The sequence below is a fragment of the Chanos chanos genome, chromosome 4 (genome assembly GCF_902362185.1).
Source record: "Chanos chanos chromosome 4, fChaCha1.1, whole genome shotgun sequence".
Classification (NCBI taxonomy): Eukaryota; Metazoa; Chordata; class Actinopteri; order Gonorynchiformes; family Chanidae; genus Chanos; species Chanos chanos.
Window position 1 is genome coordinate 42624387 of NC_044498.1, and position 111757 is coordinate 42736143.

Sequence of the window (111757 nt, forward strand, 5' to 3'; positions counted from 1 at the left end):
TATATCACTGAGAATGATGGCATCTCACCGAAATTGTCCCGGTCTGAAAGTGAGCTCCAAAAAAAGGGAACATTCATGTTTTATCACATGGCAACAATACTCTTATGCATCAATGTCTGCAGACATCAGCTGTGATTTCATAAGTGACAGCAGGTGACATGTCAGTTTGTAGTTTACATGGGCTAGCAAATATCAAAGAATGTGAAAAGGTATTTTGTGAGGAATATTGCTGGAGAAATGTGTTCATTTTTCCCCTGTACAGACACTGGAAATCTCTAGACATTCAGACTCTGAACAATGCAGTAAAAAAGAAAGAAAGAAATACATTTTGCAGTCAGATAGGTCATCTACCTGTATCCATGAAAATTACCGAAATATTGTAGATAACTGAGCATCTGTGTTGTCCTTAAAAGACACTGACATGTATAAACAGCATTGCTTAGATTCATTCAACAATGATGCAGTGAAATTCACTGTAATAATCTCTTATATGAGCTGAAGAACCTCAGCCAAGACGGACAAACGTCACATACTTGCGTTTTTCCCGACTTGACAACAACAGTACTCCTGTCTACAAACTATTAAAGATGTCAGTTTCTTTGATGAATAATGCTCACCTACTAATCCTTATTTCTTTATCCCATACCTTAATTTGCCATATATTTCATAGGCTACACCTGTATGGTGCGCCAACGAACATTAAGTGCTCAAAAAACGGCACAGTTCATCCAGATCAGTTTCCACAGATGAGTATGACCTGGGTCAGGGGTTTAACTTTTTTCGTTGAGAGAGTTTTTCTACCGCTCTGGCCCCGACTAAGTTCATGTATACGTAAACAACAACCCATGTTGATGTAGACACAATTGGTTGCCCATACATATTTTAATCTTATACATGTTTTCATGCTACAACCTTTAGCCTCCGCCATTTTGGTCATACTTTTTTGTTACTCCCCCTCTCTAGTGAACGTAACGTACCAAACACATCACACGCTGAACTGATTGGTTCTCGCGTGGTTCTATTTGCAGTTAAGAATTCGCCATCTCAATTTCGCTTGCCTGGCGAATCCGCCCCCCACTGAACATGAATGAGACCAAAGCGAAATTCGCTTCAGTGGAAGCGTTCTCCTCTCCGTCGACGCCCATCATAAGGAAGAAGCTTAACATGGCTTAATGCCCCGCAACACCGGTCAAAAATCACCAAATTTGTCTGACACAGGAAATCCTTATGGTCTACAATTAGCGCTATTTGGTGACCTTTGATTGTAGTTTTGGTGTATTAAGCCACGATAAGCTTTTTCCTTATAACCCTGCGCTCACACCATCGCTGTATCGCTGTGTCACTATGGCTTGCAATCACCTAGCTGTTTCTTGCAGCCAGCTTGTGGGCGTTGCTAATGTAATTTTGAGGAAGTGGGCTACAAATGTATTGAGATGCATAAATTTTCTTAAATAAAGTATATACTTATAAATATTATAAATATATTATAAGTTATATTTATTTATATGCTATATTTACGTCGTCTTTGCTATATTCATCGTTGAATTGTATGTTTGTATTTTGTGAAAGGCCTATTAATATATCGCCCAATATACGCGTGAACAAATCAGGTGCATTCCCGCACAAAAATGTTTTGGAGGTAATTTATTTTACAATAAATAGTGTGATCTTGCTTCAAACAGGCCGTTTCACCGTGGACCGCAAAGTAGCATTCGCAATCGCTGCTATCCAAGTGCGGAGACAACACTGGGAAACAAAATGCTAAATATAAAGTTTAACAAAACGTTTCACGGCGAAAGATATAAGGGAAACACGTCTGCCCTCTGATTGGCCGTCGCTCGACTCTGTCGAGACGTGTGAGAGAAATTTGGTCCTCTTGACCGTACTTCTGGTGTATTAAGCTAGCTTTTTCCTTTGCCTATATGGGCGTCAGTGGCGAGGGAAACGTTTAATGTAAGATAACGTCCATATTCGGGTTCTTAGCCTGCTTGCTTTTCGTGGTTGTAAATAGAATTTTCGACTCTAACACCCCCCCCCCCCCCCCCAGGCAAAAGGGAAACTACAGGGAAGTGAAGGGACAGTCTCCCCCTGCTGATTCTGAGTGATAATTGTGAATGCTTTGATTATTAAGTGTTAAGATCATGTTAGGCGAGCCGGTCATTATTGCGAAATAAACCCGGGATGATGCAGGACCCCGACGCGAAGCTTATTACACGGCTACTTACTCAGGAAGTCAATAATTTGACACAAAATATTGATTCAAAAATGAATTTGTTGATGTAAAAATGATTCCGTTAGCGTCCATAGCAACGGTCTGCTATTCAGAAATAACAAACCGTAGAATGCCGTAATTGACCAATCAGAATCAAATATTCCACGACGGCGTGTAATGGATGTAAATAAATAATGCTTTGTTTGTGATGACAGTTTTGTTTAGTTTTGTTTAGTTTTAACAGATAGCACCTAGGTGTTGTAAAATGTGCTTCAGGCGCTGCTGATTTTTTGATGTGTTCCATGACTCTTTGGCTGTGTCCGAAATGGCATACTACATACTACTCGCATACTAATTATGACGTAAAAGTAGTATGTAGTATGCAGTACGTGAAAAATAAAAATTTTGCAGTACACGACAGTTACCCGGATGATGTACTACATTGGCGAAAATTTCTAGTATACATCCCGACCTCACTTCGCCGACTACTGCATCCCATGAAGCAACGCGGTGATTTCCAACTGTCAAAAAATTTTAAAAACATGGCGGACAGCGACCGAACCAGCTTCAACTACAACTGCAGTTCCGATTATAAATGTATCAGCTGCATATTTTGGTGTAATAAATCTTCATACGCTTTCTTATAGGGCTACTTTTGATGCATATTTGTGGTTGTCGTGTGTTGTTCGATTTTAACAGAACAGATAGCCCAACCGATAGCAAACGTGTAGTACACTACACGAAAGTTGTCATAATTGTGTACCATACTGTATACTAGTGTGTGGAGTAGTGCGCAGTATGCAGTGTATACTAGGCTAGTATGTAGTATGTAGTACGGTAGTATGCCATTTCGGACACAGCCTTTCTCTCCCTAATCCGCCGGAACAGCACCCTCTCTGTGTTCCGGGACCTCCTGATTTTCAAATTAAGCACTGCCCGTAAGCAGGCAAAGGTTAAAGTGAGGAATGAGTGCTCTAATGCGGTCGGGTGCCTACAACGGGAATGCTTTCGTTTGTGTATTTGGTGTTCATCGTCTTTACACGTTCCGCTGGTAAGCAAAAATAGACATATACACCATGATGTTTGAAGTTATTACTTTGATGCATGAAATCAGTTGTGTTTTTACAAGACCATATTAATGTGCTTGTACAACGTAGTTCATTCGAAAAACGATGAATAATTTCATTGACTGAAATTGATTATTTGAGATACATTTGAAATTACAGTTAAATTACTCCATTGCTTTTGTTTTACCTTCAAATTGTGGAAAAGTTGCCTTAACAGATTTCGCTGTACTTTGCATAGCCTACATATAGCTTCCAGATTCCATGTAGATCCCAGTTAAGAACTGACTCACAGTATTTTATTTTATTTTATTTTATTTTATTTATTTAGTTTTGTAGCTGTATCGGCTATGACAGTATAGTGCAATAGAATATAGCCCAGTGGATTTCTTTAACTTGGCTTGAATAATTTGGCGTTATTGAAGGTGTAAAGCAAACTGAAGACAAAATAACACAGCGAGGGTCAGTGAGTCTTGCCTCTCGGTTATCCCGACCCTTCCAGTGTGCAAATAACTCGAGTTTAAAGCGTAAAAAGAAATTTGCATCAACACATTGGGGGATTATAATGTCTCATTGGGTTTGGTTGGTGTATTAACTGTGGCTCAGAATAGGCAATGCCTAGGGTAGCCTAGTGTACACGAAGGGAGCTGGAAAACACAAGTGCCTCTAATTCAGCTCAGATATGAGCAGGTAAATAAGATCTTACAAATATTTTAGCTATAGATATGTGTCCTATTTCAGTGGCAGAGCGAATGGCTGTGAGAGTCCTCCCCTTTATCGTAATCATTTGAGGTGCGTGTATGAACGCGCAAGTCAAAAGTTCTTCGTGTATGCCTTAGTCTTTGTCTTCAGTGCTGTACCAGCAGGACTTACAAAAAACTCATGAAATACTTAACTGATTTGGTTTGGTACTTGAATTATTTAAGCGACGCATGAAGAACACTTTCCTTGTCCGATCAGTTCTGGTCATAACGAGATGTAATAACTTACACTACTTTCGGCAAGATCTGACTGTCCCGCAGACTCCTGTTCTCAAGGAAGAAAGCAAGCAATATCAGGCAAGACTTTCAGGGGAAGAAACGTGATGTACCATTACAGCTTGATTCAGACTTAAATCTTAACCTTGGAGCTTGGGTGAACCTATTAGTCTTTACATGACCCAGAACATTTTTTAGATAAGTTAAGAAAACACAGAGTGTGACTGACCTCGGTAACAAATCAAGCCATTTTTGATTGCATCAAGAAAGAATGTTCCACAAGTATTTACCTGCCAAATGCAAGCAATAACTTTACAGTTTTTTAATTTCAGTTTTTAGAATGAAAAAGAGATACAGTCTGTCATGTCAGAGGGGTGTACCTGTCTTGTTTTGAAAGTCTTTAGGAATGGGACTGTAATCACTTCCCCATTCAAACTTGGACCTATACATGGGCTTATCATAAGATACACATGATATTTTGGAGAATCTGGAAGATTCAGACTAAACTTTAAACACAAAATGGCAAAGTACAACAGCCTTAACCAGTTTGATGGAATCTGTGTTTTAGGGTCGGGTGTCTGTTGACTTTTTTTTTAGACCACAGAAATCCAAAGGTCTGATATTAAATGCTCCACTCCCTGTAACCCCGTCAAGCCAAAAGCTTACTATAGGCTATACCTCTGAAGTTTCTGGTCTATGGGTCAAAGACAAAAAGGGGTTGACAAGCATCAAAAAAATAAAAATGTAATACAACTTTTTTGTCTTTTTTGGTGTACATTAGAATGTATCCTGTGCAAAAAGTAATGACTATCATACGTTTTTATCATGATTAACAGAAGACCCCCCCCCCAAATGTCATTCAGTGTAACAACAGTTTATATACAAAAAAAAAGATTGTGAGGCATATTAGGAACAAAAACATTAAGATGACATATCAAAAGACTTTACTTAAGGATCACAATGCAGCCCCCAAATACGAATTAATTTTGTCATTTTAAATCTTTATACTTTGCCAATATCCTTCCAACCACTACATTTTACCCATTTGTCAGCAAGTAGTTTTTGTAAGGGAGTGAGATTCATTCAAAATACAATAAAATTTAGTCTGATCACACATTTATATATGTAATAAGTACAGGTCAGTATAACTATATTGTGTCATTTTCGCATAAATATATCTGTTACACCGAATGACCATGGTTTTTTACTCTGAATGACGTTTTGTTAAAAAGGGATAGAGTGTATTGGTATTGTCATTGTTCCCACTATTGCAATGTTTTTAGTATTAGTCTGGATCATTAAATTAGTTTTAATAACATCCCTGGATAAATGACAGCAGAAGCAGATGTTGAAAAAGAATAAGGATTTTACTCTACGAGATTGTTACATAAAATAATTTTCTATACACACCCACTTGTGCACGGTCTCACGCACACGCACTTTTTTCTTTTGTCAAAATAAATGGCATGCTATCAGGATGGGTATTTTGAGTGGAGAATCTCCTCAATGGTCTCTCTTGAAACTGTGACATAGGGAGGTGGGACTCGAAATAGTGATAATTATTCAGACTACTGCAATCCTCAAAACCTTTCTTAGCCCCTTGCTAGGAGATCGACCCTAGTGACTGGGTCTGCATTTAGTTTTTGTCTGTACCTTGCAACTCTCTTTTTGTTTGAGGGCATCTGGAAACATCAATAACACAGATAAAAAAAATGAAGTTTCAAACATTGTTGTCAGCCAGGCTTGTGACTGGAGGGTTGCTGGTTCAATTCCCAGGCCCACCATCCATGGCTGTGTGCCCTTGAGCAAGGCACTTAACCCTAATGCTCCCGGGCGCAGAGGAATGCTGCCCACTGCTCCTGCATCTGTTGTGTGTTCACTGCTGGTGTGTTGGATGGGTTAAATGCAGAGGACAGTGTGTGTGTGTGTGCAATCACTGAAACTTAAATGTCCCTCATTTATCTGAAATATAAATAAGATGCTAAAATTGTTATTTATACAGTGATACTGTCATTCAGTGTAATGAATGACACTGTGGTGTAACAGAGAAGTTGCATTACACCGAATGACAAAACTTATACTTCAGCATATATTGCAGACTATCAACTGGCCACCTATATCAAACAATGACCTTGACCAATAAAGTTAATTACAGTTATTCACAGCATATACAGTACTTTTTTTAAAAAATAAAATCTAAAATAGAGGTGTTTTTTGGCATCTTACTGAATGACATGTGGGTTTATAGCTTAGTTTATCACACTATGAAAGGATGAAATGATCAAATATTTCAGAGAGATAAACTCACCTTGCTGCAGCACTACAGGGGCCTCAGGGGTCCTTCTCATGATGTCACAGACTGTCACATGAGTATCAGTTTTTGATATTTAGAAATGGCTTCTTGATCTTGTTACACTGAATTACCTCTGATGAACTGCGTATTTGTGACAAAAATCCCCTGGTTATTTCAGTGCTTAAGAAAAACGAAATTATTCTTTTAATATAACACTGCCTACACTCATCTGATGATGCCAAGAGAACAAATATATACTTTTACTCGGTATTATATATGTTTATTTAAAGATGTAATTGTAAAATCGAAGTGCAGACCATTACACTGAATATGGATTTTGCAGTCTGGAACAGTATGTCATCCATATTTGGACATTTTATTTTCTGCTGTAAATTTGGTAAATTTAATTTGAGGCAGTCACAAAAATGGGCGCGTCTCATCTTTTACCCCATACATATAGTTTGTTATATAGAGGGTGTGCACCCTTCAGTGCTTGGCTTTAACCACAGTGTGGTTAGTTTGATGGGAGTTTTGTGCTGTGTCCTTCAATACAGTGATCTGCCTTGGCCTCAGCCTGTCTTGCATTACTTAGTTTGGGTTTATTTAGACTGCCCACAACCAACTGGTTCAGAGTTTCAGAAAGTCTCTATCTTTTCTCTGTTTTCTTAGCACTCTTCAAGGTGACTGTTCCTACAGAGCATGTTGTGGCAGTGCATGGTATACCCACTGTCTTGGGCTGCGTGTTCACACGCAGCACCGAACCTGATATCGAGAGCCTCGTGGTCACATGGCAGCGGACCGAAGATTCACGCGTTGTACACAGTTTTTATTATGGCAGGGACCAGCTGGAGCGGCAAAGCTCTGACTACCACAACCGAACAGGACTCTTTGCTTCAGAGTTGGCAAATGGCAATGCCTCCCTAATGATAAGGATGGTCAGCCCCGAAGATGTAGGAAAGTACTTATGCACAGTAAGCAGTGCCAAGGGAACAGATAAAGCACAGCTGCAATTGGACTATGGAGGTATGTGGGTGTGTAGTGACCACCCAATTCCCAGCATATGCTTTCCAAAGAAGACTGGAGTACCACAATTTCATTTTGGAATAAAACCATGTTCACCTTACTAAGTCAGCTGGCCCAGATCCTTGGCTTAAAGGGTAATGTATTGCTTTATTTTTTTTATAAAGCAAAGTGTGGTGGTTCAGTCTTCTTTGGAAAAAATATGCCAGGAAGTTGGTGGTCCTTGAATAATCCAGACATTTTCTGCTTTTGGCCCCAGGGAAAACAGTATTAAACTTTTTCTCCAAGCAGTGGGTGTCTTTAACTTTGCTTTTCATTCCAAGATTTATGTGCTCACTGTACATGTCAGCTTTTTTTCTTTTCTTTTTTCTTAGCGTTCTATTCAGAGCCCAGATTAAGCATTGCAGTGAACAATACAAGTGTGACCCTTCAGTACGAAACAGAAGGTTTTCCTGAGCCTGAGGTTCGATGGCTGGGTGAAATGGGTCAAAACCTAAGTCATCGCACAGAGCTCACTCCTTTGATGAACAGATCAGGGCTCTTCTCCTTGAGGAGTCGGTTTGAAGGTCCAGCTCCACAGCTAAACGTGACGTTTATCCTTACCAACCATCTCCTTAAGCAAGTGCTGAAGAGGCCAGTCTACTATGACAACGGTAAGGGACTGATTGTGTCGATTTCATAAAGATTACTAATGCCATGGTTCGGTATAGCATGTAAGAGAAGATGTGCATTCACAGGTGTTTGATCATTGAGAACAGAGTGACAGAATGTAGCTCGTGTACGAAAAGAGGCTAGAGATGCCTATCCTGTCCAAAAGTTTGCTTCTTTTGGAGCAAGTAAGGTCAGGATGTTCCAGCTCTCACCTTTCATGAACTTCTGTGCGTGAGGGAGAGAACAAGGCAAAGCAGAAACACAGGTGGATGAGATGGGTGTGACTGGTTGTTTGGGTCACTCCACAACAAAGGCAGACACATGAGAACCTCTTTCTCTCATCTGTGATGTGACTTTGGTGACATCCAGTCTTTCTGGGTGTGCCTGACTATTCTGGGCTTTCACTTGCATGTCTGAACAGGTTTACTACAATCATACAATACCTCTACTGAGGTCTTTTTTTTTTGTAGTTCATAATACATAACATTACCTCATGAAACCAAAACAGTGACATGTTTTGGAAACTGTAGGCGGTTACGTTAGTTTAGCTTAGGTCTTCCACAGTTTACAACAGCAAATAACACAGTATCACTCATTATCTAAACCGCTTATCCTGATTAGGGTCGCGGGGAGTGCTGGAGCCTATCCCAGCGCTCATAGGGCGAAAGGCGGGGAAACAACCTGGACAGGTCGCCAGTCCATCGCAGGGCAGACACACAGACAAACACACTCACACACACATTCATACCTAAGGGCAATTTGCAATTTAGTGTCTCCAGTTCACCTAACCTGCATGTCTTTGGACTGTGGGAGGAAACCGGAGCTCCCAGAGGAAACCCACGCAGACACGGGGAGAACATGCAAACTCCACACAGAAAGGACCCTGGCCACACAGTATGCTATGTAAAAACATATGGTTACAATGTGACTCACACATTGTGTGTTCTGACAGCAGGACATTAAACACCCCGCAAAAACACGTTCCTGTTTGGTAACTGTGGACTATTTGTGCATTTATGTCAATCTGGGAAGGGTGATAATCTGATGCTGTATCTAAGTGATGGGTGTTTCTCTCTCTCGTTTTAGGTGGAGATATTGCACATAATGGGAGCAACGGAATCATAATCACTCTGTCTTTAGTCTGCGTTGCTCTATCACTTATAATACTTTTTGTGTGTTACCATCGCAAGAAGCATTGAAGGAACTGGACTTAACACCGAACAGACACCGCCTAGAAATCTTTCATGAAGTGCTTGCATTTATTCCCTGTAAAAAAGCTTCCCCGATGTAATCACACAGAGACGTGCTGGAGCAAGCTTTAATGTTCACCCTCGGGGGCGATTTCTTGAGGTGTCCCTGTTTAAAATGGGCCTGTGAACATGACAGCCTCAGCACTGCATGAATGCCTAGTGTGATTTTGCAATGGGATTAATAACCATCTCCTGGCCCTAACTTGTGCATGACAAGTACCATGATTTCCCAATGACACATTAACCTGAAAATTCAAATTCATCTCAAACCTACGACAGGCAAAAAAAAGAAAATGGTGCAGAAACACCTGCTTTCAGAGATGAATTAGATGATATCTAGAAGAAGTCACATCTTCTGACTTTCCTTTTTTCGCCTTTAATACCCAGTGTTTTCCAATCAAAGATATTTTGTAGTGAAACAATAACACATTTCAATTTTTTTTAATAATAACAACAAGGTTTTTTTTTTTTTTTAAACTTGTTTACACACAGTTAAACGTATAATAATATATAGTTTCATAATCAGCTGTGGATTAATTTTTAAACAAAACTTTATTTAATATAACATAATAAAAGGTGTGCAGTGTTCACATCCATCTGTGCTATGTCAGCTCTGTCCCTTTGTTATGATTTAACACAGCTTTGTGTTATACGTCAGCTTTGGGAAGGAGTCTCTGTAAACAAAGGATTTATTCTGAAAATATTCATATAAATCATAAAAGGAGAGATTTCTCTGTGGTTTCCATGAGTTAGATATCGATGATGACAAAGATCTCGGGTTTCTTCTTATCATGTATTTGCATGGCTGAGTAAGTGATTGCTTTCACCTCCGTCCCCTTAAACAGAGAAGAGACCCATCATTTCTTCCATGTTACTTACAAATTGTATCAAATTTATACTTTGACAATCACAAAGTTTTTATTAGATATTTAAGAGTGTTGAATTTATGACATGGCCATTGCAATGTAAACAAATGCTGAACAGTGCAGAACTAGAACTTGTGCTCTTTGAAGTTATCTTCTTGGTCTACATGAAGTGTTCCAAAAGCATTCATTTCCTAAACTCTCAGTAATGCTCTCATGGGCCATGTGACTTCCTTTCAGTTTTTCTTGAGACATGTGTGAAGCACTTGTGGGGCAGGTGGTTCACAAGGCCTTCGTTGTTCTGTTTTCAGTGTGTTACTGGAAGTCATTTGAAACCACTGCAGAGTACATTTACCATCCCAAAAAAATCCAAAAAAACTGCACTATCCACCTACACTACAGTGCACCTATTATATAAGATTTACAACACACCCACCTTGCCACAAAATATGTGTTCAGAGTAAACTTTAATTGAAGTTTGACTCATGACATTTACTGAAATGTTTGTAATATTCGGAACAACGCATAAGACGGTCTGGAATGACCTCACAGAAATTCCTAGATGCGTTGGTTCCAACAGTGGTAAAAGGAAGGAATTCCATAACCATGGGTACAACACTCCACTTACCTGTGGATGTTTAGAAAGGTTGAATTCCTCTCCCCACCTGTACAAACACACACACAACATAGCTGACTGTCCAATATGTCTCCTTCACTTTATCCATCAGATGTAATAGGAATGATGAGCACATTTTGGCAGTAATCTCACAAACACACCCACACTGCAGTTTACAGTTATCAGCTAATACTCGAAGGCCTCCTCACTTTTCTTGCAGTGGCGGGAAAAGCAGGGTTTTTTTTTAATAGCCTTAGATGGTCCCAAAGGCTCTGTGATTTGAACCTGCTGTCTGCTCTCTAAAACTGCCAAAGCCAAGTTACAAGGAACTGTATGAAGCATCATATTTCTTATCAAAAGATGACTGCTATCTACTTGGAAATGCCTGTCCATGCTGTTTACTGATTCCCATCCATGAGCAATATATAAATTTTAGTGCAGTTTACGCACTTTTGGTTTTTGGTTTACTCAAGCGTAATATCCACTGACAAAACACCTTAGAACTGATTCAGTGTATGAAACCTCCTGCTTCTTGATTTCTCAAAGACCCTATGTCGTTGTTCTTGTTCCCTACAGGAGGATTAGTAACTGTTAAAACTAGAGGACAGGTGTGTTATTTCCAGCTAAATCTAATCTGAACTGCATCATACTCAGGGGGATTTGTCACAGTTCTTTCCAGCTAAATAAAATCTCGTCTGTGCTGATGGCATATTACTCACAAACAGAACTGAATTCTATTGAAAGAATGTATTGTCACGGAGGGGTCAGACAAAGTTTTCCAAAACGTTTTATGGGTGGAATCACATTGTGGTTTATTCATTTCACCAAGCGCCATGCTGTCGGCAAGTTGTGCCAAAGCGATGGGTTTTTGTCCTGACGTGCTGTTTTCATATTTCTGTCAGAGTGTGTTGTCTTCCAAGTATTGGGTCTGCTTCTCAAGAATGCTTTTTATTCCTGTCAAAATGTTGTTGAAAAGCCCCTTTGAATCAGAGTCCAAATAATATCAAAAGTTTTGGCAGATTCTTCTATATTAAAACACCAACTATGTAGACAAGAACAGAAATGAATAACTGCTTAAACTATTGGCAGAAAACCCTCATTTATGTGATATGATTTGTCATACAACTGACTTGCGCTTTAAATCAACCCTCTATTTATTTCTAGTGAAGGTACTTCTGACTACTAGGAGAAAAAAAGAATCAATTCTGAAATTGGATTGTCTGCATTCCTCTGAACAACAAAATTCATTTTGTGAAGCTTAAGTTGTTTTTGGATCTAACCTCCTTTTAGGTTTCACTATTTAACACCTTTGTAGATTGGGATCTCTAGTGACTTTCCCTATGAAACCATTCACTGTCACCTCCCACTTGCCATGTAAGAATACCCACCCTGTCAATAGTGAGGTTGTGAAACATTGTGTTATTTTACCTGAAATGTGATACTATCTTTTCTGTTTTAAAAAAAAACAGCCATTCTCACGTCAATGAGCCAAAATAAAACACAGTTGATAGAGCACTGAGCAGAAATCCAGGGGGAGTTAAAACTCAAAGCGCCTTTGGATTTTCTTTCAAGTAAAGCCGAACTACAAGTAAACCTGATTGGAACGTGAACAAAGTGGCTTTTGTTTAAGGTAGTGTTCCAGCTACAATGTCACACTTCATTTCACGAATCGGAAAGGGCTTGTTGAGTGAAAAGGAGATACTGCTTGACATAAGCAGAAATCTTAGATGATGGTCACTAAGTCACAAACACAGTAATTCCACCTACTTTACGCACCTCCTGAGCAAATAATGTCGGAAGCACGCATAGATATATGTTAGATCTTTAGTCGGGTGCAAGAGATCAAAACAATATTCCAAATTCATTTTAGTGAGAGCTGTACTAAGACGAACATAAAGCTTTTTATATAACAATTCTTTTGCGATCCATCCAGCTGAGAATAAAACTGCAACTGGAACATTAAACAAAAGCCACTTTCTTGCTGTCACTGCTCAGGCTGAAAGTTTCTTCAACTGTATCTCATCAAAGAGTACATTTAAGTCAGAGCAATTAACTTCATTTGTCATGTGAATAAATCATATTCCTTTGTGATTTCCGATACACACATTAGATTTTAAGGCAACTGCTCAGATCTGATTTTTTTTTTTTTTTTTTTTTTTTGCTTTATACATATTAAATGCCAGTAAACTTTCAGTAAATTAGCCCCTTTATCACCTATTACTCACACTCCTCCAAGTAATGATTGCAGCTGGCCTGATGTGATATATGTATTGTTTTAAGGTGGTCTTTGATGAACCTACCCGATAGAGCGAATTCTGAAGTGCATTCGGTCTAGATGGACAACTTTAACTTCCTAGAAGACAGAGAAGAGCAACAACATTCATGTCCAACAGACGGGTCCACTTCAACAGTCACATTTTAACGTCTGCACAAATAAATATATTCACATAGCGATAACACATACACACAATCATACAGCAGGAGAATTCCTGCCAACACTTATTTATGTGGATATTTCTAGACTGTGCCCCAAATGTAAATAGGTCAAATATAAAAAGTATTTTGAAAGGTCACATTTGGCCATTTCACCGCTAATCTCTCATTAATGAGGAAGCATGTGAGTTTTGTAAGTACAAGCCCAATGGAAGCCTCCATAGAGAATAGAATATGAAATGGAATATCTATTTTTTTCCTTTTAAGCATAAATCAACAGCCACATCAACCTGTCAGGGAGATACGACACACATACCTCCTTTGATACATGTGATGCCAATCAAAGCACATTAAATACACTTTCAAAAAAAACCAAAAACAAAGCAAACAAAGGTAGGTATGGAAAGTACCCTGGGAATGAAAAAAACATCTGCACTGAACTTGAAGAGCCAATCATCTAAGAAGTGGAACAAAAGGGACTCCATATCTTCACCTGAGGAGAGGAACAGAAGGGTCTTTGTCTGTGGCTGACAAGAGAACACATTAATATCTGTTACATCCCTAAATAAATCAAGCCACGTCACTGTTAAACCAGGAGACACCCTGACGACAACACTGCTTCTTTGTCCTGAAACAATGTTGGACTTTTGCCACTGACTCAACTCAAAAACATGATTTAAGAGAATATGCATTCCTAAAGTCAATCAGTGCTGTGTGATAAGTTGTAAGACCAGACAGTTACTCTTTAGATAATACAAACTTACAACCATTTAACACAAAACATTGCTTATCTCACCGTTCAGCAATGGGTATCTGTTACCATGACTGCTGTATAAACATCCCAAGCTTCATAAAGTTTTATGAATGCCAAACTAGGGTTAAAGAAAAATTTTGCAGCCACCTGACTCACCCTCAGACTCAACTTCGATGGTATCGATGGGCTCTACAGTTTCCGTGTCTGTCATATAACCAAACATAGCCATTGCACACTGTTCAAATGCTTCCTCCAGTGAGTCTCCCCATGAATGCAACCTAAATACACACACAGTCATTAACCAAAGCACATGTACAATGATGAGGTATTTTTAGACAGGGGTGTATAAAGTAAAAGTAGAAGTACTCTTGCTAAAAAAAAAAAAAAAGTACTCTAAGTAGAGTTAAAGTATCTGAAAAATAAGTGAGAGTATAATAGTTACTCATTTACAATTTACAAAAACAGTTGTCAGTTTAACTCTCCTTAGAGTACTTTTTTTTTTAACAAAAGTACTTCTACTTTAACTTTATCCATCCCTGTTTTTAGAAATCAGAGTCAACTTTGTCTTAACACAACTCTGTGAGGGCTCAAGACTGGAAATATGGCTTTTAGACACTGACATGACCACACAAAAATTAGTCGCAAGAAGAATTTTGGCATTTGACAGAATGTATGTAAGACTTTCTGATTAGAGATGAGCACCTGGTAACTTCACTGTTAAGCAGTTTTTGTGCTTGAAAAACAAAGCTCAATCGAAAAATAAAGCACAGTCACCACACGAGTCAAAGCATGATTTCATAACAAGATGACATTTGATACATGTGAAACTAGAGGTTTACCTCTCATATTATGGGGGCCTTACGTGTGAAACTGGACCCAAAGGACACATGATATCTAAGATATTCAACAGTGAAACTTCCTCATGAGAATGATTTTGATGTTATCATTATCTTTCACTCATGATTAAGAAAACATTGCATTTTTATCGCTTTCTAAGGGTGCCGAGGCTTCTTATAAAATAAAATTTTATTTCTGATTGGAACACAGAACCCATAGAATCTAAGTGTTGTTTTCATTATTTCTGTGTACTTTACAAACAGAGCGGCTATGTTACGAAACGAAATAAATAAATCTATACATATTGCTATTTTAAAAGCACCGTTTAAACTGATTTAGAATCGCGCTGTGCTGTTTTATATGCTGTACCGTACGAGCACTGGAAAAGTAATTTTAAATAATTTTATAAACGGCTTGTGCTCATCTCGCTGTAGCACCACTGTTCTGGGTTTAGTCCACTGGATTGAGGAGGGAACGATGACATGTTTTTAAGAGGCCTTGGTCTTGCCATGAACAGCAAACACTTCGTCCATACAAACTGGTTAATGAAGAAACATTGTGCTGGTCAGAGTAGCGGGACTATAAAATGAAGGAACTTACTGGACATCAGCTGTGTGATCCAAATCTGAAATAACAGATGATATGTTACATTTTTCGTCTCCTTGTCAAGTGTTTCACCTCGTTAAATCAACACTTTGTCGTTCCATATTAAAACACACGAGGCAGCAATCGGTCAGTACTCATTTTCGAACACAACAATAACCCAAGATCACTTCACTCACATTCATATTTCTTGGTGATGGCTGGGTATTTAGCCTTTATTGCTTTTTGGGCTTCCGTAAGATCGAGTTCACGATCATTCATTTTGAAATAATTGTTGCTGTCCTATGAAACTTCCCATCGAGCGAGATACAACATGAGGAAGTATAAACAAGCTCACGCTGTCACCGGTTTTTCACAATAAAAGTCCAACTTTAGAAAAGTAGGTTTCGACTGATAGCAAATAATGAACAATTTTCATTTTTTCTCTTTATAGTAAGTCATGATGCGCATTATATAGTATCAATGTATTAACAGCTGTTGTTAAAATTAATTTTATTAATAAAAGTACTATTTGGGGGGAAATAACTGTGTACGTAATGTCCGCCGTCAGTATTCTCCACTCCGATAGGTGCTCTGGACAGCGCTATCGCCATTGAATGTTGGCGCGTCTTGCGGTTTTGTGATTCTCAAGGAAGCGTGCCTGCTTGTTGTGTATATTGTATATATTTCGGCATGGCTGACAAAGAAGGTAATTTACTTACGAGAATAATTATTTATGGATTTGTGCAAATGGTAATAAAGGGAATGAAGTGATTTATGTTTTACTGTTAGACTTTCATGCAATATATCCTCTCCCGTTATGTTGACTTGGCTCGTTAACTCGGCAAAGACGGATTTATATCGCTTCCTATAGCGTTAATTGCATATGCTTTCATTTGAAAAAAAAGAATACAAAGTTAGTCTACGTCTGGCTAGGCTAGTGACATGATGTCTGTTATATTAAAACTTTTAAACTAGCCTTTTTTCGATCTTGGGATAAACTTACTGGTTACGTTTGAGTGTAAGTGCTCATGTAAGTCATCGCTTGTGTTGCTCAGCTAACTTCACAAAATGAGTCTTTGTCATGCTTTATCACCAAAAAAATGAATGGTGTGTTGCAGCAACGTTCGATGATGCAGTGGAGGAGAGAGTGATTAATGAAGAATATAAGATCTGGAAGAAAAACACTCCCTTCCTGTATGACCTGGTGATGACCCACGCGCTGGAGTGGCCTAGCCTTACTGCCCAGTGGCTACCTGACGTGACTAGGTCCAGTCATTTGCTCTCTCCAACCGCAATAGTGTCGTATGCCGCTTAGCTACCGTTTCTCAGTCAGATTTGTGCAGCGACTCAAGATGGTTTGGACCAAGATAGACAAATGATTCTAGCGCCTCACTTCACCGAGGATCCCATCTACGAAGTCTTACAGTTCATGTCACTAATTCGACGTGGTCAGAACTGAATTGTCTGGAAAGATGAGTCGATCTGTTGTCAACGAATGTTTGTATATGTCGGGAGCTGAACTTGGTGTGATTTCCTCCCTCTTTTTTTACTATTTAATTTTCATTTTAGAAGTTGAGGACACTAAATCACCCAGTTCAAATACAGAGCTTGACCAAAGTTTAAAAAAAAAAAAATCATCCCCAGAGCCCTAAAGGATTCCCCGATGTATCTGCTGAAACACATCATTACAACATAATATTGCTGACAGTGGGACCTCTGGCTGTGTGACAGTCAGCTGACTCAGTAAAACAAATAGCTGTTTTGTTTTTTTTTTAATTACCGTGGTTATCACAGATATGGTTACTAGCAACGATGCCAACCATTATGACACAGTGTATCTGGCCCGAATAGATGGACAAATGGAGATGGAGTGTTCATTTTGCTTTTTCTTTTTCCTGGCTTTTCTTCCCTTTTTTATCCCCCCAACATTAGACCAGAGGGAAAGGATTTCAGCGTGCACAGACTGGTGCTAGGCACACACACCTCAGATGAGCAGAACCATCTAGTCATCGCTAGCGTGCAGCTCCCAAATGATGACGCCCAGTTTGATGCCTCACACTATGACAGCGAGAAAGGAGGTGAGATTTTCACCTGTCAGATTTATATCAGATCATATTTTTAAGAGTGCCCTGTCCCTTCTCTCTCTCTCTCTCTCTCTCTCTCTCTCTCTCCCCCTTTACTTCCATTTCTACCTACCTCTCCATCTTTTCTGGAAAATTGAGTTTGTCTCATGTGTTTTCCCTTGGCCACAGAGTTTGGTGGCTTCGGCTCTGTCAGTGGGAAGATTGAGATTGAGATTAAGATTAATCATGAGGGAGAGGTGAACAGAGCACGCTACATGCCCCAGAACCCTTGCCTAATTGCCACAAAAACCCCCACAAGTGATGTGCTTGTCTTCGACTACACCAAACACCCATCCAAACCAGGTATGCCTCAGTTTACCCACGTAAGCATAGCTCCCTCCAAAGAGCTAAGATTCAGTTTATGCACAGAGCTCACCTCTGTGAACAGGAGTTTTTTGGGGTTTTTTTGAGCTGCTCAGGCCGTGCAACTCAGCTTAATTTTTGATCAAACATTTAACAAGTTTAACCAAAGAAAACACACACATGTGAACAGACTTTTTGTGCTATGCACATTTTTAAAGAAACCGTGCAGCTGCATGTTTTGGCAAATCTGCACTCCAATGCCTGACATACCAGCAAGTTAAGTAGTATTAGTATGAGTGACTCCTGATGATTTGACTATTCAAACGAAACGCCGTGACTCGTTCATTCATTAACAGTCATGCGGTCGTGCTGGACCCTTTTACTTTATGGCCCATCTGTAGAGCCGTGTTCGTAAATGGTTTCCTCGTGTACCATATTTGTTTTACTTTTTCTTTCTTTCTTTTTTTTTTTTTTTTTTTTTAAACAGTAAGCTTCTGTTTGTGTGATAGATCCTTCTGGAGAGTGTACTCCAGACCTGCGACTGAAAGGCCATCAGAAGGAGGGCTATGGTCTGAGCTGGAACGCTAATCTCAGCGGCTGTCTGCTCAGCGCTTCTGATGACCATGTGAGGACCGCCTGCTATAGGACGTTCATCTACAGTATAGTCCCAACAGTCGATAATTTACTGCAAATTTATAGATTAGAATTTCTGATTTTAATACCTTGAATAATTTTATGCACATTTCTTTTTGTGGTAGTTTGACCGGTTGCTCCATGTATTATTTCAGTGTATATGGGAATCATTGGTTGAGTGTAAAATGATATTTGGTTGCTGAGTTTTTAGGCCTCACAATTTTAGCCCATACATACTCATACTGTAGTTTTTTTTATATCCCTTTGGTGACAGTCGTTCTTAGGGCCAACTAAACACAAATCTGCAGGGAAAAAAACTTGAAATTGGCTGAAATGTGAATTTTCTAACTGTGCTGAAGAATTATGCATTGATTTTGCCATCTTTTGACATTATTGAAAATCCAAACTTTAATTGACAGTAGACATGTAAAATGGAAGTGATATCACAAAATGCAAAAGTGGGCTTAATCGCCACGGACACAGAATAACCTCACAGAAAATTTCATCAGTTCTCTATCAAACAGAACAAAACTTTTGTCAATTTGTTGCAATTTGAATCTCTGGACATGAGTGGGTTAGGATTTAACTTAATTGTAATATGATTAAACTAATTGTCTTCTTCTATAGTTTTCCTGTATTTGACTATGTCACGGTGACTGCAGTTTGATGACAGTTACAATCTAGAAAAACAAACCAGACCAGTCAGTCCCGATATTTTACCCAACAGTCAGTTTGATATATTTTTCTTCGCCCCCCCCCCCCCCCCCCCCCCCCACCACATGTTCAGACTATATGTCTGTGGGATATAAGTGCAGTTCCAAAGGAAGGGAAGATGGTGGACGCCAAGACCATCTTTACCGGACACACAGCGGTGGTGGAAGACGTGTCCTGGCACCTGCTGCATGAGTCGCTCTTTGGCTCCGTCGCTGATGACCAGAAACTCATGATGTGAGACTTCAGTTCCCACACACCTCTCCAAAAGTGCTCTTACATTCCATTTAGCCTAATCCTGTTATACAAGTCGGTACCATGTGTCAGTTTTGTTTGATTGTGGGTGTGATGTTTTTAGAATCTGACAAAACTAGCTTGCATAGGGACACAGCAAAAACGGTTTTAGCGCGATTTTATTCGACCGTGACGCTCTTTTTTTTTTTTTTTTTTCCTCCTCAACGGAGTTTCATTGCATTGCTTCTGTTCTGAACTCCTTTGTCAGAAGCAAAGAAATGTCAAGAAGTTACAAGTAGTGTTCATCCAAGCACACTGTACATGTGTTTATGAGGTATAAAACAGATTTCGTGCCTCCTTGAATTTTAAGTGTGCTGTGGAGTATCTGTACCATCTGATGATAGTAATAATAATGTTTTATTTTCCAGATTATATTGTCCCAGTTTATTTTCTCTTTTGTTTTAACACTCTTAAGTAGACAGCTGTTTGCTGGTCTGCAGTAACTTTGCTGGATGAGTGGATCTCTTCTCTACAGCAGAGTACATATTTACAGACAGGTTTAATAAAAGAGCTTACAGGAGGAATTATCATTTTAGAATAACCCAAGGTGTCGTAAAATTGTTTGGATAACCAAGTCACCATCACAGTTCAATAGCAGAGTGTGCCCATCAGTGATGGCCGGCCAACCTGTCCCGTAATCACAATGGCATATGTGAAAACAACTTCAAATAGCTGCTCACTCATGTGAGTCTGCCCAGGTTTTTCAGTAACTATTCAGATTTGTGCAGGGGATATCTGTCAGTGTTTTGTTCCTGATAACATTATTCCATGCATTCCATGTCATGTTTGTGTCAACGGTATAGATTTTGTAATTCAATTTAATTCTAATGTTAATTGTAATTTAGTTGTAAGTTGACCGTTTCTTGTTTGTTTGTTTTTTTGTTCTTGTTGTTGTTTGTTTTGGGGGTTTTTTGTAGCTGGGACACACGGTCCAATAATACATCGAAGCCCAGTCACGTGGTCGACGCCCATACTGCGGAGGTCAACTGTCTGTCCTTTAACCCTTACAGCGAGTTCATCCTGGCCACTGGCTCAGCTGACAAGGTAACTGAGACGATGCCCAGTGCACCCTTCCTCTGGTTTATGTCCTGAAGATACAGGACGGTACTGCAGTCAGAGTTTAGTTGGCTGAACAATGTGTTCCTTGATCAGCTACAAGATTTTAAATTATGCACTGTGAGTGATTTTTATAAGTGATTTTTTTTCTTCCCAAAAGACAATTTGACACAGTCAATATTCAAATTATTTTGCGGTTATTCGTAAGTACTAACTTGTATTTTCTTGTGAAAAGAGTATATCTTTGCGTTGAGAGTGGCCTATTGTAGTTGGAAACGATGATGATGATGATGATGATGATGATGATATTAAACGTGCTGTGGGCTTTGTCTTTTTCAGACAGTTGCTCTGTGGGATCTAAGGAATCTGAGACTGAAGCTTCACTCCTTTGAGTCTCACAAAGATGAAATCTTCCAGGTCTGTATGTTTTCTTCCTTTTTGTTATGTTGAAGCTAGTGATAAACTTGAAACACTTAACATTTAACTGGTACGTTTACGTATAAGTAATAAGTCTAGTTTCGAGCTGTTTGAGTTTACATTACCTCACAGAAGTGTTTTAAGTATTAAATTTGAAATATTCCACTTTCTTCCATAAATCTGCTGCAATGAAGTTGCTGTTATCCTGCTTTGAGATCTGATTGCTTGACACTAATTCTTATTCTATCATTAGATTACATATTTATTTATAGTCTAGAAACAGCACTGTTGTCTTAAAATGTTTTATTCACTAGGGACCACTGTGCAGGCTGTCTTTCCCTGTCTTATTTCTATGCAAACTTTCAAAAAAATCAGTTGGCTGGTTGTTTCTGTGTATGTCTTTGGTCGTTTTTTGAATCAGTGTTTGGGAAGATACATTAAACCTTAACGTTCCACGTTGACAAGTTGTCACTGCTTTGATAAACCAGTTTCATATGAATGATTTTATCTGTGCTCTAAAAACAATGGAGTGATGTTGTGGCTCATTCAGGATATTAAACCATGTTTTTTTTTTTTATTCTAAACCTATTTTCATAACCTCACACATGTTTGAAAGGTTCACGTTGAGTTATGACATGAAACACGGGTAGCCACTATGCAGTAGCATCTAATTTAGCCTACATCATACATTTTCATGTATATTATACATGTTTTTGCCAAAACCAATATTTTTTATTATTCTTATTTTCATTTATTTTTAATTTGGTTCCCCTGATGTGAGAAATGAACTGTAATTAATGGATAAATTAAATAGTTTTGGTGAAGCCATAACTAGTAGTTGTTCTGATTTTTGTTGACCAGCAGATGTCAGTAGAGACATCTCTCTTCCACCATGACTAAATTAAATGCTTTATTATGCCTGACAATATACTGTTGTTATTAGAGGACGGGAATGCTGATTTTGGGTTTCTTTTTTTTTCGATATGTGTTACAGGACTCTAATTTTTTGTAGATTCATTGTATCATTATGAGAAACATCAGCACAAATAAATGAATCCAGTTCCTGAAAAAAGTTCTAAAACACTAAACTTGGACTTGCTTAAGACCTAGTTTTTCCTTAAACCTAACGGTAGTGGGCAAGCCTTAAGATGCTGATATAAAATTCTTGTCTTCCTCTCTCCCTCTCATAGGTCCAGTGGTCTCCTCATAATGAAACCATTCTGGCCTCTAGTGGTACTGACAGACGTCTCAACGTCTGGGATCTCAGGTTTGTTCCATCTGTGTGTGTGTGTGTGCGTGCGTGTGTGTGTGTGTTTTCTCCATGTTAACACATCTTGTCTTTGCAGTAAAATTGGTGAGGAGCAGTCTCCTGAGGATGCTGAGGATGGACCTCCAGAACTTCTGGTGAGTGTCAAGGAGAGGGAAAAATGTTCATGTTATTTGTTGAAGTTGAGTTTAGAAAAGTGAGAGTTTAGGCCTGACACATCTTCTGTTATAGTACGGGCATTTTAAGGCTAAAATTGCCCCCATACCTCTGTTTATCAATCAGACAAGTTATTCATACTGGATATTTAGGGTTTTTTTGTGTTTCTCACCAAAATTTGCGTCATTGAATATCAAAGTATGAAGAACAGTATACCTTTGTAAATATTAGTCTGACAGAATAATAATCATACAAATCACACACCATTTATTTGACCCTTAGGAAGACATATACATGTAGAAATATACACTTATGTCAACATGGGTGACACTCGATTTTCAATTTTCCTCCATCTCTTTTTCTTTCTCAGTTCATTCACGGCGGGCACACAGCCAAGATCTCGGATTTCTCCTGGAACCCCAACGAGCCGTGGGTCATATGCTCAGTGTCTGAAGACAACATTATGCAAGTGTGGCAAATGGTATGAAGCCTGTCTTAAACATAAACGCACACAGAGATACACATGAAATACGCTGATTTTGTTGTGTGTCTTTATGAATTGTGTTGGCATGGTAACGTATTTGGTAACATGTTGCTTGGTGTACGTGGCTCTTGCAGGCTGAAAACATATATAATGATGAAGAGCCTGAGGGAGCCGGGGATGCTGAGGTCCAAGGATAAATGAAAAGAGTCAATAAACAGAACACCCCCCCAGTTTCATCCCTGGCTACCTGGATGGTGTGTCTTCGTCTCAGCTTCTTTCAAACTCACGGATTGCTTTCCTTTCATGTGTGACAGATCTGAGTGGAACAATCCTAACATGCTGTACCATATGCATCAGGGCAATCAGCTACTTACAACATCTCATTCAGTAAAATGGATGTGATGGGGTTTTTTTTATTGGTCGATCAAGATCAGTCACACCCCAGTCATCTCAGGTGTCCTTTGAGCATTATCTTATAAATGGTCTGAATCCCCATTTGAAATTTCAGTCATTGGTTATTGTACATAGACAACTAGGGATTTAAGTGTCAACTTTTTTTTTTGTTTGATGGCATCACAGTTGTGTATTTTGTTTGTTGTTCTATTTAAATACCTCTGAAGTGGCATTTCCATGTCTTTTTTTTTTTTTATTGAACTACTTTATCAAAATAAAAGGACATTACGTCATCATCATGCAAATTGTAACTTGTAAAGATTTGAATATTAAATTTACGTTTTCTGTCTTCATTAATAGCAACTTAAAAGTTATAAAAACTTTTAAAGTTTGCAATTTTGATATAGGACCATGTACTACAGATCACAAAACACCACCGTAAGAGTACACTGCACATAGAAGGGTGATTACTGATACGTTCAGAGTCTGAGAATACTGCTGTGCAAAACCGAAATCTCTTCTCACTCCTCAGTCCGGGTCCGCGACCCGTCTTGATCAACTACAGTCCTCCTGCAAACACAAATAGTTAATGGCACATTGAATAACACAGTACAAAGACTCTTTGTTTCGTTTCACTATTAGTATTTTAGTAGTGTCATTGGGTAAAATGGCAGTTTTGTGTCGTCATGAAAGCTTGAACAGACCTGTAGAAATCCAGTTGTGTGAGAAGCATGCTTCTGAGTTCTTCCAACTGTCTGTTTACGTTTATCTGAACCTGAAGCTCTGTTTTTAGCTCCCTCATACTCTCCTCCAGAGAAAACACAGCCTCCTACAGATGAAGAGTAAGGATAATTGCAAATCCCACAACATTCGTGCAATAGGGTTCACCATGAAATTGTTGATGTAGGACAGAGACTGGAGCTCCGTAGAGTTTCTTTGTACCTCTTTTCTCCCCCTTTGTCCATACCTTGTACTGGGCCATGGTCTCTCTCCTTTGCTCTTCCATCAGGGCTAGTCTTTGTTCCAGGCAGGTCTTCTGTAGTTCCAGCTTCTGGCTCTCATCTTTCAGGGGCTTCAGTCGTGTTCTCAGGTCTTGCCCCAGCTCCCTGGTCCTGCGTAAGGCCTCTTCCCCCACCTGTCTCCTCCTCAGCAGAGCCATCACCCGTGGCTCATACCTGCAAAAGAAGATGCTGCTTCAGCATCTCACAGATGCTAATAGTAATGCTGGTCCACAAATGGCATTAAATATATGTGTTGTATGCAACAAGAGGTGCTGTTTGGGGAGCAGGATTTCAACCCGTCCTCCAAGAACACCTACCATTCCACGTATTTTGTGTAATCTATCACTTGAAGTTTTACCACGTGGTCTTATAGTTGATTCGAGAAAATATGTAAAACATTGAGGTTTTTCCTGAATTTAGCCGAGAACATCAGTGGCAAGATCAGGATAAGGCTCATCATACATTAGAAGCATTGCTTGGGTAAGTAATCATGCAGTTTGACTGAATTGATCGTCAGTCCATTTGGCATTAGATTCACCATTCCAAAGACTAATAATACCAAATGCAGCATAGAGGAACCAATACCATTGCTCTACACTCCTCATGCTGCTGCGGGCATAGCGACCAAACTCCATGGAGGCTCTTCGACAGTGGGACAGGTCACTCATTGCCCGGGGTCGGCGCCGGCTCCTCAGTCCCTCCTCCAGGGCTACCAGATGGTTCCTATGGGCTTCGCGGATATGGGAGGTCTCCTGAATGAGATCCAGAACCTGAGACTGGAGCTCCTCCTGCAGGGTACAAAAGCATTTTACAGACATCTCTCTTACACAATACTTTCAAAGGTTCAATACCACAGCTGTTTTTCTCCACTGACTGCTTTCATTTGCAGTTCAGTTGAAACTACTCACATGTTGAACGTCCTGTAAAAGGAATGCTCTGTATCGGAACTTTTGAGAGGACCAACCCAAAAGTGCACTCTTCTAACAATTTATTTTGTCGCTTTTATCAGTTTCTGTAAAATTAGGTTGTATTCCTCTGTGAGACTTTAAGCCAATGTACCAAACTGATAAATAATAGATAATAGTGCCTAGAATTTAGGGGATTTCCCCATCCCAATCACTCTGTGATATCCATATAAAAATATACGGATGAATGTATCATACCTAGAGGCTACTCTCAACATAACACAGGTGTATTATACTTTAAATAATAATGAATGGATGTACTGTTTCACATGACTGTCATTGTATCTTACCTGCGTGAGAACAAGTTGAGCAACCTCATACTGTTGAGCTGCCATGGTAACCTGAGTCTGTATACAATCCCTGACCATGGCAAACAACTTCCTCTTCACCTGGCTCATTTCCTCCTGCAGTCTCTGTTTCTCCAGCTGTGTGCAGGACAGTTCACTACGTGTCTTAGTCAGCTGCAGCCGCATTTCCTGCACAGCCTGCAACATGGGTTGTTCCAGCTGCAGCAGTTCCTGCACCAGCGCATCCCTCTTCCGTTCCAAATCACCCACTTCCCCAATGCACTTCTCAAAGAGGAAGGCCAGGTCCTCGGTATTCTGAACTTCCCTCTGCACTGGAGGCAATGCCAGGTCTGAGAAGTGAGCTTGAGCTATATAGCCATCCTTGACATCAACAAAGTCACCAGTGTCAGGATTTGAATCACCTGTAAAGTTAATCTCACAATGTACCTCCCCAATGTTCATACTGTTTCTCTCGGGGTCTTCTTCCATCAAAACCCTCCTCCTTTCGGAATATTCCTCTCTAAAAGACATCTCCTGTGGGTGTCCCTCATCCTCTTCACTCCTCTCAGGGCATTCACTTACAGCCTCCATATTCTCTGTCTGTGATCCTTCTTGACCAGTCAAAGGTTTTTCCATCACCTGAGCGGCAAGAAAAGGTTTTTTTTGTTACTAGAACAGAATCCCAGGACACAACTTAACAGCTTATATGCAGATGTTGATTATTTGTAAGATTCTCATCAAAATAGCGAAATAAACAAGTAAACAACTAATAAATACAGTTAGAAAACAAAAGTTCATTCGATTATGGTGAAAATGTAATGTACAGTGAAAAGCTAATCACCTCCTTGACCCAACAGAGCGCTGCTAACTTAGCCAGCGATGATCAGTTAGCTACGAGGACATTGCACTATATTAAGTCTGACATAACAAACCATCTCCAGGTCATCCATCTGATGTATCTTTGACCACAATGAATGTAGCTTTGCAAGAATCTCAAAAAGAGCGAGAGAAAGGAAGGGGAATGCTGAGTACAGTAAAGAAAAGAAAAAGAGAGAGGACAGGGCTGGTTGAGAGTTCGGGAAAAAGAGAAAATATCACATGTATAGTATTGTATATGCTTGCAAAGAGACAAAATGCCTAGATAAACAAACAGACATCTGTGGAAAGATATCTGGGGGGTTTCAAAAATGGTCAAGAGCAAATTTCAGTAAAATCTGATAAATCTTTTTGACACCCTGAGGAAACATATTCCCATGTAAGTGTATGTGTGATGCAATGCCATATTCATTTAAACCCATTTTGCCAAGTAAATTAATATCCATAGGAAAATACTTTATGTCCATGTGATGGAGCTGAGAGGTTCATATTTCAGAAATAAGACAAACTACCAAATAACCTCATCAAAGACTAAATGGTAAACAAACATTTCACCAAAATACAGTGCTGCTAGAAACTATTACAATTACAAACATACAATTCATTGGATCTGGTATTTTTTTTTTTCTAAAAAAGGGCCTTGCTTGACTTCAAGACTCTCTCATGTGATATTAGGACAAAAACAAACAAAAAATGAAAGGACCCATACTCACCCGTCACACCTCCAAACATTCAAAGTCCTCTAGCCACTTCTCATTCCATACTGTCAAACAGTGTTGCCAGATTTTTTGTATGATTTAGATCCACATAATCCAGTCAGCTGAGCAGACCTGACCCTCAGACGGACTGATGTGTCTGCCTTGTATTTCCCTTTCTGTCTGCAGGAGAACCGTGAGTCTGTTTGTGTTTATTAATAAACACTGTGGGAGGAGTGAAATACTATCTGTTACCACACGGGTGTTCGTGATTGTAACCCTGCCACATGTACATACACAAAATGCTCTCTTTTTCTCTCTTCTGTAGCCATACAGATCCATCCTGTCGGTCCAGCTGTCTGCCCGTGCGTCTCTCTCTCTCTGTGTTTCAATTAACCTCAGCATTTTGATAAGTTGTTTCTACACTGACTGAGAAAGATCAGTGGTCAGGGTAAATATTTTGGAGTGTGCCCTCAGTGTGCCAGTTCTAAGTTATATTTAGGTTCCTTTATGATGTTCATCTCGAGCAGACTAAATGGATGATCTGGGTCAAAGTAGATGTTCGTGAATTTATTCAGTATTAAAAAAAAAGGGCTCACACTTAAAACCTGCATGTAACAGTTATGACAGGATCAGTCACACATAAGTAATTACTTTGTATCGCTATAACAAAAATATGAACAAAGTTCAATGAGAAATGACAAGGGGTTCAGTAGTCATTGCATGCATAATGCAGGGAGTCACCAGTGATGTTAGACGTGAGCAATAGTGACATACATATCAATGACTAATACAGGCGATTTTCAACATCAAAAATTATACGGCTGTTAAACTATGCTGTTCTGGAGAGGAGACTTATTTGTTTCTTTGCCTTCATAAGGAATAGATAAGGTTTCGTATTATTACATGACACTCTTAATTAAAATGAAGTGCTTCATATTAGTTGGCATTAATTCCTGTGCACTCAAGTTGTGAGACGCAAGCGTCAAATTGTTCAGTACACATATTTCGCCTTGAGGTGGCATTAAATCACAATGTTGGAGAAATGTTTGCGTGATTGAAACTACCTCCCATATGTTCACCTGGTGAGGCATCAGTAGGTAATTAACGTAACTTAAAATAATGGTTTAAGTGGACATGATAGTGCCAATAGATGACAGTGGTAAGTTACTGAAGGCGAGAATTGCGAGAGGAAATGTACACGTAGTTTAGCTTAAAATATTGCTCAAGAGTCTCTCAGTACGTATTGCGGAAATACCTCACCTGGAGTGTTCTTCTGGACAGTATCGAAAGAATTCACAGCAGTAACCGTGGAGGGAGTTGGTTGGCCTGCGCAGTTCAAATGGACCGCACGTGAAAAGAATTTTTGCACCTCTAAACAGGATATATTGTGGTCCGAAAATAAAATCCCGAGAAAGGTTAGTGACGTCCAGCTTGTTGTCTTGTCCACAGTTTGTTGTCTTACTGTCTGCGCGTTTTTTATTCTTTTCTTTTTTCTTTTGGTAGTCATTAAATCATGTTTTGAAAATGCTAACTTGAAATCTATGATTTGGTTACTAAAGGAGTTGCTAAAGACTCTACCCGTCGACTTGTGATTATGTGAACTTGATTATGTGAACTGCGAAAGTATTGTATGATTCACCGTCACATTAAACATCATAATAATGCAGTATGTCCTTGCATTATTGTCCTTCACGACCCATAAAGATGAACACAATGGAAACAAATGTATTTAAACCATAAATGAAAGTAACACCAAAGCACTTTTCAAGGAAGCGTTTAAAGGGTTGATCGTAGCACTGCATGAGTAGGGAGACTAAGTGCCCATGGGAGCGAAGTTGCCAAAAGGAATTTGGCGAGGGGTTGGTGATGGTACAGTATTGCAATGCGGTGTTTTCGCTGTCGAATAGTTTCACTGTCATTTCTTCTTTCACTTGTAAGTAAAGTAGTACACAACGAAGCATGCTTATTAACGTTTGCTAAGCTTTGTGGGCCACAGGACCAGTTCCCCCCCCCCAACTTTTTCTCTTGTTTGCTGAGTGCGCCGCGTTGGTTCGTTTTCATTCAGAGTAAGTTGTACATTAACTTAATGAGATATTTAGACGTGTTGCTGCATCTGAGAGTTTCCCCTCTACTCAAACATCTGTCTATGGGATTTCACTAATGGACTTTGGTTCTCATTTTTCCCTGAGTCAAAAAAGATAAGTCCGTCTGTGATGTTCTAAAAAACATTCACTTTAAAATGCGTTTTGCAATGTTAATTGAGTCGTCGGGGGGGGGGGCTTTTCCTTACTAGGAATCGTGTATGTAGCATTTGTTTGATCCTGTTTGAAGATACCACAGACGGAAGGACGCAGTCAGGCATTTGGAAAATACGTCAAAACATTGAGGCACATGATCACCAAGTTCAGCAGCAGCAAGGCGAGACAGTGCGCTCCGTTTGATTATCTCCTCAGTCCAGGGAATGGGCCACATTAGTACTATGGTTTAAAAATTAGCGAGTGAGAATGTTAGTTGCATTGTTTTGTAGGTGTCCAAGATATATCAAAAATTAGAGAAGGACAAAGAAGTGGTGAGTTGTTAAGGTTTGGGAAACGTGTGTGTGTGTGAAAGAGAGCGAGAGAGAAACATGGTGGCACTGATTATACAAGCAGGTGACTGGGAGTGAGGTTGATTTGAGAGTGTGTGAAAGTATTGTTGAGGGAGAGAAGAGAGGTATTGTGATTATTGTTTATAAAGGGTGTGTCGCTCCGTACCTGTCTGGTTGCCATGCTTAGGCTTGTTTCCGTGGAGACTCCAGGTGTGTTGTGCAATTTGGTGTGTGGACAGAATTGGTAGGTGCCTAGGGAAGAGCAAGGAGCTGAGGCTGGATGTTCATGTGTGTCTAATATTTAATTGCCTTGAAATCTTAGTTTTTAATGCACGTGTTATGGAAGAATTCAAGTCTTGACGGATAACTGTGGCATGGTTTGGCATGAAGATGACAGGAGATGCTACAAATGGGTGCTGTGAGCCAAGGTGAAGGAAAAACGCTGTTCCCACCATCATAATCTTAAATGTTTGATGGAGAAGTGGTGGGCTGAGCTGTTGTTTGTTTTTTGTTTTTTTTTCTTCAGGCAAACATTGGTGTAGAAGTGATAACTACTGTGACTGGAGATGCTAACACAATGATACAATGCGCATTGATCAGTGAGATTGATTTCGTCAGGGTCTTTTCTTAGCCACTGAGAGGAATTCCACTAAATCTTATCAAGATTCAGTAATCATTTTGTTTATGGGGAGGTTTACCAGTGGTTTCATTGTAATCAGCAGTAGTATGTCAATAAGTTGCATAATTCTGTTTTCCCTTGTGTGTCTTGTTTTGCCTAGACAAGAAGAATAGAGATTTTGTGGCAGAGAAAAATCTTTTCTTTAGCTGATTCATTGCTTACCTCTACTGTCACAAGGAGCAGAGAGATAGGAGAAGAAACCGGGAGCAGGAGGGGGATTAAGAGAGAGGAATTATAGAATTATCAGTTTCAGGAATTTAGCTTCTGCTCTCAGCAGACAAGCCACTGCATGGTTGTGGCACACAAACACATAAACACATAAACATGTTTACAGCAAGTGGAAACGTTCTCAAGTGTAAAGTAACATCTATAACCAGACCGCCTTTAACCCTTCTCTGAGAACCATGAATGAGGTCACCATTGTTTATTAGAGGGTCAGGACTAACTGCAGTAGAACAGATTGATTTGATTGATTTTTTTTTTTTTTTGTTAGTTTTTTTGTCTGGTTTGATACACCCTCAGGTCAGGTAATATGCCCTAACATTTGTCACATTTCCTTTCTGTCTTCCATTACCTCTTTGGTTTGACTGTGTGTGTGTATTAGTCATAGACTTGGCATAACTTTTCTTTCTTTATATGGAACAAAATTAACCTTATTACAATGGGGGCAAGAGTGAGAGAGTGTGTGTGTGTGTGTGTGTGTGTGTGTGTGTGTGAGAGAGAGAAATTACAGGCAATTAAAAAGTGAAAATTCCCAAAGAGAGCATATTCAGTCTAAAAACCTTGACAAAGTGTGGAACTTGCTCATGTTAAAGATCATGAATTGTAATGTCTGGTAGTGACTGAATGAAATGCAGCAGTAATGCTCTGTGAAAATCTTACCTGTAACCTATATCCATAAGGTGTTCCACTGGGTTCAATATGTCTTATAATCTTCCCCTCAGGCACAAACTTATAACATGTCGAAGCTTACATCTGCATGTCTCTGTCTCCTCTGTTCATTTTGAGAGCACAGTGCATGCTTTAAGGAAACAGTTGATAAAGGCTGGGAAAACCAGAGGTGGTTTCAAAATATTGTATTGCTCTGAATTCTCTGCAAAATCTAGACTCTAAAGAATGTGGTTCATGTTCTCTATGTGAATGTGAGTATGAAGGAAATAGAAAAAAGGAAGGATAGGAAACACGTCTTATTTGCCCTTTCATGCTCTCTTTAAAAAATTCGCAGAGTAATGGGCTAAATTTTGTAATTTCTGATGGGCAATGTGAAAGTTGTCATCTGTTGGAAGCAAGGAGTAAATGCAAGCGTGTTGGAACACATTCCTGTTCTTTTCTGAAGGGCTTGACTGAACTGGAAATCACATCAGGACTTGTGTGTGTGTGTGTGTGTGTAGGTAAGTGCATGTCAGTCTGTGCCAGGCACCTGGAGTCTGTCATGCTCAGGGAAGTTGGTGGAGTCTACAGATATACTCTACAGCCTCATACAGGTTAAATACACCCTCAGCAGGGCACGGTAGCGTGAGTGTGTGCGTACACGTGTGCGTGTGTATGCGGGTACACATGTACAGTGTTTTTATGATGTTGTGTGGACCAAATCTTGCCATGATCATATGGACATCTGACAAATGGTGGTTTTATGGGGACATTTGCTGGTCCCCACAAGTTTGAATGGCTTTTTTCCCCCCTAAAAGACATTGTTGTTTTGGGGAAGACAAAAAATGTCAGATATTTGGTTATGGCTAAGGTTAGGGGTCGGGTCAGGTTACTATTTGTGTGTGTGTGTAATGAGTCAGGTTCCTTTTCTGACCCCTAAAGACATGTGTTTCTTACATCCATTACATAGTTTACACCACTGTTTCCCTTAACTAACTGTCATGTCTTATAGGATTACAGCCTCTTTATTTGTTAAGCTGTAAGCAGTGTGTGTTTATTTTATTTGAACTCATCCGTGAGGGCTTTGCACGCTGTTAATTATTGGGTTAGGTGTTATGACGACCACAAAATATAACTCTGTTGTTATACTTTGAGTTAAAGATATGTAGCCTAACTCAAACTACACATGAAACCAAGATAAGTTTCCGCTCAGATCTTTGTGCAACATTTAAATAAACAAACATTAAATCGTTCATAGCGGTGCAATTAGACACATGACATCTGTAGTTTAGAAGTCAATAATCTACCCTCAGATTACCACAGTGTTTACCACAGTACAGAATCATAGTCATGCGACTCGCGCGGGCATTGCCATGTATCTATAACGCCATTAAGAAGTGGCAACAACGTTTTCACCATATTTCATTCAATGCCATGGGGCAAATACAGAGTCGTAAGGGGTCTGTAGCCTGGGGTGTGATGCAGCACAGTCATGCTTTATTGTGATGATGTGATATTGTTATGTGATTACATTAGTGTTGAATAAGCCTTTATATTCACGCACTTGCCAAAATATCTCCTTGTAGGAGAGTCTAGAGTTGACCTTTTCTTTCAGCGAGTAAGTTCCATGTTCTCTTTGTCTGGGACTAGGCCTTCCTCTGTACACATAAGCCCCTGCTCTTGCTCTTCCTTCCCCTTTACATGTTATATGTGAAAAACGGGAAACAATGTTTCCATGGCTGTATGACTTACGTGAATGATTCATATATATATATAAAATATAAATACACTAGTGTTGATGCCTACATTAACTGTGGCAGGTTTGCAGAATAACTATTTGCCCAAGCTTCCATGTAGCCAAAGCAATTATTTGCCATTATCTGCATATCCTGACTCAGAGCATTAATTTGCCATTAATCTCTTCTCACCTGCTCATTTGATTAGAGTGCATGTGCATGTGCATGTGAGTGTGTGGGGGTACACGTGTGTGTGTGTATATTATTCATTTATGTTTTTGTTGCATTGTGTGGATGTGGATTCTCATGAGGATACAAATATATGGAAAAAGTAAGGACATTTGCTAGTGGCTAAAATAATTCTTTGGCAAGGGTTAGATTATTAATCTTCAGTGACAGGAAAATGGAAGTCAGTGAGAGGTCCTGGTTAGGGTATAACACAGCCATGTGTGTTTATTTGAATTATGCGTTGGAGCCTGTTAACATTTGCGTGACTTTTGGTTGGGTGTGTGCATTAGCACTGTTTAAATATCAACAACAGTTATTTTAAAAGGCTACTTTGTACAGTGTAATTATGAGTGGAGCAAGACTGTAATTTCAAATTTGTGTGTTTTTTGTATAGCATGTGTTTCATTATGGTAATTGTTTGACTTAGCAGTATAATTAAAGCACATGTAGTTTTCTTATTACAATTTTTATTGATCAGTGAAGGATGCTGTTTTTTTAAGCATCTGAGACATCTGAGACACACCTATCAAAACCCTGCCAGCGTTTCACCATGAAGTTACATCTTTTCTGCAATTATTACAGCTCTGTAGTGTAGGCACTGCATTATGTCAAACACAGTGTTTTTTCCCCTATAGAATTAAGAATAAGACCGGAATTTACTATACTTCAAGCTTTGCTTTTTGTATAACATTAAGTCATTTCATATTGCTTGAATATAATATGCACATATGAAATACTCATAATACAAATACCAGTGGAGATCCATATGAAGCAAGTCAGGGACAGAATTTCTGAAATAACAATCATTTATTTGCACATGTGTAAATTTGTTGTGCTAACTTATTCAATCAGCAGCCATCTCCATTCATGAGCAGTAACACAGAATTAGAATTGAATGGACTGATTAAGTAGAATCCATTAATCTTGGTGTTTGGAGAAGAAGCAGAACCATCAGATACATTCTTCAACAAATGTTTTCCCTTTTTCGTACTTGCAAATACCACATGAAATGATCCAATCGGAGCAAGAACAGAACCAGTTATAGACAGAGTGAAGGTGATCTAGTACAGACACAGACACAGTGAATGCATGTGATGCTGCTGTTGAGGCATGATGTGTCTTGACAAGTTGTTTAGTCATGATGATTTGGACATGACATAATGGGATTGTGAAAAATGTTCCCCAATGAGATGTATCTGTAGGTAGAGCTAACTGTTGGGTTGACAGAAGATTTCAAGAAATATTTGTAAAAAAAACTAAATAAAAATTATTACCACTGGTACTACCGCTACCATTACTCTTACTACTGCTGCTGCTATTTTTGTTGTTGTTGTTGTTGTTGTTGTTGTTGTTAGTTTTATCGTTGTTGTTCTCCAGCCAATCTGAGAGATTATATAATTCATACATAATGGTATGATAGCATGCATAACTAAATGAAAACAATAGCAAAAACAACAGCAGCAACAACCATAATAATCCCTTAAAAACCTGCAGAGCTGTACTGTGATGTGATCTCTGGTTCTATCTGTAGATCTAGGGTCACATTTGTCTTCATAAAACCTGGGACGAACAAATGAAACTTGATCTTAAAATCACAACTACACAGAACCTTTGCCGTATTCTGCTTGTCTTTTGTTAGTTGTTTTGATGTCATATTTCCATGGTGATGCTATGACTCACATTCTGGTGATGAGGTTGGAAACTGACTTTGGGAAGTGTGTGGCCAATGTTTGGACTTGCAGTTTTTTTTCACAAAAATCTCTACGGTTCCCTTCCATTGCACGTAGAAAGTCCTGCATGCATCAGGCTTGCCTGAATCACAGCGAGATTTTTTTTTTTTTTTTTTATCCCCACCTCATACTGCACTACTGCTGATCTAATGAGAAAAATCTTCTAAGTATGAAAACATATAAATCCATAATACAAAACTAAAGCACAGCAATAATAGGATAGTGTTGTGCATGGCTAGCTCGGCCACAAAGGCACATACTTACATTGTTTTGTATTGTACGTAGGCACCTTTACTTTCATGTGCTAAAAATAACAGCAACACAGTCACACACACAGCAGCATGTAGCCGTCAAACTCATCATGCATGCATGCAAGTCATGTGATCACATTTTGGCTTGTTCAAGCATTGTGAATGTGAGTGTCTACCTTTCGGAGCTGATGCTTGGCTGCATTACCTTCTGGCATGTCTGTACCTCTTAACCGATCTGGATGGGTCTTTTTTGATCTCCTCCGTACAAAAATGGCTGAGGCTCTCGCAAGTTCCTCGGGGGAACATTCATGGATCATGGTTTCCTGGTTATGTCAGTTGCTTTTTTTGTTTGTCACAGTGACTTTGGCTGTGAACTACAGTTTGCACCTATGCTGATAAATTTACCTACAGAACCCAGATAAATTTCATCTAGGATTTCTGAAAAATGTTTTGTTCTGCTCTTTTTCCCCCTCTGTAAATGTTAATACCCCAGTCTGTGTAGCTAGGTAATAGCCCCATAATGTGATGTTACCATCCGAATCTCTTCAGTACGTGTGTGTGTGTGTGGGGGGGTTGTTATGTTCTGAGTGTATGAGGATGTATTTGTACCACTATGTGCCATACATTGTGGTACGAATACATATATATATAAATATATGCACCACTGGAATCTCTCTCTGCATTATAAACAGACTGACTGTTATGATTGAGTGAATGCTTGTTGGAAGAATAGAGTTGGGTGTTCAATTTAAAAGCACTTGAGGCTACACCTTTTACTATTAAATTGTTTTTACCATTGAGGAAAAAGATCTTCATTTTGCCTAAAAGTATTTTCTGTGACTGCCCTAGCGGCATGGACATGAGGTGCTGCTGGAATGCTGTCCTTGTAGACCACACACACACACACACACACACACACACACACACACACACACACACACACACACACAAAAACACACATAATCACATGGGTGCAACTCATCTCCTACTATAATTCATAAAGGAAGAAATACACAGATACTTTCTGAACCTTTCACAGAACAGTATTCATATCTCTTTACATGAAGTTCCCTGATCATAGTTTCATTTTACTGTCTTTTAATAGCTTTTTCCCGTAGATGGAAATGGATGCAAATGGAAGGTCCTCACAAGAATCTTTTTGAAAGATGTTTTGCACGTTACAGTGAAAAAAGTGCACTTTTTTTCAATCCTGTCATATTTTCAGACGTGTAAGCAGCTCTGTGGTTGACTGGGATACACTGATGTAGAAGAGACTGAAGAATGAATGAAGTCAATCTTCTATTTAACAATTTTGTGGCTTTAGAGGACTCTTAAATGGGTGTGAAGGCAGCAAGCCAGTTTGCATTCCAGCATTATAGTTTCGGGGCTTCGAAGCCAGTTGGAAAAACAGCATTCATCACTTGCAACAAAAGAATAGCTGAACTTGTACAGCTCACCTCATGTTGTCCATGTTCTCAGGGCATTTTTCAGTCACTGCACGTATTTATTGAGCTACATTGTGGACGTTCTCCACAGTAGAAGGTTTTTTTCTTTTATGATCTTAGTCTTTCACTGGCTCAGTGCTTTTTCCCACCCTCTTCCCAAACAACTTGTCCTCCACAGAGCCTCAAGGCTGGGAGGTCTCTCCCTCTCTCTCTCTCTCTCTCTCTGCCTGCCTATGTCTATCTATCTATCTGTCTGTTTACCTATCTGTCTGTCTATGTATCTGTCTATCTCTTTCTCTCACTTTCTCTCTCTACCTAGCGATCCATATTCTTAACCCACTATGGAGTGCTGAGTGCTTATTCAGCGAGGAGAGGGAGGGCAATGTGGTAATTTGTCATGATTGATTGTGAAATGAATGTACTGGAATTTTACAGGTCTTCACCTAAAACTCAGTGCATATACATAAGGGCTCTAATGTGTATATGTGTCTTTATGTCTGTGTTGCATTTGTGTGCATAACCCATAACAAGTAGTATATGAAAACGTGTACATATGAAGTTGACTGACTGCAGTATAATGTGTGCATATGTGATTGACTGCCTGCAGCATCTTTCTGCATGATGGACACAGACATATCTACATTTTTCTCCATTGTTAAATCTGCAAAAGATGATGGATCAAGTTACTAACTATTTATTTCCTGACGAGAGCGCATGCTGAGAAAACACAATTAACACAACAGAGAAAAATCAAACTAAGAAAACGGTTATGAGTTTTGCATAATGTTATACTTTCATTTATGCGGCAGTATCCCATGGTATAATATTTAAAAGCATAGGCGTGTGTGCACACATGTGCCCACATGTGTACATAGTCGTCTGTTGGTTGGTTTGTGTCATCTCCATTGTGTGTCTGGTTTTGGAGTGTGTGGGTACGTTGAGGTGTGTGGGTGGGGCACACAGATTCATGACTACATGTTCAGGAATGAAGGGAGTGGTGTTCTGTATCTCCACTGCACTGGGCTGGAATTTGGTCCAGATGCAGGCTGTGTTTCTCTTAACGCATCCAGTTTCCTGTCCCTTAGGAACTTAGCATATACTCTTTCACTTTAGATGGGCCTTTTAGTATTTCCAGTTAACTAAACTGAATACTTAACTAAAAGTACGTGACCTGTCAGTGGAGACGGAGGATGGATGAAAGAAGGGACAGCTTGTCTAGCTGTAGTTGTCTTGATGACCAAATGAGGAAGGATCCTGTTGGTGATGTGATGTCCCGTTGATAATCTTTTTTTTTCTGAAACATTACCTATATTTTAGATGATTTATTATTTATTTAAATTATTCTTTAGGCTTGCTTGTAATCTTGTTTTGACTGTTATTGACTGTACTCTCTAAATGCATTTATTGACTGTCATTGCCAATCATATCGAAATTTTTCACAATGCTTAAATCTATTGTTAAATGCCCAGTTTCCTCAAATAAACCAACATGCATTCTTGTCTTGTCATAGATGCCCTATTTAATGTTTTTCTTTTTCTCGCCTTACCTCTGGCAGACTGTCGTGCGTAAGGTAGGGTGATGTCGGGACGCGAGTCATCAGGGGATCTGGTGCCCCCGGACATGATGGAGGTTTTTGGCAAGGGGCGGCATACGGGGAAGGGGAAGAAGATGAAGAGGAGAGGGGGCTCCCTGAGACGAGCCTTTAGCTGGTTTAAAAGCCGTCGTAGGAAGAGCACCAGACCCAGGGCCCTCAGCCATGATGTGCTCGCCATTGGCAGCCCCGTCATCATTCAGCCCAGTCCCAACCCAGGTAAGATCCCTCCCATCTGCAGGTCGATAAAGTTTCAAGATGCTGTCTTTTATTATCTTTTATTACTGTAAAGAACCACTGGTTCTTGTTTTATTATTTGAAACTGGTGTCTGCTGTACAGAACTACTGTCTCACACTCAACATGTGAATTTAAACACGTTTTGAATGAGTTTGAATGTATGATTTATGTACTTGCGTGCATGTGCATTGAGGTTGTTGACAAGTGTGTTGTGTGATGCAGTGGCTTGGAGCCCAAGACAAGTTTCCCTGCGGGACAATAAATTATACCTTACCTTACCTTACCTTACCTTACCTTACCTGTCATAATGCTTCTTCACATTGTTTTTAATAGTCTCATCTTACCTCCTGTGATATCTCCTTGTGATTTTGTCACTTTCTGCTATTTATGGAGTAACTTCTTAAAAAATCTTTTAGATAAATAGTTAAATAATGAGCTTATAATTGACTAGAACTATACATTATCCATAATAGTTAAATTCTTACAAATTAGATCTTCGGAGGAGATTATATTCACACAGCACTAGTATCACAAACTCTCTCGCGGTTTTATAAATGGTTGGAATATGTACACACCAGAGGATGATAGAGCAGCTTCTGTGCACTGCATATATGCCATTTACTTGAGCAGTAAGCAACAATCAATGAGTCAGTAGTTGACTGAGGATGGTGTATTGCTAAGTAAACTTTGTCCATTATGAATATATGAGTAAGGTGTTTTTTCTCTGAGAGGGTTTCATATCCTGTTCGGTTGCTCTGGGGCATGTTTGTTCCCTTTGTGCTGTGTTTGAGTAGCTTGACTCATCAAAGTCACCTTTTGCCTCTCTGAACGAAATTTATCATTGAGAAATCCCTCCCTTTAACCTTCTTCAGTGGAGAGCCTTGTGAGAGTTAAAGCAGTTATACTGAGCGAGGCCTTTGAGCCTAATTAATTCAAATGCAAAATTAAGTGACTGTTGTGACAGTTAAATATTGAGCATTTTGCTCCTGCAAGAAAAGTAGTAATTGATCCTTCACATATCATTCCATAGTAAGTAAATAAATGTTTACTTTTTTGTAATCCCCTTTTTTCATTCTATGGTCAAGTTCTTAACCATGGAAAGTTAGCATCTAGTGGTATGTAACCCTGGCACACAAAAGAAGTTTGTCAGTTAGGTGTAGGTTTTTTTTTCCAGTTTATTCAACCTGTAGGCAAGAATTACCTTCCAGATAAGTTTTATGCCCACAACTCAAAACAATTACCTTATATATTTGAGTTGGAATCACTTCTTAAATTTGCTGCCATCACCTGTCTTAAAATTTAGATAAGTTTTATATTCTATTATACTGTATTTCGTTTTTATTTTATGCCACATGGAACATGCTACTGAGATTTTAATAAATGATGTTTAGGACCCTTTTTCTGTGGATTTACTCTGTGTTCAAAAATTCTTTTGCACATTCCGGTTGTTCCCATACAAGATCCAAAAATGATTTCCCTCAGTTTCCCACAAATTTCTTGATGTGTGTTTATCTGCTAAGGCTGACTTGCCAAGTAGTGAGATGGATACAACTGCAGAGACATCAATGTCAGCTCAAGAAAGAAACAGTGGGAATTTCCACTGATCTAATCTAATTGTTTCACTTAGTCAAAAATACCTATGTCAGAGGTTGGACACGGTTTAGAGTCTATTTTCAGCTGTTGTTTTGTGCTTGATTACCCTTTAAATATCAGCCAGTCTCTCTTTTTGTAAAATCTAAGTGGAAGTGGCTTGCTCTTAAACTAAAAGTGCAACTGGATTTGTGCTGGTTCTGCACTAATTTGCTTGTTGGATTCTTTTGAGACATGACCTTTTTCTGAGGGAATGTAAACCTTGGACGATGATAAGAATGGTCTCCTTTACCAAGGTTGGTTGAAAGGGTGGTGTGTTTATACATGTGTGAAGGAGACAAAGCTTTCTTAGAATCATGTGAGGTAATGCTGGACCTTAACTAGAAGATTGGCGTTGGTCACACGAAGATAGTCTTTTTTTTTTTTTTTTTTTTTTTAATGAAACGCCGTATCAACAGCTGTTTTTGAATCATATTTATCAAATTCTGAACAATGATTTCTCATCCTTCCCATTAAACATACACCCAAAAAATTTCCAAAGTATATTTAACTGCCACCAAGTTACTTGCAAATGGTTAAGGCACTGAGAGAGATGCATGCAACACCTGGGATTTGTAGTTCAAATCTTGCTGTGGCCAGGCATCCAGAAGGCCTCAAGTGGCCATGTGCCCTTGGGCATATGTGTTGCCCCACCCCACCCTCCGTCAAACAGGCAGATGTCTACATTTAGTATTGGGCATAATACCCAATTGTTCCCTTGACTTACAGGAGAACAAGGACAATTGGACAATCTAATCTGGGGAGAAATGAGGCAGGGAAAAAGAACATTTTTCTTGCAGTGCTCTGATTATTTGGACATTATTGACATCTCTTGTCTTTTTGCTGCCAGCTAATTAAATCAGGCCTGTTAAACTGATCTCTCCTTAGATTCAAAGGGATTTAGGTGATATAACTCTGAAAAGCTGCAAGGCATAGAATTCACATCTCCTTCTTTCTTTTTAGTTATTCATACAGTAAACAAAATACATAGTTGCAACCCAAAACAAAGTGTTACAACTACAAAAAAAAATAAACAGCATCAGACCAGATTCTTACTTTATCGTTGATGATGTAACAGCAATTATCCCAAAAGTGGCATGACACGATCCATGACTGCAGAGACAATGTGGAGTGGTTTATGATTATGGCATGCACTCCTCTGATTCACCCATCACACGGGTTTTTCTCAATCTGTGGTCTGCTCCATACTATGACCAGCAACCTTCTGGTAACTAACTTGTGACTCCTCTCAAAACTAATAATTCTTTTCTGATAACTCATAACTCTTTCTGCACTTCTCATTACTGCTGTGACCTCTTAATAAGAAAACCATTATCGTGGTCAAGAGAAGCATGAATTATGATAACTCTTGAGACCTCAAAAAATGAGTTTGTGTTCAGACCTCTGAACAACAATGGTTGTCCCTCCCTAAAAGTCACTCTTCCTCTAGCCGTGGCATGACAGTCGGGGCAGAGAGAAACTGAGACTACTCAACATGTCTGTGCATGACTCTAAGCAAAGCATGATGTAATGTTAATTGCTTAATGGACTCAAGGGTGACACCTTTGTGGAAGCACCTGCTTTTGATACAGTTTGTATCCCTCATATACTCAGGTGTTTCCTTTATTATGGAAGTTACCTATACGTCTGTATAAATATTTATAATGAATTCCATTACTGATTAACAGGACTCCCCAAGTCGGTCTCACTCATGTTTACTGATGAAGGCAAACGTTTTTTGTACTTTCATGTTAATTTATTGATGTATTGATGTGGGGCAGAGGAGGTTGACTCAGTTGGAAATGTTTAACAACTTAGTTGCCTCTGTCACCTGGACATGAGAGTCGACTCACCGTTAACTGTGTTGTGAAGTCCAAAAATCTTGACTGTCCATCTTTCTCTCTCTCTCTCTCTCTCTTTTTCTTTTTCTCTCTCTCTCTCTCTCTCTCACACACACACACACACACACACACACACACACACACACACACACATACAAAACTGAATCCTGAGCAAGGACAAGGAGAACCACAAATGAAAAAGAGAACATTTGTATCTTAAGGAAGAAACCACAATACTGAGGAAAGCAGAAAAAATAGTGGTGTGAGCATTATGTGAGTAAATAATCGTTCTGTTTCTCTTTTCTCTCACTCAGAAAGGATAAAATACGCTGATACTTTTACAGTTACAAAACGTGGTTAGCTCTCTCTTTAAGATGTTTCATGGTTTTTAAGCAGTAATAGTAAGTCATTAACTTTCTAGAATTTTTGTATTGCTTTGATGCTTAGAACAGGCTGTTTTAAAAATTCTTAGTGAATCACTCAACACTTTTTCATTGTATTCAATACACTCAATACACCCAAAAACACTGTCCTTTGTCATCCACTGTTTCTCAAATGACATCACTGCCCCAGGTGTCAGATTTGCTTGAACAAGTGATGGAATCTTAAAATGAAGGCCTCTGTGTGTGTGTGTATGTGTCTGTGTGTGTGTGTGTGTGTGTGTGTGTGTATGTTTGTATATGTGTATATGTATGCACCTGCTCTAGATCACCTAAATCCTTTCCTCATTCTCTCTGACCTCTCCCTGAGAGATTCCATACATTCTCGTGTCCATTTAAGCCTGTGGCCTGTAACAGACCCATGGATAGGCCCTTTGGTGGCTGTGTATATATGTGTTTGGGTGTGTGTGTAGGTGAATGAGTGTGTTTGTATATATCTACAGCTGAATACAATTAACAGTGTGAACCTGCGTGTGTGTGTGTGTGTGTGTGTGTGTGTGTGTGTGTGCATATATGCATTTGTGCTTGTGATTCATGTTAGACCAAAACGTGACAGCATGCTAGCACAAATTTATGCACATCCATTCATGTCTCCATGTGTATGCATTCCCAGGTTGGCACTGCAGCTTAAAAACCCTATAGCCCAGATTACTACCACGCCATCACGGTGGCTCATGATGGCACAGCAACAGATACGTTTTGGCTGTTGATACTCAGTAAATGAATATTAGAAATGTCCTGACTTATGACAGTATATTCCATATTGAAACTGAAGGTCTAGACCACGTGAAGAAGAGTCTTAGCATTCCATACTTGTCATTTGTAAGCAACTGGAGTTTCCCACTTTATGCGAGGTGGAGAATGTGTCTTCCTCACTTCCTCATTCTGCCCATCCCCACCTCCACCTTCTCTCTGTGTGTGTAAGAAGGCAGGAGGAATGGGAGGGGGGGAAGAGAGAGAGAGATTTCTGAATGTATTTGTCCTCTAGTATCAGTGTGTCTTTTCATGCATAGTCATGAATATTAGTGTGTGTGGGTGTGTTCACACAGGATTGTTAACTCAACTGAGTGTCCACATGAATTTGAGAGAGAGGTGAGCAAACAGGTTACGTAGTCTGTGTGTTCTTTACGTTTCTTCCTGTTGTTGCAGGAATCCAGCACAACTTCATCTCACTCAGTTGAAGTTACAAAGTACTACAGTCAAAGTGACTGAAAGTAACTTCTTGTTCTTCTAGGTGACATAGGGACCTAAATCCTTATGAGAAAGAGATGGCCCATGTCTGGTCAACAGCTGTGAAATGTCTCAAAACAGTGGGAACCAGGGTTTAACACACAAAAAACGTCATGGCCAACAGAAACCCTTTTTTCCAAAGTATTTTGGGTTTTTTTTTTTGTTTGTTTTTTTTTTAGGATGTGTTCTTCTGAACAGATGCATTTCTCTGTTCCTCCTCAAAGTTTATCTGTCCATCAGTTTCCAACAGAGTGTTTGTTCAGAAGCTTCTAGAACGGAGCATTCTGTCTGTCTCATGAATCACTCCTTGTTTCCTGTTGAGAGCATCATGAGCCATGGAGGAATGTAATATGAAAGGACAGTGACAGTGTTCCTTCTTCATAACCAGTGTTTGATACCTGTTTGTAACAGTCACTTAACGCCATTTTAACGGCCTCACGTTTGTGATTAATTTGAAATAGGACACCGGTGCAAGGACGCAAGTTGAGCCAAATGTATTCACATGCATAAAGTAACATTGGTGCCAAACTAAGTGTGAGTCATACCTTATGTAAGAACCTTTTAAGACAACATTACAGCTCCCTCCTCTGTTCCTGTTATAAGTCACGGAACTCAAAATATTTTATTTTTGAATTATTTTGAATTAAAAGGAATTACTGGTAAAATAGTCTGTAATATGACAACCAATATCACCTGTCTGCATAGTTCATGTCTGGATATACCACTGGATATACTGGATATACTATTTGTTATCGACATATGTATCAAAGCCAGTAAGCCCATTACTGCTGACTTGGCACTGATATTTTGTGACATCTGCATTGTGGCCATACAAACTGTGCCAAACTTTACATAATAGGCCGAGTCACAAAGGGCAAATTATGAAAATTGAAGTGGCCCACACTTAGGCCAAGCCGTAGTTCAAAAGGGCATGTATTTGGTTAACTGATATGCAAAGACAAGATTATGCTAGTGAGCACTAATGGCAATGATGGTGTAAAGATGAATGGAGCACAATAAAACCAGCTCTCTGTGATACCATTAAGGGCTTACTGAGGACATTATTTATTTGAATTAGTAAATACTTGTTCCATCTCTTTTATAACATAGTAGGTTAAAGATATCGAATTTGTCTCTCTCCACTGATGAACATCCTTGCTCTCTTCATGAAGACCATGCTGTCCAAAAATATATCTGTCTGTGGTTTTGCCAGAGATAAAACACGTTGGTGCAACAAAACCACTGTGCATTATTTTTCTTCATCTACTGTCTGTAAACCTCTAGTGCTTTCCTGATAATAGATATGAACAGTCTTCAAGTAGAGAATGTTAATGTTCAGTTTTGTCAGATCCTGTCTTTTCACTTTTACTTTTTTTGACTTTGTCGTGACTACTTGCAGTTTTGCCTTACTGTGCTCAAGGGCATTTATTCAGAATCATTATCTGTGAGAGTAAATACCATCTTTCTGTTGTATAACATAGACAGGGCACGCTGGCCTGTTCTTTCCCTCGTCTAATATGACTGATCAGAGATTATTTCCTTTCTGCGCTAAAGGTTAGGATAAATGACAAAACTGCTGTGAGGAAACCTGTTCAAGAAAAACACACATGCTTAGGTTTTTTTTATTTTACACTATTTGATGAAGATTAGGAGTGAACTATCTTAATGGTTTATAGAGTGTTGGTAATAGGTAACTAGGGTAAAGAAAACAAGAATGTTACTTCGCCGTTACTGCACCTACGTGTGTTTGTAGCCTCAAGTGCAGAGGGAGTTGTTAGTAGTTGGGGGACTCTAGAATCCTCACTGGTGTACCTGTGACTACTCAAGCCACAAAATGTCTGCTCCTGATTTGCTTCCTGTAAACATTTTCCAAATGCAGCTTGATTGTTTCATGGTTCTGGTTAAGAGCAGGACTAGATCTACCTAACCTGAATGCTTTGTTAACATTGAGTGTTAGTATAGCTTCTAACTACGTACAACTCAGATATAAAAGTTCCTAATTATGGACCTCAGAGGCTAGATGACTTTTCAGTTTCTGTATATCTACGGCCTCCCAAAGGGACACATTCTTCTTACATTTAAAGCAACTGAAGTGGCACTTGACTAAGCCACAGAAAACCAAGGTGCGGTCTTTGTGCCAAGCTCTATCATTCCTGTTTTCAATTCCAAGAACTGAAAGTGTGCTAACAGTTGCACTGAAAGAAGATGTTCTGGAATTAACAGCTATGGCCACACTCTCTGATCATCAGCTCAACTGTCTTAAGTATCGTTGAAGAAAGTGGCTCATTCGAGCCTAGTGTTTTGTCCCAGCTTGCCTTTGTATGTCTGTGGTGACTTACAGGAGAGCACTACATACTTCGTACAGTGTGTCTTTTAACTCTCACCTAAAAAAAGAATTGAGAACTATGCTGAAGATCTGGGTAAAACCGAAACAGTCCTCCTCTGGGAGAAAAGCATTGTTGATTGTTGACTGATTACCAAAGCATTGTAGTCTCATGGCTATAAATATGATGTTAACAGAGGTTTGTGGAAACTTTGTGGTGGAATACAGTATAACATCTCTTACAACCCACCTGTTGTGTTTACAAATAATTAAGTAGATTTGTTCCATTTTAGAGACATGTCTGCTCTTTTGTTCTGTTCCTTCTGTTCTTCTTGTTCTTGCAGTCGGTTTGATACCTGTTGCCAGCGTGTCGATGCAGGTCTGAATAGCTTACATTCTCCAAACGTTTTTTTTTTTTAATTGGATTTTCTCTGAATGTTACCATCGTGTTAGTTCCTGTAAATGGTCGTTTCATTCTGAATGGCCGTTGAAAAGAGTTACAACTGAAAACCGCGTGTTTTCTCTCTCCATGGCTTTATTGGGAGATATGCACAGGTCACATGGCTCAGTATGTGATAAAGTCATTTTGCGAAACTGTCATGCAGTGATCTGGCTCACGATTAGTCTCCTTGCTCTCATTGTACAAGTATTTGGTATGTTTGTGTGTATTCCTTCCAGATACATTCACTCAATTTCCTGCTCTCTCACTTCCTCCCTCTTCATTTCTGTTATTTCAGTCAAATTTCACCTTCAGGCATGAGGCGTGTGCAGCTCTTCTCCAGTGATACCATGGTACAGTCATGAAAAAGAGACAATCCTATCCCCCATATCCCCCAATGTGTACAGAAGTTCTACATGCCAATACAATATAGTGTTCCTCTCACCCTAATGTACTACTGGCCTTCTCCCCCATAGTCAGCCTTTCTTACACTAGTGATCTTCAGAGAAAGATCATGCTGAAAGATGAGAACTGACATGTGTATTATCCGACATGGCTGAGCTACTGCGAGACAGGCATCTGGACTGCGCCTTAGATGATCCCCATCAGATATCCAGACAAAACAGTTTAGTTGGACAGTAAAATATAAGAGGTCCTTAAGACGTGAAGTATGACACATAAGTGTAGTGTAATATATATTAATATAGTGTAATATATATTGTTTTGGTCACACGATGCATATGAAATGGATTTACACTAATGGAGAATTCCAACTTTTCACATGAGTAAATTTTTTAAAAAACACACGGGTATGAAAAAAATTTATAAAATTAGATTTTGTTGTTCTAAAAATTTTGCCAAATACAAAATGGCAAATAATGTCTGCAGAGCCATTCTGGCACAGGGAAGTTTATTAATTGAGAACAATAATGCCTACTGTTTGATATTTCCTCTGCATATTTTGCATTTGGTGTATCTCTGAGACTGTTTGAGAGATTTTTGTTTTGTCTTTGGTAAAGCTGAGATAGACATACATCCTGCTTATGACTGGTAGTACACAGGGGCAGAGACATGTCAGGACACAGTCAGACTTGTGTTTGTGTGTCTGTGTGTGTGAGAAAGAGACACAGTGATAAAAACCGCTGGCTTTTTGTTGATTACCTCATCGGAGTTCATGTGTGAGATCCACTGTTGACAACTGTAAGACTGAACCTCAGAACCTGGTAGTAAAAAAAAAACAACATCACAGGTCGTTGTGTGCACCTTAAATGTTCGGTGTGAGACTGTGGAGTCTCACAGATATCACCAGAGCCCTTTATCATCACACAGTGCTTATTCTGAGGGTAATTAATGTTGTTTGATTGGGTGTGGCACTCCCTGACTTCAAGGCACAGAGCAACCTGCTGTGGAATGATACACCAAGGACAAAGTGTTGCATACCACTGCACACCATGCAGATCATGCATTCAGATGCATTTTACCAAAGACTCGTTCAAAATATGTTAATGTATACACTTATATACTCACTTACACCAGTTCATCAACCACTGACCCATGTAAAAGAAAAACTTTAGTTTGTCATATTTTACAAGATTGGAGAAAAGTGACCATTGTACTACATGGACGCTCCAACAAATTGGTCTTCTCAAAAACCAATCATGACCATGAGTTGTAGGCATTATCCCTCTATGTCTTCTCTTTTCTTTGTGTAATATTTTACCTAATCAATGTAATGAAGGTACTGTTCCATGTTTGGACACCGTTAGCAAGATGTCTAGGATCTCTTGCATCTAAGCCATAAATCTTCTTGTTGAGTCTAAGCCATTTGAAACTGGTGATTTAATATAAACATTGTTTGACGTCCTTGTTGTGTGACTGAGTGGGATTCTCTGTGTACTTTGCCAGCCTGAAGTCATCAACATGAGCTTTTAAAAAAGCAGAGAGACTGACATTTAAAGAGTTTAAGACAGTAATAGGAGTTCATTCTTGTGGCTGCATAAAACTTTGGATGACGTTCCAAAGAAACCAAAGAAACAACTTCATCTAAAGAGTAAACATGAGTTAGTTGTCACCTCCCTACGCACTCTTGTTCTTTTTGTATGTTGATTATGGACCAAACTAAGCAGACATTTGCTGACAACCTCTTTGTATTAAATGGGATCATTACCGGAACAAGCACGAGCGCACGCAGCTCTTAAACACAATCTTAGGCTGTTGCACTCCCTCTTGTGGAAGCAAAGTGTTAGTTCAGACTTGTGAGTTTTAACATGACCTCTGCTGCTCTGGGTGTGTTGCTCACTGACAGTAAAATGTGGAAATGAGTAAATCAACCAACCAACTAAATATTAGTATTCAAGTTCTGAAGTGTACTTCTTCAATGTTACCATAAATATAATACATGGTAACTTGTAAGTAGATGTTTAGAAGTTCTTTCTTGTCTTGACTTTATTATTAACACGACACCAGTAGTTACGTCTTGATATCCGGGTGGATTTACTTTCCGCACACACGTGTGATTTACTTTAGCCTTACCAAAAGTAATGGGGGCACAAACACCAAATATAACCCCAGGCCAATCCAAAAACTGCCAGAGAATTTTGTCAGATCTTTTGCTGATCCTCAGCAGTGTGATCAGCGGATTAGGGATGATTAGTGGGCGGTATGGCCACTCTCACATCATTAATGGGACCAGAGGCTGTGTGTACATATGTGCATGATAACGTGGGTAAAGAGAGGGCTTATGTGTTTGTGAGACGGGGTCAGTAGTAGTGAGCATGAGGAGGGTGTGTGTTATTTAGAGTCAGTGCTGTGGAATTAAGCTGTTGTGGATTAGTGTCTGAGACCTCTTTGTTCAGTGATTGGTCATGTAGTCTCAGTCTGTTTCGTGACAGCAGATGAAGCCTCAAAAACAACAAGCGTGAAGAATAGCAACATTATCAACCACATTGACTCAATTCATCGAGTGGATACCTGAAGATTAAAAACGAACAAGGATTTGATCAATCATTTCTGAATTTCTGACAGACTTTTTACCAGAGCCTGCGAATTTGTCACTATTAGAACATTCTTGGTTCTGCTCTTGCTTCAGTTCTTTCCCTTTCGTTCTCAGGACTACACTTCCACAGTAGCCTAAACATGGTGGTTCTCCTGACCCAAAATATTTGCTCTCTCTTGTCAGTCCTTAAAAGAAAAGGTGAGTGGAGCAAAGATTGAGGTCTGTCACTGACAGTAAAAGGAGTGCATTTTGTGCTGATAGTTGTAATATTTTGTTAGTTGGTTATATTTATGTTTGATCCGACCATGGTAATATTCTGTTGTACACTTTTTATTGTACCTTTCATTGAATTGGTAAATGTTTTGTTTTAATGAGCCTACTTCTGGATTTAACAAGCCAGAATATTGGTAATGTGCAGCAGGAATGCGCTCATGTCTTTTCAGGTAGTATTATAACACAACTGAAAAGACTTTAGATTTATTTTGTGTGGAAAACATATTGATACAGCATTTCCTTACATACTGACATAAAATTGGCATTAACAGCTGCAAGAAATAATTGTGCTTGTAATTTTCTCTGAGCAATAGCTGGCATTATTAGAAATATCCAGTTGCTTAAGAGTAATGACAGAAATATCCAGTTACTGAAGTAATGGCAGTGTATAAGTATTTAAGTGTGTGTGTGTGTGTGTGTGTGTGTGTGTGTGTGTGTGTGTGTGTGTGTGTATACACACACACACACACACATACACACTGCTATATATATAGCAGTGGTGATAAAGACCACATGGCTGGGTCACAGACTGACTAATGTGGTGTTAACACACTTTTTAGTGCAGCATTTAGCCCTTACTACTGTAATGACAAGACACTAGTTTGACCAAGTGACATAATGAGATATCACACTGATCCTTCTGGAGTGTCACACTGCTTACTCTACCAGAGCACTAATAGCCTTGTTACCACACTGGCTTAACTTTCTTAATCTCGTTTATATCCCAGGCTCCAACCACATGGTTCTTTCGTTACAGTGCATGAATCAAGAACTGATTGAATGGGTTAAAGCAGTTTGCTTGAGATTTTGTGCATTCTGGAGATACTTTTCTAAACCATATTGTAATCACTGTTTCTTAGTGGTTGATTTGTAGAGTTACTGCTTAAGTCATTTTTAATGGGACTAAAACCAGGTGACACTTAATCCAAGCCACGCATGCCAAGCGATGCTGTTTTTATCTGAGAGGAAAGAGGCTCAGCGCAATGAACTTTAAGGGAATGACTGCATTACTTTTACTGAGTCATGTGAACCAGTGCTTGTTTCAGTTTTAGTACTTTCAAGTGTCAGCAATATCTGAACCTGATTAAACTAACCTTTAGAGCTCACAATGCATTTCCCATCTGTGTAACCTCTATGCCTTAATCCATCCCTTTATTCATCCCACCGCCTATATTATTTGTAGTGTATTTAACCACACAAGCTCTCTCTCTCCCCCCCCCCCCATCTCTCGCTCTCTCTCTGTCTCTCTCTCTCTCTCTCTCTGGTACCTTATAGCCCCTAAGGAAGAAGATGTGGGTTCCTCTCCCTCTCAACACTTCCAGGAGAATGTGTTTGCTGAGAGCAGTCGCCCAAAATATGTGGAGGACATTCTCACCCAGGCCCAGGAGGGGCTTAAGCTTATGCAGCAAGAGGGTATGAATTCATCCTATTAAAACCAAAGAGTTCAGCCTGTTCCATTTTCCATTACATTCTGGGCGTTTCTGTCAATCTTTGATGAGTAGCTTTACAGAAGCAGATACAGAATGGTGTAAATTCAATCCAAATTTCAGGTGTCGTGTCTTCATGTATTAAAATGAGTCTTTTCAAACACTATTGGTTATGATCCTTTACCTTCAGTTTTTAAGAGTGCGTACTGTTCCTTTTAAAGGACATTTTTTTTCTCATCCACGTAGGTTATAAGATGAGTATTTGTGCATCTATATACAGGCACCGTTTTAATAGATCTTTTTAATGGATGTTTTTGTGTTTTCCAGAAAGCAAGAACTGGGTAGACTACATGGATGACCAAAGTATCATAGTAAGTGCCCTTCACTCAATACATTTTTTTTTGTTGCTGTTGTTGTTTCAGCTGCCTCATACAATATTTCAATCCAGAGATTATTCAAGATAGTGGCCAAAGAATTCAGAACATTGTTAAAGTTTATTCAGATTATTGAAATCCTCTCAAGGTGCCAAGGAGCTTATGCTCTCACATATCTGGTTCACTGAGGTGAGTAGTCATGTGATAAGGTGAACAGGGAGAGGAAGAATGTTGGGACAGCACTGATAATTTTGTATTTACACTGTACTTTGGTCAAGTGTAACATGTTGTGAAGATGGCGTTAACCACTCTCCCTGCAGTCAACAGGGACATCTCGGACAGAGACTGATGGCAGGCTCAGTGAACGCCTTGAGTCACCGGAGTCTGAGAGTGCTGCCATTGACACTGTTTCCACAGTCTCAACCAGGTCTACGGTGTCCTCATTGTCCACGCGCTCTGGGCTCACTCGTCAAGGTTGGCATTCCAGAACAAGATGCATTCATTAACAGTAAATAATCAATGACGTGCTCCATGATGTCCAAGCAAAATCTGATCTTTAGTAGACTTTTTTTTTTAAGATTCTCAAACTATTCTCTCCAGGCTCTACATTCACACCTCTGAATCAGGGAAAGAAGCAGGAGGTGGGAAGGAGCAGGAGGAGACACAGGAGGAGCACAGTCATGGGGATACCACGCCATGTCCAGCAAGAACTAGGTACGGTATGCTATTCATAAATTAGATAGGAATTATTCTTGAGTTACACATTAGATTGAATATTCAGAAACAAAGGTTGTCAAAACAAAAATGTTGTTAATTAAGGCATCGTACTCGTACGTTAAAGATACTCCAGGAAACCACCACAAATGTTGGCTTCTCACTTTATACGTTTTGGTTAATCCTTTCCTTGTAGGCTTAGATAGAGCAGCTTGGACATCGTGCAAAGCTGGTGATGAACAGATGCCTAATGGAGGGACTACGAACATGCCACCCATCACATCTACTCCTCTTGACCAGGGCAGCATGCAACCATTGCGCAAAGAGGTCATTCAACCTGTTCAGGAGACAGAGTTGCCGCTCCCCCCACTAGTTGGACACAAGGATGACATGGCACTCCTCCAGCATGTCATCCCTGAAACTTCACAGATGCTGAGGCCTCAATCCCTAGCTGTACCCTGGATGACCACAGCCAACAGCCTTCAGGAACATCCTCCCAGCCCAGTTATGTACATCTCACCTCAGGCCCCATACCTCTCAAAGATTATCCCCAACGCTGTGCTGCCTGCCTCTGTGGATGTTGTTGAGCTCAGCCGTAACCGTAGCCGCAGCAGTGTTCGCACTGTCAGTAAAAGCAGCCTGGTGTCCGCCAGTCCAGCATCTACCCGTGCCTCATCCAGAGCCTCCAGCCGCATTTCTTCACGTGCCTCCTCCCGATACACTGGGGGTCTCACGGACAGCTCAGGCAGGAGCCGTTCTGACTCTTCAGAGACACTAGTCTCAGATTCTTCCACCATATCCAGCAGCAGCACGCCACATGTTGCAAGCAGTCAAGAGGAGGAAATGGCAGACAGATCCCAGTCTGGTTGTCTGAGACATACTGGTACCCATAAATCCAATACTGTTTCAAATGCGGCTACTTTAAATGGTCAGGCCAATGGTAGTACTACAGTTGAGGATAATAGTCGGAAATCAGGCTCTGCGGGCCCTTTCATGCGCAGTTTGTCAGTGATGAAGAAGAAAAAGCGCCCCCCAGCTCCTCCTGGTCGCTCTTACTCTCTGCACAAGGACAAATTAAAGAGGCGGTCACAGGATCTTACAGACTCGCCTGACAGCAGCAGGACCAATATCAAAAAAGATGAAAGTATCAGAGATCAGTCCAGAACTCTTGCCTATATGGCTGGTGTCAGCTCACTGGACAAATCATCAAGCTCTGGTACTGTTAGCTTGCCAAATGCTACCACCCAAAATGGAGCACAAGATGGGGAACAGCATATCCCAACATACTCCCCCTCACAGAAAAGGCCCTCTCAGGGGAGCAATCTGAACAGAGTCATCACACCTTCTACTGGTTACCCTAGCCCAAATGGCACCCCAACACTCCATTCTAAACAGATCCATCCTGGTAGTACAGACCATCAAAGAGCAATGTTAGCAGAATTTCAGAAGAGAAATCTTCACATGCCTTCTACAGTCCTGGCAGGTCAGTCAAAGGGCAGTCAGAACAGTTATCCAGTTGTGCTTCAGGCCTCCCCTCCATCAGCCTCCAACACTTGTGAGTCCTCCAAAGGTGTTACTCCCCCTTCTGCTGTTACAGGTCTCCGAGCATTGTTTGACATTCCGCCACGTCCAAAAGTACTCGCTCCACCAGCTCCCCCTCCAGAGACTTGGGCACATAACCCACGGACTTTTGAGCTACTCTGTGGGCCTGGGCCTGTCAACTATCAGTCTTGGGCTAAGAAGAGAGGTCTTTTAACAGAGCAAGAGCATACACAGCCCGTGATCCCTGCTGAGTCCGCTGAACAAAAGCACAAGGCTGTTTCCTCGGCCACAGATAACATATGTCCAGCTGACCCGCAAAAGCATATCCAATCCCAAACAATGACACAGTTGAATATTTATCTCCATCAAAAAGCTCAGACTTCTTCACATTCCCAGCAGGAGGATTCATCTGTGACTTTAAAGAGGAGTAGTCCCCTCCTTGTACATCATCCACCCATGCGCACTGTCAATCAGAGCACACCACCATCTGAGGCTGTCTCATCCATCATCTCTGCTTCAGACTGCATGTCGAATGAGTTCATACTGCCCCCCTCTCCCCCACTTCCTCCCCCTCCTCCTCCTTCTTTGGGGATCCTATCTGAGACCTCTATAGTGGGGCAAGATGAACCGGACTTTCCCCCTCCACCACCCCCCTTTTCTCCTCCATCTTCTGTGATGACCCTTCCATTACCAAAAGGAATACCGCCTCCACCACAAGGAATGCCACCTCCACCACCAGAACTCAAACCCATTCCAAAAGAACCACCGGCCCCCATAGAGGTAGTTGCACTACCACCTCCACATGCACCACCACCTGCACATCCACCACCACCTGCACATCCACCACCACCTCCACATGCACCACCGCCTCCACATGTGCCACCAGCTCCACCAGCGGAGGTGCCACCCACTCAACAAAGTGCACCTCCTCCGCTTGTCTCTCCTGCCCTGCCAGTTAATGTTCCTCCTGCACCCCCTCTTCCTTCAGATATCAAAAAAACACCCAGCCCAGTAACATTAGAAAATCAGAGTAAAGAGAAAACATCTCAGAGCAACAACACTCTTCCAACCAAAGTGGAAAGTTCTGCTCCTGTAGTAACTCAGTCGCTTTTACAGATGGTTCGTCTAAGATCAGTTAAGTCCAATAACAACCAAGCAGAAGCTTCCAGTGGGTCTATCAAACCTGAAGAGCAGAATTTTTCTACCAGTCAGGAGGCACCTCAGAAACCAGTTAGAAGATCTCTGATTATGACTGCTCCCATTACTGATGAGACAGTCCCACCAATCACTGAGCAAAAGTCTCAGCAAATCAGTGGCATGCAAGACAACCAACCAACCACCACTGAATCACAGGTTCTACTGAGCACCACCCCATCAAAAACCCAACCCAGCACTGCTGAAACAAAAATCGAATCCAACACAATCCAGTGTCAATCTGATTCAGCAAAATTTGAGAGTGCTCTACCAGTGACCCAGTCTGATTCCACTATGCTGGAGTCCCAACCCAACATTAATCAATCAATGACAGAGAACAACACAACTGAACAACAGGTCAAGTCTGACACCATTGAAGAAAAGACTAAACCTGAAGATGCATTGCCAAAGACCCATCCTGACCCCACTGATATAAAAACTCAGCCAGGCACCATCATATCAAAGACAGTGTCCAAAACCAACGAGACCGAATCTGACAACACTGAAACACATCCCCAGTCTGAAACTAATGAACCAAAGACTCAACCTGACGCCATGCTCCCAAAGAGTCAATCTGAAATCACTAAAACAGAGGCCCAGCCTGTCACTACTTTACCAAAGACTGAACTGAACACCACTCTGCCAATTTTACACCAAGATGATCCAGATAAAAAACCCAATCTCACTGATTCTCTGACCCAACTTGTCACCTCCTCACCAAACACTCCACCTGTTTATACTTCACCAGACACCCAACATGAATCCACTAAAACTGAGATCCAACTCATTAACTCAAGGACTGAGGGCAGCACCAATGAACCACTGTCCGGCATGTCTGAGTCCGGGCCTCAACCAGTCAGCACCCAGCCAATGCCTCAGTCTCCTACAAGCATGCTAAAGACACCGTCACAAACCCCTTCCTTTCCCCCTTTCTCTCCTTCCCAAAAATCTCCTACAGTCATAACCCCCTCTATGCGACTACAGGAGGCTATTCGCCTGAAAACAGCTGCCATGTCTGCTAAAGATGCTTCTGCAAAAGGCATAAACCTGAAGTCATCTCCACCACATGCAGGGGGCAGCAATCCCACCTCTCCTACTTCCACTGCCAACTTTATCTTCTCAAAGAGTGCAAAGAAGGTTGTCATAGAAACGCCCTCATCCCCAGAAGCCCAAGCAGACCTCAGAAAAAATTTAGCATCTGAGTTAGCATCACTGTCTATTCCAGCTACATCATCTGAATCACAGAGAAAGATGGTCAAGGTTCCACCACCTGTTGCAAAGAAACCTAAGAACAAAACTGAAAGTGTCCAACCAAACCCCACACCACCCAATGAGGCAAGTGTAGAACATGAGCATGTGCAAACTGCAGGACAGCCAGCACAGTCAGAGATCAAACAGGGTAAGACACGTGGACTTTTATTTTGAAAAGATCACATTAGTATTATTACTTTTGACACAGGCAGAACGTTATTCCAGAGTCCTTATGTTCCATATTTATTATTCAGAATGCCATAGTTATTTTCTTAAGGTAATTTCAGTGCTTTAGATTATGTTTTGAGACATGAAATCATACATTTTAATTCTAAAATGCATTACATTTTTAAAAGGCAGAAAATTATCAGTATGTAGAGCACTACTTCAGTGTGCAGTATACACTAAAACAGTTTATAATGAGAAAACTCGTAATAAATTACTCTGGGACTTTACAAACTGTCAGTCGTTGACTCTGTTTCTCTTCCAATAGGTGGTGCTGACACGACAAATGGGACAGTTTCTGCTGAAGGGTCACCACCATCTACATGAACTAAATAAGGTCTTTCGTTGAAACTTTCAGAGACCTAATTTCCTTTTACACTGATGTGCTAGTAGGCACCAGTCAATACTGTAATGTGTTGTATTCAAAGGAGACAAAGAAAGAGAAGGTAAGACAGAATAAGGGTAAGATTATGAAGGGTAAGGACTGAATAATGAGTATGAAAAGAAGAAAGTAGGGGTGATAAGAAAGAGATAGTGCAGCAGTGAAATTTGAAAAGAAAATCTTTGTTATTAATTTAATCTAATAATAACATTTAAAATGAACTGCATAGTTTTGTTGTTTTATTTTGGATGTATTGCTGTTTTTTGTTTGTCTTGGTTTGGTTTTTGTGCTTGGTTTTTTTTATTGTTATTGTTAATCCTTAAAAATAGTCCATCATAATGTAAATGATTTGGCTAGAATGATCTGGGCTTACTTCTAATGTAGATATGAAGAACCTGAAAAAAAAAACAGTAGTCTTCTTAAATGGACCTGTGTTTAATGTAATGGTTCAGTGTAATATAAGAAATTTCATTTAATTTGCTTAAAATATATGCACTACTCTGTTTGTTTTCCTGTTGATTTCCCTCCTCATTCACTTTTTCTGTTGTATTAAATAAACAACGCAGTTGCCTAACTTATTATTTCAAAAGAAAACTGGCAACATGTGGGGTGAAGTTTTGTTTTTTGTTTTTAACTTGTAGTTCACGTTATCATTTCATTTGTCCCTGTTCAAGAACTGAATTTATATAATTATGTATAGTACAGTTCAGTCAGTCACAATTCATAGTTTTGATTGCACATGAGAGTTTTTGGCTGGTAATTTTTTTTAAGATAGGAAATTAAGATATATTTTAAATCGTCAATTCACAACATCTAGAAAATGTTATTTTGCAATTCTGCTGTATGGAACACAATTCTTTGTTTGTGAAATTCACTTAAGTTTTAAAAAGTCAGTGACATGTCGGGGGCATCAGACCAGAGAAATTAGCTGAAGGAATTCAAATACAATCACAGCTGTTTTAATAGTAAATGACCTCACAGTTATCTGTTACCCTAAATCTCATCATTTAAAGCCACATTTTTGAAAGAGATATGGTTTCAACACTCACTCTTGTCTTACAGAATTTATTTGACTTAATTGTCATGGAAAAAATGGTTACAAAAGGTATTATCCAATAACTGAGGTATCTTCCAAGCACATTCATGGTCAGTCAAGACTGGAGTGAATAAATATCCTCATGCAACTCTTGAATTAGGGACTAGTGTTATTTCATCTAACTAGTTCATGAGAATTGGCTGACTGTTGTTTTTTTTTTTATCATCACATTTTTATCATTAAGTAATTTTTATCATCAAACATGCAAATGGTCCCTTAAAAATAAGATTTCATTGACTCAACATATCAAAACTCTGAATGGATAAAAGATTAACTGAGAAATGATGATGCAAAACAAAGATAACTCATATTTATTACTCTAATACAATATATCAAATCTCCAGTATCTGTAGATATTTATTACAGTCTCCTACTGATGCATTCACTCTTTGTTGATGTTTTTATTACAGGGGTTTGTCATTTGGTACTGTTCATGTGCTTTGATTGAAAATTAATTTAAGCTGAACTTAAGCTCCAGTCATAGTGCTTTTAACATGTTCTTAAAAGATTTTATGTCTGTTACATCTTAACTGTTAATCTAGCCTGTAAATTTATCTGAAATAGTTTTGTTCTCACACTATTATCACAGTAATTCATTACAAATTGGAATTTCAACAGTGATCTACCACAATAGTTCATTACAACACTGTCGTGCTTTGACACATCTTCCTACTTACTTGGACCTTACTTGGCTGTAGAAAGCTATGAACATTTTACATACATTGCATTCATTGCATTCCCTGACAAATGTTGTGCATTTCTTTGGAGAATTAATCTGCCAATTATCAGCTTAGGAATGTAGGAATGTGACAGAGATTTATGTATGGATCTTGTCTGTTCCTTCATTACCTTAGGGAATTTTACAACTGTATGTACCAAAAGTAATGTGCCTAGGTTTATGTCTGTTTATGTTTATACAGCAATATAGTTTTTACTACCAGGTTGTTGTTTTTTTGTTGTTGTTTTGCAATTTGTTTATATAGTAACTACAAATGTTTGTAAATATTTGAATAAGTCTGGAAGATATAAATACACTGTATAGTGCTTTGCAATGCTGTGCATGCAATTTCCATATAAAGTGCTTATGGATCATTAAATTATATTGTTTTCTCATTTGCACAAGAGTTAAACCCTCCTGCAATGTGTAACTAGAAGAGTAAGTGGTAGCCCACAGATATTTAAGATAAACAAAATAATCATACATGATCATACAAAAACCATCCGTTATTGATGATCATCATTACCATTTCTAAATGTCAGCGTACATGTTTTCATAATCTCATCTGTACCCAGATTCAACTACCAAGAGTAGGATAGACTGGCTGAAACAAAATGACTTTGATCTTTATGCATAAATGCATTCATGCATTGCTTGGCTGTGAGAAGAGGTAACACTGTTGCTGCAGTATATGGTTTCCCCTAAATTCACTTAGAACATTACAGACTCCATAAATTAAAACAACAGAAGATATTCTATGTGGTATATATAAAACCAAAGTGACGCAATGACAGAGAAACAAACCTAAATAGGTTTTGAAGCCTAGCTAAACATAATAGGTAGTAATCAGGTAATCAAGCAGTCATCAACTTTTTACACATAAAAGGGGTGAGGAATAGTGATGATGGGTATTGTGCAGTGGTACAATTACCATGGGTCAGGCCCCACAACAACTTGCTTGCAACCAAAGTGATTCAAGCCTCTATATGTACACATTTTCTCAGAGGCAATTTCATAAGGATTTGAACTTAACCCCATATTGAGGGTGCACACGTTGTTTTCCTAGCCACGCAAAGTTCATGAGTAGGCAATAAGTAGGCCTATTGTATGTCATACGGGTGGTAAATAATAGGTTCTGGTTGCTGCAAAAGTGACTGAGGTCTCAATATCTACACATTTTCTGAAAGGTAGTGTAATGTTATTTAGAAATTAAAGGTGCACACATTTTTGTTTTCCCAGCTACATGAAGTTTATTAGTAGGCAATGACTGTGGGTTACTGTATGCTCAAGGGTTGATATATAACAGGTCCTGTTTGCTACAAAGGTGGTTCAGGTCTCAGTATCTACACATTGTCTGAACAGTAATGTTATGTAGATTAGAAATTGCCCCCTATGGGACCAAAGCTACATTGTTGAGTGGGATTGTTAATTTTGTCTGCTGCTTTATACAAGCGTTTAATTTCTTTCTCTTAACATGAATATTTGGAAGTTACAATTCTGTTAGTGTTGAGTTCTTATATGCAGACTGACGCAGTATTGTTTATGTTTAATTGCCGCTGCGTGTGACGTGTATGTGCGTGCCTCTTAACTGTTTAACAGACATATAGTTGAGGGAGACGGGTAGGGGATAAGAGAGAGCTGTGTGGAGCAACAGTTTTTATCACTGTAGTGTACATAGTGATTGCGGTATTCTCAGTGTAAATAGTAACTGTTGTAAATATAGTTGAAAATGAAAACGTTTGTTAATTTTACACCGGTTTCATCTTTTTACTGGATACATGGTCAAAAACACACAAGTCAGAAACTTTACGCAGCACAAGGAGTCGGAAAATACGTTACACTCTTCTTTAAGGGTCTTTCTAACCTGCTTTTACTGAATTCCACTTCTGGATGACTACTCAAAATTCTTAAAGTACTACTTAAAGATGCAGAAGTAGTTGTTTTCCCAGCCATACAATTTAAAGTCTGTGAGTAGACAACTATCATAGGCCTGCTGTACGTTACAGGGTTGAGAATACAGCACCCTGGTTGCTAGAAAGGCAATTCAGGCCTCAAGTTGTCGTTTTCTTTGTCACACAATTGAAAACTTTATAAGTGGGTGATAACTGTAGGCCTACTGTATGCTGCTGAGCCTGCACATGATAGCTGCCGCTACAAAGGTGACTCAGGCACCATGTACACGTTTTCAATAAGGTAATCTCATGAGGATTTGACTTTACCGTCTTATTGAGGATACAGAAGTTATTTTATGCCCTTGAAAATGTCCTTTTAGTTTTAGAAGTTCATTATTCATAGATTGAAAGTAAACCAGAGATAAACGTGACTGTATTTAGGCCACTAATTGAACATGCAGCATTATCCCCTTTCAACAAATGGCAACAAAAACTTAGTAAGAAATACATTGCTAAAACAGCGTGGTAAAGTTGGTTTTATATTCGCATATTCGCTTGATATTCGGCGGCCTTGTAAGGGACCGTCTGCAAATTACACATTTTATGGATGTTTGCCTTTTCACATGCTCGTTGGTATTAAAAGAATATTCACTGAAAATTAATAAAATCAACTGTACACCTCTTCAACATTCTACTGATTCCAAAATGAAGTAACTGACTTCCCACAACGCATATTTAGAAGAAATTCTCCGTTTCAAGAGGTTTCTTAGAGAAATAAACACTAAAAATACATAAAATTACCTTTTCTCATTCTACATTAGAGTGTATCACTTACTACAGGTGAGAATTTGTCTAAAAAGTGAAATTACAAGTAACTAAAGAGGATTTACTTCTGAAAAATATTCACTAAAAATCAATTACATGACTTTTTCTCATTCTGATTGCTGTAGTACTTCACAATAACAATGTCTTGCTTACTACAGGTGAGATTTTTGAGAAAGGTCAATGTATATGAAAGCAGGGGTCATTTATTTTTTGAAAAATATTCACTAAAAATCAACTAAACGACTTTTTCTCATTGTGATTGCCGAAGTACTTCACAATTACATTGTGTAACTTACTACAATTGAAGTTTTTGTGAAATGTCAATTTACATGGAAACAGGAGTCAATTATTTCTGAAAATTATTCACTAAAAATCAACGACATGTCCTTTTCTCATTCTGATTGCTGTAGATCCACTTTAGAGTGTCTTGCTTACTGCATGTGGAAATTTTGTGAAATGGGAGCTGAACAGGGAGATGAAGTCAAGGACTTGAGGTTTTTTTTCAGCCTGCAACCTGCATTGGCAGCCACGTCAAGCATAGGATCAAGAAGTGACTGTATATTTTCAGGAATATGGCAAAGCTCTCCTGTTTCACAGGTGGCCTAGACAGGAAAACAGCAGTAGTTCGGTTCAATCAGTGGAAACAGGAGTGAATTATTTCTTTTAAACACATTCAAAAAAGTAAATGACATTACTGAATTCCAAAGGCTGTAGTAGTCGCTAGTTAGAGCGTGAACCTTTCTCAAAAACCTCATCCATGGTAACTTACACACTCTCATTGTGAAGTACTACAGCCATCAGAATGAGAAAAAGTCATGTCTTTGTTTGTTACTGAATATTTTTTCAGACATAATTGACCCCTCCTTCCATATAAGATGACATTTCACAAAATTTTCACTTGTAGTAAGTTACGCACTATAGTTGGGAATTACTACAGCAATAAGGATGAGAAAATGTCTATTGGTTGATTTTTAGTGAATATTTTTCATAAATAATCGACCCCTGATTCCATATAAGTTGACATGTCACAAAAAATTGACTTGTAGGAAGTTACACACTGTAGTTGGGAAATGTTACAGCAATCATAATGAGAAAAGGTCATTAAGTTGAATTTTAGTGAATATTTTTCTGAAATAATTGACCCCTGCTTCCAGATAAGTTGACATTTCATAAAAAATTCACTTCTAGTAAGTTTTGCACTGTAACTGGGAGCTACTACAGCAATCAGAATGAGAAAAAGTCATGCCATTGATTTTTTGTGAATATTTTTCAAGAATAAATGACTCCTGCCTCTATATAAGTTGACCTTCCTCAAATTTTCACTTGTAGTATAATCAGAATGAGAAAAGGTGTATTGGTCATTTAGTTGATTTTGTGAATATTTTTCTGGGAGGAAAAGAATCCCTCTGAGTTCCATGTAATTTGACTTTTCAGGAAATTGTCATTTGTAGTGAATATTTTAAAACCTACTGTTATGTCAGAAGGCGAACATCCATGAAATGTGTAATTTGTAGACGGTCCCTTACACAGACGTAGCGACTGGAGGTATAATGAAAGTGTCGTGAAGCTGTTTTTGGATAAAAATCGATAGTGACAACAAAAATTGTTATTTGCTTCTCACACACCACATTATAGTGTACAGTCCATGCCCTCGAACATGTAATTAAGCTGGAGTGCTTTGTCGTGTCCGAATTTAGGAAAGCTTAAAGCCGAATATCCAGCGAATATCCCAATCTAAAACCAACTTTACCACGCTTATTAAAACAGAGGGAATTATGGCATTTTTTTGCACCTATGTTGCTAAATACTTTTTGTATTTCACAGTAAATGACTGAATTTTGATAGTGATATTGTGTAATAAGTGGAGGAATTTGTATCTGGGCGACCGAAACTCTTATTATTGTTTTAACTTGTTGCTATGATAAATTATCATAAACAGTTATGACGTCACCCTGGGAGGGGCTCAGTAACACAATTGTTTATGTTTTGTGTTTTGGTGCCCCAATGCAATCCTTCTAACTGCTGGAAATCTAAATAATTATAGTTAACGACTCCACAAATCATTTAGCGGATCACGACGGCGTATTTTGTGGGACAAATCTATTAAATTGCTCTTTTTCGTTAAGTAATCCACGTAATCCATTGTGTGGCTGATGACACACCTAGTGACGCCTTTGAATAAATACCTGTGAACGCAAGCTGAACGTCAGTTCAAGTGTTCACGTTACTGCAAGTTGTAGCGCTACAGAGTTGTCCGATCTGAAGTGAAGGCTTTCTGTTTTTTATTTGAATATTAGCTATGTGCTATGGGTTTGGGGATTATTTTTTCTTTCACTTCAATTTTGTGGAGTATCGAGTTACAGTAAGTTGAGCACTTTTGCAGTCTTTTATCTTATACATACATCGCGTTATACCTGGTCGTGTTTGCAGATAAAGGGGATTGTTTCTGAAAAGATTTGACTTGTCATAGGTAATTGAACTCTGCCACAGCCACTGTAGGGAAGATCAGGGTTGTTTGTCTTGGTTTTTAGTGTCCTATGTATTTTCCCCAGCGTATTATCAAACTTTTTTATCATTGGCAAAGGCTTAGTTTTGAGGGATGGTACCCGTTTTATCTTCATTGCTATATTGACGAAGTAGGCAGCGTTTCTGCCACCTTTCACATTTACTTTACTGCATTTTCAAAAGCAAATCGCTGCTTTTACTCCGATATATTTCCCGAGACACCTCCGTTGCTGAATTCAGTATTGTGTTAGCGGAAAACAACAAATGCGCAAATACAAACGGTGCTTCATTCCGCGAGCCATTCAACTAGATTATGCCCATTAGTGTTTTTGAGATTACCATAGTTGTAAGGTACATTATACAAAGCTGTTTAAAAGTAGATATTCAGTCACTTTGTACCACCCACACTCATTCTGATTTCAGGAGCTGTAGACTGAGTCTTATTCTCTCAGACATTCTCTGAGTTATAATACCATCTGTTAATCCGTAAAGTGTTGGTCTTTAGGCATTGACTTGATTTGTTATAATAAACATGTAAAGGTTATTACAGACCCATGAATGCTCCACTCAAATGAATTTCCTCTCTGTTTTCTGTCTCTCTTTCCAGCTGAATTCGAGATCACGGTACCTAACGCCCCCCAGATTGCTTTGCATGGACAATCAATTATACTGTCCTGCGGTTTCTCAGTTGGGAACTCCTGGCAGCTGTCAAATAGTGTGATTACTTGCATCCCTTAAATTGGATCACACCACCCCAGAGGATGCAGGGATTTATACTTGTTCTGTCAGCACCCAGATGGGCAGTCAGAAGAAAAGTTTTCCTCTGAAGATAGCAGGTAAGCAGAAGTCATTGATAATACCTTTAATATTCCTACTTGAAACAGCTTCCCAACACATTCAGCAACAAAACAAACTGTCACTGGAAAGAGCTTTCAACGTCACAGGTTGAAAATGTCAGAGACAGGGTGTCTTTAAGTTTGGCTGTTCTGCACCATACCCTTGAAATAATATGTATTTGTGGTCATGACACATATATTCAAACAGTGCTGCGTATATCCCTGTCCTTATACCACAGGATATTCAACCCATACATTTTTATAAGAAATATTGTTGTATTATCTCAAATAGTTATTAAAACAAAGCGAAGCTTCTAAAAAAATGTAGTGTTGGAAGGTAATGCATTAATGTCTTTAATTTTACCTAGCGTGCTGCGTTTCTCTATATCAGCTCATGGATTGGATGTTTTCATCAGCTCAGAGTGTTTAATTTATTATTCTTAACATTATGTTTTTATGTTAATATTAGTGTTGCTAGTGTTGAGTAATGTTAGTGTTGAGTTCTTGTATACAGACTGATGCTGTATTGATTATGTTTAATTGCCGCTGTTTGTGACGTGTGCATTCGCTTGCCTCTTAACTATTTAACAGACATATAGTTGAGGGAGAGGGGTAGGGGATCAGAGAGAGCTGCGTGGAGCACAGTTTTTCTGACTGTAGTGTACGTAGTTACAGCGGGAGCGTTGTTCCGCTATCAAAAGTGTGTGTGTGAGTGTGTGTGTGCGTGTGTGCGTGTAGATAAAAGCACCACTAATACCGTGTCTCTGTATGTGTTATGGAGAGATACCACTCTACTTCCAGGATAGGACACTTACCTAAAACCAGAAGGCCTGTCAGTGAAAATTCAAGAATATTTATTCAAATTATTAAATAGCAGCTAGCTAGCTAACTAAATAACTCAGTTACTAATTACAGGATACAATTAACTGCCACAATAAATTATACTTCTTGTAAGTGAGTCCGTCCAATATGTATCAGTCCGTGGTCTATTCAAGGACAGGCAGGTGTGTAGTAAATTTAATAATAATAAAACAATTCGAATCCACTACCTTGAAAGTCTCTATGACTAGTAGAGGGGAATCACTGGTAGATGTCTGTGTATGGCAGGGCAAGGGGGCAACGACAAAAGTGCCACGAGATGGACTCCAACCACTCCTTCAAACGATGTTGTCAGTCGGCCACTCCATATGTCACTCGCGAGAGGCAAACACGGTGCAAATTAACTTTAACAGCTGCCGACGTAAGGCCCTGTCGCGCCGTCCTCGGCTTCTGTCACCAAGTTCATATGACACCGGTTTCGCGACTATTAGCCTACTTTAGGTAACGTTCTTTCAGTAGCCCAGGTAGCTAACCCACTAACCGCGGTAGCACTAACTTTGTGTGTTAATAAATGTATATCGTTTAAGCACAGTGTTGGTGGTGATCACATTTGTCTTTGGTAATATATGAAAATACGGATAAAACGGCTGATTTATTCAACTGCAGCTATCAAATCCTTAGGTAATCGATGTGTTTCATAACTAATTTATTACAGCATAGTTTATTCTCAGTAGGCTTAGCATATTAGAATAGCATAGCATAGCATAAACATTCGCATAGTTACCCAGATAGCAAGACAATATTGAAAAATATTGATCTTCCATCTGAATCATCATTATGACTGAAATCTCAATGCTAAATAAATGTTGAATCACCATTACAATACCGATGAAACCCGACAGTATAGTAATGTTGATGACAGTGACGTTAGAATATCATTGATTTATAGTTGTCCTGATTATAAATGACTGAGCATCGATTTGTAGTCGACCAGGTAACGATAGTGATGTTGAAAAGTCATCGATTTATAGTTGACAGGGAAATGATGACATGACGTTGAAAAGCCATTGCTTTATGGTTGGCCAATATGATCGAAAAGTCATCGAATTATAGTTGAGACCATCGTGTGAAAGACCAACGGCACCTCACACGTCTCATTTGTGAATCCATCTCAGGTAAGCATGCATTTGATTTATCTACTGTTTCAATGCTGAATTGTACCAAAATGAATATTCGGGAACGTTTATAGTTCATTTGCATTGTCTAACATTATATGAGGTCATACATTCCTGCCTGTCGCTATGGTCATTATGGTAGCTATGAATTATATTAAATATTTGGGATGCTCTACTGTCAAAATGTCAAGACTGAGAGATGCAGATGCATTAAATTAGCTCGCTAACCAACTGATAACTTTAAAGTTAGCATTAGATGACAGGATAATGTTAGCTAGAATCTGTTGAGAGGAAGAGAGAGGCATGCATATATTTTGTAGACAACCCAAAATCTGAAATAAGATGAAATACATGCTATTTTCATGAATTACATGCCTCAATGCAGGATTATTTGTTCAGATGACAAAGTAAGCATTCTGCTCTTGTGATAGCGAAATTATTCTACTAAATTACTGAAGGAGCGCGGATATTGTACTATAAAGATAGTATTAAATGGTATCGAACGCTTATATTATCAACACTATTGTATTATTTTGGTAATTGCACACTTTGTACAGTAACTGAAATTGATAACTTTATGGTTTTGTTTCTCTGTTTTCTGTTTTAGATACCCTGACTCCAGACCGGGTGGGTGGTGCTGGACGCCAGCCAGCGCAGAAGGGAATTCACAAAGAATGAAATTAAAATAAACTTGTTTTAAATATTAAGCTAAATAAACTTGGTTTTTTTAACTGATGTAAAGTTGTCCGTTGTCATTTTCATATAGATAAAACCTAATGTTTAATGATATAGGGATATAGATGTATTTACATCCTGGCTGTAGATAAAGCAGGACATATTTTTTTCACAATATTTTAAAGCAGTAATAGTAATGTTGTGCATTCCTTTGGAGAATTAATCTACCAATTATCAGCTCAGGAATGTGACAGAGGTTTATGTATGGATCTTGTCTGTTCCATCATTACCTTAGGGAATTTTACAACTGTATGCACCAAAAGTAATGTGCCTAGGTTTATGACTGTTTATGTTTATACAGCAATATAGTTTTTACTACCAGGTTGTTGTTTTTTTGTTGTTGTTTTGCAATTTGTTAATATAGTAATTACAAATGTTTGTAAATATTTGAATAAGTCTGGAAGATATAAAAACACTGCATGGTGCTTTGCAATGCTGTGCATGCAATTTCCATATAAAGTGCTTATGGATCATTAAATTATATTGTTTTCTCATTTGCACAAGAGTTAAACCCTCCTGCAATGTGTAACTAGAAGAGTAAGTGGTAGCCCACAGATATTTAAGATAAACAAAATAATCATACATGATCATACAAAAACCATCCGTTATTGATGATCATCATTACCATTTCTAAATGTCAGCATACATGTTTTCATAATCTCATCTGTACCAAGATTCAACTACCAAGAGTAGGATAGACTGGCTGAAACAAAATGACTTTGATCTTTATGCATAAATGCATTCATGCATTGCTTGGCTGTGAGAAGAGGTAACACTGTTGCTGCAGTATATGGTTTCCCCTAAATTCACTTGGAAGATTACAGACTCCATAAATTAAAACAACAGAAGATATTCTATGTGGTATATATAAAACCAAAGTGGGGCAATGACAGAGAAACAAACCTAAATAGGCTTTTGAAGCCTAGCTAAACATAATAGGTAGTAATCAGGTAATCAAGCAGTCATCAACTTTTTACACATAAAAGGGGTGAGGAATAGTGATGATGGGTATTGTGCAGTGGTACAATTACCATGGGTCAGGCCCCATAACAACTTGCTTGCAGCCAAAGTGATTCAAGCCTCTATATGTACACATTTTCTCAGAGGCAATTTCATAAGGATTTGAACTTAACCCCATATTGAGGGTGCACACGTTGTTTTCCTAGCCACGCAAAGTTCATGAGTAGGCAATAAGTAGGCCTATTGTATGTCATATGGGTGGTGAATAATAGGTTCTGGTTGCTACAAAAGTGACTGAGGTCTCAATATCTACACATTTTCTGAAAGGTAGTGTAATGTTATTTAGAAATTAAAGGTGCACACATTTTTGTTTTCCCAGCTACATGAAGTTTATTAGTAGGCAATGACTGTGGGTTACTGTATGCTCAAGGGTTGATATATAACAGGTCCTGTTTGCTACAAAGGTGGTTCAGGTCTCAGTATCTACACATTGTCTGAACAGTAATGTTATGTAGATTAGAAATTGCCCCCTATGGGACCAAAGCTGCATTGTTGAGTGGGATTGTTAATTTTGTCTGCTGCTTTATACAAGTGTTTAATTTCTTTCTCTTAACATGAATATTTGGAAGTTATAATGCTGTTAGTGTTGAGTTCTTATATGCAGACTGACGCAGTATTGTTTATGTTTAATTGCCACTGCGTGTGACATGTGTATGTGCGTGCCTCTTAACTGTTTAACAGACATATAGTTGAGGGAGATGGGTAGGGGATAAGAGAGAGCTGTGTGGAGCAACAGTTTCTATGACTGTAGTGTACATAATGATTGCGGTATTCTTAGTGTAAATAGTAACTGTTGTAAATATAGTTGAAAATGAAAAAGTTTGTTAATTTTACACCGGTTTCATCTTTTTACTGGATACACGGTCAAAAACACACAAGTCAGAAACTTTACGCAGCACAAGGAGTCGGAAAATACGTTACACTCTTCTTTAAGGGTCTTTCTAACCTGCTTTTACTGAATTCCACTTCTGGATGACTACTCAAAATTCTTAAAGTACTACTTAAAGATGCAGAAGTAGTTGTTTTCCCAGCCATACAATTTAAAGTTTGTGAGTAGACAACTATCATAGGCCTGCTGTATGTTACAGGGTTGGGAATACAGCACCCTGGTTGCTAGAAAGGCAATTCAGGCCTCAAGTTGTCGTTTTCTTTGTCACACGATTTAAACTTTATAAGTGGGTGATAACTGTAGGCCTACTGTATGTCGCTGAGCCTGCACATGATAGCTGCCGCTACAAAGGTGACTCAGGCACCATGTACACATTTTCAGGAAGGTAATCTCATGAGGATTTGACTTTACCGTCTTATTGAGGATACAGAAGTTATTTTATGCCCTTGAAAATGTCCTTTTAGTTTTAGAAGTTCATTATTCATAGATTGAAAGTAAACCAGAGATAAACGTGACTGTATTTAGGCCACTAATTGAACACGCAGCAGTATCCCCTTTCAACAAATGACAACAAAAACTTAGTAAGAAATACATTATTAAAACAGAGGGAATTATGGCATTTTTTTGCACCTATGTTGCTAAATACTTTTTATATTTCACAGTAAATGACTGAATTTTGATAGTGATATTGTGTAATAAGTGGAGGAATTTGTATCTGGGCGACCGAAACTCTTATTATTGTTTTAACTTGTTGCTATGATAAATTATCATAAACAGTTATGACGTCACCCTGGGAGGGGCTCAGTAACACAATTGTTTATGTTTTGTGTTTTGGTGCCCCAATGCAATCCTTCTAACTGCTGGAAATCTAAATAATTATAGTTAACGACTCCACAAATGATTAGCGGATCACGACGGCGTATTTTGTGGGAAAAATCTATTAAATTGCTCTTTTTCGTTAAGTAATCCACGTAATCCATTGTGTGGCTGATAGTCACATGACACAACTCGTGACACCTTTGAATAAACACCTGTGAACGCAAGCTGAACGTCAGTTCAAGTGTTCACGTTACCCGAAGTTGTAGCACTACAGAGTTGTCCGATCTGAAGTGAAGGCTTTCTGTTTTTTATTTGAATATTAGCTACGGACTTGTGAAAACCGTGCTATGGGTGTCAGATTGGTGGTTTGGGGATTATTTTTTCTTTCACTTCAATTTTGTGGAGTATCGAGTTACAGTAAGTTGAGCACTTTTGCAGTCTTTTATCTTATACATACATCGCGTTATACCTGGTCGTGTTTGCAGATAAAGGGGATTGTTTCTGAAAAGATTTGACTTGTCATAGGTAATTGAACTCTGCCACAGCCACTGTAGGGAAGATCAGGGTTGCTTGTCTTGGTTTTTAGTGTCCTATGTATTTTTCACCAGCGTATTATCAAACTTTTTTATCATTGGCAAAGGCTTAGTTTTGAGGGGGAAAATGGTACCCGTTTTATCTTCATTGCTTACCTAAAAGCAGTGCTGTATAGTGACGAAGTAGGCAGCGTTTCTGCCACCTTTCACATTAACTTTATTGCATTTTCTAAAGCAAATCGCTGCTTTTACTCAGATATATTTCCCGAGACACCTCCGTTGCTGAATTCAGTATTGTGTCAGCGGAAAACAACAAATGCGCAAATACAAACGGTGCTTCATTCCGCGAGTCATTCAACTAGATTATGCCCATTAGTGTTTTTGAGATTACCATAGTTGTAAGGTACATTATACAAAGCTGTTTAAAAGTAGATATTCAGTCACTTTGTACCACCCACACTCATTCTGATTTCAGGAGCTGTAGACTGAGTCTTATTCTCTCAGACATTCTTTGAGTTATAATACCATCTGTTAATCCGTAAAGTGTTGGTCTTTAGGCATTGACTTGATTTGTTATAATAAACATGTAAAGGTTATTACAGACCCATGAATGCTCCACTCAAATGAATTTCCTCTCTGTTTTCTGTCTCTCTCTCTAGCTGAATTCGAGATCACGGTACCTAACGCCCCCCAGATTGCTTTGCATGGACAATCAATTATACTGTCCTGCAGTTTCTCTGTTGGGAACTCCTGGCAGCTGTCAAGTAGTGTGATGACATGGCAACGTGGCCTGGAGGTCATTCACAGTTTCTACCACAGTCAAGACCAACTGGACCGCCAGAGTCCTCACTTTGCCAACCGGACCAGCCTGTTCATCTCAGAGATAAGCAAGGGAAATGCATCCCTTAAACTGGATCACATCACCCCAGAGGATGCAGGGATTTATACTTGTTCTGTCAGCACCCAGATGGGCAGTCAGAAGAAAAGTTTTCCTCTGAAGATAGCAGGTAAGCAGAAGTCATTGATAATACCTTTAATATTTCTACTTGAAACAGCTTCCCAACATAGTCAGCATCAAAACAAACTGTCACTGGAAAGAGCTTTCATCATCACAGGTTGAAAATGTCAGAGACAGGGTGTCTTTAAGTTTGGCTGTTCTGCACCATGCCCTTGAATTAGTATGTATTTGTGGCCATGACATATACATTTTTCAAACAGTGCTGTGTATATCCCTGTCCTCATACCACAGGATTTCCATACCATACATTTTTATAAGAAATATTGTATTATTATCTCAAATAGTTATTAAAACTTCTAAAAAATGCTGTGTTTGGTGGTAATACATTGATTTCTTCAATTTTACCCAGCGTACTACCCAGAGCCTCGTCTGCGTTTCTCCATATCTGCTCATGGATTGGATGTGTTCATGAGCTCAGAGGGCGGTTACCCATCTCCCACTCTCCTGTGGGTCACTGAGAGTGCAGAGGACATCGCAAACCACACAGAAACACACCTGACACAGGACTCAAACACAAAACTCTACAACGTCAACAGTACACTGACTCTAACAGGGATCACCAATGTCTCCGTCACCCTCATACTTAGGAATACGGAGCTGCACCAGGAGATCAGGAGGGAGCTTGACATGAACCTCATCTCAGGTGAGTTCATCTGCAAACGTTCATCTCAAATACACCGCAACAAATCTGTAACTCATTTGTAACACATTTGTCAAACACTCAGTTAAAAAGTAGTCTCAGGATAGATCTTGTTAGTTACAATAGTAGTTGGGACCGCAGTCAAATAAACTCGGTGTTAGGTAAATAAGGGTATGTTTCAAGTTTCAAGTTTATTTAGAGCCCAATAGCAGTGCTTACAGTCTCAAAGGGCTTTACATGCTACAACAAAATCAAAGCAGGACGGCGCCCCCTGACTTAATCCTCATGGATTAAGTCAGGGGGTGTTATGTTAAATAATAAAGATTGTTTTTAATAATAAATAAACATACTCTTTAAAAAAAACTATGCCTGAGAGCTGCATTGCCTAAAACAACTTGTGATTAAGCAAAAATCTGGATGGATTTCTGGTAAGTTTTGAAACTTTTGAGCAAATAACCAAATGGTTAATGTAATTTTCATTTTATTTTCAGAGAATGGAGCTAATTCAGCAACAGATCAGAAGCTTTTAGTCATACTCGTCGTACTTCTGGCGATTGTGATCATGGCTGTTTTGTCTGTGGCTATACTAAAAAAATGCAGAAGAAGAAGACAACAGATAAAGGAGGATTTCAAAAATGGAGTAAACCAATCAATACATGACTCATCAGATGCACCAATGCTTAAACATTCAAACAAAGACCTGAGTCATTCCCTACAAAATGTCTGTCCCTCTGAAATAGTGACCTTCCCTGACTCATCCCATATGACTCATAACAGAGGTTAAACGTGTTTTCACCAAGAGGACAGTTCATCTCTGAAAAACTTGCACCAGCCTTTGGGACTTGTTACATTAACATGATTTCTGATAATATAGATAGATTGTTTTCTGCCTTTCCTTGTCTACCATTTCAACCGCACAGCTGGTTGACCACTTGACTGCTGGTATTTTCAAAGAAGCTGCAAACATCTTTAACAAAGTATGTTTTGATGTGTTTAAATCCAGTTCAGTATGCTTTACTGCCACCCTGTATTTGTTCAGTATTTCAGAGGTATACAGCTCTATTTCATCATAAGTTTCAAGACTGTGTCCCCGTGTCTGCATGGGTTTCCTCTGGGAGCTCCGGTTTCCTCCCACAGTCCAAAAACATGCAGGTTAGATGAATTGGAGACCCTAAATTGCAATAAATTGCCCCTAGGTATGAATGTGAGTGTGTTTGTCTGTGTGTCTGCCCTGTGATGGACTGGCGACCTGTCCAGGGCGTTTCCCTGCCTTTCGCCCTATGAGCGCTGGGATAGGCTCCAGCACCCCCCGCGACCCTAATCAGGATAAGCAGCTTCGATAATGAGTGAGTGAGTGATTAAGTATATAAAGTAGACATTAGGCTACCTATTAGGTTACCTACCTGAGCCTTTCAGTACAGTAAAGTTTAAAAGGGGGTGGGTTGTCCCCAAAAAATAATCCTCCAAACAGCTGTCAATATCAAGCACTGTCATTTATCACTGTATATTAATTACAGTGACACAATCAGCAGAGATGAACCATTCAAAACTAGTTTCTAACAACTGCATTTTTTATTTTGTTAACTATTGGACATTCAGCCTTTTTATGATTTTAAAACATGTTCAAAATATCCACAATGTATTTGTGAATAATGTATATTTGTCTGTTTTTATTTATTTGTTGTTGGTCAGATGAGGGGTCTGACTGTTTAAAAGATATTGAAAATGGAAGGGGATGTGTGTATTGTTTTATTTCACATAAAATGACCCCACACTTGCTGTTCTACCTGTTGTTCTTTACATAGCTAGGAGCCTACATTGTGATATGTATTCCCATTTAGAGCACTAGTGATCCGGATTTGGTAACCTTGAAAAGTTTGTATCTGGATCAGGGTGATCCAATCCAATGTTGCTTTGAAAAACCGGCACCAAAGTAAGATGGATTAGCTGATCCTGGATAGGAAAACATGGGATTTCCAAATCAGGATCATTCTGATCCAGATGAAACTTTTTGAACAACTGGGCCTGGGAGACTGTATAGGGTATTCCATACGAGTGATTGTATACTATGTACCAAGAGATTAGAGAATGTTTAAAGATGCACACATGGTTGTTTATTTAATGTTATGTTTTGATGTGTTGGTTGTCTTTTGCAAAAACTAATTTATTTATATGTTTATTTAATTCATGTAAAAGTCAGTGTTTTTTTTATGTCTTTTTAATAAATTTATTTTTCTAAGACCAGGCTACTGCATCTCACAACATCTAATTTTCATAGACTAGATGAGAGCAGGCACTTATTCAGTTCATACACAAAGCTGCATGACTTAAGATATGCCAGGTTTTTTATTTTTTCAAGATCAGGTTAGTAATTCAAAGGAAATCAGAGGTGGTCAGACAGCTGTGTATGCATCATAAATTGAGGTTGTCTGTCACATTCATTTTATATTGCAGTCATTTTCAGAATTGATTTCCTGTACCCTTGTGCACTAGACTGATTTGACCATGCCTGAACATAACTCACGATGGTGATCTGGTTCTCAGCCCATATAAGGAAGTGGTATCGCTCCAAGTGATACCACTGCGTTTCAGCACATGACGTCATGTTCCATGATGTGATAGTGACTCTGTTCTCAAGTTAAACAATGAAGTTCCAACATGGTCTGTTTACCCATGGGGCAACAAAATGCAGACATTTAACTTTGAACCCGCACAACCTAATCTTGTTATATAAAAAGTGATCAAATTTCCATTACCATTTCAAAACCATCCCTGCAGAGTCTGTCACCTGCTTCCAGTGACTTGCCTGGGTTAAAACATTCAACCCGATATTTAGCTCTGCTTGTACTGACATGTTTATGCTTTGAAGTTCAGTGTTTTTTTCAAATACAATGCAGTGCTTTGTCTACACACTACCATAACAGGTTATAGTAAATGGAATCACCCTCACTACTACCAGGAGGAGATAAGCTTCCAGCCCTCCCACACATCATTCAGGAATGTAAACATTACAACTCACTCAGATTTATATCCGATTACAACACAGCAGTATTTTCCAAAGCAATCCTTTATTTTCCTTCATTTTTCAAAAGAACAATGAAAACAGAAATTACACATCGATATTTCTTTTCTCCCAGTTTACCAAGACTAAATGTTCAAAAACTCATTTTTATTGAGCTGTTTTAGTCACAACTCCAGTTCATTTACAATACCTCTTTCTACCAGCTCGGCTTGCAGGAAGTCATCCTCTCCAGACTCCTGAGAATGTAAGAAACTAAGCAATATCCTGTCACCATCAAAAGAATCCACACCCTCTTTTTCTGGAAGGGAAACTGGCACCATCTCACTTTCCATGACCACTCCTTCCTTTGTTAATTCTGCTGCCATGACTTGCTTTTTTGTCACTGAAGCATTCCAGTCATGTATAGAAATCATTGATTTCTCTTGTGAAACGGATTCATTTCCTGTTCCAAAATAGGATCGCTCCCCTTCCCAAGAACCTCTCATGTTAGAAATCCCTGACTCTCTGGTGGAATGACCTGATCCAACGTACAACCCCTTCCGTTCAGCCAACATCTCCCAAATCCTGGATGTCAGCTCCTCTCTGCTACCTTTTGGCCTCTCTCTGTCCTGTAACTTCTGTATAGAGACGAACCCTTTACTTATTTCCAACTGTCCCTTTCCCTTCTCATCCTTTGTTCTTTCCTCCTCAGTATATTCCACAATACTAGTGTTGAAGCCTAAGTTATTCTGATCCTCAAGCAAATCATCTTCAAAATCTTCAACCCACATTACATCAGCATGTCCATATATGCTTGGCATAGCAGTAGGCACTGTGAAGTCAGTATGGCCGTACAGCCCATCCCTATCCTTGTCAAGTTTGGTCTCAAACAACATTTTACCACTTTCCTGTCTGAGGTCACTGTTCAGTGGAAGGGGATTGAAACTTGAGACAGGAGGAATAACTGAGCTCTCAGTTGAGAAGATCATTGGTCTACTGCTCACAAATCCTAATGAGGGGGAGAAGAGAGAAAAAGGGCATCAACTTGAATTGAACCATAACATGATGGTTGGAGTTCTTACTCTAAAAAAATATGGCTTTTGACAGCATTGTGCTGTAAAATGTACAGCATGGTAGTCTGAATTCTGACAGTCAAGCATATCCCTGGGCTTTATTCCAAAAATGCATTGATGACGTCCATGGGTGTCTTGGTAGAATGAATGAAGTCATGCATGATTATGACTTCACTTGTGTGCAATCCCGTTTCAACGATACTCTCTAACTGACTAACAGTGACCCTGTGTGTCAGCAATTGAGAGCGAGTTTCCTTCTTCTGGGACTTACTCACCGGAAAAGTTTAGCCTTAACCCTAGAGTTTTAACTTTCTCAGGCAGAGGTTGCTCTGTTTGCAGTGTCACTTACCTTCATACATGGCTCGTTTAGACTTCACAGGCAAGCAACTGGAGTCACAGCAGTCACACAAGGAGTTGTCGCCAGTGAGCGCTATCCACCTTTGGAGAGGAGAACCAGTGTTGTTCACTAGCCTCATGGATTCATGATCAAACTAGGGTCATTTCCCAACTAGTAAATGGACACAGAACCATGCTCCAAAATTGGAAGCAATCTGTCTGATGACCTGGTTCTGTTTTTCAGCACTGTAAGTTAGGATTTAGAAAAGGAGGCATTACTCAGTTCACAATGCATATAAGAAACATCTGTTTGTATCAACACTAGGTCTCCCTCTCATTCAGTAAAATGTGCATAGGTTCCATAAACTGAACAAAATATTTTTGCTAACTCATTTCTGAAGGATTATATTTACCACACCTTACTAATGCTGACAGCCTATAGGTTACTTGGGTAACGGAACGCTGTCATCCACTAAAACTGCCAAAAGTGCTTGTGCTTTGTCTACTGTCCATATTTGGAAAGAAAAAATATCATATTGTTCTGGTGAATAGCGAGTGGTTTATATACAAAAAGTAGGTATTTAAATGTATTAAAGTATTTAAATCTTTACAACAGTCTTGTTGACTGCATCCTCGATTCCCAGCCCTAACACCAACCCTAATCTTTAGAGCATAGGAAATGGGGGCGGGGGGCGGGGGGGAGACAGTTCAGTTACCAGAATCTTAAGGTAAACGGAAGTGGAGTAAGAAAAAAAAAAGTCCAGTTTTACTAGTTTTGGTGGTTTGCACAATATATCCATTACAAATTTTCCTTCTCAGCTGCCAGATAAGGAAATGATAACAAGAATAAGGGTCCATTTATTTAAGAGGTAATGTAGATTAAGTCCTCATTCCAAGGAAAAATATTAGATTAAAAATGCATAGATCTCATTATCACTCCCACTGATATCAAACACTAAAGTGCTGACTCACTGTGATTAATCACATATACACACAATTAATGGACCAGCGGTAAACCTTGCCAACTTTCTGTGAGTCAACCTCACCTCTTCTCGTATTCTCTATAGGTGCAGGATTTATGGGTAGGGCTAGGACCATCAGCTGACACTGAGAGTTTACAGTGAAGAAAGATCTAAGGAGAGAGACAGTAGAAGTATGATTATGGTGTTAAGTAGTCTTTTTTCACAGGAAAAGCTATACGGGGTAACTTAACGTAGACTTATTTGTTGTCAGGTAATGTAAATAATTCATGATAACTTTCTTTTCAATATTTGAGTACTTTTTCAGACGATAAAAATGACAATACTTTGTACTTCCATTTCTGAGGACATTATAATTATGAATGACGGTTTTGACATCAGATCAGTGGATCAGTATCACCACATTCCTTGGGGACCAACCAACCAAGCAAGAGGACCCGTTGGCAATGTACTGTTCTGTGTTGCTCTACTTGTTTTAGAGAGTGGTCTAACAGGAAAAAAGGAAGAGTGGGTGAATGATGGGGCAACGGCTGTGTAGATAATGTTACCTGTCTGTCTGGGTCCACAATAAACTGAAATGCATCAAAGGAGAAGCGAAGGGTGTCATCAGTCCTGGGAGACCTGAACTGAGAAAAGTATGGATTCTTCTGGCTTTCCAATAAACATCTAGGAGAAATTGTCAGAAAAGTCCTGGTTCAGATGCCTGGTTTTGCAAGCGCTCTTAGCTCAAAGCAGCTATCAGAACGCTACAACAGCATACTCGAAGACACTTCAACTGTCTTCACAGTCTGACGCAAATAAAGATCCCCAGTGAAATCCATAAAGCTCAGTTTGTTCTTTACTTTATACCACAAACATCCCTTATACTGCTTACAACTGAATAACCTAACTTACCCAAAGTTCTGGATGATGTCATACTTGTTATGCATAGTGGAGTCAGTGGACTCTGCAACTGAGTGAGCTGTTGTGGTTACATAGCAATGATGGACAAACAGCTTTGCTCCAGGAGTAACGTACAGCGCAGACACCTGGACATTCACAGTCTGGCCAAGCAGGTATATGTTTGATTTGGCAGGAGTAGTCCATGATGCTAACAGATACAGACATACACGTCCGTAGACAATTGGGTTTTAATCAACTAATGCAGATAACTCTGAATTGGGACACAGTGATAGGGGCGCGCATTCTTACCGTCCATCAGCTGTAGTCGGAATTCACCTGATTGGCCCCTTATTGTTCTGCGTGTTGGCGTTCTCCAAGTTGGTCGCAATGCCATCTGGTAAACGTGGTGATATCTGCACAGAGAGTATTTCTGGTCTTGACTATGCGGTGAACGATTAATCGAAATGCAGTGTGTACTGGTATAATCTGTGGGCGTGCTAGAGGCTAGGTGTGCGTAATGTTTTAGATGTTCACCTTTTGAACCGACATTCGATGTCCACGCTCACACGATGTGATCTGTGTACTGGGAGACGTGTCGTTGGTATATAATACAACACAAACTTGTAAGTGATATATTCAGGAGACACCTTTGGGGAGAGGGAATGGGAGTTTCATGCAATACAGAATAGACAGAACACGTTTTAAAACCCAATAATATATTCACCTCTCGTGTGCCCCCACAGTCTGTTAACGAATATGTGAACAGAAGATCCCCGTATGGTTTCAGAACTCCGTTACTTTTGCAGGTTCCTCCAAGGGTCAACTCGTCAGCGATCGCCGAAAACCCATAGAAAGTGGGTTTTACTCTAATAACAACTTTTGTGTTTGAGCAAGTTACCGAGACATCAGAAAGGGGTGCAAAATGGTTCTTTGGAACTTCGCCAGGAGAGTGCACTTCGGTGGGTAGGAAACGCGTGAGATCATGCTGGAGAAGCTTGTTCTCGTCTTTTGCGTCTGACCGATGATATTCATTGAAAACACGCGCCTTCGCGAATGGAATTTTGTCAAGTAGTTCCGTAAAATGTAACTTTCTTTCAGCTAACGGTGGACTGCCGGTACCGTCTTCAAAAATAATTTCTCTCGAGTTGTACTGTTGCACTTGACTATTGTTTTTACTCCCATCTATGTAATATGAGATGCCGAGGCCCAATGTGTAATTAGTAATGTCTGTGAAAACGGCACTCATAACAACAAAGAAATACAGAGCTATTTTCATTTCACAAACTTTTGTTGACAGCTGTTTGATCTGAAGCCAACAGAATAACGCAGTCTTTGGGCTGTGGTGTTAACAAAAATTGGATTCTAGCTGGTTGTAGTAAATTGTCAGTGGGTAATTGGAGAATGACGCCCATGTTGTTGACTGGTTTATCTTACTCCGACCAATCAATGAACTGCTTTATGCATTTAAGTAGATTGAATCATTCATAGTACTGAGTATTGAAGGCTAAGTGAACTAATATAAAGTGGTCCTTTTGGGTTCGGCTTAGTTTTTTTTTTTTTAACTATTGCTCTTCTCTGTGTGCCCAGTAGCATCCTTTAAGGCTTTCCTTCAGGTCAAGTTCTCATGGACTGTCACTTTAACAATTTGAATTTAAAGAGCCATTCATTAGGTAAAAAGAGGAGATGAAGTTAATACTCGGTATGAAAGGTATCTAATCTTTTTTCCTTTTTTTTTTTTATTACACAGATCATTAAGTTCAGTGTTACAGTTGGTAGTTTGATATAGCTAAGATCTGTTCGGCCTGCCGTTCACATTGAAGAAACTGGTATACACATTTATACACCACACCCTCCAAACACCTAAGTCATAAACAATGCCATTAAACACATCTTAATGAAAGTGTTTGTTTGTTTGTTTCCATTGCTGCTCTACCCCAATTCAGCTTGACTATGGAAAAAGTTGTGTAGTAGGAACTTTGCATTCGGCAGAGCCACAAGTTTACAGCACAGTAAATCAGTGTGGTTCAAAGTATCTGTCTAAGGCAGTGGTTCTCAACCCCAGTCCTGGGGTGTATTCCAGAGAGCGGGTTTGGTGAAAACTCAGAGTTAGTTAACTCAGATTTGTTTTGCCAGGAAAATGAAGCTATAAGGCTCTTCTATTAGGAGGTTTACTACTTGCTCTGAGTTAACTAACTCTGAGTTTTCACTAAACCTGCTTTCTGGAATACCTCCCTGGTCTAAGGTAACTTCAAAGATGGTAAGGGTTATAATGACCCTGTGTGTCAAAGGCACTTGATTTAAATCCAGCGTAGCTGTCTGCTTAAGAGGTGCCGAAACCTTTCATGAATCGATTTGTTGACTGGGCAATGAATCGCGAGGTCGTAACTTCTTTACCACATGCCATTGCACATGCTGTAGTTTAACAACCAGAAGAGAATGTCTCAGTTTTAAAATGATACATCACAGAAAATCATGTCAGTTACCTCAAACTGTGTTTAGTTTGAACTTTGTAAAGGGTATTAGTATGTCGCCAGTGTGCTCTTTTTGTGGCGCAGTGAATGACGGCGTGATTGCCAGATTATGTCATTGTTTGTGGGTGTGAACAGGCAAAGGTGGAGTGTGTGATTACCATATTTGTCATCTATATAAAGAAGGCCCACAAACAGCCAGGTTTAGGGACCACAGGGACTGAGGTTGTATCGCCACCCCTCCGCCAGCTCACCACAAAGCTATAGAAGTTAGTGTGAATCGTCTTCGCACTTAGTAAAGAGATGATCAGTCAATAAATTATACTATGGAAGTTCCAGAGTAATTTTTTATTATTATTATAACAATTCAGATTAGTGGGTGTGAAACCAATCTTTTTAATTCCTTGATGTTTGGGTTTAAATGAGACTGGTTGGGTTGTTATGGTAAAGAGTTATGCTGAGTATGACTCAGTTATTTATGATGTATTGACTGGGTAATGACTGATGGCGCCAGTAGACTGTCCTCCCTCCACAGCTGGTTTAAGGCAGAGTGCAAGAGCCTACTTTTGCATTTCACTCACTTCAGTTTCCATCCCTTCTGGAACTGAACGATCACAAGAAAGATGAACGTCATCCTGACAGCAATGTCAGAAAAGTCCTGGTTCAGATGCCTGGTCCTACAAGCACTCTTAGCTCAAAGCAGCGATCAGAATGTTCCACAGAACTAGTAATTTCACCCCTGCAACAGCATACTCAAAGACACTTCAACTATCTTCACAGACTGACGCAAATAAAGATCCTCAATGAAATCCATAAAGCACAGCTTGTTCTTTACTTTATACCACAAACATCCCTTATGCTGCTTACAACTAAATAACCTAACTTACCCAAAGTTCTGGATGATGTCATACTTGTTATGCATAGTGGAGTCAGTGGACTCTGCTACTGAGTGAGCTGTTGTGGTTACATAGCAACGGACAGTGCAGACACCTTGGGGATATTCCAGAAAGCAGGTTTATTGAAAACTCTATTGAAAAGTTAGTTAACTCAGAGCAAGTAGAAAACCTCCTAATAGAAGAGCCCTATGGCTTTGTTTTGCTAAGAGAATGCAGTCATAGGGCTCCTCTATTAGGAGGTTTACTACTTGCTCTGAGTTAACTACCTCAGAGTTTTCACTAAATCCGCTTTCTGGAGTAACCCCCTGGACATTCACAGGACGAATGTCATCCTGAGTTGTATAAATCTGAGCTTTCTCTAATGTGTCTGAAAGTCCATGTTCCCACAGGGAAACTGCATCATTCACCTTTGTCACACTAACGTGTGTCTCCCTTAAGTGCAGTAGCTTAAGGTAATTACCTAGTATTGTGACTGCAGGGTGTCATAAATTACTCAAGGGGTGTGGCCCACCAGAGGAATGCAACTTCTTTGAGACTGGCAGCATCCCCTACCTGGTTTGATCCTGGTCGGGATTAGCAATGGACAAAATCTGTGAGATGTGAAGCAGAGACCACCCGGGTGCTTGTGTAGAAATCACATTCATGTTAAGTCTGCTGTGCCCAGTTCGGATAATAAGCTCCTTTTCACACACTTTAAAGCTGGCATTGCCTAATGACACATCCCCTTGCTAACAAAACTTTCAATGTTGATGAATCAGTGCCACAAGATGAATTGTACTCTGTTTACAGAGACCTGGCTTAACTAGACAGGTAACGAAGAGCTGAGTGAATCACCTGCTAAGTTCAACATTTCACCTTGCATTAGACATATTAGTAAGGTGGTTGTGTTGGGGGGGGGGGGGCTGCTTTATGTGCTGATTATATAAGCTGTAAAATTGTTTAATTTGGTCATTTCTCAGCTTCCCTTCCTCCCCAAAATGCTCAAATGTTGTCTACAGGCAAACAGACTCTCCATTTTGCTACTGTTAGAGCTGAGTGCACCTTTTAATGCTGTTGATCTTAACAATTTAATCAACAGACTTGAAAATTGTGTTGGGCTCTCTGACCTTAACTGGTTGTTCTTAACTGGCGTTCGATCCATTTAAAAGACAGAACTTTCTTTGTGTTACACCTCCGTCTCCTCCTCTCCGTCTACCGGCCTATCAGCGCTGTGCTCATTTACCACCGTTAAACCAGCTAATTGTCCACTTATCGGTTACACCCGCTCCTTGTTCATTTACTTATCTAGTATCTGTCAAAATTCTGCTGGTTTCGCCTCTGTCACTCTGTGAAAGTTTCACTCGCTGAGTGCACTGAGCCATGCTGTCTCCTTGTTTAGTGTAGAGTACAAAGGCACTGCTGCTCCCTCAGAGCGCTGGCACCAGAGATGTGTTGTGTTAGAAACCTTGCCCTGACAACTAGCAATGAACCAAAGGTCAGCACCCAAGTGATTGTGACAGTACACAACAACTTGATTTTCACATGTAACACAGAGCAGCAAAACATCTGTTGAGGGACAGAACTTTATAAAAGGAGCCTCTTCGATCAGAGGCGAAAGCCTAGATGTAATCTTGAGCAAAGAGACATGAAATGACATTGTCCAAAAGGCTGAAGACTTTTTACTTGTACAGAGAAAATGGTTTGAGGGATTATAATGCAAATATATTCATTTAGTAAATCAAAAAACATGTGAGGATGTAAAAGTGTCTTCATCTCTGATTTTATAGGCCTATCTGTTTGTTTTTCTTACTGTAATTGTATAATTTGTTTAGTGCTTTTCATAATAGACAGTGTCAAAACAACTTTACAGTCCCTTTACCAGGTTATGATAAACATCACTTAGCTCGCTGATGTGGTGATATTCTTCATCCAATAATAATAGACTCATGCAGTCAATGAAATTCTTGTGTATAATGCTCGGGGATAAATCCAAGGTTTGCAATGAATTGTACGGGACACAGTGTTTCTTTCAATGACACATTTTATTTGCCGAGTCGTCTTAAGCACTTGTTAATCGACAATGATTTTCAAGAACTTACTTAGAAACACCTTAGGAGAGGAGACCTGGCTGTTTAAAAGATGAAGATGGTGGAAATTCAGACTACTCATCATTCTTCATTTTGCCAAATGATGTTAAATTCAGGAATGCCATGAGAGGTGTTTGATGGCAGTAGTATTTATTTATTAAGTTAAGGTACAACAAATTTAATCTCTGTACAACACAAGTCAATTTCTGTTAAAATGTACAATTTAACAACATACATGAAATTTGTAATATGTACAGTGCATGCAATATTTGTTGCAAGTTCACCATTGACCCAGATCATTCAAGCTTGTGTCTTTAACACTAACGGCAATGAAGGACTTGGAAAATGCACACGCGTCTTGACATATTAACGGTGTTAAAGTTGAGGGATTCAGTGTTTGAGGGAAAGACAGTTGTCTCCCAATAGCCCTTTGAATGCTGGTTTATCACTTATAAAAAGTTTGCCATGTCCCAGTCCTCTCTAAATCTTTGAAGAGTAACAGCGTAGATGGCTGTACAGATGTGCATTTGTAGAGACACTAAATATCTCTGTAAAATGTGAATGCTTGGGAAATGGCCCAAGGATGGAATGAAGCCTCAGGAGAAGCAACAGACAGGGATGTTCTACGTAATCAGTCACGAATTACTCCGAACACAGGGCCACCCTGGCAGTGTGCAGCTTCAAAAGATTTCGTGTCTTCAAACACAGGACTCAGGAATTCAAAAGCATTCAGTGTGTGCGTCTAGTGTTTTCTGTCTGAGCATGTCTGCATTGAACTTTAAGGCTAACCCCACCTAGTATTATCATCACCATGGTGGAAAATAATCTCAACAAAGGCTTTATATGACATAACAGAGTCCAGTTTCACAACAAAAGGCCATCATGCACAAGATACTGCTTACGTTTTTGGAAAATGTTACATAGCGACTGCATATTATTCTAAAACTAATTCCCACATGTATGTACACAAATTCACAAATGTCTTTACAAACACACTTGAAACAAATGCTAACTTTAACACAGATTGATTAGTAACAGGTTCCTTACCATGGAAAATAACACATATCCATAAATACCAAACAAAAAAAAAATCATCAGTGGTTAATTAAAGAACAGTTTAAATAAATAAAATAAATTAACCAATTTAAATTTAATGGCTTAACTATTTTAAATTTGCCTTCGCAAAGGCAACTGCCTTCAGCTGTCAACACACTTGAAAATGTACACAACACGAGAAGAAGAATGTTGTTTTTTTTTTTCCTTGGATTTTTGTTTTGTTTTGTTTTGTTTTATGGTACAATTCTCAGCATTTTTGTTAATCAAACAAAATCGTGCCTCAACATTTACTGAGGAATACTGTTCACATGTGTTAACAAACGTATTACTCTGGTGATTGAACTGTTTTCTACAGTCTTCTTTGTTTTACCGTTTTTACAGTTTCACCGTTTTCTTCTTCAAAGCGTCCTCTCATGTTAAACTGTTTTGTTTTGTTTTTTTAAACCTTTGGAATATTAATACCACTTTGTTTTTCCCATCCATCAAAGATCAGGTAGCAAGTACGATTGGAGAGGGTTGTGCAAATTCAAAATTCTGTAGGTGTATGTGCATTAACTCTCTCTAATGTCCACTGCACCTCTGTCTCTCTCACAAATATACATCTGTGAAATCATTCGAACTGTTCGCCATAAAACAGACCGCACTGTCGTATTTTAAAGCCCTCAGAAATGAGGGCATTCAACAGTTTCTCCCATAAGGATAATTTTAGTCCATGAGACATACTGCTTGAGTACTGAGTCAGGATTTCACATGGTGACAAAATGCTAAATTCAATCCCAGTAAAGCCATCAAACGGACCACAAAAAAGTCCACTTAGTATTCAAACCCAGGCACAAAAAACTGGCTAAAGCAAACGAAGGAACGAAAAAGACTATGCCAGAACAATAGATCTAAAAGTCTTTACACAGTGATACACAACCTCATTTTCAAATTGGTGAAAAACAGACACACCGTAACACACAAACTAATGCAACAATCACATTTGATGGGGTTGTGCTAATAGAGAACGTGTTCTCTTTTGGCCACTAGATGGCGCTCAAACCTTGCTGCATTCACTGAATCAAGGCAATCAGAGCAGCAGTGCAAGTCAGCTCCTCCTTCAGTTCTAAACAACAAACGGAAAAAAGAGCAAAGAGGTCAGTAAAGGATTTTACGAATGTTGGTCCTTGTAAACATCTGATGTGATCAGTGGTCTTCAGAGAATCCCTAAACGGAGCTGCCATTTTCTGTGGATTCTGACTCTGAATCCTGCTCACTGTACCTGTTTTGGAGAGAGAGAGATAACAAAAGTGAAAAAGTTGTTTTGTTATTGATATCGATAAAGACTCTTAGAACATGACCACACAGTGTGAAGTGTAAAGTAGTAGAACAGCTAAACAGCTAGCTATGTTTTAAAGCAAGCCTGCAGGCCGCTGTCAAGGTGAAGCATGTTCAGTGAGAGGAAAGGGCAAGTTTCTGTATTGGAATAGACCCGTATGAACTTTGTGTGCCACCACAGCAAAAACTACTGAATTAATCACAGTTTGACCCATTTAGCATCTTAGCTGTTTAGTAACTCCTGGAGGTTCAGTTTGGCAGTGTACTGACTGTCTCTCTCTCTGTGTGTGTGTGTGTGTGTGTGTGTGTGTGTGTCTGAGTGCACGCATAATCCGAATCTCTCACCGGAGGTTCTGGAGTATTTTTCGGTTTCCCTGTCTCCTCTCTTCACTGATGGGGTACGTTTTGAAAATTAAGAGACCCAGACCGATGAGAACCACGGGAGCTAGAGAGACCAGTATCTTCAGGGTTAAATGGACCTTGTCTGGCTGCACGCACGCATTGCTCACATACCCTGCAAACCTGCAGAGAGGGGTATTAAGACCGCTATTAGTTCACAGCATACACTTTTCAAGTTATATAAATGTTTTGGGTAGGAATTTTTCCATTCTGATTCTGGGTTTATTCGGAAATCAGGTGACACATATGAGCCTACGTCCCACATTCCCCTAATCTGAGTCCAGAAACAGATACAGTTACTCACTCCAAACTAAGAGTAGAGATACCAAGAGACACTCCAGAGGCAAACTTGGTGAAGAAAACGTAAAACGAATAGAAGATCGCCTCGTGCCCATGAGAGTCAGGGTTCTGCACTTTAAAATCGTCAACCACGTCTGGGAGCATTGACCTATCAAACGACCACAAGCATCCATGAACACTTCATGAAATGAAAAAAGCATGTCGTTATGCCTATATTTGTAATATATAAAACACACATGCAAAAAAAAAAAAAAAAGACAGTTGACTTACCAGGGTAGGAGGAAGGCAGCAGCTACACTGATCCCAGCAGCTATGGCAATCAGGTATGACGCTACGAGATTACTCGTGATCAATACAATCAGAATCAAGAAAGGCACCGCCCACTGAAAAGCAAAAAGAGAGAAATCTTCTTAGACACGCACATACAAAATTAAACAAAATTAGGACCATCAGGTCTTTGGTGTTAAAAGTATAGCGAGAGCCCTTCACTACCTAAAAAAACATCCATCCAACAGCAGTCCTGAGGTTTTTATTACCTTGGTGATAAAAAGCTAACTAACTAACTGAGTACAACAGTGGTGGTGAAAGAGACATATCAAAACACACAATGAATGATACCTCAGTGCAGATGGAGTACGGCAGTAAATGAAAAAGTTTATTGCATTACTTAATGAACTAGCCACTCAGGCACCTATTTAGTGTAGCAATAAATTGCACTGCGTGCCCTTTGCATTGTTTGTTGCAAAGAATAGTACTGGCCATGTTCTAGGATAATCACCTGAATAGTGTATTCTCTATCTGACTAAGCTTCACTAATACTTAGTGTAAAGTGGGGCACTTGTACAGCTGCAGGCAAATCTAGGGGAAACAGCCAGGGCTCCCCAAACCAAGGAGATGCTTGTTAGCTCGACAGGTGACAAGAAGCATTGGATGATTTGATATGTATCAGAGGACACAAGCTGGTCTTCACCAGTCCAGGCTGACGCCGCAGTCATGCCATACATAGGGCGCTCATCATTCTAATTTGAGTGAAAAAGGATAACCTCCCCCCTCCCCCAAAAAACAAAACAAAAACAATAACAAACACCTCCCCCAAAAAAATGTATTTTACATATATTCACTCACCGTGATGCCAAAGTAAACAGCAGTCTTTTTCCCAAATCGAGTGAGGAACCAGTGCCAGAAAGGAATACTCAGGGTCCCAGACAGCTACAAGAGTAGGCAACACTTATCATTACAGTGACAAATCTGATTAGGAACATCTAATAAGCCTGAGAAGATACTTCAACAAGATCTGAGAAATCCACAGGAAGTTGAAAAAATTCAAAGAATCTGCGGCGCCTTGAGAAGAGAAACAATACGAGCCCAGATGATCACATGACAGCTCAGAGGGTCTGTCTTTCCAAACTGTCGATATCTCCATATGAATGGAAAATATCGCTGAAATTATTTTTTATAACAATGCTGGAGAGCTGAGTACACAAGTACTATATGTTTTAAGATTTTAATTTAGTTCATTACTGAACTTAACAGTCAGACCAACTTGGAATCCGTTAATTAGCTCTGTCATGTTTTAGTGCTTTGATAAACTGTGTTGCTTAAAGGTCAATACACTGAGAGGGCAGTCATGACTCTGCGAAAACGTGAAAAGACAACATGTGAATAGAGAGAGAAATCTAAGAACTGTTTTCCAAGAAGGGCTTTGCTGATAGACCTCCGTACTAACAAAGTCTTCCTTGTGTTCGGCCCTTCTTGTTTGGCTTTCTCCCTCACTTTCCAAACAACAGTAGGAGAGAGGTCTAAAGAGGGACCCAGTTCCCAGACTCCAAAACAACGTGCCCTCTCATCCCGAAAATGCGTTCTTTCATCGCCATGGCGATGCCTTTTTCTTTTTTTCTTTGGCTCGCAAGCATGTACCGAGTTCTGTCAAATACTTTTATTCTGCACCGACTTGGACACATCTGAAATCAGGAGAAATCAAAACAAAACCAAACACTAATTCCTAACAGCTATCTTCTCCACCAGGGTTACGATGATCTTCAAAAAAACAATGTAAGAATGCTATAAGACTGCAGATGACCTACCATGATCACCATTAAGATGTTCGCAAAATGGTCTCTGAAACCCAGAACGTAAATGCAGAACAGGTTAAAGTTCCCCTCCAGCAGCTGTTCGGAAGCAAAAAAAAAAAAAAAATAAGGAAATAAAATTGTGATTATGCACATTTTTCTGCATAAACCCTTACAGTCTTTACTCTAAGCCTAACTTTAATGTTAGTCCTATTCGAAACCTGAGTGTTAAAATAAAACTTATTCTAATGCGAACTCTTATCCGAAGCCTTATCTCTGTCATGGCTTGCTGCGTTGTGGTAAATTCTGCTGTCTCCTGCCATGCCATCAGGTGACACACACTATTGTTGGTTGAGAGATTACTGCTGGAATGGACATTGTTACCCAGGGTTGTTCCATATGTACGACAGCTGAGACTGTCAAAATACTTTTGCTCTTTATTCACAAAGTCACACCGCTACAGAAATGTTGATGTAACAATACCTAAAATCATTATGAAATAACGATTAAAGTATGGTCATTTTTGTTTTCGATGAACAAGACCAATTTGGACAGAAAACCAATCACTGAATGCTGGAAGCTTGAACTGGCAGCTTATTCTTCTTATTAAAAAGCAAACATCCATTTAAATAGTCATTTTTAATGGAAAAGACACTGACTATAGAAACAGCTAATCTAACATGAGCCTCATAAGGTAGCACTAAATGTGAACAGAAACGACTCATAAACTGAACAACAGGTATGCACAGATACAAAAAGAAATTTAAGCTTCAAAGAACCTTTTTGTACATTGTTTCTGTGGAGATGTCACACTTACCATGAAGGCTAAGGAAGTGAAGAGGAAGCCCATGACCAGCTTAACATAGGGCTTGTATCCTAAAACCAAATGCAAACCTTCACAGAATGACAGGGGCCTGTTCACTTTCACATGCTCATGTCCTGAGGAGAGGAGAGGAGAGGAGAGGAGAGGAGAGGAGAGGAGAGAGGAATGCTTTAAAAAAAAAAATGACAGCTTTCTCCAAAATGTTTAAAAGTGAACCCCAAATAGTAAACATTTGCATGGGGTGTTCAAGAAATACATGAACATTCTCTCCTTATGAATTCAATAATACTTAAAGTTTGTTTGTACAGGAGTGTAATTTTGAGAATGTGCAGCAGTCTTTTTATTTAGCAGTGAGATGCAGCCTGCTCACCTTCCTGCTCCCGGACACCCAGGAACAACACTATCGCGCAAAGGACATAAACACCACTAATGACACCTGATGCAATCAGGTACGCTTGTTTCTAAGCAAAGGGCAAAAAAGAGAGAGAGAGAGAGGATTTAACAAAAAAAAAAAAAAAAAAAGTGACACACAATATTATGATGCAATACATTACCAATGAGTGATGAAACACACTCTGAAAAATCAAACACCTGAAATATTTCAAAAAGTTGCACTGTATGGACCTTTTGGTCCCCTCATTCTTACTGTCTTGTCCAGGGAGCTTTCTTGTGAACTGTTGAAGATTGTTGCGTTTAGACCGTTAGTGAGGTTCAAGTTTCCTCCGACACAGGGGGGTATGGCGTTGCCCACAATTAGTCCTTGAATAGCAGTGCCAACCACAATACTCAGCACTTCTATTGTCATACCTGTTACCAGAGAGAGAGAACCAGTCTTACCATCATAATGCTCAGACAAATTTTCCCCTTTAGCTTATGGCCCAGTCTCCCTCCCTCACAGCCGCTCAGTCAAGGCAGTTGAAACTAGCACATTTTTCCTTTTCTACACGTTTACCTGCTCAATCATTTCCCATACTGCAAAATTGTACAGTATCATCATCAACCAATGTAATGTTCTTGGAAGAGACTACTGTTTGCTTGGTTTTACCCATAAATACACAGATGCCCAACCATCAGTGACCACCGCTGAGTGTGAGGGAGAGTAACCCTGGTCAGGTCAGCTGCCCAAGGGGAAACACAGTTGTTTGCACTCCCTTAGGCCCCCAGCCAACAATACCAAGTGTGGGTTGGTAGAAATTTTAAATTTGTTTTGAAATCGATGTCATGTGTCTCTCCAGTCAATTGGGGGAAATTTTTGAGGGATTACACATTTCATCTCGCTCATGCCAATATTTTCCATTGAACTAATCCGTCTTATTTTCTAAATGATCTGGTGCCCTGTAAGCGTTTTTTTTTTTTTTTTTTTTTATTCCCCTCCAAAATAATCCCAACGCATCTGCAGCACTTACGAAACGCTGTGGCCGAGTCTCTCTCCTTCTGCTCAGGACTGATGAACATGGTGAGGGCTGAATACGGCACATGGAAACACTGGATACACAAAAGAATTAAACGTTAGTCTTTTCATTTCTTGTGAAATTCACTAACTCTCCCAGTCCGCACTGTAAACACAAACTGAAGGGAGAAGATAGAGGGTGACTGACCGTTTGTAGTGACTGGAAGACGCAGTAGAATATCAGGTACCACATCAGCTTGCTCAGCTGATCCACGGAAGGAACCACCCAGATCAGGATGTAACTAAGCACGGCAAGCGGAGTGGAGATGAGGATCCTAGAAAAAAAAAAAAGACATGAGAGAATTTACTGAATAAATGTTCGGTGCAAAAAAAAAAAAAGAGGAATATTAATTCAGTCAAAGCCAGTGTTCTAAATTTTAAGACAACTTAAACACATTTGTGTCTACTGACGGGTTGTTGATATTCGATGACTGCATGCTTCAGTCTTGTTTGTTAAACTGTTTTCAACCTTTACAGGAATGGATTGGCTGTTGTAGACTGAAAACCGTTACTGTCTGTGGTGGTGTTGCAATGCTGTGCCTTCAGTGTCTTAGATGTTAAGAAACTCAACACACTGAAATAGCGTACTACAGGAACCAGGAGATTTCATGACTTTATCACTGTTAACTTGCACGTATCCCCTTAGAACTGATCAGGAACTTTCTCTGGGTTCATTTCTTAGGAAATAATCCCCTAATCCCCGAATCTGAATGTTTGGGGTTTAGCAACAAAGCTGAGTCTAGTGCAAACTTTGTTTTTCTCTCACTCTGCACTTTCTCAGAGCTTGGACTGTCTGGTGGGTAGCCTTGTAAATTCCCATTATCAAATTTAAAGTCAGAAAAACATTAACCATAAGTATTAGCCATAATGCGCTGTGAATGCTTGAATACTTGACTAGAGGGGACTTCATTGGTACCTTCACTAACAATGTTTTTAGATATTAGTCAACACAGAGTAACGATGAAGCAGAGGAAAGAATGTCCTTCCAGACACCAATGGGTGCCTGTGCTGTTCATTAAAATTACATGGGCAGGAGTAACAGAAACATACGCATACGGAGGAGTTAATATTCACAGAATTTGTTTCTGTGAATTTTACTGAATGCTTGGGATTCGTATCTCTGAGCTACACATTATGCAAACAAGTAGCGTGAGCCACAGACTACATATATAAATTCCCTATAAATGTTAAAACATGGTTATCTAACCAAGCAATATTAAAAAGGATGTTTACAGACACAAAGCCCCGTTATCAGCAGTCTGCATGGAGACACGCCTTCCAAAGCTTATCAGTATTTATTTTAATTTACTGTCAAGCTTAAAACAGGAAGCGAGAAAGCCAAACGGCTATATTCCTTGAATGGTAACTTGGGCTGTAAGTCATGTGCATCACTGAGGGATTCCCAGTTGCTCTTTTCTCATTGCGTCATTATGATGAGCGGCACGGTTCACCGAGCCAAAACACCACGTGTAGTAAAAATTGCTCATGCGGCGCCAGCACAATGGCGTTTCATGGCTTTCGCAGCACATCCGTAGAAACAGTGCGCTTGATTCTCTCTGCATTAATGAAGTGATGAAGTCCGCGTTGGCTGCTTCGAAGAACTGCCCTCCTTCACTCTAGACTTAAGTCGAGTCCGTTCCCTCAACACTCTTTTGTGTGCGGGTCGTCACACTCCAAATGATAAGATAAGACAGTTACCCCGGGACTTGTTTCCAGTGGTGTTCTGAGGGCAAACGGCCCAAGCACGAGACGAGGTGATAAACTTCACACACACACACAGTTTTGTTTTGGAAACAGAGAGGTTCAACTGGCTGTGAGGAGTGAGAGGTAATTTATCAACAACTGACCAACAGACGATTTGGACTTGGTCTCTGTAGTCTAGAAGTATAAACTGAATTTCCCTTTTTCCATTCTGATACAAGCAGATGGGCGGGATTAAATACAGAGCATGTGTGAATGAACACGGTGACATAAAATTTACCTAATTTACCCACCTGGGGATTAATAAAGTGTTATCTTATCTTATCTTAACTTAAAATGAGGTTACTGAGAAATTTTAATAAATACATCTGTAGATGCAAATTTTTGCCCTAATGCTTTTTGGTTCAGGGTACATAATGCCTTAAGGATTAGGCTGGCGTGAGTCCATGGTGTGGGCTTCTTAAGGGTTTACCCTTTTTTACATTATAAAAAAAACCCTGCCTTGCAGCCATGCTAATAACAAGAGACCCTTTACTCTGAGCAGAGAATGAGACATGACCCCCTTTTGACCTGTAGTAACCTCACGACAACTGCCTCATAATGACCGCCTTTTTTCAAACTGCCATCACCGCACTGAGTCAATTGGCTCAGAACTGGTGGTGTGTTGTGGGCTGGACCAATCAAAGCAAAGAGAGCCTCCTTTCTCTGTTCCTCAACCCCCAATCACTTCCCCACACACAGTGACTATCAACTAACCTGCCTCGATGCAACATTAGAGACAAATTTACATCTATGGTTAAAGCCTTAGTAACACACAAATGTCTAGTTTCACAAAATTTCACAGCGAGAATTTTTTTTCTCAGCGTAGCACCAGATAACAAAACAAAGAACAATATATCTGCGCTTTAGTGTATCCACCCAGGTCTATCCATCAATATCAATTTTACCTCAGATGATATAGCAACTTACTGACGAAAATGCAGGAGCACGCGTGACCACACACACAACATGCTTCAGTGTATCTGTTTGTCTTTACTGGAGTATATGGTCATCTGGCTCATTCCTATAACTACATCCTATGGAGTGAGAGCAGAGTGGTAGGAATTAGGGTGGGGTTCTATAGCAACACTGTCTGTAACCTTGCAGTGTGTCAGTGTGTGTTATTGTGCTGACCACGTGGCTACAGAGGGGATATAGGCATCATTACTCTTGCAAAGCAATTTGAACCTGTAATGCAATTTTTTTTTCTATTTTTGTATTCCTTTCTATGTTTGCATTTAATGCGAGACACTTTGCCTAATCAAATGCTCATGAGTTCGGCTGATCTATCAGTAATACCAATGAATTCGTGCTCTGATAACAGTTATACTGGGGTTTACTTAGTTCCTTCATCTATGTTCATCTAAAGGAACCTAAAAAGTTCACAGATAATTTCTCGCAGTCCAGTATCAGCTGGTATCCAACACAAATGGACATAACAGTTCATAGAACAGCAACAAGACTGTGCAGTTTGACCAAGTCTCTAGAATGCCTTCATAATACACCTTCGACAAAGATCATGTCTGTGTGTGTATATATGTGCGCAAATGTGTTTGGTTTAGAAGGGAGTTGCCCTAAATACACTAAACCTTCAAAACCACACCGAAAGAAATTAGGCTTTATTATTACAAGAACCCTAGAGAGCCACAGCATGAAGAGCCAAATAAAGTGTGTGACCACACCCAGACGACACCATTGTTCTCAATGCAAACCTCCTCTCCTGCTCCATGTATCCATTATGATCCACCTCAGTCCAGTTGCCATGGTTACTGCCTACATTGCCATGTCAGACACTGCCGCCTTTTCTCTATTTCATTTCCCATGGAACAGACACGCATTAAAGACAAATCCCTTAAAGCGTATGTGAGAATCACTGCATAATTACCATTAGCACATACATATCTACAAGCACCTCAGAGGGGCAGTGGGAAAGTAAATCATGATCTATATTAAAACCTCCCAGAGCAGAGCGTGAAAGCAACAGAAGAATCTGCGAGTGTGAGGAGAGTACCAGGGCATCATGCGGCCAAAGCGAGTCCATCTGCTGCGGCTAACCAGGAAACCAACAGTAGGATCAGTCACTGCATCCCAAGCCCTGCCCACAAACAGGATGATGGAGGCATAGAAGGGTTCCAGCTTGAGAGAGAGAGAGAAAGAGACATTAGAAACAATATGTAATTCATTGGGCTACTACATAATACCCAGGTGTTTTCATGTGTGTTTTGCGTGCCATTTGACCACTACATGTATATATATATATTATATATAAATACTAACTTAAGAAAAATGCCAATACGGTTGAGAAAAAGAAGCAGAATTCACTTCTCTGTTGGTTAATGTGGCATTTCAACTGCCTATGACCTTCAGTTCACTCAGTTTGTATCTCTCGCTGTGATATGAATGGGCCTTGGAGCCGCCTGCCGTGCAGACTATCACTCTGTTAATTGAGTAACAATAGACAGAGACTGACAGTGCAGCTGTAGCATTTGACTGAATAACTCATGTCCAAGGCTGTTAAAGTTATACTGTATCACTCTCAGCCTTATCTTCCTGACTCCCACCGCTCCTCTGGACCTCCTGGAGGTACAGTTGAAATGAAGAAAACATTTTGTCCTCTCTTTTTTTTTCCCCTGCCTCTCCCATTGTTTTCCGTCTAAGAACTCATTCCCAAGACGGTCTAGTTTCTGGTGTGTTATTCAAATGGCTGGAAGTCTTAAATTGATACTGAACAGCAGGTAGGTTGGAACTCAAAAAGATAATCATGGTTTTTCTCATGCTAGGCTGGGATGAAAGCTGTTTTTGTCAGTGAGTAGAAGAGAGAGAGGTGGGTGGTTTTGAATAGGCGGCCCTTGAAATGAGTGTCATGCTGATACAAAGTAAGATCATCACGAGTCTATTCTCCATGCAAATGCCCCAGCTTTAGGTTAATTTGTGCTTGTCATTTGTTTCCCGAAGTGCTGGACTCACCTGTGCCACGTCCAGCAGGTAAATTTGCAAGAAGAAGCCCAGAGCACTGCCCGTGATCTGATAGGGAGCGCCTCCGACAGCGTAGCACAACTTACTGCACAAAGACAGGTGATTACTCCTCTGCTCCCGTTTCTGAGAAAGAGAGAGGACAATAGGAACTTTCTACTCTTTCAGGGATGAGTATCAGGCAAAATAAGGAACAGACGAATCATTTTAAAATCCTGTTGGTGTAAGAATTTTAATAAGATTTTTAACCCCCCCTAAAACAACATCTACAGCAACTTGATACTATAAACAGTTCAGTTATTTAATCCGATGTTATTTCATCAGCACTTTTTCTCTCACTAGGATCCTGGATGAAGACCCTGAGTTGATTCAACCACATGTGGATTATGGAATATTCCCCTCTTGTTCTGTGATCGTGACTTAAATGTCAATTTAATAATAAAAAAAAAAAGACAGAGAGAGAAAGAATTTAAGTTAGGCCTTAAATGCCATCAACTGACTGAATTGAGTGAAAGCACATATCAGACCACAAGCAATCTACCAATGAGATCAGAGCATCAGCAAGTGTCACAATGCTAAAAGAGCACTTTTTCACTTTCTGAATGAGTCAGTCTTCCCTGGGCTCTCTTGAAGAGAACTGTCTCCATCACCCAGCAGTATAAGTCAATCCTCATATAGAAACTTGCCACTGAAAATCTCCCCAAACAGCCACCACAAACAACCTATTGTGAGAACTCCTCCATGACAGAGAAGCCAAACCACCAATTCTGCATGTCAACTTCAGACAAATCGGCTGTGCTGACATCATCTGGCCTGTTTCACTTGCCTATATGGCGTGAGATCTGGAGGTTACTAGAGTTCATATGAGCTGCAGCATGATTTGTAGCACAGATGCAGCCATTGGCTGCTGACATAGAATGTTGTATTAGCCTCAGACTCCAGTATAGCCTGAGGTCTTAGGAAAGCAGAGAGAGAGAGTCAGGTAGGCTAACGCACCCGCTAATCAACCAGTCGTCGCAAAAAATGTACTACACAATTGGCCAGTGAGCTAATATCCCTTTATCCTTCAGCCATTCAGCACATAGATTTACTAGCTTCGGACCAGCGGCTTGCGGTCGCACATGTTCTGCCAAGCCTCTTAGTTTCAACTCTTTTACTAGCACCAGTTCAGAAGCACTTATTCACATATCATCGACAATCACTAATACCCTAGCCCTGCAAAAAACAACCCTTTGACCAGCTACCAAAAAGTGTATGGATGATATATAATACTTTTACTGAGATCAATGGAATAGTCTATATGCAGAGAGGTCAATGGCCCCTGTGACCTTTAGGTGGCTAGTACCAAAGCCTACCAACTCTAGAGAGGTCCTACTGATGGAAAGAGTAGGTGAAGTGAGTAAGTGCAAAAATGGAAATATTAGATATGTGTTCTGTCCATGAGCTTACAAAAACCTGGATAAGCCTCGGTTCAGCTTTAAGCTTTATCGTGTAATGCTATCAAAATCATGCATCCGCTTCACTGAAAACAGCCTTTTTGTTAGCTCATGTGTTGTATTTTATTGGCTAATAATTCATCACTGAGCATGCAATTTTCACTCTGTAACGCTGATTTTTTTAACAGCATCTTTGGATTGTTTTCAATCTTTACGCAAAATTGAATAGCCAGATGAGCTGATCATTCTTGAAAGCGATAGGGTATTTCAGGACAATTCTGACAGCGAGAGAATGTAAGGGTATTTCCTGGCTGTTTAGAGAACACACCGACAGAAAGACTGTGTTTAAAAAAATTGTTACAAATACTATGGTCTACGGAGCTGGTTATACGAAACAAAAAAGTTTCCAAGGGTTTGTGAATATGAGAGTCATAAGAGTCATGACATTTCAAAAAAGAGACCATGGCTCTTTAAAACCGGTGTTTCCATCAAGACAGGATCTGTGTAGCCTGCACTTGCTCGTGAAAAAAAGTACCTACTTCTGTTTCCTCTCAGCACATTTTAGTTATCACAAACCCATCCATTTACTATCTTCGTATGATATGACGATTGTTAATTAATTAAAACGTAGCACTCCGTTACACATGCCTTGTGTTAGGCTCAATACCGGTTATAGTGGCGGAATGAGGCGCCACATGCTATTTTATGCGTGTATGTACACGTCGGCATTATTCTGTAATCGTCGGCGTGAAAACTCAAAAATTCTCCATCCTACAAAGGTTCCGAATTCTTAAATACATAATAAAACGAATTACACTTAAAGCAGTCTAAAAATATCAGTTTGTAATTCAAAATTTCAATCTGCTCGTGAAACCAAGGCACATTTGCGCGCGTGTGCCCCGTTATATGATTGAATGGATGGGTTATTAGATATTGGGTGACTTACCTTGGCTATTTTAATTCCATCTTGACTAACTGGTTTTACATGTGGTAATAAAGTGGCGGAAAATTGCTCGGCTCCCTCCCCTCTCGCCATGTTCGAATGAGTATCCTCGTCTAAAAGGTATTATTTCTGACTCTTCTCTCTGGTTCAAACCAAACTGACAATTAAGCGTTAGTGTTCCGCTTTCACGGCGTTGCCTAGCTTATCGTTTGAGCCGTTAGCACTGCAAAACCTGTAGTAGGATATCCCCGCCCAATTCAATTCATGAACACAGTCTCTCTCTCTCACTCTCTCTTTCTCTGTGTGTGTGTACAACAGTTTGTAATACGCAAAACAGTACACAGATCAAACACCCAACACACTAAAATAAACACGTGAATTAAAAATCACCCCTTTCCTTTTTAACGGCTCACATCAGTTAGCTCAATTTCTGCTATATATTACACAGAAGTGTGTGTGTGTGTGTGTGTGCGCGCGCGCGTGCGCATGTCTGTGCACATGCATGTGCATGAAGTCTACTTAGGCAGACTTCTCATAATCCGGACCCAAACCTTGACATCACCTCATCCATGAATTTTCCATTTCTGACCACTGCCTTCATTCATTGCACATCGTTTAAGAATATATTCTGTGTCACAATGATTAATTGTACCTGTATTACTTTAGCTAGGTTATGCTCACATAACCCAATCAAAAGAAGATGGCTACTGTCCTCTAGGTGTCATGTGTTGCCTTTCACATATGAGGACATACCATGAGTGTCTCAGAGTCCACTGTGAATCTATTCATGGTTTCTTACATGCATGGCATGTATGCAGCTATATGCTGTCTAGTAGCTCCTATGCATCATATGACACTGCAGCATGCGAGATTAAAACAGTCCAAATCCATCCGTCTGTCTGCTTGTCTTATTATCTTTATTTCAGTGGCCTTTTTTTCTGTTTATTTATCTGACATCTAGGAATGTCTGACTGTCTCTCAGTAAGTGTGTCACTTCCTGTACTCTTTTAGTGTGTACATGTCTTAGAAGAACTAATCACTGGTTTAATGTTCTCAGTAACTCCCTGTCTGTGCTCCTTGTACAACTGCTCTGTTCCTCACTTCTGAGGTTTTGCATTGAATATGCCACACCATAATTCCCAGCAATTTTCATAAACTACCCTTCCACTACAAACCTGATCAAATGTTTTACTGAACTTCTGTGTGTGGTAAACAACTCTATGTATACTGAAGTTGGAGTGAAACTAGTGCCAGTTTGAGTCAGTGGTTTAAATTTATGACACATGATATCTAACAGGATGTGAATTAGCAGCTCTCCTTCGAGTTTGCTTTTTGTGCTGTTTCACTGACTGGCATTTGAATCTGTCCCACTAGACCCTCCTGTGAAGGAGGAGGTAAGATTATGTAAGGGATCATGTAATCTGACACACACCCTCACAAACCGACATATACATCAGCTTAAACACACTTAACATTCTCCATCCTTCTGACACCTAATGATACTTTAGAGATCTGCTGTCTCACGCCGCAATACAAGTTCTCGCACACACATACGATAACAGAGCTTGGTAACTGTAATATCTCACTTCCCACTCCAGCTAATACATGGTCACAGTGTCACAGTCGCACACACACGCCCAAACACCCCCTCCCCCACCCCAATACACGCACACATATGACAAATATGTTGTCTATTGCATCCAGATCTCAACTGCTTTCACAAAAAGAAGTTGAGTACATAGCTCTGACAATCACACATTCAGCTTATACATTCCATCCAGGTTGTGCGACTTCACAAAGCAGCGTGTGTCTGTGATTGTGAACACAAATGGGAAACGGGCAGTTGCTCGTACAAGTCTGTTTCCATGAGAGCTCCTTCAGTGACAGCAATTCTGGCAGCTGGCCGTTGGCTGACCTTTTGAGGTACCACTGTTACACACATTAAATAAGAGTCATTTAAAATAGATAAATAAGTAAATGAGATAACAGCAGTCTTTCAGCTTTACTAAGTTGTTAAGATTTCTCTGTATTTTCTTCATTTTGCTCTAGATTTTTACAGTTTTGTGTCATAAAGTATCACACCTTGTTAGATGAGCAGAAAACAAAAGCAGGTATTGATGTATGCGTGGTTTGGCCATAGATGCTAGTCTCCGCTGAATTGATGCAAACCATTTTGCTTGGTCCTCTTAATGTGTACTTGCAGCAATATGGTTAATCAAAGCTTTGGGCAGGAGCTCAAGTCAAAGTGAACTGACTCGAAGTCAAAGTCTCCAGTACCATTACTGTCCAAGAGGTGGCGACACAACCACACATGATCAGGGGCACTATGGAAGTTGAAAGTAAAACTGTTTGCAGCCAATATATCTGAAGCTGCCACTACACTGCTTTGGTATCGTCTTTCCAGGTCCTACTTTTGAAAAAACTCAGAGACCAAGCTGATCTTTTATTGCTTTTGCCACTTTAACTGAGAATAAAAATACTACCCCGTAGATTATTGTCCCATCCAAAGTATAAGCAAGTTTATTGATACATAATCCTGGTATACTTTTGTCATATCTAAGTCAGAAACAGTACTTTAAGTACTTTCACCAACAATGGGTGACAAGATATTGACAAAGATGTAGAAAAGCATTGGTGTGTTTGCTTGGAGTTTTGTTGTTGTTGTTGTTGTTGTTGTTGTTTGCTTGGTTTTTTTTTTAATGGGACCAGAAAAAAAATGATACCAAAGCAGCATGCAGGCAGCTTCAGATAAAATGACAGCAAACTGTTTGGAAAGTCTTTTTCCAATTCCACTGGTGCCTCTGATCATGTGTGTTTGTGTCGCCATCTCTTGGACAGTAATGGTAGTGGAGACTTTGACATGGATTTAGTTTATATAATCTTCAACTGAACTCCAGGTCAAAACTCTGATTAACAATATTGCTGCAAGCAGAAATTAAGAGGGTCAAGCAAGATGGTTTTCTTAAGCTCAGTGGAGACTAGCATCTATGGCACACACTTTACCTAGTTGGGGTTTTTTTGCTTCCCAGTTGAATGATTATTGTATTGATGAGTCAGTACCCTAAAATCTGAGCATATTTTTGACAAGATCATTTTTCTTTTAAAACTTTAATCAAACTACCCTATAAATGCTAACTTATTATGAATGACCAATGGACTGAAGATGTGGGAAAAGGATATCTTCAAATTTCCATGAAACTATTCAAAACAGGCAGTTTGGTGAACAAGCTTGATCAGCAGGACAAATTTTGGGCATAACAGGATATATTACTATGGTTTTGAGAGTAAATTTAAAAAAAATTAATGAGATTAATGAGGATGATCATGTTCTGTCTTAACTTCAAAACATTACACCAATGCTTCATTATAAATAGTTATTTCAGTGAAGAGATATTCCTGAATTTCAAAAATATCAGCCTTTCCCTACATTGACTAGCCTTCCAGTGTGTTGTTTATAGCATTTTTGGGAGTAACAAGTTTTCTTTTGCTAAATAAAAGTGTGAATTAAATGATATGTATGAACTTTATCGTGTACATTAAAACAATGTTTTGGATCAGCTTGCACTTACACTGTATACACAAGTTTTAAACTGGAACATGTAGCCTGCATTTTGTGTCAAGAGTTTTGATGCTTTGACATTCTTTTTTGATCATTAAGGCAAAACAAATGCAATGTATGTAACTGCATGAAAAGACTTAAGTATTAAAGACACTAAACCTTGTGAAAGCATTTATTACCCTAACATCTGGCTGATTTTGCACAAATAACATTCACATCATGTCTGGTCTGACTTGTTGTGTTATTGTGTCTTTGTCTTTATGGCTTTGGAAATCATCCCAGAGTTGTGTCCTGGTCTTTTTGAATCCAAAACCCCTGGAAAGAGCCTACATTTGGCTTTGAGAGCCATGTGGTGTTTCATACAGCCCTGGGAAAAGCTCAGAGACAGGCATGACTACAGAGGGAATTCCCACTCTGAATCCACTAAGCATTTCAGATTCTATTAGACTAGACTGTGTGAGGTTTACAACGATGGTCAGAGGTCAGTGGGGTTGGTGGTAATTTGAGAGGGAGGGGTGGGGCACAGGCAACTGTCTCCATGGGGGAAGGGACACAGGCTAAAGAAACAGATCCCATATCTTCTTACACAAATAGTTTGTACTAGTTCTAGGAAAAATGAATTGATTAAATATGCTATGATACAGGTCAAAGTTTTTAGTTTTCTCCACTTCTCTCATATTCATTTGGTCCTTTGATTAAAGGAGGTCTTACTGTGTTTGTCAGGGCTTCTCTGGGACGATCACGAGAGAACAGATGAAAATTGGGTTTTTGCTCTCTGTCACCACAATATGTAATAATTGTTTTCATGATTTATGTCATAATGTTTTGAATGTATTGCACTGACAAGGATATTTATTTCAAGATATTCGCTTGAAAAAAATATATCAGACATGTATTGTCAATAATATTCTAACAGTTAGGTATTTGGTTTAAGACTTTGACACTGGCCTTCAGAGCAGCCAGTGGAGCCACATCTGTGTACATCTAATCTGCATTCAAACCATATGCCTCAGGGCACCTGTTCACATATGCTACAGCAAGAAGCAAAGCAGTGGCACCAACTGAACATGGGTTAAGATCTCAGTCTTAATCTTTTCACACTTAGCTCCAGAATGGCAGACTGAATTGCCCTTTTTCATGAAATGCTCAGAAACACTGGCTAAATTCAAAAAACATCTCAAAACTCGCTCTTTTTAAAATATTTCTGACCCCTTAACTGCTGATTTACTTATTCCACTTCCCTATAGTTTAGGTGCAGAAGTATATAAAATGCAATGACCTTGAAGTTGTTCTAGGGACTAGTTCTTTGTAATGAGATATGTTGATTCAAGCCTATTCACTCTGTTCTTTTGTATGTTGCTTTGGACAAATATGTCTGACAAAAGACTGAATGTAAATGTGAATATGAGTGAGTAAAAGGCCTTTGATTTTTTACCATGAAAATAATACACACTGAAATAAATTTAGCGCCATTTATGTCGTTTTATGGTACACTCACAGACAATCACTGGAACTTTCACATGGGAAAGTTCTATAACTGATGGTAACATATTGTTTGCTCCCTTCTTTTCAACATAAACACACTTCTTTTAAGTGTTTACTCAAATTCATGAATAAATAGATCACATAAGTCCATAAATAAGATAAATAAGTTTGATATCATCTATTGTAAATGGATATTGTAAATGGAATAAACAGCAGTTGTTGAGGCGTTAGCAGATCTCTACAGTTGTTGAGGTGTTAACATCACTTATGTTTTCTTGCACATTCTCTCTCAGCACAATTCATGATCTAGTACAGAAGTTGCAGAGTGGTTGGTGGAGGTTCTCCACCCTTTCTGCTGTCTCATTATGAATGCGCATGAGAGACTCACTGTGAAGAACAATGCCAGAGCACATTAGCATCATCAGCTGGTGCTAGCCTGCAGAGCTAGTCCTCTTTGAGGCTATTGTTGCTATTAGACATTGTATTTCTAACAATGTAGTTGGCAAGGTTTATCTTCTGTTAGAGAGACTGTTGGGGGTGGGGGACTTGGTGAAGAATGAGGGGAAGGGAGAGGATGCTACAGCAAGAGAAGGGGTGCTGACTGGGAGGAGCGTAGCTCCCCCTTTTGCATCTCATTAGATTTGAGCTTTTGTGTTTGGTATTGGATATGCAGGCTTGCACAGGCAGCTATTGTGTAGTGCAGCATGCCAAAAGTGAATGAGATCTAAGACAATGACATGTAGATGCATCAGATGACAGTCATTTACTGAGGTGTACTATGCTGTCACATTTGAAATAGTTTGGTATTTCTTTAGGAAAAATTATTTAAATCAAAAGGCTTGTGTGTGTGTGTGTGTGTGTGTGTGTGTGTGTGTGTGTGTGTGTGTGTGTGTGTGCGCGCGTGCCTACATTTGATTAAGAAGGGAATGGTATGACTGGAGAAGTTCTTCCACTAGGAGGCTCCTTCACACATGTTCACAGTCCAAGCAGTCATAAACTTAATACAATTAGGTAAGTCATATGATGTTAAAATTTGTTAAATGGAAATTCTATTGTTTTACCAGTGAGATGCACTGCCTTTAAAGAGGACAGGCCTTGCCTATAGGCATCACACCCAGAACAAAGGAGTTCAGTATATACAACTGATTAGAGGAACTGAACAGATAAAGATTCCTTCTCAGATGAGATTCAAGTCTGACTATGGATTAAATTGCAGAACTGGGTTTATTTATTCTGAATTAAGAGTAAATAGAATTTTTAATATTATCTTGGAAAATTGTTCATAATAACACCTGAGATCTCACATTTCAAAATTTGTTTTAATTTCTCTGAACTCCAGTTGTATTTTTCCAAAGTGAAGACCAGGACAGAAGAAACTGATGTTCAGTGTTTTTTGAGAGTGTTGCTAACCTTTATGCCCTGTTGGTGTCATTCACAGCGGTCCAGCCAGGACAGCTTGAGAAAGACAGTGTGTCTGCCTTAGAGAACAGATGTCCTGTGTCGTTAACTGGACAGTTAAAAAGTGACCTGAAATGTGTGTGTCAGAGAGAAAGAGAGACAGAGCTATGTGTATTGATCCATACACAGCATCTGTGGACATGTCTTTTGTTCCATATAATGATAGAAAACAAGGATGTGTTTAATTTGGGCACAGATCAATATATTTAATAATGTAGTCAGGGAACATTTCTAATGATCCTGATAATGCCTGTTGTCTACCAAATGTCAGCCACTTCTGATCTGTTCCATGTTACCCGTGAATTTGAATATTGTTTTGAACACAACAGCCATACAATACTCACAATTACATCCGATAGGCATGGTTATAATTTATTACTTTGTCTGTGTACATGTATTTGCTTTAGTTCTCTTAAATACATTTTCTGGGAGCCGATGCATAATACTTGGAAAACATGTTTGAGACATCCTGCTATGACACTAAAGTAACTGAAAAGAAGAGAGGTAATAGGTTAGTATAGGTTTAGTCCTTAAACCTAAACTAATCTGCTTGTATATTTACTGTGATGTGCTTGAAGCGCTCTGCAATAGTCTGACATAATCTCATTAAAATCATCAAATTCCTGAACATTTCATTGGTAGGATTTCAGTGATGTTCATCCTTTATCCATGGAAAAGTATCTCTTAGAGGCAAACAGATTTAATCTAATTCAAAGCAGATTTAACATATCTGATTTGCCAGGACAATTGCCATTTATAGTTAATCATTTTTGCTCCGTTGACACCTCTGCACTGCTTTCATCAAAAAGCCTCTGGGTATGCATCACTCCTCTTTCAAATGGCCAGATTCTCAACTCATTAAGTCATTAGCCAATGGCATTTCTGCTCTGACAATGCTTCCTCAGAGTGTGAAATGTTCCCAGGTAAAAGGTTCATTTACACATAGGCCTGACAAGTGTCCCTATGGAAATGTAGGTAATTGGTATATTTGTTATGCTTGCAGTGGCTTTTCTTTGCAGAAACGCAGGTGATAGTTTCTGCCTCAAAACTGTCTAATCCCAAAATATTGTAAAACAGGGTTTAAGCTAAGAATGCGTTGGGCTGGATCTTAAAATTAATTTACAAAATCACAGACTATTTAAGAAAACCGTAATCTTTAAATTGGTTAAAGTCTGTTAAATTTTCTAAGGATGTTGATTAATCAAACTAACGAAACCAAAATAAAAACGTGTTCATAAATTGCCTGTGGTAGATTTATACATACATTTCATTCATACTGCCTTCCTCTCTCTCTCTCTCTCTCTCTCTCTCTCTCTCTCACACACACACACACATACAAATGTTGCTTGCATGATGAGACAGGATTAAATCCTGCTGCGTTTAGCTTGGCTTCAGGTTTTACATGTGCTATTCACAACAGGACCTCAGATATTAGATATTGATCAAACGGATTAAGTTCATCAGAAGAAAAAAGAAACTAACAGTTGACACATCTGCTTATCGTAGACATGAAGAACAGAGAGACTCAGCAACAAGATTTATGTTTTCTCTATTACTACAGCCCCCTGTTACACTGTAGTTCTACAGCCGAGTTTTCTGTAGACGTGAGTTCTGAAAGACGTTAGTGCATTTTCGTACTGCACGTTCTTTGTTACTATTAAAGACCACGCATCCAAATTCAATGAACTGTGTCTTTAAAAGTTGGGCGCGGCCATAAAATTACCGCCCTCCCTCGTGCTCTTGGGTTTCCCGGATTGTGCGTCTGGGCCGTTTAAAAGTTCTCAGCGATACACAAAGGGTTCGCACTGGCGGGAAACGTAGCGCCAGACGCAGCACGCTAATAGTGGGTAAAAGGGGTGCGGCCCCCGGCGAATGATCTATCCATCTGTTTCAACCGGACGTCTCACTTGATTCACATTACCTCTCCGTGGTAGAAAAGCACTCTAAAGCAAAGAGGACTTTTGGACCAGACATTTGGCTGTCTTTTGAGGTTACTCCGAGGACTTCACCACCTAAGCCAGCCGACACGCTTCTTTGTCTTTGGCGCAAATTTTCTTTCGGATACATTGACTACTTGGATCCTTGCTCTGATGATTCGGTACGTGGACGTTGTCACAGGATTTTTCCACATTTTGCTGTTGAGTCAAGAGTTGAACTTTGCAGCAATTGTTGCCCGTTTCCTTGGGCAGAACAGTTAATTTTAGAATAATAATTAGTCAAAGGTTGGTTTATACACGAGAAGCAGATCTTAATGCAGCGGTGTCAAACTTAGGTATGTGGTATAATGTAACTTAAAGTGCAATGATAAGCGCTTTTCGTCTGAGTAAGAATAACGCGCTCTCCCAGAAAGTCATGTAGTTGCAACATAATAACTACTGAACGCATGGATCTTTTGGGCTTCGGTCCGACTGGCCGTGGCGCTACGGTGTTTGAATAATTTGCTTACAAAGTGATGCACAATGCATAGAGAAGATAACCGGTCAAATGCATCATGATACTGTGTCACCGAAATATGTATTATTTTACATGTCTAATGCCGCAATGCACTACCACTACTCTTTCAGGATTTGATAGACCACTACAACTTTTGCCGGAATGCCTGGAATGAACGTGGTCGCATCGTGTCACGAGACCTGGGAGATGGAATGTGAGCGTTACTTCTACGATGAGCTCGAAACAGAGGAAGATTTCTTCAAGTCAACAGCTCCAAGTGAGAATATCTGGAAAAAATTCGAACTTTTGCCCACCCCACCCATGTCTCCCTCAAGGACGCCTAACGGTGATACCTTATTCCCCTTGTCGGGCGACCAACTGGGAGTACCACCGAAAGTCGCAGCACAGGACGAGGATTACGAAGGATGGCATAAAATCGACCCACTCGACGTTTTTGGGAATCTTAGCTCCATCGTTATCAAAGACTGCATGTGGAGTGGCTTGTCGGCGTGTCAGCGGCTGGAGATTAACGAGCGATCACTGGTATCATCTCACAGCAGACTTTCTACTCATTTGGAGTCCAGTGTGAACTCAAAGTCGCTGCGTGCATCACCAGACACGCCCGTAACCAGAACGCCAGCGACAGAATACGTCGACCCGACAGCCGTCCTCAACCTTCCTATAACTCATCCAAAGAGACCGGCCAAGGTGTCCTCAGGGTTGGACTCTCTCTCTGACTCATCCGGTAAGAGACTGATCATGCAGAAAATTAGATTACGCATCTAACAGGGACGAAGCAAGACACCATCATGAGATCTTCACCCTCTCGGGAATGCTATTCAGCATCTCAGACTTGCATTGATCTGAGGCACATAGTAGTTAGCAACATCACTATTCTAAATATGAGTCATGTAGGAAGTACAGCTCTTCTAAGTATTCATCTGGGCCAGATGTAGCCAAACCCTGATAGAAAGACCTGTTTGTCATAAGGTTCGCTGGAAAGACTTTGATTTGGCTGTGAAGAATGTAGGCCTATAGATTTTTACACACCCTCAAACACATACAAGGAGTCCTTGCTGTCTTAATCATAAAAAACCCCACTAACTCACTGTCTGTGGTTGTAGAAAGAATTACTCTGCAGTTTCGTGCAAGTCCTCGACACATTTGCCATATATAGCCTAATGAAGTAATTTGCTGCAGAGTTTACAGAATGCATGTTTATATGGATTTGAACTTACTTTGCGCACTGTTTTTTTTTTTTAAATTGAATTAAGGTTGTGTCATTTACAAGGTGCATATTATTTTCTTCCTCAGTCTGCACAGTATCGCACACAAAATTAGATATGCCAAGTTACCCATCCACAAAATACACATCCTTTAATTGTATCGGTGTCATCTCTAAGTTCAGCTGACCTCTTTGTTGTACCTGTGGGTGCAGTTTTAGGAAAGCATTGTTAGCTTAGCATTGGATTAAGCGTTTTGTCATGTTTTATCATTATCACAGATGATGATGACACTAACACTGACGAGGATGAGATTGACGTTGTCTCCGTGGACAACCTGCCCAAAAGAGGGTGCCCTACCCGACAGCGCACGCCAGTGACAATCGTGGTTAGCGCTGACCCGCATGGACCGTGTCCCAAACGCTTCCACATCTCTCTGCACCGTCAGCAGCACAACTACGCCGCCCCCTCTCCTGACAGCGAGCCCGAAGAAGAATCTGAAGAAGAAGAAGAACCCGAAAGTAGGCCTGCGAGCAAAAGAGCCAGACTGGAGGAGTCTTCATCCACCACCGCGTTCTCCTCTCCCTCATACCCTTCCCCTCCGTCCTTCTCCTCCTCTGATTCAGAGGACCCCACGGAACGCAGACGCAACCACAACTTCCTGGAGAGGAAGAGACGGAACGATCTGCGTTCCCGTTTCCTGGCGCTGCGCGATGAGATCCCAGGCCTCTCCGACTCGGCCAAGACGCCCAAAGTCACCATCCTGACCAGGGCTACGGAGTACCTCGTCCAGCTGCACGCACACCAGCGCCACCAGTTACAGGAGAGAAAAAAACTCCGCGCAAAGCAACAGCAGCTCCTCAAGAAGCTGAACAACCTCAAGAGCTCCTGAAACAACAAAAGCCTGTTTAAATCAGATCTACTCAAGTGGAATAAGGCAGAGAGATGAGAGAAATGAAGGCAAATGTAAAGTGTCAGGGAGATTTACCGACGCATGAACTTGATGATCACACTTTTGAGATATTGAAGTTTCTGGTGGTGTGGGGGCACAGTTGGACACAAGCGGGTGGCAAACAAATAAGTAAAACTCAGGAAAAATGGAAAACCCAAGATATTTCTTAAATCTTTGATCAAAATCTTAAATGGGATAAAGCTCTGTAAGTTGTTGAACATTTGGGCATGCGACAGTTTTGATTTTGCTTGTTTTGGGGGTTTTTTTCGGTCACAACAAATGTGTCAAAAGTGGCTTCTGTCACTGTTTTGCATAAGCTGTAATCTTGACTTTCATCATGCAGTCTAAATGTCAGCAGGTACTGATCATCCTCATTGTAAAAAGAAACATGTGAACTTAGACACAAAGCACTGTGCAAATTCTACTGTAAATACTATTGGTTGGAGACATTTTCTCTCCTCTCCTCCAGACTACCTAAGAACACATCACAGAGAATATATTTTGCTAAGAAAAAATAAAATGCATATGAAAGCAGTTAAAGAATGTGTTAGTCTTCATTACCCCCTCTCTGCGCTCTGTTGTCTTCACTGGTGCTTTTATCTTAAACAAATGGGGTTTGTGCAAGTCATTGCAATCTAGCTAGACACCTTTGGTCTCTTATACCAGAAGATGCAGGCATGTCTGCTATGCGGAGATCCAGTGTCCTTGTCTGTCCTTGAGGGTGTCTGTGTAACGAAGTGTATGGATCCTCCTCCTCCACTTCACTGGAGCTGCAGCTACCTGCTGGTCACCTGGTGCAGTGTGGCCCAGATTAGGTTAAACACACATTTCATAGCAGGATGAACTCCTTGGAGTTCACAATTGTGTGTATGAGGGGCTGGTGGACAGGTACAAAGAGGCTATCAGATCATTACAGCCTTGGGTCTCTGTCTCTGTCTCTCTCTCCTCCCTCTTTCTCTGAAATATTCCACACTGCTGAGCACAGAGAGCTTCTGTCTGTTGATAATGTCTTGTACTTGTTCTGACAGGATCTAGTTCAAACTTGAGGGACCAGATCAGTGTTTAGCAATAGGATATTTTTGCACACCTACCAGTTCTCCAACTCCTCTGTGAGCCTTCATTAAGATGTCAACAGCTGTAGAAATATGCTTCGTTGTCTTGCAATGTGTGTGTGTGTGTGTGTGTATGTATATATATATATATATATATATATATATATATATATATATATATATCACAACATGTCTCTCTGTTTTAGGGAAGCTGTTTTAGGAGCATACATTAGTATGTTTTCATGAGACTTGCATATTATCTGTTGTTCTGCTAAATCACGCTTTTTGGCAGATCAGCAGGGTATCACTGGAATGGAATTTCCCCTATTCCCTGAGAGAGTGAACAGAACTGGTCAATAACTGACTTCAAGATGACACCAACAGCAGGTTGTGTTGTTCAAATCGCTTGCCTGTGTTGGCAGAAAAACCAACTAGCACAGATCAGATGCTAATGCTTCTGCTTAACTGCACATTTTCAGATTGTACTCATGCACCTTGTCTTAATGTGCAAAAATGGCTTGCCCTCTCGCTCTCTCTCGTTCTGGAAATGACACGAGTTGAAGACATAAGGACGGCTTTGCAGGATTAAAGTGCAGTGTGCATCAAGTCAGGTTGCTGGCCGCTGTTAAACTGAATGCTCTATGAAAGCCTATTATTGTCCATTTACTGGAGGGTTCAAAGATGGTATTGCCTCTACAAAAGAGGGTTAAAGACCAGATTCAAGAAAATGTTATCTCTTATTTTTTTCTAAGTCAGGTAATTGCAAATGGTGAAATGGCGCAGTTTTGCTTAGAATGTAACCACGCAATTCAGACCTGCTAGATAGGCTGTGGGAAACAGGCTAGGGATAAATGCAGTATTAAGTGAAGAAGGGAATGGATTACTCATTCAAATAATGTGTATGTGTAACCATCATTTTACATTGTGCTAGGTTTTGTCAGAAAACTCTAATTTAGTTTTGTAAAAGTTCAATTTTGAGGCTGAATCGAAGCACGCTCTCACTTTCTTCCGTTG

At 39.7% G+C, this 111757-nt stretch overlaps 8 protein-coding genes across 14 annotated transcripts; 5 read left to right on the plus strand and 3 right to left on the minus strand.

The window, feature by feature from the left end:
* The first annotated feature begins 3174 nt into the window (after positions 1 to 3174).
* On the plus strand, positions 3175 to 9416 carry LOC115810408 (CD276 antigen). Its single transcript, XM_030772338.1, has 4 exons — positions 3175 to 3263; positions 7216 to 7569; positions 7941 to 8219; positions 9304 to 9416. The coding sequence occupies exons 1-4, from the start codon at positions 3215 to 3217 to the stop codon at positions 9414 to 9416; spliced, it is 795 nt and encodes a 264-aa protein (XP_030628198.1). The 5' UTR covers positions 3175 to 3214.
* A 595-nt stretch (positions 9417 to 10011) lies between these two features.
* On the minus strand, positions 10012 to 15875 carry zbtb8os (zinc finger and BTB domain containing 8 opposite strand). 4 transcript variants are annotated; one of them, XM_030771375.1, is made up of 7 exons: positions 15753 to 15875; positions 15571 to 15595; positions 14290 to 14411; positions 13790 to 13872; positions 13247 to 13299; positions 10959 to 10995; positions 10012 to 10303 (listed from the first exon to the last, which is right to left on the minus strand). In XM_030771375.1, the coding sequence occupies exons 1-7, from the start codon at positions 15832 to 15834 to the stop codon at positions 10217 to 10219; spliced, it is 489 nt and encodes a 162-aa protein (XP_030627235.1). In that variant the 5' UTR covers positions 15835 to 15875; the 3' UTR covers positions 10012 to 10216. The 4 variants fall into 4 exon arrangements, with proteins under 4 accessions (XP_030627235.1, XP_030627236.1, XP_030627237.1 ...); XM_030771376.1 differs by lacking the exon at positions 13247 to 13299 and adding an exon at positions 11553 to 11575 and having other exon boundaries at positions 10959 to 11024; positions 13753 to 13872; XM_030771377.1 differs by lacking the exon at positions 15571 to 15595 and having other exon boundaries at positions 15749 to 15875.
* Positions 15876 to 16245: 370 nt separating this feature from the next.
* LOC115809687 (histone-binding protein RBBP4-like) lies at positions 16246 to 23196 on the plus strand. The gene is made up of 12 exons (XM_030771445.1): positions 16246 to 16261; positions 16674 to 16821; positions 17488 to 17633; positions 17808 to 17981; positions 18491 to 18606; positions 19402 to 19562; positions 20537 to 20663; positions 21015 to 21092; positions 22283 to 22359; positions 22439 to 22496; positions 22886 to 22996; positions 23134 to 23196. The coding sequence occupies exons 1-12, from the start codon at positions 16246 to 16248 to the stop codon at positions 23194 to 23196; spliced, it is 1275 nt and encodes a 424-aa protein (XP_030627305.1).
* A 717-nt stretch (positions 23197 to 23913) lies between these two features.
* LOC115810409 (syncoilin-like) lies at positions 23914 to 26236 on the minus strand. The gene is made up of 5 exons (XM_030772339.1): positions 25649 to 26236; positions 24979 to 25181; positions 24360 to 24567; positions 24097 to 24221; positions 23914 to 23962 (listed from the first exon to the last, which is right to left on the minus strand). Exons 1-5 carry the CDS (start codon positions 26234 to 26236, stop codon positions 23914 to 23916), a joined length of 1173 nt encoding a protein of 390 aa, XP_030628199.1.
* A 2294-nt stretch (positions 26237 to 28530) lies between these two features.
* Positions 28531 to 57017, plus strand: LOC115810556 (uncharacterized protein KIAA1522 homolog). The gene is made up of 8 exons (XM_030772510.1): positions 28531 to 28634; positions 38301 to 38555; positions 51020 to 51157; positions 51499 to 51542; positions 51866 to 52019; positions 52146 to 52259; positions 52456 to 56394; positions 56740 to 57017. Exons 2-8 carry the CDS (start codon positions 38324 to 38326, stop codon positions 56796 to 56798), a joined length of 4680 nt encoding a protein of 1559 aa, XP_030628370.1. The 5' UTR covers positions 28531 to 28634; positions 38301 to 38323; the 3' UTR covers positions 56799 to 57017.
* Positions 57018 to 69675: 12658 nt separating this feature from the next.
* LOC115810410 (CD276 antigen-like) lies at positions 69676 to 72469 on the plus strand. The gene is made up of 4 exons (XM_030772340.1): positions 69676 to 69748; positions 71375 to 71722; positions 72083 to 72376; positions 72459 to 72469. Exons 1-4 carry the CDS (start codon positions 69676 to 69678, stop codon positions 72467 to 72469), a joined length of 726 nt encoding a protein of 241 aa, XP_030628200.1.
* Positions 72470 to 86337: 13868 nt separating this feature from the next.
* mfsd2aa (MFSD2 lysolipid transporter A, lysophospholipid a) lies at positions 86338 to 98674 on the minus strand. 4 transcript variants are annotated; one of them, XM_030771947.1, is made up of 15 exons: positions 98585 to 98674; positions 98334 to 98336; positions 96197 to 96319; positions 95241 to 95365; positions 91638 to 91764; positions 91446 to 91524; positions 90686 to 90846; positions 90410 to 90500; positions 90034 to 90155; positions 89232 to 89315; positions 88273 to 88356; positions 87418 to 87530; positions 87152 to 87295; positions 86794 to 86970; positions 86338 to 86392 (listed from the first exon to the last, which is right to left on the minus strand). In XM_030771947.1, exons 1-15 carry the CDS (start codon positions 98672 to 98674, stop codon positions 86338 to 86340), a joined length of 1578 nt encoding a protein of 525 aa, XP_030627807.1. The 4 variants fall into 4 exon arrangements, with proteins under 4 accessions (XP_030627807.1, XP_030627808.1, XP_030627806.1 ...); XM_030771948.1 differs by lacking the exons at positions 86338 to 86392; positions 98334 to 98336 and having other exon boundaries at positions 86790 to 86970; positions 96197 to 96328; XM_030771946.1 differs by lacking the exons at positions 86338 to 86392; positions 98334 to 98336 and having other exon boundaries at positions 86790 to 86970; positions 95241 to 95416; positions 96197 to 96328.
* Positions 98675 to 107159: 8485 nt separating this feature from the next.
* On the plus strand, positions 107160 to 109631 carry mycla (MYCL proto-oncogene, bHLH transcription factor a). The gene is made up of 3 exons (XM_030772853.1): positions 107160 to 107181; positions 107648 to 108261; positions 109021 to 109631. The coding sequence occupies exons 2-3, from the start codon at positions 107679 to 107681 to the stop codon at positions 109629 to 109631; spliced, it is 1194 nt and encodes a 397-aa protein (XP_030628713.1). The 5' UTR covers positions 107160 to 107181; positions 107648 to 107678.
* The last annotated feature ends 2126 nt before the right edge of the window (positions 109632 to 111757 follow it).

Excerpts from the sequence above, each read along its gene's own strand:
- LOC115810408 (XM_030772338.1), top strand. The coding sequence starts at position 3,215 with ATGCTTTCGTTTGTGTATTTGGTGTTCATCGTCTTTACACGTTCCGCT. Across the intron at positions 3,264-7,215 it reads CGTCTTTACACGTTCCGCTG|CACTCTTCAAGGTGACTGTT; the intron begins GTAAGCAAAAAT and ends CTGTTTTCTTAG. Across the intron at positions 7,570-7,940 it reads GCTGCAATTGGACTATGGAG|CGTTCTATTCAGAGCCCAGA; the intron begins GTATGTGGGTGT and ends CTTTTTTCTTAG.
- zbtb8os (XM_030771376.1), bottom strand. The coding sequence starts at position 15,834 with ATGAATGATCGTGAACTCGATCTTACGGAAGCCCAAAAAGCAATAAAG. Across the intron at positions 11,576-13,752 it reads CTTTGTTTGCTTTGTTTTTG|ATTTAGCTGGAAATAACACA; the intron begins GTTTTTTTTGAA and ends AGTTCAGATTAG. Across the intron at positions 10,304-10,958 it reads ACCTTTCTAAACATCCACAG|GGGACGGAGGTGAAAGCAAT; the intron begins GTAAGTGGAGTG and ends TCTCTGTTTAAG.
- LOC115809687 (XM_030771445.1), top strand. Across the intron at positions 20,664-21,014 it reads CCACTGGCTCAGCTGACAAG|ACAGTTGCTCTGTGGGATCT; the intron begins GTAACTGAGACG and ends TGTCTTTTTCAG. Across the intron at positions 22,497-22,885 it reads ATGGACCTCCAGAACTTCTG|TTCATTCACGGCGGGCACAC; the intron begins GTGAGTGTCAAG and ends TTTCTTTCTCAG.
- LOC115810409 (XM_030772339.1), bottom strand. The coding sequence starts at position 26,236 with ATGGAGGCTGTAAGTGAATGCCCTGAGAGGAGTGAAGAGGATGAGGGA. Across the intron at positions 24,568-24,978 it reads ATGAGGAGTGTAGAGCAATG|GTATGAGCCACGGGTGATGG; the intron begins GTATTGGTTCCT and ends CTTCTTTTGCAG. Across the intron at positions 24,222-24,359 it reads AGACCATGGCCCAGTACAAG|GAGGCTGTGTTTTCTCTGGA; the intron begins GTATGGACAAAG and ends CTTCATCTGTAG.
- LOC115810556 (XM_030772510.1), top strand. The coding sequence starts at position 38,324 with ATGTCGGGACGCGAGTCATCAGGGGATCTGGTGCCCCCGGACATGATG. Across the intron at positions 51,158-51,498 it reads TAAGCTTATGCAGCAAGAGG|AAAGCAAGAACTGGGTAGAC; the intron begins GTATGAATTCAT and ends TGTGTTTTCCAG. Across the intron at positions 52,260-52,455 it reads CCATGTCCAGCAAGAACTAG|GCTTAGATAGAGCAGCTTGG; the intron begins GTACGGTATGCT and ends CTTTCCTTGTAG.
- LOC115810410 (XM_030772340.1), top strand. The coding sequence starts at position 69,676 with ATGTCGCTGAGCCTGCACATGATAGCTGCCGCTACAAAGGTGACTCAG. Across the intron at positions 69,749-71,374 it reads ATGTACACATTTTCAGGAAG|CTGAATTCGAGATCACGGTA; the intron begins GTAATCTCATGA and ends CTCTCTCTCTAG. Across the intron at positions 71,723-72,082 it reads TTTTCCTCTGAAGATAGCAG|CGTACTACCCAGAGCCTCGT; the intron begins GTAAGCAGAAGT and ends AATTTTACCCAG.
- mfsd2aa (XM_030771946.1), bottom strand. The coding sequence starts at position 98,674 with ATGGCGAGAGGGGAGGGAGCCGAGCAATTTTCCGCCACTTTATTACCA. Across the intron at positions 95,417-96,196 it reads ACCTGCTGGACGTGGCACAG|CCCAATGAATTACATATTGT; the intron begins GTGAGTCCAGCA and ends ATTATGTAGTAG. Across the intron at positions 88,357-89,231 it reads ACATCTTAATGGTGATCATG|CTGTCTGGGACCCTGAGTAT; the intron begins GTAGGTCATCTG and ends CTACTCTTGTAG.
- mycla (XM_030772853.1), top strand. The coding sequence starts at position 107,679 with ATGCCTGGAATGAACGTGGTCGCATCGTGTCACGAGACCTGGGAGATG. Across the intron at positions 108,262-109,020 it reads CTCTCTCTCTGACTCATCCG|ATGATGATGACACTAACACT; the intron begins GTAAGAGACTGA and ends TCATTATCACAG.